We start from the raw sequence: 144,179 nt of genomic DNA on the forward strand, positions 1-144,179 counted from the left end.
TTTTGAGTTGTTGATTCAAGAGATTCAAGTCCGTAAATCTATATTGATGGGGAGAATTCTCATGATTTAGAGAGAGCTACTGTAGTTGGAAAGGGCTCGGAGTTCATCGTTTTTTTTGGTTCGTACTGAAGTACTTTGCCTTTATCACCATGACAAAACGATTGTGGTGTTAAAGGAAAATGTCTAACTATAGAATGGACGGTCATGAAACTTGGTTCACTTAATCATGTTCCTAGAGCCATCATCAAGTTCAAATTTTAAGGTGTGGGCCTAGTTCTGGTGCAGAAATAGATCTGGCCAACATGGCATTTGCATTTACTGGCTTACTGTATGTGACCACACCAGTCTCTTGACAGTATGTGCCAAGTGACACCACCATGTTCATATCCCTCAACTTCCTGAAATATTATCTGATGTCCTGCCTAAAAGTCCTGTCAAAGAGATTGTTACAGTTTCCAAAATTTGAGTAACAGAAAAGAAGCAGAAGAGAATTGTTCTTGTAGGTTTTGTCAACAGGGGAACAAGAAAACTGTGGAAAACATTCAAGGTGGTCTGTATTCAGCATTAATCATGAAAGGGCCAAACTGCAGGACTTCCAGTATCACTTGTGGCAACAAAGGAAATTCTGTTTCTGACCCACTAATGCTGCCCAATTGTAATGCTACACTTACAACAAACTGGGAGTAATATCATGAAAAGCTGACTTTTACAACCCTCAAGGATTTTACAGTGATCTGAAGCAGCAGCAGCAGCAGCAAGGTTTGCACAACAACAGTACAAGCAGTACCTTCATACAATATATGATAACATTTCCCTCGTATTTAACAATCGAAAAACAGAGCTTGCCAAGAGAACTTGTTTCCCGGATACCACATGTTTGCTTAAAAAGCATCTAATTCCAGTTTTCATATAAAAATGGCTCACATACTTTGGCTTAGACCAGGCATTACATCAAAGTGAGATAACCATTGTTTGACTTGTTCTCCTCTCGAAGGTTTATATGTGAGCTTTGTGGGCGGGATTTGTTGATACGTGATTTGTAAATCACACACAACAGAATATTTCCTGGGTGATATTATGACTGGGATCATAACAAGATTTCCTATTTTATTGTCACAAGGACTACAAAATCAGATGATGCTGCTCAAATTTGTTCGTGCTTAGCCAATATCCTAAGCGCAGAGATGAACACAGTCAATACTGTTTACTTCTTTTGTTGCCTAAAGGACTGTTGGATGATGGCAGGCTGTGAAAACCCCATTCATTGTCTGTTGGTTGCTCGTGTTTAGCGAGGCTCCAACACTGGCAGCTTTATACAGTGTTGCTTGTCAAAGTGATGTAATCAGGTTTTTGTTAATTCAGTGGGCTAGGACTTATTCCCAGATGTGTCTTTGAACCTTTGAACTTGAACTTGAACAAGGTTGGTGTTGACATAAATGTGCATACAATGAAAGAAAAAACAAATTAATATTAAGGTTTGACTGAATTGTCTTTGACTCATACTTACCTATTTAGGTTAATGGATAGGGGATTGCACTACTGCAATTTCACTTCCACCCTCTTTTCTCACAATTGCATTTTCATTTCTGAGCTGGAATAATTTGGTAATAACTTCCAGATTCACATTTTGCTCAAGTGCTGCTGGGATGTGCAGGGTTATGGCAGGGCAGTAAGATATATTGAGCACATTTGTAAGAGCTCAAAACTGGGAGATTTCTGGGCTCATTTTACAGAATACGTGTGTAAGTATGACTAAGAAATCTAGAGGGAACAACAACTCGGGACCTAGAAAAGACTAATGTGTATGGGCAGTGAAGGGAAGCAGCATGAACAGTGTTATGTGAGAGAGAACAAAGTGAGAGTGAGATCTTTTCAACATAGTGGAGAGGAGAAGAGGGAGGAGGAGGAGGTGGAGCTTTGGCCTTGGGTCCCTGGGCACAGAAGGTGCTGCAGCATAGCTGAAGCTCCAATAAAGCTATACAAACTCATCCTGCCTTGTTTATGGCTACTGCAAGTGAATGAAACAAATGGTTATATCAAACAGCAACAATAAAGTACTTTTACTCAAGGACAACTTAAATGTTCGCGTATACTTAAGGAACTTAAGTACCATTTTGCTACTTCACGAAATTTTAAGGTTAAAGTTCCTGTGCTGCTATCTTTAATTGGCAATTACTGTAGATTGTCAAGTTACTTCCTAAACAAGGCTTTAAACTAAATACAGGTTGTTTTTTTTAAGTGAATTGTACCCAAATACCCATAGGAATTTATAAAACTTTAATTTAAAAACTTAAACTAATTGCTGCTTACACATGTATGCTGTTCCTATACTGGTTAGGGTTTCTCTGCCTGCAGGAGCATTTATGCTTTTTAAACTTTAAGTAAATTTCACTTTTATTTAAAACTGGACTGATCAATATGTTTATAGCAACAGTGAACCAAATAACTAATAGGACAGGAAACATCGTCACATTTTGACTACACAGACAATAATTTTTAAGATTAATTCATTGTTATTTTCAACAGGATTTGTTGACGAAAAGAAAAATGCTGAATCTCACCAGAGTTCTGTTTTAAAGGCAGAAATCAATTAGCCCATGCATTAACAACACACTAACCTGAATAATACTTTGATTTTAAAACAAAATGTTACATTTCACATATTGTCAAGTTGAGAAGAGAATGAAGCCCATGTTGGACTTGGATAAAAAGCAGAATCATTGGAAACACACTGCTGAGTATAGGTGCAGTTAGCAGACATGCTATGTTGAAGAATACCAAATGTTCCAGAGGAGAATTTCCTGCACATTATTGACTCCAGGTTTTGTTGCTGGAATCCTGCTTCTGTCTGTACACCAAGTTTTAAGCATTCAGGTTAAATTAGTGTGATACAGTCATGATGAAGGAATAACATTTGTCTTCTTCACTGCAATAACCAGTGCATTCAGTACTGAAGCAAAGTACACTGTGAGACATTTTCCTTGCTGCTGAATTTGAGTTCATCCAAGGGTATGAAAACCTGGCACGATATGAAATAGAGCGAGACATTATTCCTTGAATTTTTGACTACAGATTAACAGATGATATATTTGGGCCTTTATATTTCCCACTTTTTGCAGTTTTCAAACAGCCGACAAACCTGAGAGGGAACTCTTACCACATCATTCTCTTCAAAGCTTTTTTGTTTGATCTTTTTATGGCCAAAGTGAAAGATTAAAAACAAAAACAAGCTACACACAGAGACATTCGTACCAATCACACTAAAGTGCCTCTCAGCAACTTGGTTAAACACGATTAAGGGGGGAAAACATAAAATTGCCTCTTTCAGGGAGCTACAGTAATTCAGCAATAAAAACAAAGGAATTTGCTAATAGTGGAGCAAAAGGTTGTCAGCAAAAGGTTGATGGGGAGAAAAATGAACCTGAAAAATGTGCAGGGACTTGATAGTTTAGACTCAAATGCCAAAATATCATCTCATCTTACCCTAACACTTTGGCTTAATGGAGCTGACGAAGCGTCTTTGACGACCTTGCATAAGGACAGGCTGGGCTCTTAACAAACTGCCTCTGCTTTTAAGGATCCCATCAAGCATCATTTGTTTAAACTCGGGTTTTAAATGGGTGTTTGCTGAAGATGACTAAAAGAGACTCATAAAATAATGAAGCAAACGGTTATTTTTGCTTTTTCCAGATTGTTATTCCGATAGCCAAGATGATTTCAAAAGCTCTACGGGGTTCGAAAATGTTCCACTTTTGTTTGGTGATCTGGCACCTTATGTTACGTGCTCCTGTTTTCCACATTTTTCCTGCTCCACAAGGGTCTTGTGTTGATTTATCGGAGTGTTAAGCACCCGAATGTTTATGTCTTGTACCCTGGATGACACCATCTGCTACTAATCTGTATTTCCGTTGTTGTCTGCACACAGCAGCCCAGAACAGCTCGGGACAGAGTCAAGTACAAAGACACTTTTTTCCCTGTCTGCCTCTTCCTGTGTGGCAGCATCTGGATATTTCACCCCTAATTTTTATTCACTCAGAACTTTCCATCAATGTTCATGCTGACCTTGAGTTCCTAAATATGTGCTGTATCATTTAAGCCAAAACAATAACTCTGCATAAGCCATGCAAAAGAAAAAAAAAACAAAGGTGAGTTAACACCTGTTTCCTTTTTTCAAACTTTTTTCAAAACATATTTACAAAAGAATTGATGCAAAAAGTAACATGTACGTGTTTATGACAAGAGGAAAAATGTTTAATTTTCCTAGAAACATGCTCCAAATGTATTTAAATGTGAAGAGGTGCTGATGAAGTCGGCTGTGACAGCACTACCAGCAATAAAGAGCTATTTACTTCCTAAAGGTTTCGAGCAAAACTTCAATGATCAATCATTTCAATTACTTCGGCTTGAGTAGTACATTTTAAAGAATTCTCCTTAATTGTAATTTCATGAATACTACTGTACCTTTTTCACTGAGCAGAATGTATCAAAAGAAGAGCAGAGTAGATTCATACGGAGTCTCGTGCTAACTTAATTAGCTAAGCAGTATTTTAACATTTAAGCACTATAGTACCCTAAATACTACAAGTACATGGATCTTAATATTATGACAGAGCACATGTTGGATGCTGACCATTAATAGCTTGCCATTTTTCACAATTCGTGAGATACACAATAAAAGAAAGAAGGAAGGACTTGATAGTTTTGGCTAAATTACCACAAGTCTGGCCAGGGATGGCAAAACACAGTCCCACGCTAGTCTTCAGTGTCTTAGATACTGAGACATGAAAGACCAGTGTTTTCCACTTTAACACACCACATGGTATAAAACAAGAAAATATCACAGCCATTGCACATTTGTGTTTATTCACAACAGGCCTTTATTGGGCTGATATCATGTAGTCTGACCTGGGCATTAGTTCACACCAGGTGTTTGAGGCAGAAATTGAAAGCTGAAAGTCTGAATCACTGTTATGTTCTACTAGCTAGCAATAAAATGAAAATAAGCATTAATTACAGTATATCAAAAAGATCTCTTTACAATCCAATGGGCACTTATTTATTTTAAATAGTTCATAGAAGATTATATAATACTCCTTGCGTAAGACTTGAATGAATCACAACTATATGACAGGAGTTTTTCATCTTGTGCACAAATACTCTCCTCTCTCACTTTGAGCTGCACTGAGTTCATGAAAAACAAAAAAACAGAGGTCCTCAGAAGTCTTAAGGGGGATCATTAAACCGCACATGTCCAATGATGCACAATCTTGGTTTTCTTGATACAAAGCTGAAGGCCTCCATTCAGAGCAGTGAACTACCAAAACACTCTGCTAGCAATACTGGAGTCTCACCCAGATGACATTGGAGTTGATAATGATAAGATACAAAATGGAATGTCTAGACTGTGAGTGCTGCAGTGTTGCACTTCACAGGTTCTTCCCCCAGTGTAACACTCAAATCTGTTCAGTGCTGTCACATATCCAGTGTCCTAGTACTGTGCAAAGTTGGAGGCAGATGAAGTTCTCTCTGTCAATAAGAATAATAAACCATTGTGAGGGATCAAACTTTGGACCACACTGCATTATGACGTGGGTGTGGCTATTCTTGAAATTCTTTTATTTTAAGTATAAACATATCATTCTTTACTGGTGAGATCAATGCAGGGAGAGTACCCAAAGTGACTTCACACAGACAAGGAATGAATGTGTACAGCGATACATCACTCTGGTTTGTGTACTGGCGCTCAGTGAATCTTAGTGGAGCTGGTTAATTCATTCAAGAGAAGATTGCGACTCCCAAAAACACCCACACACATACACACTAGCACACATTCTAGCAGATTAAAATGGAGAAGGAACATGGCTGCATAAATTTGCTCAAGACAATTTATTATGTTTTGTTCCAGTGAAAAGTCTCTGCTGCTTGCAGGAACACTAAAGCTTACTGTGACAGGGCAGACTCAACCTTGCCAGTACACACACACACACACACACACACACACACACACACACACACACAGTACATAAATAATGTGATGTATGCCAAAAGAAAATGTGCCACCCTATAAATCCCATGGAGCCCTGATTTCTTTAATGTCCAATATACATTTTTCCTATAGCAAATCATCTAAGTTATATTTTATCTAATCTAGCTCAGACTGGTGCTGATGCAAGTCTGTGTCGCAATTAATTAAAAAAATCACGGTTCAAAGACACAGAATAAATCAAATGCAGAGTATTTGACAGATGATGACCCAGAGAGAAGCTGTATACTGAAAACTAATCTCCATTCTAGGGAGTCAAGACATCAGTTACCATTCAATCATCAACATCAGCGTCAGATAATGCGTCAAGCACAATATCTTTCCTAATGGATGCGGTATGATTAATGCTTGAAGTGTAATTTCATTCCAGATAGCAGAGCTTGCCATCAGGCTCTCTAAATACTGTGGCTTATAACATGCCTGCAGCGATAATTGCAGCATAGCAAAAGATCGAGTTGTTTCTGGTTAAGAAAAGAAAAATTACCATTACTCATTTTTTAAGAAGGAAAACAAGAGGGTTGCCAGTATACGGCAACCCTCTTGTATAAGGCATATGTAGTATAGTGTCCCAATTTTTTTTTTTTTGGTATTACATATAAAACATTGTGATTGATTTTAAACAAAACAAGAAACCATTGCAAGTTGCAATCAAAATGATAAATTACCTGCTCAGGGCAAATAAATAAAGAATAGGCACAGGTAATGTACATTATTGAAATTAGAGGGAGCCACAAACACAAAAGCATTAACACAAACGTTTTTGCTAAAAAAAATGTGCAGCAACTATTATAGATGACATTGAGAGCAAGACAATATAGATGTATGCATAGTTCAGTACCAGTGATGTGAGATGGATGGAACGATGGAACACAATCATAAAAGTTAAAGATTGGTATGTCATTTTCCAAATATATACTTTTAGTAGAAAAAACCTCTAAAACGTATCATACAGTAATTAGTGGAGGCCAGCTGTCACAGTGATATTTCCTTCTAAAGGATTTTGAGGGAGGTGACTGTATTCTTCTTATTTCTCATTTCATTAAACTAATACTTGAAGGGCTGGGCAGAGAGTAGCAAAGCACAGTGAAGTAGAGAGAAGAAGGGTTGGGTGGAGCAGAATGGATTGATTTAGAGTCTCGCGGCACTGCTATCTGGTTCCCAAAAAGTTGTATTTTAGCTTCAGTTTTCTTTACAAAATGATAAATTAATTATGGCATTTTTGAAGTAAATGCATGTACACAGGATATACTGCACATACACAATACCCAGAATGTAGTCCATTTACATCCTAGACTTCACTGTGGCAGAGTTGTGTTTTTATTTTGTTCTGTTACAGAAATCCAACTCATATTTTGTTAGAGAAGTGTAAATGTTGAGCTCAAACAAGGACGGGTGTGTCAGTTTGAACAGTAGTAGCATCTGTGTTTCTGGCAGCGGAAGAAGTTGCACCCAGCTGATGTCATACCTCTGTGTGATCATCTGCTAAGTAGTGGTCACAATCAGAGATATAGATGTGCATCTGTTTCAAATACTGATCAAACAACATCTGATTCATGACCATCCAGAATGTGCAAAAATGGATGGGAACAACAGCTAATAAAATTGTTTGTGGCATATTTTGGTGTAATTATCTTTAACAATGTAAATGTTGCTTCAGAATAATGTAGTTAAATTCACCTCATGGAAGATATTAGAAAAAACTGAATAGAATAGAATAGAACTTTATTAATACCATGGGCAAATGCCTTCCGGGAAAATAAAATTCCAGAGGCAGTGTAGCAACATATATACATGTCAACAAATATCAACTTTTTAAATAATGTGGGTATTATTTTATCTCCATTCAATCAACATCAAACAACAAAACTCCTAAGTTCTCCTTTCCTAGAGAAATCTTAACCAGGGGTATTGGAGGTGTTTCAGTGAAATCTGCATGGCCTTTAAAACAGCCTGCTGTAATTACCCGGTCACATTAGGGACGTAATGCACAGCAGCACTGGTGTCATGAGACAGAAGGGCCCCACTGCTGGGCTGAAACAGTCTTAGCTTCCCATCCAGGGTCCCAGTCAGCAGCTGAAAACAAAGAGAGAAAATGACATCACATTCAGCTTATTCTCTTGTGGATAATACTTCCCAGGAATTGTGTCACACATCACTCTCTTTGTCATAACTCTCTACTTAGAACCAAGTTGCATAACAGCACACCTGCTTCTTTAAAGATGTTGAGCATCCCCCAAGTTTCCCGCTAAAATATTTAATTTTTTTTATATCTGTCAATGATCACCAATAACATGAATCCACCTGGGTTAAACGTTATATAACTTTGTTAAATCAAAAATGGCTCTGGAGCATCTGCCAGTGATGGTCATGGTGAGTCAACCAATTACGGATTAATAAGGCAACCACATGTCAATAAACTAAAATCAACCCACACTCTGCATACCCATTTAACCATACACATGTGCAAACACACATGAGCACACTCACACAGCACACTCTAACTAACATGTGGATGCTGCAAACAGACAAGCACAGCCACCTCTTTACCATATTCCTTAGAAGTGAGGATTATCTCATTGCTTTCTATGCACCAGTAGAGCAGATGAAGAAGGAGCATTACATCAAAACTTTGACAGTTAATCAGCAAAAAAAAAGCACTAGGAAACCCTCCATCTGGGATTCAGAATGAGGCTTATTATACATATCCATATTTGCAGCTGGTCAGTGTAGAGCATATAATAATTTAAAACAGTTGTTCACTATGGACTCTGTTTTCATTTTATTTTTAAATGTATGTTAGCTATATGTAACACGGCATGTAGCAAACCATTTCAAGGCTACTTTATGCTGCTTCGGGCCAAAAAGATCTGTACTACCATTTTTCCACATAAAGGACGTCACAAATAATGCATGATGAAAAATAAGAAAACAAAACCAACAAATTGCAAACTAAACAGGAAACAATGTGTTTTACTGCTCATTTCACACGCTCTTCTTTCTTTACAGTCTTTGACCATGATCTTCTTTTCCATGAACAAAAAGAACAATAATCAAACTGTTTTGTGTCCTACCCCAATTTAACATTAACACGGTCAAAGAGCAGCTCCATAAGAAACACAGCTCTTTATATCAACCACCATCCAAAACAATAAGCATCAGTGTTATTGCTGGTGATTTCTGAGATTTTTTAAGGTAGTTGTAAAGACAAAGTATCTTTTTAAAGTATATTAGCAGCAGGGAAACAATGTTTTGCCAAGCAGTGATAAAAAACAGATTTGGTAAAACAATAGTCCAACATTTTTTTCCCATGTACTAAAACTCTTTTATGCAGCAGAAATAATCTTTTACCAGCAAACAGATGCCTATGCTGGGAAAGGGAGTCACAATAGCTGAGGTCTGAGGATGACTCAAACACCAAATGACTAAACTGGAGTGTATTTATCTTTTGAATTACCCTTGAAGCCGCTCTCCTATACACATACATTGGATTTGCAGAGAAAAGGATTGCTCACAATAAGCAGGCTTCACATCTACTTAAGCATGTGCTGTAAACCTTTCCGGTACACAAAGCCGAAAAGCACATTTCACTTTTCTTTCGTTGAGTACTTCACCATGTGCTCCTCTTCAATTGCCCTAATGAAGAATAGCCAAGGTGTTTGGCTTAATCCACCGAATTAAGCTGGAGAGGGTTGGAAAGCAGCTCTGTCCCAAACACAATAAAGATTTCCAAAACCATTAGACCGTGTAATCAGCTGATTAACACTAAAACTAGACTAACACTAAACCACTGATTGTGTAAAATGGCAACAATGACAATGATGGAATTTGTACATCATACTCCAATCAATTTATGCAATCCAAAACATCCCATATGTGCAACTGTAAAAATCTTTCTAAAAGGATGAATTTAAGCTTATGAAGATTACAGGTTTTGAGCGGCATTCAAGAAACTTATTTTCCTGAATAGCCCAAATCTAGAAACACAGTATTCAATGATTCAATAACTGTTTTGAGATTTAATGGAAGGAACAATACTTTTAAGGGATAAGATATCCACTTAGTGTCAGATGTCAATGTCAGATGTTTCAATTATAACAGTATTTACTTTTTAAATACCTTTTAACAGCAAAATGTAAAATAAATTCTTCTTTTATGATATATTCGTTAATTTACTATTATGTTTAGTATAATAATCCAAATATTATCCACTTCATCCAAAACTTTTAGGAATTCTCGTTGGTATAAATCAGATTGAGAATTTGCATGGCATGTCATGCCTGTTACATAATCTAAGTTATTGTCAGACATGCTGGCTCAGAAGCATGGAAACTAACACCACAAATCAAAAGTTCAAAGCAGGAATAAAAACACTATATAATAATGCAATGTGTGTTAGATTTTTAGTGGTCAAACCTGTATCAGATATTTGCAGTCTGGATGCCAGAAAATTTACACTCGTACCTTTAGGAAGTGGTATGAAGAACAGTTCATACTTTGAATGCATGCGGAGCAATGTGTTTTCCCTCCCAAAGAATATCATTCATCAATTGTAGAGCACTTCACAAATGCCAACATACTAAGGTGTTTGGTATTGCACATGCTGATAAGATCTACAGGAGAAGCAAGAACATGTGATCTTTGACTAAATATATTTATTTAGGTAATTTTGTAATGAATACCAATAAAACAATTACTATGTATATACACAATAGTTTAAACAGACATTTGCTGTAATTGAATTAAATTTAATTGCTATAAATATTTCAGAAAAATAAAACTGATATGAAAATCTCATGTATTTATTTTGAATGGATGGCAAACAGCCATTTGTTTGCTCCAGAAGTTCAAGTGTGAAATGTTCAACAAAAATGCAAAGAACACCCCCTGTCCCCACTTCCAATACTGACTTCTAACCAACCAAGTTTGATATAGAGATGTTGATTATGCAAGCCTGTTTCCGCCATTGGGGAGGGAAAAAAACATGCTCTGGACTTGGTAACTCAAAAGAGCAAGAAGCGTTTTGGAAATTTGCTGTTTTCCTCATATGCGACACAAGCAAATGGGTAAGACAAAGCTCAGCTGGCGTTCATACAAATGCAAGAGCTACTTTAACTATGCAATGACAGGAAGATCTGCACAGTACTTCCGGGTGGTGTCGCATTATTTTGACTTAGTAACTCATAAAAATGAGAAAGTATCTCATTTTTTTCATTTAGTAAGTCATCCTTCTGAGACAGTATGTCAGTATTTTGACTCAGTAACTAATTATTTTGGGATACAGGATCCTGATATTTTATTTATTTTTTGCCCAGTGGCAGAAACCGGCTTCCATAGTGGATAGGGTGTGCGGCTATTTTGTAGCATTCTCTTATTAAGGTAAACGTGATGAATAGTCCGGCACATTGCACTGCACCCTGGTGCTTGTCTTGCCGAATAATTTTCATATAATATAATATATAGCACTTTGGTAAAGCATTGAGTTGGGATGCAGAAGGTTGTGGGTTTAAATCCCACCCCACCAGGTACAGCTACCAAGGGCAAACCATGGTGCTAGTCTCAAGCCAGAGCCAAATCAACGTGCAAAATACATTCCGTTGTGGCAACCTGTGAAGGGACAAGCCAAAAGCTGTTGACTGAGTAGGATATATAGTGGCAGCAGTGGAAAACAACACCGATTGCCTCATCAGGTTGCTTTCCTTACATTAATAATACAGTTTTTAAGGTGATTTAGATTCATCTATTAATTTAGAGGTGTTTGCTTTAAGTAGTTCATTTAGATTTAAGCATTATTCCTTTATATCTGTGCAGTTGCTACTGACAACAGAATAATTGTTGATAAACTCACCAAAATGCTAACGCAGTGACATGGTTTCCAAAAGTCTGTGCAGTGACGAAACACAAACTTACTTTGCACTGCTTTGTCTGTATAAACTATCATCTGTTGCTCTCCTTCTACCTGTGCACTTCACACACTGCACTTGGCACCAAAGTGAAATTCAAAGCCAGGAAATGGTTGTAGGATTGGTTGTTATTCAGCAGCCTCATTAGAGGCTTCTGTCTTTCCTGCTTGGTCTCACAGCACTATCACTTGTTCTCTCTCTCTCTAGCTAAATTTACCTATGTTAGCCATTGCACAACTAACAAACAGCAAAGCCAAATGACAAAAAGCATTAGCACAATATTTCCATGACTATTTTGGAAAGGCTTGGCCTCCCCAACCCTCTTAAGGTTATTAGCTTAGCTTAGCAAAAAGACTGGAAACAGGGGGAAACATCTGGTCTGTCTCTGTCTAAAGGGAACAAAACTCTCCAGCAGCTGTATATTTGACCAATTAGCATATTTTATCTTCTTTGTTTAATCCTAGATCCTTTACGTTTTTCCAAAGAAGAATGGCAATATTTTGTCATTTTTAGTCATTATAAATTTTAACATGGTGTTTAATACGTTTTTATCTTACCAGTAAATGTGTATATTTACACTACCTACTCTGTTAAAGTGGTACAGCCAAGACAAAAAGTTGCATGTTATCGTAGTTTGCATATTTTGGGGATCGGGACAATACTACCACCAAGGATAAGAGGGAAATCGCTGTCTTCTAAGGTTTTGATAAGGTTTCTCCTGTGACACTGAAACTACACCAAAGTCTTTATTTCCTTGCTTCCTGCTCAGTGCTGTTCCAGCTGTGCTGAACATAGGCCAGTTGATTTCAGAGGAGCTGTCTCAGCTCAGTCTGTGTCTCACTCCAATGCGACATTCTGGAGCAGACAGCAGAGTTCAACTCTGTATTTACTGTCTGGCCACTACTGTAAGTTTTGCTCTCCAGTGCAAAGAGGATATGAAGAAATCAAATATACTTTAAGAAAAAAAAGGCTAAGGCGAGTAGCTTACAAATGCCAAATGGCCACAAAGGAAATGACACAATGACCAGGTTTAGTGGGAGGCAAATTGCCTTTTTTTTCTACCTGGAAAGACCAAAGATGATTCGTGCTGATATAAGGAGACAAGATCAGCACTGTGCTTGAACCCAAGAAGCTGATTCACTTATTGTTCTACTTTCTGATTGAGGTGATAGAACATGTAAACTTTCAGAGACAGCTGCTTATGTCAGTAAGCGGTCACAGTCCTGCACTAACTCCAACACATGAAGTGTTGGAGTTCAAAGTAGTTGAGGGAAAAAGTTCAGGAAGAGTTTCAGGTAATTAAAACACAGAGACTGAAAATGGTGTTTAGTGATTCAGTTTCCATTGTTAAAATTTCACACTCCCTTCCAACATACAGACCTATGGGCAAGATGAAAAGTATGCACATAAAACTGGCCAGACTCTGGAACAGGCCGCGAGCTTAGTGTCTCACTCACAGATACTATCATTTAAACAGATACACTTGTTAAACAACAGGAAAATTGGCTCACTGTAATTTGAGTTTGTATGTTATCAACCACAAACTGGTTAAGTGGAATTTTTTATCAACTCGTTTGTTTCTAATTGATTTTAACTTTCAAGATCAGCTTACGAAAAAACATTCTTTGTAGTCTGTGACTATGTTGTAGTTATTGTTTTTTTTAACATAACTTCTACAAAATATAGTCATTGAGATTAAAAGTCTCTTTTTACACAAACATGATAGGTGGAAAATCAAGAATTGGAAAAGCTTTATATATTTCAATATATTTCACAAGAGGCCATTTCTCTGCTTAAAATTCGAATATGACAAACATCCACCAAGTGTAAAGAAAGAACAAAGACCAATAAAGGCAAGAGTGAACGGACCTTAGCTACTGTACAAAAGCTTGTTATAGGTCTTTATTTACCTGCAGACCTTCTGGAGCCTTCCTTCCGCTTTATCATACATTTGTGAATTTTATGACTTAAGTTGGTCAAATCTTTGCAGGTTTCTGTAGACATGATATTACACTGAAGAGACACCACATTTCACTGAAGTAAAAGTGCCAGATTTACATACAGAAACCACCTCAACTCATTACTGCAATAATACCATGGTAGGTGGCGCACATTTGTGTCATATTATACACATTTACCTTTTGACAAGTTTAAAGCAATATTTAATTTCTTCACCTGATACTTATTGGAAAATTCAATTACGTTTCAGTCTGTGGCAGGTCTTTGTGGGGGTTGCTGCTGTGACCACATGTCCTATCAAACAAAACAGCATGTGCAGAAGTACTGATGGGGAGGGAGCATGACCTGACTGATGAAGTGTTTCGTCAAACTCTGCAGATTACTGTAATTCCGCCAGTAAAAGGTCACGGATAAAACTTTCCGCTTTCAAACTTGGAAATCTGAATGTATCACTGGGCTGCAAATTTAATCTGAATGGAGTCACATCAGACATGTAGATTTATTGTTCATCCAAAGTCCAAAAAACAGTCAACAACAAGTCCCATTGGATGTCCAGCAGAGTCTGGGATATTGGATTATGAAGGTTTTCTTTTGGAAGAGTATTTGAGTTGAATAGTTCCAAAGGTAAATCATTAACTGAACAACAGAAACTTGATTTTGTCTAGGGTATTGTTATGTTGCTAATAGGCCAAGTACTGACAACAGCTTTACTGTTTACTTATTTTGGGCATGACTTGAAATAATGACATTGCAGCAATCAATGTAAGCAGTCAAAGCATTTTTGACATCTGACACACTAAAACAGTTTTAATTTTGTCTCTATTGTATCCATATAGATATAATGTAACAAAATAACATTAAATTAAACTAGAAGAGATCCAGTAAAAATGAAAGTGGAAAGCAGTTCCCGAACTGAACCAGGGCATCCATGTATTTTGTGGACTGTGGAACTGTGCAACCAATCACAAGCAGAAACAACCTGGCAGGCATTCATTCTACAAGTGGATCAGCACAGTGCACAAAGCAAGTCACTAAACTGCCACTGGGCTATATCAGGGAGGAGCGGTAGTTATTTGATTGACCTATAAACTGGCTATGACTAGTTAAAACCACAGAGTTATTTAAGGGATATTCCGGCGACATGTCAAGTGTCCTTTGGCAAGACACTGAACCCAAAGTTGATCCTGGTGGGTCTGGTGAGCACCTTGCGTGGCAGCCACTGTCATCAGAGTGAAAGTGTGTGAAAGAGAAGCAACACTGTAAAGTGCTATATAACCGGCCATTTACTTTTGAAAACTGAAAATTGAAACTCTACTAAACTTGAGGAGGTGAAGCAATTTCTTTTACTGAAGAAGACATTACCTCTGACTTTTGTTCCTATACACATTTCTTTTGTGACTCTTTAAAATGCTTAGGATAAAAAACATGCCACTACAACCTATTCCTATTTGGGTCACTCTGATGCACAGGTATAATCTGAGGTTCACTTTGGGCTTAAACACACATTAACATTTTATGCTTAACATAGTTAACATACTGTAGTTCACAATTGAAAAAGATGCAATTTCACAGGATGCAAACATGAGACAGTTTCACCATGTGATATCTGACATCAGTCAATGTGAGACAATTACTGAATCTGTCTGAACACTGTACTTACTTGGGTCAATAGCTTACAGGTACTGTATGTAGAGAAATATGACTGATGTTTTTTTCAAAATGCCTACATTTGTCAGTGTTACAACATGATTATAATAATTTACATGCATTTACATACATGGTAGAGAATTAACAAGAGAAAGGAAATAACAGGAGACATACATTTGAGAAAGTTTCATACCTCTGGAGTGGCTGGGTTAAAAGTCACGCTGAGCACTGTGTCTGAATGTTTTTGAAGCTTGTGGAGATAGTTGCTGCTGCGGATGTCATAAATGTAGGCCTGAAATAAGATGGACTACGTGAACAAGAGATCTACAATCTACAATCATACAATGTAGCACAGACTGTGTGTAGAATATGATGACTCTATTGCATACAATATTTCTGCTGACACTGCTGGTGAAACTCATAGGTGTACAAGTATTTTAACAAAATAAAAAACAAATATTAAAGTTGGTACAACTTCATAAAAAGTCAATGGGAAGACCGAAAAGAACAGACGCAGACAGGCACACATCATACCGAACCAGTCAGTGTGTGTACAGCTAACTGGTTGTCTGGGTGTATACCAGTCTTGAGTCAAAACAATGGAACACTTTATGTATACATTATGTTTTATATTGTAATACATACATATATTATTGCCATTTCTGGCTTTGAGGTACCAAACACCATGTTAATCACCCTTTTTCTTGTAGGGGTTAAGTAGGTGTGGAGATACTAGGCCTTGGGTGTACCAACATACATCTGCATACATCTTGGGTACACATACCAGGATTAACACTTTTCTTTTTTAATATGAATGAAGATAGCTTGTTAGCTTTTTCTCAGAATATAATGTTTGCTTCAGTGCCACGAGGACAGATAAAAACAGATGGGGGAATGTTTGATACCAGATGACAACTCATCAGTTTGCTGCAGCTGTTTTGTATCATGTTTCCCTGAAAAACACGGAACGTGATCTCTGTCAAACCATCCATGGGTAGAGTGTCTTCTGTCAGAGGTGTATGACGTGTGTGGTGCATAACTGGGCTTCAGACATTATTGCAGAAATGCTAAAATATTACATAGATCTCCAGATGGACGAGGTTGTTTCAACAGTAACTGAAGCAGAGAGTAAGAAAAATAAAGCTTGTGGTATGAAAACTGAATCATCAGGCATTTCTGATTTTAAAAAGAAAATTATCTTCTGCATAAACAATTTCATGGCATATGATAACAGGGGAAATTAAAAGGAGGGGGTATAAAGCATATTTCAACTTACATACAACTGGTTAATGTAAACCACACTGAACTCATATTCTACGTAGATTGTTTTTGGCCTTTTACTTTTTGGAAAATGTGTAATATGATCTAGGGAGTCTTTTTGGAGAATTCCAGATCTTTTTCCACGATTGCTTTTTGATATATTAAGACAAGTACAGATGTGTCTGGCTTATGGAAGTCTCAGGGCAGCTACAAATAAATATGGTGTAGACCACTACCATATACTCTCCTGATTTCTAAGAAATGTTGGAAATGTCCAGTCTCGACAGAGACTCTTGCAAATGTCCTCACCGTGTTGGGTCCCCATAATTAATAATAACCAGCAGCATGCATATATTATTCTTCTGCTTTCACAAGCACAAACTCAAGAAGAAAAGAGAGATGGATAAGGAAAAAAGAGGCGGTCCTCTGAAAACATCTTACAGGCAAATAAAAAGCACAGTCTGGAAAAGCAATTAAATAGTTCGGCTGCAACATGAATGTTGAATTGGAACTCTATGGAAAGAGGCTTGAGTCCAAATAAAAATGTCTAAGCCTCACCTTAAATAGAAGTGAGAGAGATAAAGATATGTTACTGTTTCCTTGCTGTCTGTCACCATTACAAGATTAAGCAAGATACCAAAAATAGTAAGTACACATAAATACTCTAATTTAGCGCAGTGAGTCAGTACTTTACAAGTTGTGCCTCTAGTGAACTGCAACTACAATTTATCACACTTGGCAGCAGATGTAAAAAAAGAAATTCCGCATTATGGTTTTGTGGGCATAATTAAAAGTCTCAAGGTGCCATATTTTGTTGCTTTCTTCATGAAAGAATTACCACACTGTGACTGACTGGATGCTGATATACTGTAGATGATCTAGCAAATATTTGGTCTTAATGAAGACTGTAAAATTACATCAGTAACAAACCCTTTACAGGTATATGACCATTGCTGGTTTGAATTCATAACAGTAAACATTACATGGCGTGGTAGTTGAAACTATAGTCATAATCTCGTAAGTCTTTCATAGCCCTGATTGAGTAAGTAACAAACACAGAGGTGTGCAGTGATGCACATGCTGTTTATACAAATCCATCATTTTACTACTCACACAGTTATCTTCTGAGCCTGAGGCAATGAACCGGCCACATGGTGAGAAGGCTGAGGAGCATAGATGGGAGCGATTTAGATGGGTTTCATAACGCCGCACACACCTGTGAAAATGATGCACACAGTGGTGAGAAATCTGTAAGGTTAATAAACTCAAATCAATCTGATGTGAAGGACAGACCTAATATTCAACTTGTTATATCAAAATATAATCTTGGTTATACTGGGCCCATGTGAGAAATAAAAACTGATAATCAATAAATAAAATTTCTGTCCTATTAAAATACACTTGAATATATTTTATAAATCAACGAAACACATTCTTATACCTTGAGCTCTATAAGCTTATGAATGTTAGAAAGAAAGTCTTCAGTAGTTAAATCCATCCAAATAAAAATATTTCAGAAATTTTACATTTTTGGTATGGGAATAAATACTTATTTACACCTTCATGGATATTAATTTTTATGTTAAAGTTATTTGCTGGATGGAAATGCAAAGTATTTTATCATATAGAACCTTGGCAGGAATACTAAGGAGTCAACTGCCACTGTGCAGACTCCACATTTTACATCTGAACCACCTGAAGACGAGGAGTTGAGCATGACTCAAGCAAAATACAGGAAGGAGAAGGTAGTGAATGACGAATGGCCCCCTCGTGCAACTTCTTTGCTGTTTCATTTGGTTTGCAACAGCATGTAATGTCTTTACAATACCACTGACTGCTAGCTGAGCTGGGATCTCTATAAAGGTTGGCATGTTGGCAGGACTTTGACAGGATCTTGTGAGAGCATGTCTTTGACATTCACATGCTAATGTCATTAAGCTGGACTAAAAGTAGGTCATATTCACTTGTGACCCTAAAGAATTTGATATTCTCAGTAGCACTGAGTTCTGGAAACATACACAAGGGGAACACAAGCGAACAGCTTATAATAAAATACAAGTTAATACAGTTGCAAAAGAAATAAATACCAACTTTATGAAACTTTCAGTGTTAACTTTCTATAGTAAGCCTGCGTTCATGTGGACCAATTGTTTGTGTGTGTGTATGTGTGTGTGTGTGTGTGTGTGTGTTAATGTGTATGTGCATGTGTTCACCACATTTTTCCTCTATTTTGTCAAAGTCAGCTGAGTATGCTATCTGACTCCAACAAGAGAAGGTCAAAAAGTCTTCCTGGCTGCAACTGAACATCTCATGAGACTGAGTTGACCTAGACTGTATTCACAATGCAACAAAGTATATATTTATTTTCCTATTTCTTTATTTGCACAGGTTAACTTAAATTTAAGAAATTATTTATATCAACAGGGTTACAGTTCCATCTGTGTGAGAGCTAATCTGGGTAATAAATCTGACCCCTAATCATTTTGATGCATAGCAAGATGAATGAAAAGTATCTGTTTCTAAATCCCTTTGAGTGCATTTGGATATTCAGGCCTAAGGAGCCGTCACAACCTGTCACTTTCACACTGATAAGAAGCAGTTAAACAAGTTAAAGTAAACATTCATCTGGTTTTCTAGGTCAGAATGTGGATCTAATGTTTTACTGAAGAAGAGGAGATTCAGGTCTTAATCCCACACACGTGCAGTCTCTGCACTGTGTGAGTGATGACAATTCGGCATTTGCTTAATGACTAACACAGACGGTCTGATGCTATTGAGTGGAATCCATTAGTGGAAGCACCTGAGTATTCAGTGTCAGTCACCAAAGTAACCAGTAGACCATTCATAGCTCATTATCTGAAACCAATATATTCCACCCATTTTAAACGTGTCAGTGGTAACCAGGTGATAGATTGCTTTTTTGTACTATGCAATGTTATACACATATTACTGATTTATTTAATTGCAGAATGTATTGCTGTATTGCATTTACTGGATGATGGAAAAGGGATTTTAAAGGGATTTACTGCCGAACTAAAAAAAACACAGATCGCCATCTATTCTGACCATCTTTCAAAGTGCAAATGACTTTTAACTAAGCTACATGCTTGTGTTAGACCCCAGAATGAGAACCTTGCACACTTAAACAGATCATTTGAAAATACATTTAGTAAGTGAAGTCTGGGGGTTTAAAAATAAACTCTAACCAATAAAAAAAATATATATATATATGCATACAGTCTTCAGTCATACTGTAAACACACATTGGTATCACGCATGTTTGTGCTTCTGTCTGAAACAGGTTTCAAGTATAAAGGGATTCTCCAGTTACAGGACAAAATGAAAATAACTAAGAATACTAAGAATAAGTTTCCACTGACCCAAAAACATATGTCCCATTTTTCTGAATGTTCCCTAGTTTAAATAAATATCTAATGCAGTATTATTCCCATTGCACAGTGTAACACTTCTGTCCATGAAGCAGTGGCATTATTTATTAAATAATATGCAGTATTATCATGATTGTTTACCAAGTTATTCATCAGTGTTCATGACAAATAACTTTTACTAGAAATTGCAGCTATCAAACTAAACATTACTGTTTATTTAATTACTCAGGTTTGTAGAAAAAATGCCCGATCTAAGTGATTTTCTGCGTACTTTTATGTTAATGTCTGCCCGCCAACAAAATTCTATATACTAGTACTCCATTACAGTAGCGTATCACTGTCACCCTGATAAAAAAGATAACATTTTCTTGCTTTAACCATGCATTATTTTCACAACATACTTCCATGTTATAACAAGATCTTTTTCATGTTGTACTGAGATAATTTTCATTATCCTATGGCTGATACCAGCTGACAATGGAAAAGCAGCAGTGTGCTACCCGGACAGTTTGTGAGGCTCTCACAGGGCCATAATCTATGCTGTAGGCTGTATAGTCTCAGTTTTCTGAGTGTGATGATATACATTATACACTATACACTCAGTGTGAATGTCATCAATCCTGTTTGCACTCTGCTGCTCGCCCAACCATTATTAGAAATAAGCAGTATACGGACAAAAAGTCTGTTAATTGAATGTAAAATTATTACAACATGATGATGTGAAGGTTGTGGGAATCACTGTGTGTGCATTTTAACTGCCAGTGTTTGATCTGTGCTTTTTATGATGATGTGTTCCTTTTTCAAAATAAGACTAAGAAATAAGAATTATTAAGGTTTTCTTGATATTTCTCCTGTTTTTTCTTGGAAGAAATGTTGTTTCGCATTAAAACAAGATATCTAATATCTTATATATCTTATAACAGTTAGCAAGATATTTTCTCTTTATACTGAGACTTTTTTTGTAATGTTGGCAGCAATACCCTGCCATAGTCTAGGAGTAACAATGAAACCACAGTAATAAGAAACTTCTAAAAGTATGCTGTGCATTTGCTCTTGGATCACGCATCAGTAAAATGACAGTAAGATTTGTAAACTAGAACTAACTTTACTTATTCCGTTAACGCCAGTCATTAATAAGTAGAAATACAAAAAACATCCATTAAGGGAAGCAGCAGCTGTGATCTGGTGGTAGCTACAGAACCAGATACATAATATTTATCAAAGAAGGAAATAAAATTAACAGGCCCGACAAAATGAAAAAATGCTACTACATATTGTTTTGATGCATCCATATGTTTTATCTCAGAGGACCAGTCTCTGCTGATGACAGCTTTTAGAAACAGAAGTTGACCTGGTAACCAGGCACAAATATTTATCAGAAAGCAATAAGGTTTTGATGGAGTCTTGGAGGAGGAGTTAAACATGGAAGCTATTTCAAACATGAAAGAATGAAATACTCACTAATGCCTTCTACAGGGCCAAAAAGAACATTTTGAGATCCAAGAAAGCCTACTTGAATTATCCACCTTATAAGGATATCTGTGACAAAGGGCCAAAGAAAAATAGTCTCAGCTACGGGCTATGGAAATTTAACGTCCCAATTCACTCATCAACTCAGGAATGAAAAAAGGTTCAAGTAATTTGATTAATTTTGCACTCCTCGAATTATCGAAGGAATTAAAAAAAAAACTAATGGTTTCCTCCTTAATATGCATTAACATTTATTGCCCTTAGGTAATTTCAACAAATTTGATTGAGCAACTCTTTAGCCAGTGCAAGGCCTGACTAGTTTAAGAGGGTTGCAAGAGCATAAAGCATTCATGTTCAGGACAAAACCATTATTTCATGATGAAGTCATTTCAGAATTGTATGCAAGTTGCTCCGAATAGCACCAATAGTCAAGTGTCCCAAATGTAATGAAAAAGTAAACATATTAAGACATAATAAACATAAACATAATAGATGCCTTCTTCTTTCCCTAAAGGTTAGGTACATTACTTAACTCTTTTTTGAAAACTGAATCAGTAGCAGAATATTGTGCACGGTAAATGTGACTGTACACAAATAGTAATTTTCACATTTAAGGCAAAATGATTTCGAATCCAACAGAATAGATTATATCACTACCAACCTAAGTGTACGGAGGTCCCAAATCTTCACACCATCTGTGACTGCACTACTAAGGAAGAGATTATATGAATCTGGAGCCTGTGTGCTGAACATGGAGCCCTGTGAAATACAAAAAATACAACACGCTTTATAGAAATAGGTAGTAAATCATCAAATCTTGTTTCAATGTATATGCTGTCTGGGTAGATAGTTCTCATTATTATTCCATGCAGCATTTTTACTACACACCAGAAGAACACTGACACATGTAAATGCATCAGGGCTTTGTCTTGCTAATTTCATGTATCACGGCATATGTATACATAAATTCCATAACAATTTTTAGACCAACTTAATGTATCAGATAATACATTTAATTGTGTGTGTGTGTGTGTGTGTGTGTGAGAGAGAGAGAGAGAGAGAGAAAGTGAGCGGTGGGGGTGTTTTTTGTTTATATTTCCATTAAGAGTGTGAGAACAGGACTCAGAGAGGCCATTTCCACTTCTGTTTTCCGAGAAGTTCTCTACTCTGATGAGTTCCAGGTGAGTTTTGCAAAAGAGGCGATGGAAATTTGAAGTGGGAAAGGCAGCTTCACATGCTGCAGTTCTTCATGTTTGGTCTGCCTCAGGATAAGAGTGATGTTGTGTGTGCAGTCTCAAGGCAGGGGCAATCCCTCTGATCCACAGGTATTAACCCTCCAGCACCCAAAGGCACTCTGGGCACCCAGGCAGAGGTCCCCGCATTGACATTATAACATACCGCAGGATTTCCACAATGCATGGCACACAATAGCTGGCGTGACAAAGAACATACACCTCTTGGTTGAAGGAGTTTAGTCAGCTGTGTGCAAGAGTACATCGCAGTTGAATGGGTTAATGCATCTAATCCAATTCCATAGCTGCAGTATCCAGCTAATCCTGCTTGGGCAGGGGTGTCAAGTATGCACAGGTCAACATGCAGTAGTGACTAAACTTAATACTGCAAGGTCAATGGGTACAAGCCTGTTTTATAGAAATATACATACAAGTCTGTATTCCAATGAGTTATATCAGGACCTATAAAACTGGTCAAAGTTTCCATAAATTTTGTTATTACCTTTTTTTTTTGCTATTACAGCTGGGAAAACTGGGAAATCCTCATTGGACTATATATGAACAGAAACTAGGACTTTCCTACCATAGTAAAATGCCATCTGACAGCTATAATGAAATGTAAATAATGGAACCTAGAACCTAGACACAAATGCATCAATTAATTATTAATAGCTTCGTATCTGAGTGATGCAGTATTGCATTCTTTATCGCATTCTAATAGACGTGAATAAAGGACCGAGCTGTCTGTTTGTTAGGCACCAGTTAATCAGGCCCATATTTGTCAGAGACAGTTATGTGGTATTAAGGCCACATAAACTCAAAGTGCCTCATGGAACAGCATTACTACAAGGCCATCATCCAGCATGGAATCTCCTCCTGCCATCTCTTATGGCAATTTTAATCCTGATGCACCAGGGATTTACATTCAGTCAGCAAGACGAATGATACTGATGATGGCATGTCCCGTCTGTCTCTCACGGAAACTTCTGGGTAACCATTGCATTTTTTTTAACCATGGCCTTTTTCATTTATACCGCAAACTAACACTTTTACTCCCTCACAGAAGATCTGTGCTTTACATAACTTGCACAACGCTCACAGATGTCTTATGTAACCCTATAATTGGTGCCAAATAGCAGACCCTTCAAGAATAAGATTGAAGATGGGACTCCCACTACCAATTTATGCCAAGCCAAGCAAATTCTTTGCTCTGGTGCTCAGGTCGAAACATCACTCAAATCTTCCAGTGGAGTAAATAGATATCTTTGCCTTGATCCATTCACAAAAGTTAGTTGTTTTTGAATCTGTTTCTAAAATAAATGATACAAACACATAAGCTCAGGAGTATACAAAAGTTACACATGCAGTTTTTTTGACAGCAATAAGCATTTGTTTTTCAGAAAGACAAATGATTATTCAGGAAAACTGAATGGGTTAGGACTGATGTTTTAAGACTCAAAAAACAAAAAGTGAAAAGACTTCTGTTAAATATTTATGATGTAGCTTTCCATTTCATCAAACACACTCACTGAACTTAATAACCTTTGTAAAAAAAAAAAAAAAGAAAAAAACGAAAGCTGCAGAATTTGCAAAATACAATTTTGAATTTTATCGGGTTTTTTTTTCCATCAGTCACCGCCATTATGGGGTTAATCCTGTTCCAGTTTTCTTAACAATCACGATTTATTCTGCTATCTACAACTATTTTTGTCTTAACCAATATTGAGTCTTTAAACTAAAATGAAAATTAAATACTTCTATATTTACTTTATTAATTGCTCACCTCTGAAGAATCGAGGCCAAATATTGATTACATTTCATGCTCTCTGTCACTTTACATTCTGCATGCTGACGTTACCAAAAAAGTGTTAAGTGTTATGTCTTATTTGGGTTGTCTTCAAATAGCCTTACTTTGTTCTGTGTAATGCAGTGGATGGCTCTCGTGTGGGCATAGGGCAGCTTTGAGGCAATTGTACCCTTGTTCATGTCAAATATTTGAATGGATCGATCTGAACCACACATAAGGACAATGTCTGAGACAACTGTTAAGAAAGTCATTACTATTATGTAAAATTTGTAGGTTAGTTTTCTTTTGGAAACAACAATTAAAACCATAATAAATCAACAATGTTCATTTTCCCTTATTTTATGGGCCAGTACAAGAAGCTATACAGCTGATAGATAAACACAATAGATCACATTTTAGACAGTTAGTTCAAGAGTTTTCTTTTTTTCTAGATTTTTTCTGTGTTTTAATTAGTTTTCAACAACAATAGAGGTCTAAATGTAAGTTCTGGATTCAGTGAGTAGATGCAATTTATTGTTGATTTTTGTCTTTATATGGAATTTGCTGACACCAAAAATATAGAAATCACCACTAATATTCTAATCCTTTATTTATATAGATAATCAAACATGATTTCTCAAGGTAATCTCTGTGGCTCTATTTTCTATTTGGCTAGTGCAAAGCACAGTGGTACAAAACACCTTCTGGGCAAGACCTTATGCATCCAAATACAGCTCACTTCAGTGGATTTATTAGAAAGTAAGTGCACTGTAAACCTGTAACAAGGGGTTGGAATGCAGACATTCCTGAAAAATTAAAGACACTTAAGTGATTTACAGGTAAATCATCAGTGGAAACCCAGAGGCAACACGTGAAACTTTATGAAGCAGAGACTGATTGCTGTGGGTGACCTGGTAATGGTTCATCCAGATGCTCCAAACAAAACTATTAAAGACAAAGGTTCACTTTGCCCTCCAGCGAGCCAGTGCAAACTCCAAAGTGTTCTGTTACATGAATGTTAACAAGATGCAAAAAGGATACAAGAGAAGAAATCATTGACTGCCGACATGGCAGTGATGTCTGTTGCTGGGGTCATTGTAAAGCATCTTGCCAATTTGACAACACTTCGCTGCTGATATCTACAAGAAAATGAAAAAGAAGCTGAAGAAGAAAAAGGCTTTGTTCGAATATGTATTGCATTGGTAGCCACAACAGTTGGATGAATGGAGATGAAAATGTGACCTATCTACACCGCAAATATTGTTAAAGGTTTCTTAAGGAGGGTACTTGATAATAATAATATGTAATATCTTTTAATTACCTCTTGATGTCATCACGTGTGATGTCGACATTATACAGGTACAAGTATAGAGAGGGTCCAGTTGCAAAAATCAGAAATTTGTCCAGGTAATAAAATTGAGCACTTCTAATGGGTTTGGAGAACATATTGTTGCCCTACAAAAGAAAAGAGGACAGACAGATGAAATTATTTAATAGATTTGTGACATAGGAGAATACTATTCAAGCATTACAAAATAGGCTGACGCTAAATATTTTCTTTCTAAAAATTCACTTTATGAGTTCATTTAAAGTCACAGTTGAATTCCAAAAGCAGGCAACTCCAATAATACTGTGTATACTATGCAACTCCACCGTTTTAAACTGCTCTAAAGAATACATGCAATGACATTGTCTGTTTTATCCCCTTAATCTTGTGGGCATGGATGATAGAATTTTAAATGTTTCCTTAATTCATATATCACTTTATTCATATTACAACCACTTTTACAACCAAATTCTCCTTTTTGTCTCATTGTATTTCATAGAGAGATTACTTACTTGTGAAAATAAGACTCTAAAAAACTAGGGAGGGGATAATAAGATACTGTAATCTTTAAAACTCTGTATAGGGCATTAGTATGGTTCTCCATGAGCACCAAGGGCATAGCTGGCTGTCAAGATAAAAGAAGCAAACAGATGGGCTGCCCTGTCAGATATTTTACGCCGTCCAGGTTTAAAGTTGTTCCAATCAAACAAATATCTGACATCTAAAGCCTTCCAATGACATGAAATATTAAGACATACTACGTGGGCAAGGTATTCCTTTCTACATTTGTAAAACTGTGCTATTTGTAACTTTGGCTCACCCTGACAGTGCTCTTGTCCCTGAAAATATTTGCATTTGTTGCCAAGATGTTTCACAAGAATACCAAGCAGTCAAATGCTATAGACTGGCCAAGCTCAAAACAATATACCTGAGTGGAACGAAGCAGGGTTGGTTAGCATCAGCTAAAGGGAGACCCAAGGTTTTCAGGACAAACCTTTGTTTTAGCTTGAATTGGAAGGAGGACACACTTCCAACTGTCCCATTAAATGTGATATCCAATGAAGTAAGAAAGGTCTGCATATGATCAGAATTTTGGATGCTATCAATCTAAGAGATGCTTTGAATGATAAACTCTAAGCCTTCTGAGCAAGAAACCCACCATTTCATCATCCCAATTAATTTAGTATTCTTGTTCTTGTTAATTTCACAGGGCCACTTTTGTTAGGAAAAAAACTTTTATGTCAAAGATGTATTTTTAAAAAGTGCATAGAATTTCCTTACTGAAGCTGTATTATAAATGTATCACTACTGCGTTTATAATATGTGTAAACAACTAAGAAACGTTCCCATATTAGCAACTCTTATCTGCATGACATCACCATATTTAAAAGATATAAGTGCATCTATTCCTTCACCCATTTCATCTTTAAATAGAAGTTGAGAAATTGTACTTTGAAAGCATCATGACAACAAATGAGATCATAAAGCAAAACACAGTAGCAGCAATGATTTTTCTGTCATTCAAGCGTAGCATCCTTGCCGCATACAGTATGCAACACTGCAATTACAGAACAAATCTTTCAAGAAATCAAAGTGACTCAAGTAAAAAATATGCCATACACATATTTGGTTGACTTTTGTTATTTTGCTTGACTTCTAGTTCAGTTTGACTCTTTAGGACTGTCAGAGTGAAGAGATTTTTGGAATCTGAGGTCACTCTGGCTGGTCTTCATTTAGCTGATGTAATGGTGATGGTTAGGATTAAGGTGATGGGGACTGAATGTAATCAATAAAAAAAAAAAGAAAATATACAAGTGTATGTCAATGAATTCAAGGGATATCTACCATCATAATGGCAGGCTCTGCACTGCCATGAGTCCAGATCCGTAACGTATGGTCTTCTGATGCACTCAACCACCACTGTCTGTTGAGGCTCCAGCTCACACTGCTCACTGGCTTGTCATGCCCTGCATACAAAGACAGAGGTCTGGAATTAACGTGGGCATACAGTGTGTGGCTACATCATTGCTTTTATGGTACTGTTCAGAGAGTAGGCTAGGGTGAATAGTTGAGTTTCTTGTGAGCTAATGGTCATCTCAACTTCTCTCTTCTTATCTCTGGTGCCCCCATGTGGAGTATGTGTTTCAGATGCACATGAACAATCAATTATGAAAGAGATGTACTTGACATGTACTGTATGTGTGCCCTTTTTTAGTCTGTTAGTATTTACGGTTACAGACGGCTTGGCAGCAGACAGAATTTACTGTTATTAGTAATGCTTTAATCTTCAATGTTTTATAGAACAGTGAGAAATTCTTTGCTCAGCTTATCATAGCTTTTCATCATTCTTTCACTCTTTTATCTGTTTATATATCTCACTAAAACATAGACACTATGGACCAAACTCTTGCTTTGGAACAAAACCAAACCACGTATTTCTGGTAAAATAGAACTCTTCATCAACAGTTCTGACAGTGTTGCCAGAGTAAGAGAATATTTGGATGGTCCGGGATCCTTTCATCATATGCCATAGACCATTTTCAAAGTCATTTGATCAAAACAACCCCATATAATCGTCTAAATGTAAGCTAGGGATGAATTTCTTATATTAATACCATCCTTGTCTCTAAACTATCAGGCGTAAGAGGTTAACCTTTGACATTATAATGGCTGTCTGTGCACCACCGAGTGCTACGTGAACAAGGCTATGGCAGAGCTCTATAACAACATCAGTGAGCAGCAGAAAGATTATCCTGACACATTCCTCATAACAACTGGCGATTTCAACCAGGCAAGTGTAACCTCTGTTTTGCCCAAATTCTACCAACATGTGGACTTATATAGTAACACAAAGGGCTCTTACAGAGTTCCTGCCCTCGCCCATGTTGGCAACTCTGACCAGCTATCTGTTATGCTGAGAGGACATGACCGAGGTCAGAGAAGTGAGAATATAGCTACCTCACTCCACCTCACACTGTCACATCTGGAAAGAACACCTATCCCAGAGTCCTTTTTATCGACTTCAGCTCAGTTTTTAACGCGATCATTTCACAGCGGCTGATGGAAAAGCTGCTGTTTAGCCTGCTCCCATGACTGTACAGTTAGATCCAGCACCAACCACACTGTCGAACCAGATTTGAGGAAGATACAAAATTGGTTGGTCTCATTACTGACTATGTTGAGTCTGTGTATAGAATGGAGGTGGAGTAGCTTGCAGTGTTGCGCAGATCCAACAACCTTTTTATCACTGTGGAAAAAACCCAAAAAAAAGTGATCATTTCAGTAACTTAAACATCACCACACACCTCTCACCATAAATGGTGCAGCTTTGGAGAGTTTCAGCAGTGTTAAGTTGCCGGGTGTGTACCTCGCTGACGACCTGTCCTTTTCCATCAACTCAACAGCAGCCATCAAAAAAGCACAAAAGCGTCCACTCCCTCTGGAGACTCAGAAAGGCAGGACTTCCTACACCTTACCTCATCACATTTTACAGGGGCACAATCAAAAACATCCTGACGCACAGCTTCATGGCCTGGTTTGGCAGCTGCAGGGCCCAGGACCAACAATAGCTCAAGAGGATTCTTAAGACTGCCAGCAAAAGTGGTGCCGCTGTCCCGCTGCTGAAGGAGATCTATCTCCACCATTAAGGACCCTCACCACCCCTCTCATGCCCTGTTCTCCCTCATGGCGTCTGGGAAGAGGTACTGGAGTATTAGCTGCAGATCCAGCAGGATGCTGAACAGCCTCTTTGCACAAGTGGTTAGACTGATAAATGGACTCTGCCCTCTACTCTACCTACACTGCTGTGAGACTCACTAGACTGTACTCCCCCACACACACTCATCTTAAACCCTCTCCATGAGGACTGCTGCTCAACGAGTTTCATTGTTACAATTTAGAATCACTTGTCATTGTAAACTGTGTTGTGTTTATTTTATTCTCCTTTAATTCTTTCTTTTTAAATCTCCTTTAAATTGCTACTAGTTTTTCGTTTTTGTGCACTGTCACAAGCTGGTGAAAAACATTTCGTTTTAGCCTGTGTATTTTTTAAATACCATGTGTGAAATGACAATAAAGAATCTTCAATCTTGAATCTTGATAGCACTGATATGTAGGAAATAATATAAAAGAAGCCTATTATAAACCACATCATGATGAATACTGCATAAAATAAATAATTCCTTTGAGAAACTTGTTGACAGCAACAATGACGTAACTAAATACTGTATAACCCAGTGGTTTAAGGCTTAGATACTTATGTCCACTTTGTGCACCTGTGTAGACACTTGGATTGCCATTAAGTGATGATTTGTACAGCAACACTGAGCTGTCGCCAAGACCAGTCAGGAGTTGTTTTCCATCACCTGGGTGAGACAGGAAAACACAATTATGCTTGTAGGACATTTAGTACTAGTATCATTGATAATATAGTCACGAGGCATGACCGTGGGGTTGTTCAGGATGTACAACTGAGGCCTCAAAGCTCAGTATTTAGACTGACACATTCAAGTTTGAAAAGAAAATTGTCTCACCTGAATACTGAAGGCAGTAGACTGGTTTGTTAGCAATGCTTAGATCTGTGTGGGGAATAATAGGGGCTGCACTGTCGGATGGATAACCTCTGAGGACCGATACTCTAAATGATAAAGCAAAGTTTTAGTATTTATCAACAATTAAATTCACACAAAAGCTGCTCTGGAGCAACTGGACTTGCTTGAAGATGTTCATGCTCTGATTGGAAAGGCCTTATCAATTCTTACTGACTGGTTTAGAGTCCCAGACATTTAAAGTCTGTGGAGTTTACACTTTTTTGTTAACACCTTGATACTAGTTGAGAACCAAACCAGTTCATTAGATAAAGAGCTTCCAGCAAGTTCAGTTACCACTAAACAGCACTTTTGGGATAACCATGACCTGGATGATGAGTCATCCTATTGTATTTCTTACATATTTTTCCTGCTTTTAGTTGGTGGATTCTCCTGAATGTTTGTTTTAGGTGAAAACATACTTCTTCTGAAAAGCAAAAACAAAATCAAAGAGTTTGACCAGTTTAAGTACTCCATTTTAAGAAGACAGGGATTCGAGGATAAAGAAATTCAAAGGAAAGTTCTAATACTCCTCTTGTTTGAATTTACAGTACTTCTAAATGACTTTGATGGTAGAGTTGATTTAACCATGCTCACATTTTGAGATAAGCTGTACTTTAAGTCTCTATGCAAAAATTAAAACAAACTCTATTAATCTACCTTGGGGCACCACTACAGTATCCAGATGACTTCACTTTTGAGTGAAAAACCAAAGGCTGCTCCTTTATTCCTCCTTTGTAGAAAAGATAAAGATAGATTAAAAACAATTACAAAAGACTGAAACGTTCAATGTACAAATTAAAATATATTAAAAATTATTAAAATATGAAGAATCAACTTTCTACTAAGTACAGCTACAAAATGTGGGACTCATTCTGCTGCCTGCCGGTGTCAGTGACTTTATGTATAACAATGAGCTCAATTTTTCCACACCTATGAAAATATTCTCTTGAAAAAGTCTCATTATCTGAGCAGAAACATATAAAATATAGTACACAGAATATAGTGACATCTGAGAAAACTAATGTCGTGATATATAGCCTTCACTTTAAATCCATACTAGTTTATCATCTGAGCAGAAACAATTAAATTTTTACATGTTAAAGTGTACATTTTAATGTACATGTTAAAATGAAATTATTGTTCTTTATTGAACATGAACCTGAAAAACAGTGTTGGAGTCCAATCGAATCACACTAATGTATTTACAGCAGTAACTTGTCAGAGGCATAGTCCCTACAAAATTATAAAAGCATAACGGAGGACCTCAGTAGAGGTCCACCTTTCAAGAGGAAGCATTCACATGTATATTTATTTAGTCATTTGGCAGACCCAAAGGAAGTTACAAGTGTGGAGGCAAGCAAAAATTTAAGTCAAGAAGAAAACATCAAAGCACAGTGCTATGAGAATGTAGATCTGAATAAGAAAGTTGAGGTAACCAGGAGCTGTTGAGTTGACCCCTCTGTAGGCAAGAGACAGGAGTCTGAACTTGATGTCAGTGAGCCAGAGATTAGGAGCTGACGGACGAGAAGGTCTAGAAGACAGGGGGCAGAATCTACCTAGAGGTTGAAAGTGTATTGCAGTGGCTGTCAGTGGCTGTGTTCATACCGAGGGTGGAGAGGTCAGTAGGTGGGGGTAGGGTTGCAGAGACCAGGAAAGAGAAATCACTTTGACAGTCCTCAATCAGGATTGAGAGACCTGAAGTTGCAGTGGAATATTACAATTGGGGTATTCTGATGACCAGAATGTTGTCTGTCATGCAGTTCTGGTTGAGAATGAGGACCAGGTGGTTTGTCAGCTTTGTGGGTTGGGGAAGTGGGAAACAATCCCAGGTCAAGCTTGTTCAGAAGTGCAGGGACATCAGCCGCCTGAGGTCTGTCCAAGTGAATGTTTAAGTCTCCCAAGACAATCAGAGGAGTGCATTCTTTAGGAGAGCAGACCCCTCCTAGCATCAGATGTGATTTCGCTTTAAAGAAGGGGAAGTGAGATCTCAGGAGATGCAATCCACGATTTTTAGGTTTCTAGTGGAAATTGACCCCTCTCAGCATCAGGAGGGATTTCACTTCTCTCTACATGTGACCAAACTAAGGGAAGTGAAATGCCAGGCCCCACTTCAACTTTGATGGAAAACATGGATGCCAGAGCAGTAATGCTAAAAACCAAATCCAAACCAACCAAACACAACTTAGTAAGATAAACAGGGTATGGACAAGGAAACAAACCACAAACAAATACATACAGGATGTTATATGTTGTCGTATGGATGTTAAATAAATACAGGATGTTAAATTCAGGATTGACAAGAAAAACTTCTTCACTTGAGTTAAAGCTGATGGGCACAAAGAACTCTGTTCAGGAGTAGCATTGCCATAAGATGCATTCCTACAAATTGATGGACAGCTTTAAGATGTGAGGCCATAAGAGTGATTAATGCCAACGTGGACCTCAAAAGAGTGGTAGTGAAGGACACAGAAAAGCACCAGATGAACAAAAATACACAAGCTGTGTGAGAGAGAAGTTAGTGAGTACAGCCATGTCCAAAAAGTATAAAAGACCAATAATAGCAGCAAGAAAAAAATATTCCTGTTATCTGGCTAGAAACAACAACCTGTTAGACATTAATACAGAAGCTCTGACCCTCTTTTGGAGATGGCTTCTTTTAGCTCCTGTAGTGGATGTAAAATGACACAAACAAAAAACGATTTAGTTCAGTCCATGCCATTCCCAGAGAGGGCACACTACTAAGAAAGTTTTATAAAAGGTTTAACCTCAAACTTAAGGTTCAATACATACATTAAAAGGAGATATGCTGACCACTGGGGGAGGTTTTCCCAGAATTACCAGGAAGTTATTAGAAAGCATATTTTTTCTGAAATATTATTTGACACAATTTTTTTTTTTTTACTTTCACTGTAAAATTCATGGAACCTGTGACAGATAAAATAGAAAATTTGGCTCAAAACATGTAAATGTTTAGTCTGTTATGCAGCTGCTAAAAGATTAACAATTTGTGACGTTATGGCAATAAGGTTTTGTCTGCAGTCACAGAATATAGAGAAGATAGCCAGTTAGCCTACCTCTTGTTCTTCCAGGAGACTCACAGGTTTATGGTGTAATTTGTATATAATTCTACTGAAATTCTTAACATAAATGTTTTTAGTGTTTGGCCTGATACTGATGTCATGCAGCTTTCCTTAAGCTCCCCTACATAGTCTGGCACAGGCAGTTCCTTCACTCCAGCTGTGGGGAGTCAAACTAATAGGAGCTTTCTCAGCACTAACTCTCTGCAAGAGCAGCATGTAAACCACAGCATAATCCAGGCCTCTAGAAGAATAGCTTCAAGTTCCCAGATCCTACCGATATACCAAAGAACCACAAATAGGCTGCCTTTACCTAGGAATTCACTACTGTAAAAAGAAATTGTACATCTGTCCAAATTAGGGAGAATTTATCAGCCTAAACGCACTGTTCACTGCTGTTTCTGTTGGATCTGTCTCTATTAATAAAACCTGAACATCGATAGGTAATGATAATAAAAAGAAAGAATGGACTGTTTTCTATTGTCCTTCATGAATGTAGTCCTCAGTAACTCTCATATAGACGTTGTGGCAGTTTTAAAGTTTTTAACCAGCAGTAGCTGATTTGTTATTTTATGTGCACAAGTGTTAGTAAGAGGTGAGTGAGTCTTTATGTGAAGACAAGACAACCTTTCTTTTTAGGACGGTTTGGTTCCTTCTTCTTGAAGTTAGCATTGAGAGGAGATTCAAGCAGCAACGGAGAACTGTGGGGTGGAGGGGAAAAAAGTTACTGGAAATGAACAAGAACATTTTCCACCAATGTGTATTGTTATTCCTTCTAATTCTTAGCACCATTATATTGCTGACTCAGAAAAAACCAAACGGCAAGAATGATTATAATAGGCCAAGTTAATTTGGAAATGTCCGAGTCAGAAGGAGTCACAGGCAACAAAGCCATATATCCCGTTTGTAGGTAAAGTCAAGTGTCTCAGAAATGTCTCAGTTTCAACATCTGATGTTGTTTATGTTCTATTGTGAATAAAATATGGGTTGATGAGGTTTGTTAATTATTATTTACCACGCTATGTCTATGCTTTTATTATGCCATGCACACGTTCTTACCAAGCCATGTGATTATCTGCCTATTACTTTATACGGAGCTCAGATGAGTGTCCAGAACTTGTTCAAGTATTCTCTGGTAACCTGTGTCAAGCACTTCTCCAGTAATACCAAGAAAATATTCACTAAAGGATTCTCATGTATGCCAATGTTATGAACAAAGCCTCTGTGTTACGGACGCAGACCCAGACGGACCCAGACCACTACATCTTCCCCAGTGGAGAATCCTCCCACAGTTTCACCACCCTTTCTTCAAGTTACTCATCCTCGCCACATCTAAGGATCTATCTACACTGCCAGGACCATACTGCACTCAATATCCTGCTGAAACTGATTTATTCTATTTGGGTCTAAAAATGTGAGAAATATGCTGTCTAATAATATAGTTACTCTAGATGGTATAACTTTGTCCTGCAGTACTACTGTGGGGAACCTTGAAGTTATTTTTGGCCAGGATATGTCCTCTGTCTCGCACATAAAACAACCCCCTAGAACAGCTTTGTTCCATCTAAGGAACATTGCCAAAAAAGCTCTTAATGCTCAAGCTCCATCTCATTTAAAAGACCTCATAATACCATATCGTGCAGAACTAGTTGTGGTGCTCAGAGTTTCCAAAAGTAGAATGGGAGGCAGAGCCTTTAGCTATCAAGCCCCTTTCTACTTTTTAAATTAGGCGTAACACCTTCCTTTTTGATAAAGCTTAAAGTTAAAGCTGCTCACTCACTGTGAATTAGCTCTAAGTTATGATGTTATAGGCTTTGGCTGTTGGGGGTTGGCCTGGTTCTGCTGCAGGTTTCTTCTGTTAAATAGTTTTTCCTCTCCACCTTGACTTGCTCGAGGGGGATTTGCTGGGTTTCCTCTACATATTTGTATAGTCTTGACTTTGTTATGTAAAGTGCCTTAAGAAGACTTTGTTGTGAATTGGTGCTATATAAAGTGGAATTGAATTGAACTACTTTTATTGAATTAACAAATGACAGAATAACAATATTATTTACAATACAAAGATATCATATACAGCAGTGTATTGAGCAGGTATTTCTTTAACAAGATACTCTGTGTATTCAGGGCTCAGCTGGGCTTCTGCCCTGAACAATTTACTGACTTTTCACTAACAGAACTGTGTTGTTACTTTGAAGGACACACTGAAGCGTCACCAAATATCTGCCTTTTACTTCAATTACCTCGGAAACACTGAAAAGCCTTCATCACCATCCAAGATGCTCCCTAGGCCACAGAGATGTATCTCCAACAGCGCGACATACGGAGTAAACAAAGAGCTTACTAAAAACACCATCTGTATGACAAGGAAATAAAGAATAAATAACTATATAAAATCTGCAAAACGATTATAGTAGTCCATAATTGTTCTAAAAAGAGAAAAATGTTTTTATTAACTTATTTTTTAATAATCAAGAAATTATACACAACAGTAAGCAAGGAAGTTGTATGTCAAAACAATACTTTAAGGAATTTCCAACATTTTTGTAAATATTACAGGATTACTTACAGAGTTATCCAGCACTGGAGCGATTGACCAAGACCCAGCCATTGAGACTTTCAGGTTGGCATAATCTGGATGAATGAAAAATGAATCTGTTTTGGAATTAACTGCATCCGGCTTCTACCTCATCACTATCTGGTGCTGTGTATTACACCAAGAAAGTGTTTCAGCTTTATTGTAATTTTATATTGGTATTGCTGTTGATCACATTATTCGGAAAGGTGTAATATTTTGCTCAGAAATATGTCTATACATAAGTGGTATGAAATTATGTTGTCAACTAAATGATTCTTTTGGTGTCTCAGAGTTTCAGAGACAAATCCGATATAAGAATATAACCCTAAAGACTTAATCCACTAGGTTGCATCTGTGCAACATTAATGGGTAGGACATTGAGGTTGGGATGCAGAAATCTCCCGGTTCAAATCCCAGCCTACGCACCAGGTGTGTCCTTGAGCAAGTACTCCCTGGGCACCCCTTGTGGCTGCTCACTGCTCCCCTCAAGGGGATGGGTTAATTGCAATTCCATTGTAATGTGTATGTTTAAATGAATATGTACATATTGATGACAATATAGCTTCTTTAAAAAATGTTCAAAAATGTTTGCGTTACAGTCATTGAGTAATAGAAGTTTGTTACTCAACCAGCAACTTACCTCTGAAATATAGAGCTGTTAGAAGTTCTGAAGTAGCCAGATTAACCACATACAGGCCATCGATACTCCCAATACATAACCAGCTGTTGTGCCTGCAGGGGCCCAAAGGCAAGCGCATGGAAAAACGATGTTACAGGATTTCCCCTAATAAGCATCTTTCCAGATCATTTGTGGAAAGAAACTGTAACTATATACTAAAGAAAAACATGCTAATGGAGAAAAAGCCATGTACACCATGGGGTTTTATTTAAGTTTCCTTTGACTTAACTGTAGTCTAAATATGCACTCAGCAATAGAAACTAGTGCCATACAAGGAAGAAAAACGAGGAAGTTGAGTATAATAGATTCTTTAAATCCATTTCCTGCAATGAACTACATGCTGAGGTTATATTGTGGAGAATGTATACTGTGTTACACAAGTTTTATTGCACCATTATTTTCATGCTGTGCATTTAAGTCTGTACAAGATGGAGGTAATTAAAGACGTTATTGGTTCCCATATTTATTATTGCATCAGTCAAATTGTGTTGAAAGAATATTTTAGAACCGTGCTCAAGATATCCCCTTTGACTTTCACTAAAGTCTGAATTTTAATTTCTACACAGCTGAGACTTTTAAAAAAAGGGTTATAAAGACTCCCATATCAATGGGGATGTAATTCTTGTGGATAAGGTGTTAAATGAGAAAGAAATGGCAAGTGTTGGATGATTGCATTTACCTAGTTTCACAAAATGTCAATCTCAGCTGCCTGGCTCTGATACTACTGTCTGCTATCACATGTACAGATCCATGTAGACTAAGTGACAGGTCATCCTAAAACCTTTCACATCATCTTTGCACTGTGTTACCCATTGCCAAGTAGACCTCCTGGATTATATTATAACAGTGTGTGCGTCTCACTGTGAACTTAAAATTCAATGGTGCTTTGGATTAGCAAGGGCTAACTACTAAATATGTGTGTATGTATTAAATGGAAGCTAGTGGAAAAGTGGCCACTTCGCATTTGATTAACAGGACCTCATGCAAAAACGTTTTTGTTAAAGATAAAATACTATGTAAATACTGCTAAACTCATATGCTTTCCTTCGTCCTCTATAATGTTAAGATTACAGCCCACGACTTACAGGGTAAGTACAGTGAACTTACTGTGTACTTATTAATAATAACAGTATGTATAGATACATAATTGTAACAATAGGTGTGATTTCAAGCGGAGCCTCTTACCCTCCTCTTATCTGTAGTTACACTGTAGTTACACCATAAGAATTCCCATCTAATTTATTAAGTACCACATAACTAAAAAAAACTTACAATGTAGGCATTTTTTGATCTTCTCCGTTATTCCCCAAAGTTTGCTTTTTGTCATCAAGTAACAACAAATATGTATCCATAAGTACTGTGGAGGTACACCATTGTTATAATTTAGTAATAATAGTAGTAATAATTTAGTAGTAATAGTAGTAGTAGTAATAATTTCACTGTACTAATCCTGTACTTATTCTTAAGTATCTGCTTCCTGTCAATTTATCAAAGGTCATTAGCCAACAACATTTCCTTGTTATAGGTGAAGTTTCCTGTGAAGTTTTCTGTTACTTCATGGACATGTGCATCAATTAGACCATAAATTAGCTATTTTTTTTCTAGGGTTGAGGGTGGGCCAATGTGAAATCTATTGTAGAAAGTCTTAATGGGTAAAATGTGCTGTGCTAATGTTCTAACAGCTGTTTTAGATTTGCCTTTGAAATATTTTCCTGGATTATATATTTTTTACCTTGTGAAAATAAGAACATTATTGAGCACCTGGGCATAGCCACAGCACTGAATCTTTTATTAAGGACTGCAAATTCAAATTAAATTCCCTGGGAAGTAAGACAACAACAAAAAATGTTGCATCAAAAGTTATCAATTCTGCAATTACCTATCTTATGATTACTTACATTTGTTGCACAGTAGTCATGCCAGTAACTAAGTTACATAAAGCCATTTTAAGGATGGGTTTTGAAATCTCCAGTTTATCGGCAGCTGACTCTTCCACACTCCCTGGAAGATAATCTATTAAAAAAAGCCCAAATATTATTTATTAAACTTTTAGAGTGATATAAAGGAGGTGCAGCATATGATGCTTATATAATTAGCACTAAACAAATTCTGTCAGTGTTCTTTTGTAACATTACCTGCTTGGTGGTTCACTGACTTCTGATGCATTTGATGTATTTTTTCCATATTTTGAAGATCCATTTTGGTTACAAGCTGGCACTTGTGATTGTCAGGGAGAGAAAAGCACCATATCTAAACCCAACAGACACGATTGTGATTAAAATAGTGTTCTTTCAAATTTCACTTTCTGATAATAATTTTGAGCTGTCAAGTAATGTGTGGCCCAGTCCCTAACCTGTCCATCATTTGAACCAATGACAAGGTGCCTGTTCTCCTCCAAAAAGAATGCACTGAGCAGTAGGGAGGCTGAAAATTGGTTTTGGTAAGATGTCAGACAGTATTTTAATTTCAATCATTTGCAATGCCCTCATGCCTCTACAGCAATAATTATATAAATTGCAGCTCTTACCAGCTTAAACTTAAGCCTTGACACCTAAAATTGGATACTTATAGCTATTTTGTACAGTATAGTAGAAGATCCCATTTAAAATAAAATGAGAAAAACTAGATTTGCTCCAAAAAGATTTAAAATACTTATATCATACCTGAAATAACAAAGGACTGGTAGCAAACAGCTTCAGTTTTTATATTCCAGACCTTAAACAAGAGGAGACAAAGTCATTTAAATGTTGTTCAACTCATTAAAAATGTTCAATATCGAATGTTTGTTGTGTACACTAATATAAATCAATCTTACTTTCTTATTAGTCAAGTAAGTACCTTAAAAGTGCGGTCTTCTGATATGGTGACAATTATGTCTTTATTCCAAGGACAGAACTCTGCTGATGTCAAAGGTCCCAGGTGGCCGGTCAATGCAGAGATCAATTCATGTTTCTGATGAATCAAACAAAAAGGAAACTTGGCTAAGACTAAGTGATGACCTTTGGTGTCTACTAAATCATCACAAGCATTACGTATTTTAATAGAGATGTGTTGTGATGTAAAGCCAGTAAATCAAACAAGTATATATAAATAATAAATTTATATATTGAACCTGGTACCTCTGAGCTGAGAATATAGACTGTCACTCCTGAGCATGCAGCCACTCGTTCATCAGAGAAGCAGAATGAAAGATGAACAATTTCACCCAGCAACGTCCCAATTACTGTTCCAGTTGCAATTTTACCTGCAAAAAAAAGTGAACATTTAATAAACTTCATGACAAAGGTGACCTATGTACTAATACATTAACTTACTAGATGACAGGCTTGTCAACATTTTGACTCAGGAAAATTATCATATTCAGAGTACAGCATATAGTCCAAACAACTTTGGTCAGTAACTAAGCAAGAATTTAAATTAGCCAAATATTACAATGATGATCATAGAAAAATGTTAAGTGCAGTATTTTAGCAATATATTAGCAGTGATATCCACTATGGTTTAATGTGAATGGCAACACTGAATTAAAATATTGTGAAAGACAAGAGACCAAGCTCTGCACATGCTCGAGTACAGACAGCTACTTCCTTACCATCCTGTATTCTCTTCTGACACTGTTCAATATCCCACACAATGATATAATCAACTGAGGCAGAGCAGAGAAGAGCGGGTTTGCTTCCTTTTCCAAAAGTCATGGCACTGATCTCCTCATGGTGTCCAGTTAGCCGCAATGGCTGCAGACAGATATTTTGATTTGCGTAAAATATGCAATAGTGACAAGTGTATGCTGCCTGCAGCTCATAATTTACACTCTTTTTTCGAACTCCACGATAAAAAAAACTATAGAAATTATCAGACTCTAATTTGTACAAATGTAACCATTAAAATGCTTTGTTTACTTTTACTGTGATTTACATTTAAATACTTTAACATAAAACTAGAAAAAGCATTTCCAAAAAGAAAATGCACTGTGAATGCTTCAATGCTGAAAGGATTGTCTAAGCTGAAAACGCTGAAAGTTTTGTTTTTGCTGAAATAGCTGAAATGGAATTGACTTTATTAAATACTGGTTAGGCAATCTTCAAAGCCGGTTAGCCTTAAAAACTTAAAAGGCCAAAACGTCAAATGCAATTATGTGACGCCATTGATGACGTCACCAACGACGTCATAACGGCACTACGTATACAAATTAGTATAATATAAGTTTTATACAGCAATAATGTCCTTAGTTAGGCTAAGTAGTTAGGCTCCAATAAACATACGGATGACGACGGATGTCCTAATAATAATACTAAAGATTAGGATGCTGGAGCATTCACGGTAGATAATGTTTGGTAACTAGATCAGAGCAGTAGTAAATAGAGTAGTAAATAGAACTTAGAACTGATACAAAATTCACATAAATTATACAGCGTTAACCATTAAGAATCCATTAAAAGTTGTTGTTTGCAATTCAAAACCTTAAGTAATGAACTAATGCTTGCTACTGCCGCAAGCTATTTGACGCCGTGTTTTCCTGCATACAATAAAAAAAAAATGTTGACACACCTTCTGCTCTATATCCATAATATTGTAGATAGCCATATCCTTGCCATCCACTGGTATGCAACAGAAAGCATCACAGCAAGCGACCTGCCGGTGGGACAGGAGTCTGTCACAAGTTAAATTCAGCTTTTCGATCATCGTCTCAGCTCAACGACAAACTACCGCACGATCATATGTGTTGTGTGCTGCCGCCAGCTAATATAACTCCAATGACTTCCAGGGAAACGAGCCTGGGAAGACGTCTTTAACCTGTAATTCAATTAGTTAAACGGGTCTGGTCAAGTTGTGCTGAGGGGACGCAGACTAAGGTTGCAGGTTGCTAGGAAACCTAGTCCATTTCCGCTATACGGATCGTCTATGATGAAGCGCTATTTCACACAGTGAAATAAACCAACCGTGTTTAGAAAAACACGCAGTGCCTCTGAAGTTGGTTTTTTTCATACGCTGGGCATTAACTGTTTTGTCCATTTTAAAACTAAACGTTTTTGAACGTAAGTGGTGTGCTGTGTACGTCGTTTTTTAGTAGAGCAAAGTGATACTACGATACGGTCAGAGTGGGACCCCTTCTTTTTTATAAACTCATAGGCTCTTGCATATTGTATCCCTGTGTTTAACCACAAGATAGCGCTCATTGCTCGTCTATTATTACCATAAATGACCAGTCGACAGCAATACAAAATATGTTTTTAATGGATGGATCAAGTCCAACAATAATAGTGTTTTCTTTTTTGTAAAATAACTGTGATAAATTTATATTGAGCTGCAAAGAAGTGCATTAATTATTATAGCTAAATGTGTATGTATGTCTGTCATGCCTATATTATGGTTAGTACAATTATAATGACAAATACGATTTAACAAATATTTACTTTTACTTCTGGCATTTTTGGTTGCTTACATCTGTGTCGACTTGTGGTAAACTGCAGATAGAAAAAGACAGGCTGTTTTGGTCTAACAAATAACCAACAACTGCAAACGAGGATACACAGCCTTAAGTGGATTTCAAGTCATCCTGTTTGGATAAGCATACTAAGCATGAAGGGAGAATGCAACCACAAGGGGCACAAGCCAATGTCTTCCTGTGCCAGACCCAACTCTGGATAAATACAGAGGGTTGCCTCCGGAAGGGTACCCGATGTAAAACACATGCCAAATGAAACATGCAAATCTGACTTCCAAACCGGATCAGTCACGGCCCGGCTTAATAACCACCGCCACCGTTGCTGTTGACCTACAGGGTGCCGGTGGGAATTGGGCAAGTGGTGAAGGGTAGAAGAAGGAGAGGAGGAAGGCGTGTTTTTAGGCAGAAAGAGAAGAGCCAAGAGTGCCAAAGCCGAGAGTGTAGGACTGACAGTAGGGACTTTGAATGTTGGGACTTTGACAGGGAAGGTTAGAGAGTTGGTTGACATGGATATACATGGATATACTGTGTTTCCAGGAGCTCAGGTGGAAAGGCAGCAAGGCTTACAGCATAGGAGCAGGGTTCAAGTTGTTTTACCATGGTGTGGATGCAAAGACAAATGGAGTACGAGTTATCCTGAAAGAGGAGTTTGTGAGGAATGTTCTGGAGGTAAAAAGAGTATCAGACAGGTTGTTGAGTCTGTAGCAGGAAATTGAAGGCGTGATGTTCAATGTTGTTAGTGGTTATGCCCCACTAGTAGGATGTGAGTTAGAAAAGAAGGAGAAATTCTGTGAGTGAGTTAGATTAAGTGATTCAGAGCATCACCAGAGGTGAGAGAGTGGTGATTGGTGCAACATCTTGTGTCGATGATGTAATCTGAAAGAGATCAGTGAGATCAGATGACTTGATCAGAAGAATGTTTGTAGCTTTCATGGAGAAGTTAATAAAGGCTCTGGGTTGTCAGGTGGTGCTTTCAGATGATTGGACAACAACAGCTAATGTGATCAGGGAGACAGGTAGGGTGCTGAGAGAGGACTTGTGGTATTATATGAGGAAGTCTGGAGTGGCAGAGAAGTATGTTGGTGCAAGACATGTATGAGAGCTGTAAGACCGTGGTGAGGTGTGCTGTAGGTGTGACAGGAGTTCAAGGTGGAGGTGGGTCTGCCTCAAGGATCAGCTCTGGTGATGGACAGGCTGACGGATGACAGGTTAGACAGGAATCTCCATGGACTATGATGTTTGCAGATAACATTGTGATCTGTAGTGAGAGAAGGTGGAGTAAAATCTAGAGAGGTGGAAGTCTGCTCTGGAAAGCACAGGAATAAAGCTTAGTCGCAGCAAGAGAGAATACATGTGTGTCAACGAGAGGGACCCAGATGGAACGGTGAGGTTACAGGGAGCAGAAGTGAAGAAGGTGCAGGACTTAGGTCAACGGTCAAGTATTTAGGGTCAATGGTTCAGAGCAACGGAGAATGTGGAAAAGAGGTAAAGAGGCGAGTGCAACCAGGTCGGAGATAAAAAAGGTATCAGCAAAAATGAAAGGAAAGGGGTTCAATACGGTGGTGATACTAGCGATGTTGTACGGCTTCGAGACAGTGGCACTGAGGCAGAGCTGGAGGTAACAGAGCTATGATGTGGATTTTCTCTTTGGGAGTGAGGATGGACAGGATCAGGAATGAGGACATCTGAGGGACAGCTCATGTTAGATGTGTTGGAGATAAAGTCAGAGAGGCCAAATTGAGATGGTTTGTACATGTTCAAAGGAGAGACTGTGAATATATCGGTAGAAGGATGCTGGGGTTGGAGTTGCCAGGCAGGAGGTCTAGAGGAAGATCAATGGATTTAGTGAGAGAGGACATGAAGTTAGATGGTGTGAGAGAAGAGGATGCAGAGGACAGGGTTAGATGGAGGAAGATGATTCGCCGTGGCGACCCCTGAAAGGGAAAAACTGAAAGGAAAAGAAGAAAAAGAAGAAGAAGAGGAGGAGGAGGAGGAGGAGGAGGAGAAGGAGAGGGGCATGCTGGGAAGTGCAGTCCTCCTAGAAGCTAGCGGATGTGACGTAGGTGCGGTGTCCTAGTAGCTGGGTGTCGTCTGCTGTCTCCTCTGCTGTAGTTGGATGAATTAGTCGACGTTGACAGTCCTTGGTAAATGACTGTGCTTTTGTAGTGAAGAGCTAACTTTAGCCGGACCGTTAGCAAGTCATCGGGTCTTTAGGATTACCTTAAGTTAGTCAAAAGAGATAAAGTGCCGACGCGTTTCCTTGACAAACTTTTGTTTTTCGTCAGCCTTAATATTTTTTATGACACTAATAATGTTAATGTGTTCTTCAAAAAGAAGCTAGGTTAACTTAAGATAGATGGCTAGCTAACGTAGCGTGTTATCAAGTTGTGAATCTCTTAACTTAGCGTGTGGGCTATAACAACCTTGCAGTTCGTTAGAGAGGGCAGCTAGCTAGTTGAATCGCTAGCTGTTAAGGGACAGGAACAACGCACGCAAAGGAGCCTGAACGAAGTTGAACGGAGTGAAATTTTGCTAGCATATTGACGCTAGCCGGTCAGAATTTGTAATATGAAAACGGCACCGTGTGACACACTGGATTTTGTTCCTCAAAAAGACATCGTATACAACAAACTTCTTCCTTACGCGGATAGGCTAGATAATGAATCCAGTGACATTCTAAGTAAAATAAAAGGAAATTTGGCCCGAGCGGTTCTGCTAAGGGAGATATGGCCCGGTGTGCTGTTTTGGACACGGAAACTTTCCACGTAAGTATTTATCATTAACGGTAACGTTAATCTTTGGTGTCCCAACCGGTGTTGCTTACTTGTTTTTGACTGAATGTTAACATTTGCGCAACATCCTGACCCCCCTGTGAAACATTGATCTTGAATGTTGTGTATTTTGATGTTGGGCAACATTGAAGCTTGGTTGCAAGAGCTATTTATTCTTGGTTCAGCTGTACACAATGTGGTCACTGACTGACACTGTTGGTATCTGCCAAGGTAGTGTTAGTCTGTTTTTCTTTATAGTTTATGTTTTATGGGTTAGGTGTGAGCTAGCTGCATTGCATTTAATTAGAATGTAGCGTCTCGTTTTGGTTTCATAATTTAGACATTAAAGTATCAAATACATAACCTGTTCCAAACAGTGTTGCACAGTAGAAGTTCACTGTCATTATAGGCAAAGCATTTCTGCTCTTCGTTGGGACTTGGATACTTTTCAGCAAGTCAGATGACAACTCACAAGATGTTTCAAAGTGAAAAGAACACATTTTCATTTGATGAGTTTTCTGCAGAATTGCTTTAGGGCAATTTAAAAACCCAGGTTTTTGAGAGAAAGTATTTCACTTTTTCACAAGTTTTCACTGCATTACATTTCACGCTGGTTTACCTTTATCCGTCACTTATTTAATAATGAGTCACATCGACCTAGAGCAATATTGTCAGTTTTGTCAGTTTTGTTTTGTTGTACTTGGTTGCTGGGCTGTCTTTAATCCATTTCACTCCCCGATGCTGGTGCATTGCTCTATCCAAGAGTGAGTCACTGCCGGCTCAGAGAGATGGAAAGTTTATTGTGGAGTTGACCCAGATTCTGTTCACTGGTATTCTGGCAATATTACAATGATACAGACGTGTAAAAATGGTCCATTTTAAAGTTCCAAATAAAGTTTTTCCAGCTTTAGTTCTGACTCTTTATATTTGGATCTTTGAATATGTTATAAAATTCTTATACACATGACACCATGTGTTTTTCATGGTGATCACAGGGGCTCTGACCACCTATTATGCATGTTTGAACAACTGAACTAATATTCCTCAATCTGTACTTCCTATATAGGTACATAAGGCTGTATGGGCGCAAGTTCAGCAAAGAAGACCATGTGCTGTTCATCAAGTTGCTTTATGAGCTAGTGACAATCCCCAGACTGGAGATCAGCATGATGCAGGGCCTTTCTCGGCTTCTTATCAACTTGCTCAAGTAAGAATGGGTCCTAAATGTTTTTGTTTTTTTACAAGAGTTGTACTTGGTAGCTGAAAACTTAGTGTTGATAATGAATTGGACAGCCTTATAGGATAATTTGTTTATTCATAAGCTAAAGTTGTGTGATGAGCCACATCATATAACGGTATTACATCAAGCTCTGTATTTATTCTCATTTACCTGTATGCCTGAATTATCTAACAGGAAAAGGGAACTACTGTCACGGGAGGACCTTGAGTTGCCATGGAGGCCACTGTACGAGCTGTACGACAGGATTCTGTTTTCAAAGACAGAGCATCTGGGCCTCAACTGGTTTCCAAAGTATGTCTTTGTTTTTTACTATTATTATTTTAATAATTAAAATTTTTTTCAAAGCATGCCTGTTCGTTGAACCTGGGAATATGTTTCACATACCACACATGGCTTTTTGTACTATTTTGAAGAGAAGCCTAAGTGTTTACACTATGCAGTGCAATGGGTGTGTTTTATGAAGTCTTTAGCAAGCAGTGCGAGGTGCTCTTTTATGGTGCCATGGGAACATTGTATGTTTATTATATAAATGCCTTGTTAGCACATCACTTTTATGTAGCAGCAAATGAAAACAAGCTGCCTTCGCTGATTGCCAGCTCAACTATTTCAGAACCATACTAATGCACAAAAACATAGTATTCTGATTACATAGAAACTTGTATAAATTGATGCATAGTATGATTATATTCTGAGTGACTGGCACTTTGCTGCATGCTGAATGTGTTTTTTATGCCTTTGTCTCCTTTCACATTCAGTTCTCCACGGCCTCGTTCATCCTTTAAACTCATAATGATAAAATTGATTCAGTGGTGGTAAGGACAATACCTCTTTGTGTTTTACTTTAAATTCATCTTGTGAGGGACTTACTTTTTTTTTGTTGACATTGCATGATTTTAAAAACAACTAGACACCTCATATGCACCTTGTGACAGACAAAAAAATCAAGATCTGATCAATGTTAACATTTCACTCATATTTGAGACTGTCGCACTGCAGCTAACTGATTTTGTTTTCGAAAACCTTTCTGATGTCCACCAAACCTACGAAGCAAGAGTGACAGTAGATTTTCTGTCATGTTATGTTCCTATTAATATTATACTGTAATACAATGGCAGCAGGATTATAACAAAATTATAACCATTTTAGAAAAAATACTCTAGTAAAAATACTATGATTTTTATAATACATTGTATCAGGATGTATGAAAACACCAGTTTAGCAGTGTAATAAGTATTTGCATTCATGATTTCTTGATAATTATCTGTACTTTGGTCCATGTTTCGGGGGTGAGTATGATCCTTAGAGGTTAGTCATCCTTGCTCGGCTACACAGCCTTTAATGACTCAAGCTTCTGTTGCATTTTCTCTCAGCCTGGAATATGTTGAGAAGAATGTGAGGGTTTACGTCAAGTCAGATACAAACATCATTGTGAACAAGTTTTTTAATCTTGAGGTTTCTTTACCCTCACTTTCTGAGTGTTTTATAGTGGTTCCTGTTGTGCTTTTATTAAAAGTGCATGAATTTGACTTTGGTTTGTGTGTTTTATGTGGGCTGATAGGTTTTAACATTGTGCTAAATATTTAGATACCTGCAGGTTGGCGTGGAGTAATTAGTTAGTAAAAAATTAGTAAAGATAAATAACCACTTATTGAATGGGATTGGCAGGGCATTTCCTACAAGGCATGACTTTAGCTTGCAAATGAGCAGATAGGTGGAATTGTAGATGGAGAGCTCTAAGGCTGTAGTTATGTTCCCAAGGAAAAGTAATGGTAGTTTACAATTTCTAGGTTTTCTGCATAAGTTTGTCTTGAATTATGATCTGATCTTCACCAGTCACAAATGCCAACAAACATAATATTTCTAAACACAATCAAGATTTTTCATGTCTTTTTCAAACACATCTATTAAACGTACAAAGTGGTGGTGGAAATGTAATGGCAACAGTGTTTTAATAACTAGTTGAACCGCCTTGGGCTTTTGAAGGAAAGTAAGCACTTCCTGTACCTGTGCATTAGACTGGCAATAAATTCAGGAGGAAGTTTGGACCATTCGACAAAACTGCTTCAGCTCAGCCATATTCTTAGGATGGCTGGTGTGAGCTGCTCTCATGATGTCATTCCACAAGTCCAGAGGCATCTTAGCAACCTTAACTTATGATGCTCGTTCAATTGTGTTTCACTTTTGGAAAATGTTTGTTTGTGGTGTTTGTTTTACACAATACACAGTGCCATGAGGTCTTCTGAAACTATTCAATTTTTGTCTTGTGCGTACACAAGACCCTTTTCCAGTAATGCCAAGGTAGCCTTTGGGAAAAGTCAGGCATGCTGCATGTTTGTGGAGAGCAATGGCTTCATCCATGGTGTTGTGCCATGGATACCAAGCCCGCTCAATGTTTTGCAAATTGTGCATGGTTGAGTCATGAACAGATATGTTAAACATCTAATCATCCATTATCTGTAACCTCATATCCTGTTCAGGGTCGTAGTGGGCTGGAGCCTATCCCGGCTGTCATTGTGCAAAAGATGTGGTACACCCTGGAAAGGTTGCTATTCTATTTCAGGGCTACCACAGAGAGACATAGACAGACAGAAACCAATTCCTGTTCACACTCCTATGTATGGGCGATCAGAGTTACCCGTTAGCCTAACATGCATGTCATTGGACTCTGGGAGCAAAGTGGAGTATCCAGTGGAAACTCACACAAGCATGAGTAGAACATACAAACTCCAGACAGAATGGCCACAGCCAGTCAGTGGATTCAAATCGGGGACCTTCTAGCTGTGAGGAGGCAGAGCTAACCATTCCATCACTATGCTGCTCGAGATGTTAAGCATCTCCAATAAAGCTTTCAAGTCTTTAGCTGTTACTATAGGGTTTTTTTAATCTCATTAAGCATTCTGCATTGTACCTTTGGAATGAGCTTGATTGGGTGCCCACTTTTATGGAAAGCAGCCACAGTACCAAATTGTCTCACTGTATAGACAATGTTTGTTGACTAATGCAAATTGAGACTTTGAGATTGCTCTGTAACCATGTTCATCTACCTGTAAATCAACAACTCCAGATTTTAGGTTTTCTGAGATTTCTTTCTGGTAAAGCATGGCACACTTCAGCTGATGGTGCTTGAAAATTGACACTGTTTGACTGGTATACAAGTCTAGGTAACTGTAAAACACTTGATGAAAACAGTCAGTTTTTATTGATTGGACTCTAGGTTTGATAACTTGTAACTCTAGTTGACATTTGGAGACATCAGAAGCCTAGTGTTGCTATTACTTTTTTTTTCCTTCACTATGTTGTATGGGTATGGGGGGGGGGAGGGGGAGGGGGGGAGGCTGGTGTCAACCTTGGTGTTGGTCCCAAGCCCGTACAGAAATGGGAGGGTTACGGTAGGAAGGGCATCCGGTGTAAAAGCACATGCCAAATCTAGTGTGGAACGTGTTGTGCTGTGGCCACCCCGGAAGGGACAAGCTGATAGCCGTTGATACTATGTTTTATGGGTGTGTTAAATAAGGATGTAAAGGAATGTGACTTTCTTTTGTCAGCATAGAAATATTGTGGCTGTTATTATTTGTGACTTTGATGAATATCAGTTTCATACTACTGATTAGAAATAAGGTGACATATTATGAAAGAACAGTTAACACTATTAACCTGAAACTGTATGTTTGCATAAGGCCAACTATACCACTATTAAACTGTTGCCTCTTTTTTGGGAAAGCCACTGTATTGTGTTAATACAATTTTACTAGTTTCCTTTCTAAACACAAGCCTTCAAGGTTTTCTTATTTACTCTACACCAATCAGGTGTCTAAAGGAGTTTCTATGTACATGCAACCAAAGTAAAGTTGTGTTGGTGTGAATGATTGTCTAACAGTATCCCTAACATCAGTGTTTCACTCATTGGGCAAGTTTATGATTTTTGTTTTTTCTTTTATTACAGTTCTGTGGAAAATGTGTTGAAAACCCTTGTAAAAAGCTGCAGACCGTAAGTAACTCTTACCATTATATCTATAAATAACCTGTCCTGTCTCACCTTTAAATTTAGGATTCTACTCGTTTTAATGGAATTTCAGGAATTTAGTAAGTAAGGAGAAGTCACAAATTCAACATTTTTATTAAACAGTGCTTTGCTAAATTGACTCGAGATTAAATGGCAAGAAGGTGGAAAATCACAGGACATGTTAAGCTGAGCAGAACTTTTAACACTGTTAGGTGCTGTAGTGGGTGAACAATCAGTGTTAGGATTCACCGAAATGCTTTATCGTCTCAGAGCTTTGTTGTCTCTAGCAGGTCCTAGACAGTCTTCACTGAGGTTGTGCGCGTACAGATAATCTTAGGCGAGCACTAGAACTCTTCCCTCAGCCCGCACTTAGGTAGATAATCCTATTATCTCAGCTAATTCTGTCTTGTATGAGAGTTTCCTGTTACTGTGAGAAGGGAGAGTAATTTGTTGTCAGCTGCTGGGACACAGCAGCAAGGCAGAGGGAATTAGCCATAGTTGAAACATTAAATTTATTTCAAGGCTGCCAGCTGATGTGGCACTGGGGAGGCTAGTTGACCAGAAATACCCAGCAGGTTTACACAAGCACATAATGAATCATGAAAATCCTCCTGTGGGATTATAAACCCATTGAAACCACAAGGTTTACCCTAAAATCCAAAAATGTGCCAGATGCACAAGAAGATTGTGCTACATCATTGAAATTTAGGTAGCTGCTGCTTCTTGTGTACTTTAGTCTCCTGTTTATAATGTGAACATGACACAAATTTACAGATCTTGCGGAATGAAAGATTAAAAGTTAAATCACTGTGAGTCACAGTTTTCCTTGCTTTGAAACAATCACAACAGTCTCATTGTGGATTTATATGGATGTAGCAAAGGGTTTTCTTAAAGTCTGACAGTAAATCTGGTTATCAGTTTTTAGCATCTGAGTAGTATGCTTAGGTGTGTGAAGATGTGACTTGTGAATGCCTAAGTTTCTCTGCCAGTACAAATGTTTAACATCTTCATTATCAGCTATTCTTAAGATGGTTAATGACACTAAGGTTATTGTTAAGGCCTTGCCTTATGTGTTCACAAAAAAAAAATTATTATTTTCTTTTTGTTAGATACTTTCCTGAGTCTGCCACTCAGGAGATGCTGGATGAGTGGAGACCGTTGCTCTGTCCTTTTGATGTCACAATGCAAAGAGCAATTAGCTACTTTGAGCTATTTCTTCCAACGACTTTGCCCCCAGAGCTGCACCACAAAGGGTTCAAGTAAGAAACTTCTCACTGTCTCTTGTGTCGGTTAAGATGTATGCTTTCTATCCCATCTGGAGGCATTGTAGCAAGCTAGCACTGAGATACAGTAAATAATACCTAAATCTAAGAGGAGATAAATGAAGAGCAAGACTGTGTGAGCCATATTTAGAGGCAGAAGTCCTTGGTGGAGATGTCATGACTGCTAAGCACCCAGGGTTGGCATTATGGAAAAGGGCTTCAGTGTACATGCGGGGTGTGGTATCCCATGGTGATACAGTACCGTGAAGTGCTAGAATCAAGACCCATCTTCATTTTCCCATATTTTTTGGCTATTATATTAAAGTCACATTGCTTTCACTGATTCTCAGTATTTTTTTCTGCTTGTTACATATTAATAAAACACCTTTTTTATAACTTACCCAAATGTCTGGCTTTCCATTCCTCCCACACTATAACAACTGGGTGCAGAGATGTGGTGAATGAGGCCCGCTTAATATCAATAGATCCTCCCTTAAATGTCACTCCTGCATAATATCTGAAGTCTTCCACATTGCTGACTACATGCATCCCCTTCACAGCTGGCTTCTTCTTTTTTAAACACACACTGACTTTAATGTCTGCAGATCTCAACCAAGAAAATGCTCCTTGTCAATGAGCAATAGCAGCAAGAATGCTGGCTAAATACTGCAAGACCTTAAGTGGGTATCTATCTAAGTATTTGTTTGCTGCTGTTGTCAGCTTGTATGTGTTTAAAAGAACAAGTTTTGGAGGCTGAGTACTTACTTGGTTGTGTTTATTTGAGTCCATAATTTTAGTATACAATAGTTTCTTATGAACATCAAACTACTATTACAAACTTCTTGGAAATTATTAAAGTTATTTGAATTTGTGGATCTGTAAGAAAGGGATACCCTCACTTATATTACAAATGTGTACTCATTAAATAGTCAATGAGGAATGTAAATGAAAATAAAATGCTATTTGAAGAACTATATTTAAAAAAAAATATAAAATATTTCCACCACAAATCTATTTCCAACTATAACCCCCCTTTGAAGCCTGTCTTTTACATTTCACATATGTACTTGTTAGATGTGTGTTCTGCTTTTTAAATAATTTTTTTATCTTACAGGTTATGGTTTGATGAGTTCATTAGCTTGTGGGTGTCTGTGCAGAATCTTCCAAGCTGGGAAGTAGTAAGTAGATTCAATTATTTAAAAAGATAATGTTCTAATGTACTCTCAGATTATCAACTTTTGTTGGACCATAAATGTGCCCAAAAGTAATTGTGAAAGATAATATGGGAAGGGGCGGGGAGAGAGACATGTTTAACACTTCGCACTGTCCCTGAACAGCCTGAACATGCAGCTTTTTAACAAAAGCAGACTGTACACTGTTGATTTTATGTAAAACCTGCAGAAAATGGAAAATTATTCAGTCATCACTGTCATGGTCCAGTTAAAACGTGAGGAATAGAGATTTTCACTCCACTTTCTGGAGTTAAACATACACAGAAATATTTAATCATTTGTTTCACTAGTTTGCTGATTAACATCCCTTACACATTTGGCTAAAGGCACTTTGCAAAAACAAAGTTGAGGTCTGCGAAAATTAAGTCCTTTCCACATATCCTGCGATAAGTGGATAAAGTAACTATTGGAACAGGCCTAACTTGCCTTGGTCTTGGCCTTGGTATTTTTGTTTTCTTTGTGTAACATGTTGTTCTACGTGTTTGCAGCATCTGGTCAATCTGTTTGCTCGGTTGGCTAATGACAACATCGGTTACATTGATTGGGACTCATATATTCCGAAGGTTTGTTGCTCACTTTCTGAATGATGTCTTTTCACCGCCCACTGTATTAGTACTTGTTTGTTAGTTGCAAGATGTCTTGTTATTTTGGCTCATAGTGGTGTATTTCGTGTTTATTACTACTTAGCAGAGAAACAAACTTATCAAATTTCCTTGTTGATGCTGTGAATGTTGTCATTGGTGAGAAGTGACTTGCATCATGTTTGTGTTTAAACTTGTTTTAACTGAGCCATGCTTCTTGCCCAGTATGTGTTACTGGTAAATGTGATCTGTTGACTTGTTAAGTCAACTGGCTTATGTCCAGTTTTATAATGGATTAGTTCACATTAAAATATTCCTGTATTCAGACATGAAGTATTAATGTTTTCACATTACAGATTTTTACAAGAATTCTGAGGAGTTTTAATCTTCCTGTGGGGACCAGTCAGATGATGGTACCACGATATGTCACAAATGCTTACGACATCAGCCATGTGGTACTTTGGGTCTCATCCCTCCTGGTTAGTTAATTGTTTATATTTTCTGTGAGCATTTGCAGCTAAAACAGTTGTTTAAAACAATAATAAAATAAAAACTAAAAAAACTTTGTGTCAGTGATCCCTTGTTTTTTAATTCTAGGGAGGACCCAGCAAGCAAGCTCAAGAACAGCTCAGTGGCCTTTTCAAAAGTATTACATCCTTCTTCCACCCATCAAACCATGGTCGCTGGTTGGTGAGTGTATTCTTTTTTTTTTTCTTCAAGTGAATAACTTTGGAATGAAAGAAACCATAAAAACTACGAACTGTCTATTAGGAACTTATTTAGCATCAATGGGATCAGTAGGTTAGAAGTTAATTTTTTTGTCTATAGGAAGCATAAGTCATGATTTTGTGAGTTTAAATAGATCACTCATCCAGCTTGCTCCAACTATATTCGTGTATTTTGTTAACATGTCTTCACGCAGCACATGGCAACAGCATTTACAATGACAAAGGGAATAGTCACTTGCCATTATTTTAAGAAGCTGTCTGGGTTTACATCAGTATCCAGTTCAGAAATAACATGAGGTCATGTGAGTGAGATGATGCAATCCTGATAAAGGTTACTGGTAGCAGGGTCACATACCTTTCTGTTTTGAGGATCCCCCCTCCACTAGATTTTGCAGCACAACACAGAGCAATATGTGTTCATATACAACCCTTCATTTTTGGCACAGGGACAAGTTTGTGTGTATTCTGGGCTGCTACTTGGAAACACATGTTCACTGATGTTTATTCACATAGCTCCAGTTCTATTACATCTAAATAGTGTTTTGTAATCACTTGAGAGTGAAAACTAATACTTAAGTCAAGTCATCATGGAGAACCCTGAATTTCATTCTGTTCTCAGAGAAATCTCTGTCAGTAAGTTTGTTTACGTGGACTTTAGTAACGAGATTACAGTCTTTTTGGGGGAATCTGATTTCGTCACTGTCATGTTAATGGGAAACGGGTTTTCCAACATCCCTATAAGGAAATAAGGTGCATTCCCTATTCCCAGGTCGATTTCTGTCAGAGAATGCCAAATGTAAACAAGTAACCAGGTTTCTAATCGGCTTTCTCCAACTGCGCATGTGTGTAACAAAAGGCTGCAGACAGGAACATGCAACTGAGTGAAAGAATGACTGTAAGAAGAGATTGTTAACTGGGGATGAAGTGTCTTGTAGAAGTCTAAATAAGTCACTTTCCACCGTATATTTTTTAATTCAAAGAGTTTGTGCTGTGGAGGAGCTGCTTGTGTCTCCCCCTTTTTCCTTTCTCTTCCTCTGCACTTTCACTTTGCTGCGACATGAAGACAAACGGACAAAAAGAAAAGTCAGAAAGCAGAATTATCTGTCACTATACAGTTAAAATCTGTGTGCCAGGCTTCCAAAATAAGTCATAGGTGGAAGAAAATCCAGTTACGCTTCTGCTGCTTGTATATGTGGATTTCTTGTATTGCAGTAGTAGTCTTAGGTGCATGTATAAATGCCATTCGAACATTACATGAGAAAGCAAATTTCTCTGTATACCCCAGTTAGGGCATGTAAACACAGTGAATGTGTAACAAAAGGGGTTTTCTTCTACTGATGAAACTCAACAAGATTTTACTGGCATAAAGTGATTCCATATTTTACATATACAGAACAAATACACAAAGTTGTGTTCACAGTTTACTGGCTTGTGTTTGTATGTCTGTTACGTCATCAGTGTCTCTAGGTGTTCCATACAACACCATGTAGCCTCTCAATTTGTCCAGACTTCATAGAGGCATGCTGTGCACTTACATGTCATCCCTTTGTCAAGTATCTGTCTTTCTGTCCCTTTGTCCTCATGTCTAGATGAAGCTCATGAAGCTGCTCCAGCGCCTCCCAGCTAGCGTGGTACGGCGGCTGCACCGGGAGCGGTATAGAAAACCCACATGGCTAACACCAATACCAGATAGCCACAAGCTCACAGAGGAAGATATCACAGACTTTGTTGAGAGCATGATGCAGCCGGTTCTACTGGCCATGTTCAGCAAGACAGGCAGTCTAGATGCAGCCCAGGCCCTGCAAAATCTGGCTCTAATGAGGCCTGAATTGGTCATTCCACCAGTGCTGGAGAGGTAAGTTTATACAGAACTAGAGAACGTTCTATAAAATCTTTGATCCAAGTTCAGCTTTAGAATCTGGACTAGTGTTTCTTGTTTTTCACTTAAGATTGAAGACAATGGCACATTTAAAAAATGAACACAATTAGCTAATTTGTATCTGCCTCTACCATAGAACATACCCTGCTCTGGAGACTCTAACGGAGCCCCATCAATTGACAGCAACTCTGAGCTGTATGATTGGTGTAGCACGAAGCCTCGTGTCTGGTGGCGAGCGGTTTCCTGAGGGGCCCACTCACATGTTGCCCTTGCTCATGCGGGCTTTACCAGGCGTCGACCCAAATGACTTCAGCAAGTGCATGGTATGATCAGTTGTTCTTCATGTATACCTCTCGTATATTTGTTGGTTTACAACTAATATAAATTTTAACTCTGTCCCTTCAGATCACATTCCAATTTATTGCTACGTTTGTGACTCTTGTGCCTTTGGTGGACTGTTCGTCTGCCCTAAATGAAAGAACTGACTTGACAGAGGTAGCTGAATAGCTGTGTTCATATTTTTTCATAGTTATATGCGAGAGCTTAAACTGTCCTTGCATCAAGCTTTTTTTTATATTTATTTGTGGTACTTTCAGTTGGAAAGAGAGTTGTGCTCTGCCTCAGCTGAGTTTGAAGACTTTGTGCTTCAATTCATGGACAGGTATGTCGAGTTTTGCTTTGCAGCAATTGTGATTTCAGTGACAATGCTGCATTTTTCAGGCCAACTGAGTAGTAGAACAAGTTTATGTATGTACATGTACACAAGTTTGTGTATGTACATAAATGTATTTAACATATTAATATCACAGCATTGTTGAAAAAAGTACATCCAGCATCATATTTAATAGTGTGTGTGTGTGCACGTCTCCCTTTCTAAACATTTTAATTTGTGCTTTTCAATTATCTGGACAGATGCTTTGCTCTGATAGACAGCAGTACTCTGGAACAAACTCGAGAGGAAACAGAAACAGAAAAAATGACTCATTTGGAGAGTCTGGTAGAGCTTGGCCTGTCTTCCACCTTTAGCACCATCCTCACACAGTGTTCCTTGGACATCTTCAAGGTTAAGACTTTAATACAATTATCATTTAATCAGCAATTGAATGCTGAATGTCCATTATTATTATTATTATTATTATTATTATTATTATTATTATTATTATTATGTTAGGTTAAGGGTTACGTTTCAATAAATTGTAAATGGTCTGCACTTGTATAGCACTTTTCTACCTATTGGTACTCAAAGCACTTTACACTGCTTCTCATTCACAATTACACACACAGCTGCTATGCAGCTGGGCAAAGCTCACCAGGAGCAACTAAGTTGTGGTTCAGTGTCTTGCTTAAGGACACTTTGACATGTGATTGGAGGAGCCAGGGATCAAACCATCACCTGGGGGATTGGTGGATGGCCCCTCTATCTCCTGCGCCACACTCGCCCCCATATTACATATACAAAACAAATACAGTGCATTCAATGCATTACCTTGCATTGAGATGGCTTTGAATGCTTTGGATGCAAATTTAACCCTAAAAATAACATAATAATAATAATAATAATAATAATAATGCACATTCAGCTAATAGAAATGTTCTTTCATTATCAGTTAACAAAAATGATTATGCAATTAATCAATAAAAGTAAACTAATAAAAATTACATCAACACAAAATATTGCTTCCCCCATGCTAAATTAAATACAATTAGCATCAATTTCTGAATAAGGACCATTTGTACTAGCAAAATATGCATTAAATATTAGATTGATCAAAATTTTCTTTGACATTTCAAAATAAGGGATGCTAATTTTGCACCAAACTACACTGTAACATCTAGACATGTATACGTATACATATGGAAACATATGTCACATTGATTTAACAGGTGGCTTTAGAAAAGGTGTTCAACTATGCGACAACCAACATTTTCGAGACACGTGTAGCAGGGAGAATGGTGGCTGACATGTGTAGAGCTGCTACTAAGGTCAGTCTTGTCTGCTAAAATATTTTACGTAGGCCTAAAGCATAATCTTTTTGTAGCTTATTTACTGTGTTCATCCTCACCATTTTTGTGTTTTCAGTGTCACCCTGCAGAGTCACTCAAGATGTTTGTGCCACATTGCTGCAATGCCATAAACCAAATAGCTGTCAGTAAGTGCTGACCAGACAGGAATTAGCATGTGATGAATTGAATGTTTTCACGTGCAAAAAACTAATGAATCTTTTTCTTTTAATAGATGAGGAAGTGTTGAATGAGGAGGAGCTTGACAAGGAGTTGATGTGGAATCTCCAGTTACTGTCCGAGGTGATAAATACAACTCATGCTGAACCACGTCCCAACCCCTAAGTTTGTGTATCTTCTGACACCTCCTTCCTATATATTTTTCCCATCTACACCTTAGGTGACTCGAGTAGACGGTGACAAGATCCTGCCTTATCGTACTGACCTCATGCAGATATTGCAGCTAACGCTTCATCTCAAATGTAAGCAGGGCTACACTCTAGCTTGCAATCTGCTGCACCACATCCTCCGTTCTTCTGCCCTCATCTATCCCACAGAGTACTGCAGTGTGCCAGGAGGCTTTCATCAACCGATTAGTGACTACCTACCCATCAAGGTACCAATATTGATTAATTATAAGTTTAAGAAGTTCAATCAAATATAATTTTTGGATTATATATTGTGAGACTAAAAAAAGTACAGGAATTTTCTCTAGAAGACTAAGAACAGCTAAATCTGAAAAGTCCTGATCTTTCTAGAATGAGTGGGGAGATGTTTGTAGTTGAAACACAATTGACCTGCGCTCTGTATTGTCCTGATTTCAGCACACCAAAAACGTAAGCAGGTGGGCGCTGTGATCACACTTAAGTGATTTTAAAGAAAGAAATAAGGTAGTTTTGCTGCATTTGGTAACTCACCATGAAAGTACTGAGGACAAAATAGCTGTTTCTGGTCAACGTCATGCATTTTCTTAACAAAATAATTACATATAGCTTTGTATCGCATGCCCACATTGCTGCTCACCCAGTGAGATTTAGCATTTTAGAAGCAAAAACATGCAATTACAGGCATTTTTCCTTAAACCCGATACAGTAAGCGAGGCGACTCTCTGTGGCACCCACTGCAGCCTGGTTCGATTAATTGTCTGGTTAAGTCTTTAGACAGTCAGTGAATACAGTCTGTGCTTTGATCTTATTAAGTCTGTTCTTAGAGTGAGGGCATGGATAGTACATCACTTCGTTAGATTATTTCCTCGTGCAGCACAGTAGAGATGGAATTAGACTCTTATTTGTGGTTTTAACAATTGCCAGGAGCAGTGCAGGTCTATCAGAGAGTTCTAGGGTTTCATTTGTCCTTCAGAAGTCTTAATTAAAGGGCACATATGTATATTGATATTGTTATAGTGCAGTTATATACTGTTTGTGTAACCGTGTTAGAACTCACACCCTGCCTTTGTCCAAAAACACTAAACACACCAAACAATAGTGGTGTGGAAAGGTATGTAGTTTTTTAAGTCATGATTTGATAGAATAACTACTAACCCAAACAATTTAAATTAAAAAAACAGTTAAAAGTGGCAAATTGTTACAGTTGCATTGGCAGAAATTCAGTGTCCACTGTGTAGATTTGATATAAGCCATCTGATATAAGTACTGAACTTAAAATTAAACCTACAGAATGTTTCAGATTGTGAGGTCATTTTAGGAGAAATATGTTAACAAACGTATCCCATTGTGGAGAATTGCTGTTGACAACAGTACTGACAGTGGTGCAGAGCAATTTCCAAAATAAACAAGTTTTAGTGAGGCTTGCCCTTCCAACCGTTCAGAGAGTTTCTGCTTCATTACTAAATTTTGCAGCCATCTCTTTTTTTGATTTTTTTTTTTGATTCTCTCATTAAATTTGACTACCTGAAGGGATTTGCATAGTATAGAAGATGCAGGAGAAGAGAGGGCAGGCTTTGTGAAGAAGAGTGAATTGATTTCAAGTCTCATGCTAGCCCTACTCTAAATTGCATACTAAGCTGTATGTAATGTATTTTAATATAAGCTCTGTTCTTGTTTGTTTCCCTAATGCAGGACTGGGGTAGGCCTGGGGACCTGTGGAATTTGGATATCCGGTGGCATGTGCCCAGCGTTGAAGAGACATCATTTGTTTTTTATTTACTTGACCTGATACTCCAGCCTGAACTTCAGCGCCTTCAAAGATTTGCTCAGGGAGAACAGGACATGAACAGGTAAGGATGAAGAACTATGAATGCTTCCCTGTGCTGCCTACAGAAATTTGGATGCTCATTTCCCTGATGTGACCAATGTTAGAATGTATTCAGTTGGTTTTATGTTTTTCAGAGACGATGTCCTACAGAGCCTGACCATTGTTCAGCACTGCCTCCTAGGGGCTGGCAGTCTGATGCCTCCACTGAGAGGAGAACCCATTCCTGAACTGTAAGCAGTTATACTAACATACTACTACAAATCCTAGTCTGATTAGTGAAACATTATAAAGACAATACTTGTAACAAATGTTAGTCCTGTTCAGGTAAATAAAGCATGTGCTGAATTCTTTGGAGTGAGAAACAAAGGCATATATTGATTTTGATTTCATATTTTAAGGCCGAAAGGCCTACTGGATTTGCACACTTGGACTTAAGCTGAAAACAAACAAATAAACAAACAAAAAACAAAAAATAAAAATAAAACAGTAATTTAAAAGGACTGGGTAGTGGCCTTAATATAGGACAGATGTTCTTACCCACTTATTTTTACAGACTTTGTCTAAGTGTTCAGTTGTTAAGTTGCCTTAAAATCTTCTTTTACCCCAGGGTCCATAGCATGGTGAGTCTAGATGAGACCACCCTTTATACAGGAATGGAATATGGTACGTAAATCACATGAAACTATTACTAAAAAAGTGAAAGTTACGTTTACAATAAATGCAAATACTGAAATATTTTCTGCTCCTGCAGATGGGTCCAGAGAAAACTACAGAGATGCAATTTGCGGTGTAATGAGACAGCTGCTGCGTAAGTGTTTGCTGAGTTCCCTAATTCAAATCCTTAACCAACCTGTAGTTACATTCAGCTTAACATGCTAGCTACAATATACTAAATATTTCTGTACTGCTATCTGAGTTCCTTTACATTTTCTTGCAGATTACATCCTGGAGCACTCTGAAGATGACACAAAATCTCTCTTCTCAATCATCAAAGTAACAAAATAAATTTCCTATTTGAATTCTTGACACTGAACTGTTTGTGATGAATACTGTACAGTAATATAGGCCATGGGCCTGGTGGCTCAGTTGTAGAGCATTGGGTTAGGATGCAGAAGACCACGGGTTTTGAATCCCACTCCACCAGGTGTGGCCCCGCCCAGCCACCAAGGGCGACCTTGGTGGCTTTATTCAGGCATGAGACTTGGTGCAGGTCTCGAGCTTGGATAAAATAAGAGGGTTGCGGCAGAAACACGGAACGAGCTCTTCTGTGGCAACCCTCTGAGAGACAAGCTGAAAGCTGTTGAATTGACTGTACAGTAATATAAGCGCAATTGCTATCTTGTAACCCTTTAGCTGGTATTATCTAATATATTTGGATTATGTCCTCAAGTATTGTGTACTACTGGATTACAGATCCTTTAAACAAGACCTCGCCTGACATAATATCTCTTGAGAAAAGCTCATCTTGATCACACGACTTCATTCAATGTAGAGTATTTGCCTGTAATACCTTTCAGATTATCAGTGACCTGTTGCACTTCAAAGGCTCTCACAAACATGAATTTGACTCACGCTGGAAGAGCTTCAACCTTGTGAAGAAATCAATGGAAAACAGAGTGAGCACCTTGATTATTTGTTGTACTTTTGTTGCTTTTTGTACTGTTGTTACTATTAGATTCAAAAACTACTTGTCTTCAAAGCTTGGATTACATGTTTCAGAGAGGAATCTCTTAGGTTTAAACTAACTAGTAACTAAAAGTGGCCCTGCTATATTGTCTTTGCAGCTTCATGGCAGAAAGCAGCACATTAGAGCTCTGCTCATAGACAGAGTCATGCTCCAGCATGAGGTAAGTCATTATAAGAGAAAGTAACTTTTTGGGTATTATTTTTACTTTACCACTTTTAACTCAGAATATTTCTGTTTTATTAGCTGAGAAAACTGACAGTGGAAGGATGTCAGTACAGGAGTATTCAACAGGAGTTAATGAGAGATCTATTGCGACTTTCGACAAGCACCTACAGTCAAGTAAGTTCCACAAGGACACCCTAGTGCTTATTATCTCTCATCAAGGAATTACCAGTGTCTCTGTTACAACTCTAAGTAAAGTAAAAAACTTTAAATATATTTAAAAAAGTAACTGAAAACAAGAAACTGTGTGGTTTGTCGGACTCTAGTCCTGCAGAGTCTGCTTGCTGAGAGACACAATGTACAAGGGCCTCTTGTAGCTTGGCTATTTTGCCAATGATTGTTCATAAAAATATGATTGATCAGGGCTTCCTGAAACAATTAAAGAGAGCAGATGCACAGGAAACTGGTACAATCCCAAATCAAAAAAAAAATTAAGACAATGTAAATAAAAACGTAAATAAAAACAGAATGCAAATCTTATCAGCTGATATTTTACTCACAATAGAACATTAACATATCAGATGTGGAAATATTTTACCATTTCATGGAAAATATTAGCTCATTTTGAATTTGATGGCAGCAACACATCTCCAAAAAGTTGGAACAGGGGCAGGAAAAGGCTGAAAAAGTAATTCCTGCAATTCAAAAACAAATAAAGCAGCATTTGACAACTCATTTGTTTAATTGGCAACAGGTCAGTAACATGACTGAATATAAAAGGAGCATTTAAGAGAGGCAGAGCTGAAAGTTGGGCAGAGGTTCACCAATCTGTGGCAAACACCATCTAAAAAATTTTCTCATTGTAAAATTTCGACGGTTTTGAAGATCCCACCATCTACAGTTAATAATATCATCAAAAGATTCAGAGAATCAGGAGGAATCTCTGTGCAAGGGACAAAGATGAAGATCAAAACTGTATGCATGTGAACTTTGGGCCCTCAGGCAGCACTGCATTAAAAACAGGCATGATTCTCCACTGGGCAAATCACTCTCTGTAGACACAGTTCACTGTGCAATCCACATATGCCATGTTCTGCGGACTGAAGAAGAGTGGGACTATCCAGCTTGTTATCAGCAGACCATTCAAAAGCCTGCTTCTCTGATGGTATGGGGGTGCATTCGTGCCTATGGTGTGGGCAGCTTACACATCTGGAAAGGTCGCTAACGATGCTGAAAAGTACACAGAGGTTTAGAGCAACATATCCTCCCAGGCCTTGCATATTTTAGCAAGACAGTGCCAACAGCATGGCTTTGCAGGAGAAGAGTCAGGGTGCTGACCTGGCCTGCCTGCAGTCCAGACCTTTCACCAATAGAAAACATTTGGTGCATCATAAAACAAAAAAAATCTGGCAACAAAGGCTAAATGACTGTTGAGCAGCTAGGATCGTGCATCAGACAGGAATGGGACAACATTTCTCTCCTAAAACTCCAGCAACTGGTCTCCTCACTTCCCCACTACCTGTAAATGACAGGTACTTGTTAAAAGAGGAGGGTATGTTACATTGCCCTGTTCCAACTTTTTTGAGATGCATTGCTGCCATCAAATTCAAAATGCTAATATTTTTTATGAAATGGTAAAATGTCCCAGTTATAACATTTGATCTGTTGTTTGTGTGTATTTTATTGTGAATAAAATATGGGTTGATGACATTTGCCAGTTATTGCATTCTATTTTTATTTATGTTTTATGCATTATTCCAAAATCTTTTGAATTAGAGTTGTACACACAAACCCTATTCAGGGTCTAACAGTGTCTGCTTTACTTATTTGTTTGAATCTTTTTTTTACAAGTTAAGATTTATACATCATTAACAAAAATACTGGCATTTTGACTTGTGTTCTTATTACACCTGACTCAACAGAGAATTTAATGTCTTCCAGGTACGCAGCAAAGCTCAAAATGTGTTGTTCACTGCGCTGGGAACCTACAATTTCTGCTGCAGAGATCTGATTCCTCATGTCCTTGAGTTTATAAACCCAGACAACAGCAGTGTTACACAGCAGCAGTTCAAAGTATGATCATCCTCGTGCTTAGCACTATAAACACTCCAAACTGCTAATATATAGGAATTTACGTTTCTTCATTTGCTATCTCTTAATGTCTCCAGGGTGCCTTGTACTGTCTTCTGGGGAATCACAGTGGGGTGTGTCTGGCCAATCTGCATGACTGGGAGTGCATTGCTCTAACATGGCCCTCCATTGTACGCTCTGGCCTCAGCTCAGCCATGTCTCTAGAGAAGCCCTCCATTGTGCGGCTTTTTGATGATCTTGCAGACAAAATCCATCGCCAGTATGAGACCATTGGCATCGACTTCTCTGTGAGAAAACACTAACAATAACTCCATTGACCTAGAACACCTGTCTGAAATATATACACATCAATAAAATGGGGTTTTCCCTCATATTCTTGCTTTTTATTCGGTTTTCTTTCATAATATGTTGTATTTTTATCATTGCTTTAGATCCCTAATGAGTGCTGTGTTGTGGCCAAACAACTTATGATTACTGGAAATCCTCTTCCTGGGGAGCTTGTTCCTTCAGAGGACGAAATGGCTGAGGGTCTAAAGAAGCAAGAGCTCAAGAACTCGGAGTCTGTTGAGTAAGTTTACAATTGCATCAAAACTAGGAGTCCTCTTCTACTTGAGCAGCCACTTTTATTTTAAAATGACTTATCTTGCAAGTCTCTATTTCACAGTATCGCCTTTTGTAGTTACTAGATAAAAGCTCTTTAAAATACTAACAGATGTGTTAGGATGACATGTTTTCTCCACATACAACTTTAATATGAACAATATGAACAAGAAATTTGGTTGCATAACAGGTGCAAATACTGATATTCTATATATTTTAGGAAATACAAACAGCTAATTGTTGATCACCTGGACTGCCTCAGCAACAGGAACTTGTGAGTTAACTAAATGTTTTCTTCTACAAGTAACTTTTAGAGACGGTTATTTCAATTTGTAAAAACTGCTTTGTTTAACCTTCTAGGCCTTGGAAGTTTGAACACATTGCAATTGGCTTCATGTCATTGCTGCTTAGAGATGACCACCAACTCCCACCACCTGCTGTTAAGTTTTTTGTCAAAAGCCTCAACCATGACACCCTCTATGTGCGCAAGGTATGACTAATTATGAAATGTGTGGTAGTGGTGTTTTTTTCAAAGATCATACGGATTTATTCCAGTTGTTACTGCTGACATTTTGTTTGCCCATTAGGTGGCGATATCAGCTGTAGCAGGGATCCTGAAACAAATAAAGAGACCACATAAGAAAGTCCCTGTCAGCCCCTCTGAGCTTTGTAAGCATCATGTTTGGGCTCTTACGTATTAACATTTTTATTTAGATTTTAGACATAGCTTCTGAAGCAGGGCTCAGAGATTTCTTTTTTTTTTGGTAGGTGACATGAATGAAAAGAGTTCCATTGTAGCAGGGGATCGTCCAGACAACCAGTGGCTCCAGTATAACAGTAGCCACCTGCCACGCACACAGCAGGACTGGGATCGCTGTGTCTTTGTGGAAAAGACTCACTGGGGATACCACTGCTGGCCGAGGTTCTAATTATACCTGTGTTTCACAGTAGTCTATTCTTGTTTCCTTGCCTGCTGCTGTCTCGGTATATGTATCGGTTTCTCTTTACATCTGTTACAAACCTTTTTCAAGTTTTTACTTAACCTTTCCCTCCTTTTTTCTTTATTCCTGTTCTATAGAAAACTGATGATGTATGCACCAAAAGAGGAGCAACCCAAACAGAGCCGGATCAGGGAGGAAATGACTGAGGTTTTGGCATAATTGCACATACCCTAGGAATAGTGTAATAAATTCAGCTTTGTGAAGTCACTTTTAAGTGCATATTTTAAAATTCCTTTACATCATCTTCTTAATAGTGGGAGCAGATCATCTTTGACCATTTCTCAGACCCAGTGTTCATCAACCAGTTTATTGAGTTTCTGTCTCTTGAGGACCGCAAGGGCAAAGACAAGTTCAGCCCTCGCCGGTTCTGTTTGTTCAAGGTGAGAAATCCTGAGAGAACTTTTTAGTGTGGTTAAAAAAAGAATTAAATTCACCTAATTAAAGGAAAAAGGGGAATAAAATGTTCTCTTCTCCTGTTTTTCCAGGGATTGTTCCGCAATTTCAATGATGCCTTTCTGCCTGTTCTGCGGCCGCACATGGAGCGCCTAGTGGCCGACTCCCATGAAAGCAAGCAGCGTTGTGTTGCGGAGATCATCTCTGGACTGATAAGAGGTTGCAAACATTGGAACTACTCAAAGGTTAGAATCGTCTGTGTAATAAAGTAGCTAGAAGTTCTACAGGCAGAGCAATTTCTCCTGTTCAATTGAATTCAAGTAAATTCAAGTTTTTTTAAACTGAAAGTTTAAAAAAAAAACTACACATGTTTCATAATATTATAGATTTTTGATGTCTTGGCTTCTAAGGGTGTTTTACTTTCAGAATCTGTGTGTAGATCTCATAAGGTAAATACACAAGTACCTATGTTTTCAGGTCGAGAGCCTTTGGGAGTTGTTGTGCCCACTTCTCCGTACAGCCCTGTCAAACATCACAATAGAAACATATGCAGACTGGGGCACCTGCATCGCCACAGCCTGTGTAAGCTTTTGTTTGTTTCTGTTCATCATGTCCTTATCCTTCAATTTGCAACATTTTTTTCCCTCATCCTTTCTTCTCAATTACTGTTGTTTCCTGCTTTTACAGGAGAGCAGAGACCCACGCAAGCTTTACTGGCTATTTGAGATGCTAATGGAGTCTCCAGTTAATGGAGAGGGGGGCTCCTTTGTTGATGCCTGGTGAGTAGAAAGGTTTGTAGTGTTAAGCGGATGTGGAGATGAGTGACAAATTCAGATTTTGCTTCCTTTTTCTCGTGCAGTCGTCTGTACGTGTTACAGGGAGGCCTAGCCCAGCAGGAATGGCGTGTTTCAGAGCTCCTCCATAGGTTGCTACAATACCTGGAGCCGAAACTCACGCAGGTCTACAAGAATGTACGAGAACGAATCGGCAGGTGAGGTCATTTATTACCCATAGTGCACGTGAATGAATAATTTGTCATTGTTAAATTTGTGTTGGTCCTCTCTGTGTAATGTTTGTGTCCCAACTTCTCTGACTTGGTGCCCTTCCAGCGTTCTCACGTACATCTTTATGATTGATGTCAACTTGCCGAACACCCTGCCAACCTCCTCCCCACACATCTCAGACTTCACAGAGCGAATTCTGTTGCAACTGAAGCCCCTAAACGAGGGTGATGAGGAGATACAGAACCATGTCATTGAAGAAAATGAAGTCGGGGAGCAGGATGAAAGGACACAAGCCATCAAGCTACTTAAAACAGGTGGGTTCTACCGGTCAAAGCTCAGTAGTCTAATATTGTTGGACTGGTTTCAGGATTTTTTTTTTTTTTTTTTTTGTCTTACATCTACGTTTAAAACAGTAGAAAAAAACTTTAATTATAAAAACTTCCTCTCTCCATATTTCTCCAGTGCTAAAGTGGCTGATTGCAAGTGCTGGCCGCTCCTTCTCCACAGCAGTCTCAGAACAGCTGCGGTTGCTTCCCTTGCTGTTCAAGGTGAAATACTTGTTTACCAACTGTTTTACTAAATGTGCACCATATAAAGGACCAAAATTTAGCTTTTAATCTATATCTCCAATGTGATTCAGATTGCTCCGGTTGAGAATGATGACAGTTATGATGAGCTGAAGAGGGATGCAAAAACCTGCCTGTCTCTGATGTCTCAGGGACTCCTTTACACAGAGCAGATCCCTATGGTCCTTAGTACCCTGCAGGAGGTGGGTCATCTGGCAGCAATTTATCACGTTTAACCCATATTAATTTAAAAAAACTGACCAAAAATTCAAAGGAATTGGTGACAAAATTTATTCTTAAATTCTTCTTTTGTGACATAAGTCATAGTGTTATCATCATACATTTACGAATTGAGTGGGATTCCCCCAAATCACAGTTCCATTACAGTAAACTCAAATGGTGTCCTCTTTCAGTACATAATTTGTTTCTCTTGAGCAACAAATGGTCAGTCCGCTATTGATGTGGGATGGGCTTACTGTTGTGTGTTGCAGATTGCTGGCAGTAGCTCCTGGCACGCCCGCTACACTGTGCTCACATACCTCCAGATTATGGTGTTTTACAATCTCTTCACTTTCATGAGTGACAAGAAGGCAGTGAATGATGTTCGAGCTCTGGTGATACAACTGCTGGAAGATGAGCAGCTGGAGGTAAAAACAAAGATTACATTTGTAGCAGTTTTACCATTAAAATGGATTGAAGATGAACAAGCATATGGCAGTCTGATTATGTCATAATCATAAAGCTATTGGCCAGTGTATACTTGTTTATGCTAGCAGCCACTCTCACAGTCTTCCAGCTTCACTCTAGTGATTCAGCACTCTTCTCATGGCTCTTTACTCTCTTCCCCCCTCCGGTCTTCTAGCTGTTGCTATGGAAACCGCAGGCTGCAGTAATCTGTTGCTATAGAGATAACGTTCAGATTGAAGAAGGATGAGAGGGTGAGGGATGGAATAGAGACAAAGGAGAAGTGGGGAATGGATGGAAGTGGCCATTTTTACTTGGTCTCTTACACTAACCAAAGCCTGATTCATAGGTCTTGGCTATGTGACACTTTTATTTCTTGAGAAGTCAAGATTAGAATTATCTAAACTGATGTTGGCACCAATACATATTATATGAATGAAATTACCTCTTTTATTCAGCTTGGTGTATTCTATGACATACACATACAAAGTCTAATTTGTGAGGAATTACCACAATTCTTTAAGAAGAAAATATTTTTTAGCATTTTAATCTCATAAAATGCACCTAACAGGAAGGGTGTAACCAATTTGCCCTAGTGGCCCTATTTAATCTAAAAGACCTTTCCTCTGGAGATTGCTGCACAAAGACTGTGATTTTCACTGAGAATTAAATCTGCCACAGACCATTTTAGCTCACATTATAGAGGAACATTCCCACACACATCCACCCCCAGTCCCCAGCTGGCTGCTATTTCCATCCAGGTGGCCAGTGCACACACTAGTGGAACACCCTACCTAATGACATTGTTGCTAGGATATATGTTATACAGTGCAGCAAGAGACCAGAGTGAGATGCTACACTAGTTAAGTTATGTCATGATTACAGAATATCATGAGTTCTAGGACGTTTGTGTTCAGAAGATATTTCACAAGAAGAAGCATTGTAGATTAATAAAGTGGACCACTATAAATTCTGGACACACTGTAATCTAAAGGTATTCACAATTACAAGACACAATTAAATAGTAATAGAATAAGGTTAATCAACCAGAATACGAGTCAAAATAATTTAAATAAAATACATGAGCTTAACATTTTCTGAGCATCACATAACCAAGAAAGAAACTTGTTGAATAAGATTTGGTGTTGAAAAGGGATGTGAAGTTTGCCAACTAAAAAATGTTTATCATTTTGATGGAGAGACACAATTATAGGTGTAGAGGGATGAGATAAGAGCTAAAAAAATAAATGGCCCAATGATTCACCTTCAAGGATTCACAAAAAGAATGGAGACGGGACTACACAGCCAAACCCCTTTTAGATGTCCAACGTATAGCGTCTAGTGGTCCCTTCACCACACAGTGAAAGACCTCAAGCAAAACTCTTCAGCTCAGTCGTCCCATGATGGTGGAACAAGCTACCAAACTGCACACTCAGCAACTTCACTCCCAATATTAAAAAAACTCTTAAAGACAGAACTCTAACGCAACTCCGTATGCACTTAAAATTAAAAATCCTATCTATCCAATTTTACACTTGCATCTCATGAAATGGAAAATCTCTTCTCATAGTACTTTGCTTCAATGTTATCTGCTTTACTTTGATTTTTTTACCTCAGTTTGAAATAAGGAGAGAGATACAGTTTTTCTGTATTTCTTCCTTGCTTTTCTGTACATTACATTCATTGCAACAAGTTCCCAGATAATCACCTTTTTAAACTGTGCACTCAATTAAACCAATAAAATAATCAATGTAATTAATACTGATACACAGTATACTTTGAGCTTCACATCTACTCTTCTGCCTTTGTTTTCTAGGTTAGAGAAATGGCTGCCACTACACTCAGTGGCTTTCTTCAGTGCAATTTTCTGTCCATGGATGCACCCATGCAAGCACATTTTGAGGAACTTTGCAAGACTCGCCTGCCTAAGAAGAGGAAGAGGGAGCTCGGCTCCACAGTGGACACCATACCCTCTGCTGGTAAGGAACATTCCTAGATTTAAGTACTCAAGAATATGTGAGTGTACACCCTGATTTTAATGGAATCCCTCATGCTGTGTATTTTGCAGACCTGGTGCGACGCCATGCCGGTGTCCTCGGGTTGAGTGCTTGTATTCTTTCCAGTCCCTATGATGTCCCCACCTGGATGCCCCAGCTGTTGATGGACCTAAGTGCTCACCTCAATGACACACAACCTATTGAAGTATGTGTAATCGTGTACAACCACTATATTTAATGGTTGGTTTAGGATTTGTCAGTTTACTTAAATGTGCCATTACATATTCACTGAATAAAAAAAACAAAAACAATAACTTGTTTTTGGCCATCCAGATGACTGTGAAGAAAACTCTGTCAAACTTCAGACGAACCCACCATGACAACTGGCAGCAACATAAGCAGCAGTTCACAGATGATCAGCTGTTGGTCCTGACTGATTTGCTTGTGTCCCCCTGTTACTATGCTTAGAACACGGTAAAGCATTTTAACTTGACACTGTTCTTCAAACTAATATTACTAAAGATTTTCACTCACCACTTTAAGACATTCATTTATTCACTTGTACAATAATGGATTCTATCTGATAAAGCTGCTGAGGGGTAAGTTTACAACGATGATAGAACTTATACAATAACTTATGTTTGTGTTTTATCAGTTTGGGACAAACTCAGACTGTACAGATACCAGCCTACGTTGAGGCCGAAGATCTGGTTCTTCACCGATGGAAAAACACAGCATCAGCTCGGAAGAGTGACACACAAAGCAACAGAGTTATGGCACACAGGATTGAAAACTTGTGTATTTATGTATTTAGCTAATTTACATTTCTACTATACTTAATATTTAAGGATCAATCATAGCAGGGATGAGCAACCTGCAGTTTGTAACATTACTGTACAGCGGTTTTTCTTTTTTTGTTTTGGATTTGTATGTGTGTTTATTCATGGGATGCTTGAAGACATCTGCTGGTGTCCCACACTTTTCTCAGGATTATATCTCGATTATCAGTTATCTGAGCCAACACAATGTCCAATGAAGGGCATACTCTATTTTCCACAAGTGATTGTTACATGGCACAGAGAATTGACTATTGGGAGAGCAGTCTCTTTAGATTAGACTGGCTGTTCGATCTACATGTCATCATATGCATCATACATGTCTAGATCATGGTATAGCCAATATGCACACACACATTTATTTATTTATTTAACTTTTCCAAAGTGCTAAGTTTTAATTTTTATTTCATAAAAAGTACTAGAATTAAGTAAATGACTGAATTTGGAGCCTATTCTCATCTACTCCTGCAAGGAACGGGAGAGGACAAGCTCCCCGCTGCTGTGCTGTGTGATGTTTGCTGTGAGGACATGAGCACAGTTTCAGATTTTGTGTGTCTCAGTGCAAGAAAACAACAATCTGCCTGTCCATAATTGTGACGACTTCTCTCCAATCCTATGTATGATTTAACCTTTGTGTGTTTTTTTGTTAAACCCAGTGACATGAAATGACTTTGCTTATGGTTTCCCCTGATGACTTGAAATCAGTGTAAGCATTGAAGCATTTAGTTACCTCACTTAAACATAGTGTAGTGCCAAAACTGCAGTGATATTTTTTTAGATGTTTGCCTATTGAGGATCAAAATAAATTGTTTCTAACAAAACGGTATGATCTTTGTATTATTTTTGGTCTTATATGTAAATATTTACAATATTTGTTTACCTGGGAGTTTTTGTGTGTGTGTGTGTTTGTGTGTGTGTGTGTGTGGCTGTGTACAAAGTAATGAGTCATAAAAGTAAACACTGCTTGCGAATTTTAAACCTGAAATTGTGCTACACAAAGTCAGACCACATGAGTCCAGAGCTGTTGACCGTCTATACTGACTGAGCTCCTGTCTCTGGTTTAAACATCATTACACTCGTGCATTTTTATAAGCTTGCTTAAAAAAAACCAACCTGTGCAATGTCAGATGAGTTAATCGCTCGTTTCGCTCATGTAGCTTAAGCGAAAAGCAGACTTTACTTGTGCTTTTCCAGACACAGCTCTTTAATGCAGTGGTTATGCTCATGCCCAGATACGTAGGCAGTGACTTCATACTCATTTTCAGTGCACGTCCAGTGGCTGTCGCTCCTGGATAACAATGGATATATCAGCCAGAAAGCGAATATGCTGTCATCCGCTTGCACGGTATACGCGCTAAATCTTACGGACATGTGGGGAAACACGTGTTTTGTCAGCTTATTTTAATGGATAGCGCAATTTTGGATGAGCAGCTGTTGAGTACGTTTTTCTTCCGAGCCGCGGTGCGTTCACGCACTATCCTACTGCTTTAAAATGAAGATGGGCTGTGTGAAATGATGATGATGGTGGTGGTGGGTGCACGATCGATTACAGATGGTAGGTTATGTTTTATTAGCTTATAGGTTATGCAAGGAAATTAGAACTGGAATTGGATGATGTTCACATAGGCTATTTTCTTTAGGGTTTCAGAAGACGCCGTGTGTGTGTTGGGGTGAGGAGGGGGGGATAAGGTACAATTGGCCAAATGCTGTGGTGCATAGCTATTGTCCAGTGTGGCTTGTATCCAACATGCAGTATATCACAGCTTTCTATTAAATATCTACCCGTTTACAATCTGGTAAGTTGTGCGTTGCTTCCCTCCATCAGCTGTGAATGTATTCAAAGTGATTTGCAAAATGTAAGAGCTAATATGTGACTTAATTTTGTATCCTTTTTGCTCCCTACCAAGGTGGCAGCAACGGCAGAGGCAGCAGTTACTGTGATCATCATGTACTCCTTCCATACAGAGGAATCATTTTGAAATTAATGACTGTGGGATGCTTATAAATTTTTAACAATACAATGAACACCACTGCTATGCCATCAGACCTGGTGGATGTGCCAAGACATCAGACATTCAATGCTACCCTGGGCACACAGACTCCATCAGGTTGGGCTGTGATCCACACTGCTACCTTGACCTTTTGTTCTCTCCTCCTCATCTTCATCTTCTGCCTGGGCTCTTACGGCAATCTCGTGGTGTTCCTGTCCTTTTTTGATCCAGCGTTTCGCAAGTTTCGCACAAACTTTGACTTCATGATCCTCAACCTGTCCTTCTGTGACTTGTTCATCTGCTGTGTGACTACCCCCATGTTTGCACTGGTGCTCTTCCTGGACGCAGGTGGAGGGGATGGCGTGTCAAAAAGTTTTTGCTTTGCCTTCCATTTGACCAGCTTGGGTTTCATCATCATGTCTCTGGAGACTGTAGCTGTCATTGCTTTGCACCGTCTGCGCATGGTTTTGGGGCAGCAGCCTAACCGCACCGCTTCCTTTCCCTGCACACTGGCTCTCACTGCCCTGCTGTGGACATCCAGTTTCACCATGGCTGCTCTTCTAACCATGAGAGCGTACCCACGTAGAGATGGGCCCTGTTTGCCCCACTTCGGCCTGGGAGGTGGAGACGCCAGGGTTGTGCTGTATGTTTACCTGGCAGACTTTGCCTTCTGTGTAGCTGTGGTGTCTGTATCCTATCTTACGATTGCTCAGACGCTGAGGAAGAATGCACAAGTGAGGAAATGTCCCATCATCACAGTAGACGCCACATGCCCCCCACCCCCACCACCTCTCATTGCGGCAGGCTTTGAGAGCATGCAGTGTGCTGTTCAAGGCCCTTCTCTGTACCGTAACCAGACTTACAACAAACTGCAGAATGTTCAGACACACTCATATGCCAATCGGACCAGCCAGTGTCTGGTTCCAGGGGCTGCCCAAGGAGCCACCTGCTGCCAGGTTGTGTCTACAGTCAACTTGGCCACAGCCAAAGACTCTAAGGCTGTTGTCACCTGCGTTGTCATAGTCTTCTCGGTGCTGCTGTGCTGCTTGCCGATGGGAGTTTCACTGGCACAGGATGTTTTGTCACCAGAAAGTAACTTCGCACATTACCAGTTTGAACTGTGCGGCTTTGTGCTGATTTTTCTCAAGTCAGGCATCAATCCCTTCGTGTATTCACGCAACAGTGCGGGCCTTCGCCGCCGTGTGCTGTGCTGTGTTCAGTGGGCGGCACTGGGCTTCCTCTGTTGCAAGCAAAAGACTCGCCTGCATGCAATGGGGAAGGGCAGTCTCGAAGTCAATCGCAATAAGTCCTCCCATCATGAGACCAACTCAGCCTATGTACTGTCACCAAAACCACAGAGGAGGCTGGTTGACCAGGCCTGTGGGCCCAGTCACTCAAGGGATTGTGCCGGGAGTCCGAGGGCCACAGGTGTACGCAAACCTCGCCCCCCGAGCACCTCTACACCTATTAACACCCGCATTGAGCCCTACTACAGCATATACAACAGCAGTCCCTCTGCAGGGCCCAGTTCCCCAACCAGCCTGCAGCCTGTCAGCTCTCAGACGTTTGCCTTTGCCAAGTCGTATGTAGCCATGCACTACCACACACACCAAGACGCACTACAAGACTTTGAAAGCACCTCAGTGCACCAGATTCCCATTCCTTCAGTCTAATCCAAGGGCTGCAAACAGAAAGATTAGAATAATCTTGCCAGGGCTTTAAATCAAATATAAAATATCACAGAGGGGCATGAACCCAGCCCCTTTTACATTTACAGAATCAGTATTGATTTGTTTTCGTTTGTTTGTTGTTTTACAGGGAAAGTACATGTTGAGTTTTCTGTAGTGAAAAAAACATGACAAAAAACAATCATAAGCTTTACTATGGAAAGTAAAACAAGAAAAGACAAGCTTGTGTTCAAGTACTGAACTGAACCCCTCCCCCCTTTTTTTTTACTTTTACAGATATGCATTTTCACATACCTGCCCATGGATCACATGCATGTGCCATTGTAACCCAACACTATGTAGGTTTTCAATGCAGCTTAAGACTGCAGGTGTGGGTTTTAGTGGTGCCCACACATGGCTGTTGGTGACATGTGGTTGCAGTTTGATAGACTCTTGCTTCTTAAGAAAAATGTACATGTGAACCTGATACACTTTTTAACACAATAAATGTTTGGCAAGTGTAGTGGATCTGTGCTTTTATCATTTCAACTAGTCACAGTACAATGGTTCTATAGCAGAACATTTATCAGTGACTATTTTTGATCAATGTGTAATAACTTTTTTAACTCCATCTCACTCTAGTGTCATATTAAATGTGAGCATTTAATGACAACAAATTTAGTCTCTGAGTAATAGTTCTGCTGTCAGATTATACATTTTTTTTGTTGACAAAATGGCACATTAGTTGAGAATGAAAATACTGGCACTTGCAGCCCAAGTTTTATCATTCACTTTCAGTGACAATGATACAACAGGAATACTGGTTCCTTGTCTACAGTGGGATGATAACTCATAGCAACAAAATTGAATCCTAATGCTGTGATTTTCTTGTAGTATATTACCAATGTAAAAGTGTAAGAACTGCAAATTATCTATGCAGAACATTTCAGAATATACTACATGCAGGTTTGAAATGGATGTTGAAGTTAGATAAGGCTTTGACACCAAATTTTAGTTGGTTTGCTTGGATAAATAAAAAAGGTCTTACTAAGTTGGTAAGTAAGCAAAGCAGCACCCTCTGGTGGCCCATTGCTGTAAATGTCCTTAAACTGATGATTAACGTGTTCGTCCTTTTCAGCGTCCCTCGTGGTTCTATCAAATGAGCTTTCTCCAGTGAGATAATTCAATTAATGCAAAATTTAAAAAAAATAAAAAATTATATATATAAATTTTGTTTTTAAAAAGGTCCTTCCAGCCATCTTAAGTATAGCAAATATTAAGCAGAGACATGCTACAATCTATTTATATCTCAGTCAAGTCAAAAAATGTTTTTCCTGTGGTAATGCAACACTCTAAACTAAGTTTTATGTTTCACTTTTATTCTCTGCTGCAAATGCATTGGTTTTTATCTGTGTGATACAGCAGTGATGGGGATTCCAGTGTGCACATTCATAAAACCACAGAATACCCTAACAGGAACCCACAGACATTGTGCACATCCTACAGATATATCTGAAATTTTAATCAACCACTCACTTCTGTTATCATTCCACAGCCTCTACCCTTTAAAGCTTAAGTTAAACTCACTCGTCCTGTAAATTTAGACAACACACATTCAGACTGATGCAAAATATTTTCACAGAGTCCCGCAGTCCAGCAACTTATCATTTCAAACACTCATGCACACGCACGCACACACACACACACACACACACACACACACACACACACACACACACACACACACACACACACACACACACACACACACACACACACACACACACACACACACACACACACACACACACACACACACACACACACACACACACACACACACACACAAACCTTGAACATATTAAAACCACCATGAATACCATGATTCCCCTTGATGATTCTGAATCCCCTGACTCATCACTCTTTTGCTTGCCATTAATCAACCAATGAGCAAATATTCAAAGTACAGGCTAGAAATTCATGGCCTTTTGGAGGCATCAGGTATGCTTCAATTTGGTCTCAAAAAATCTGAGCCAGCCTTCAGCATTAGGCTTTAATGTAGAACTGCCTAAATGAGCAATACTGGGTTGGGACTGTGCCCCTGGGCTCCACGAAGTCCAACCTCAAGATCAAGTTTAATCTTAGTTTAACCTTGATTTTGGCTTTTAGTGCAGTGTCACAGTCATCTCTCTTCCTCCACCACAGGTTTCTCTTTTATGATAAGTGTTCTCAGTCCACAAGTGCACTTGTCTCTCTGTCTTCTTCTTGTCCTTCATGCGCTGCGGCTGTCATATGATCTTTGTCAGTTTAGCTGGAGATTGACAAAAGTCCATGTTCATCAGCAGTATCTAGAATCCTGCATATGACTGGAGACTCAACCTATGCAGAGAAAAAACATCAATGACCTCAAATGTTTACATACCCCTTTTTTCAGACTGGAAAATGTGCTCTTTAGATTAACTGCATTTTTATAAACCAATAACAGCATTCTATTAAGAAATATTAGATATAAATTGAAGAAATGAGCTGACCAAGGTGGAAAGAGTAATACTAACAATGCCCCAGTTCAGTATAGTAATGCCGCAAATGAATCATGTCATTAGTTACACCTGCGTTGGATAAAATAAAATGTCTGCTATCCAAGCTGTTTATTAGCATATACATGCTAATAAACAAAATGAGAATTGCCAATTGACTGGGCACAGTTTGAAATACTACCTTTTAACTAGCTTTTTTCACTGCCTCCGACTAATTGATTACTACTGAACTCACCCCAAGGATGTACTGACAGGTCTGAGGCTCCAGCATGTAGACAGTGACAGCATGAGGGGATTCGGACTCCTTACATCTGACAGAGAGAAGAAAAAAGAAATATGAATACTTCAGCTGAAAAATACTGGGGTATTTGTCTTACTAATATACTGACTCAGGACGGTAACACTGTCAGTTCACTCACTTGAGCTTGACAACGACCTGTCTGGGCTTTCCTGTCAGATCACACAGATCCCCGTGGCCATAAAAGTGGGAAACCAACCTATCATGAAGCAGGGAAAAGGAAGAAGAAAAGATGGAAAGAAATAAAATTTAGCAAGAATCTTAATATAAACGGACATTAGGGTTAAAAGAATATGAATCACATACTTGACTTTCTGTACTCCATCATCTTTTAGCTGGTAGGATCGGGCAACATTCTTCTTGGCCCAATCAATGTGCTCCTCGGCGTTCCAGCTCCCCACTACCACGATATTCTTCCCTTGTTCTTTATCCTGGGACACCAAGGACACTTTAGTCTAATCCTACTTTTCTCAAGATCAACAGCTTTTGGCTTGTCGCCACAGCAGAACCTGTTCCTCATGTTAATTTGGCACATTTTCATGCCGGATTCCCTTCCTGCCGCAACCCTCCCAATATTTTTTTATCCGGGCGTGGTACAGGCACAGAGATCACCCTGGGTGGCTTGGTGGGGCCACACCTGGTGGGGTGGGATTCAAACCCGCTGCCTTCTGCATCCCAGCCCAATGCTCTACCACTGAGCCACAGGACCCCCAATCTAATCCTACTTTTCTAATATTCGAAAAACCAAATAATGAGACAAAAAACAAAAGACAAAAAAAAAAAAAGTAACTTACTGTGATACTTATCACTAATTGTAAAGATTTTATAGAGTAAGACAAATATTGCAGATTTATTGAAAATCAAAAGAAGTGCAGCCAGGTAGCCCAGTAAATCGTCTTCATTAATAACCCACTTCCACACAGACATACTTGCAAGGAGGGACGCTTACCTCATGGTACTGATGGACATGCCTTCCATAACAGAATTCATATTTCCACCACCCAACCCCCTGAAACACAAACATGAAAATAATTAGGCATCAATGAATAGTGAAAACCATTAAAAACCACTTACCACTATAAATGAACACGCCTCACCCCATGTAGACAGTATGAGCCACTGAGGAACTCCTTGATTAGCTGGTCATCTGTCAAACGAGAGATGTGAGTGGTACCCACAGTGACCTGATCCTGCCCTCCGACAGTCATGGGTTTATGAGTGGACGTGAAGGCCTCCTCACTCACTGGTGACACATCCTCCTGTAATAAACCAAAGATGTAAACGTGCTGTTGGTACACTCAGACCGTATTCTGTTAAATTTCCGCTCACCTCTCTGGTCTCAGCAGTGGCACTAAAAGGCGGTTTAAGCTGTTCCTCCTGCTCCTTGTCTAACTGGGCAAGTCGTTGAGGACGCAGAGGAGAGCCCCCCAGGGCCTGGCAGAAGATGGCATTCACCGGGGAGGACTTGAACCTGCAAAGAATAGAGGGTCAGCTTTGGAACCAGTAAGATATAAGCAGGAAACTGACCAGCAGCATTTCAAGATGTCATAAGTCCACAAGTGACATGTATTCTTTGTGCACATTATTTAAATGTAGTAATTCTGACAGATCTACCTGTATTTTGGATGAGCACAAAGCAGCGGGGTCAACACCACCACCTCATATTCACAGGTAGTGACCTCTGCAATAGACAGGATCTCATGCTTGGCCTCCGGATGACATACGTACAGCACAGATGTGGAGCGAGGCTCGTTCTGCTTTAGCACGCAAGGAGTCCCATTTCCCATCTCGATAGAGTAGTAGGGAGTGAGCTGACCTTCTATATTCTTAGTGGGCACCTGGATAATAAAAACATGACAAATGCTGAGAACTGAAAGCCAGCCTTGCAAATTCAGTGGGTTTTTCAAGTTTCACTTTTATACGTACTGTTTCAGCTGCTGATTTGACATATTCTGCCTCATCAACTTTATCTAAAAAAATAGGAATTCTTGGCTTTAGCATATAAAAACAAAACAAACAAAAACACTCACATACAATAAATTTCAAAATGAAACTAACCCGTTTCTGTAGCTTGGCTCTTCTGTGCCATATTGCCCAGGTAGTACTCCTGAACACTAATCTTCTGTGGAAACACACGATTAGCTTCTGTACATACTGTATTAACCACTGGCTTGACATGTGATATTAATTTGCCTACTTAAAACACTGACCTGGCCGGTCTCCCTCTCCTCATGATACTGTCTGACATGCTTTCCGTGGCATACTTCATATGTCCAGTATGACTCAATCTGCAATGTTGACAAGACCAAGTTGAGAAGTATGAAAAGTTTTTTTTTTCAGTTATGCTCTGCTAACGTAGCATGAACACAGTTTCAACTTCTCTAAGTTGTATGGAAATCAGGTGAAAGAAGAAAAGAAACTCGAGTAGTCTCACCCTGTAGGAGCAGCTGCTTCGTTTGAATAGTGGCTCCAACAGTTCACCCGGACTGGGTCCGCTGTAACCCTTATCATCATCCTGAGGTGAAAAAAGAGACACAAAACAAATGCAAGAAGAGCGAGAAAGACAAGGCAGCAAGAGGAGACCACAGAAAGACAGAGACAGCAAAGTTTGTTTTCACTTCCAACTTCATGGCTTGAGCAATAAAGTCAAACCAGTGAAGAAAAATGCACAAAAATGTTAAAGAGTTGTGTCCTTTTTTTTGTAAAATGACACACACCATTCGATGGAGTTTATGTACTGAAAATACTTTAGGAAATTTAACAAACTGCCATTGATCCAGTTGAGTAATGTTGTGCAGCTTCTCTTACGTCCAAAACTTGTGCATTTTTTTAATGCATTTGTAATTAATACGTGGGATCTATAAAAAAAAAGTCACAATCTCTCACAAAACTATTTTTAAATGATAGCTGATAGGACGATAATATAAAAAGACTTTAATCATACTACCTCATCTCCAGCGGTCAGAGATGGCAGGAGGCATTTGTACTTCTCCTTCTCTGTTGTGGTCATGATAACAAAGTCATCTTCGCTGTAAAGTGCACCTGAAATTGGCTTAAACACACAGACAGACCTGTGTTACCAAAACTGTGTGGAGGAAAGAGGAACCTCGCCTGAATTTATAACAGTAACTTTGTTGTTTTTAAAAGGCGTGTTGTTAAAGGATAAATCATACCAGCGTGAAGTCAGCGCCTGGCCAGGTGATTTTGAAAGGGATTTCGTCGGTAAAGGACGGATACCCTCCTCTGTTTGCTGACACTCCGCTGCACACCTCCAGCAGCCCCCCGACAAACACCAACAGCAGCCCAGGCGTCATCTCTCCTGTCCGGCTGCTGAACTCCTACAATCCGCTCCTCATGTAGCCGCCTCACCTCGCACTAAGCAAAGACCTAACAGCTGCTACACAGTCCGAGTAAGTCAGGTTTGACAGACGCAAGAGAAACTCCGGTGAGGCGGATGTGCATACGACCCAAAAAATACAGGAAGTGAACTGTTTACGTGCCACGTCGTGTTCCGCCTGCGGAGTGGCCTGAAATAACAACAGCGCCCTCTGATGGCGTTACGAGGTTTTAAAAACTGTGTAAAAATACAATTTGAATACATCGTTTTAGTTAGGACTTTGAAAATTATGGAAGTAGCACTAATACAGACATTTTAAGTTAAACACCAGTTGCGGTATATTCGTTGTTGTTGTACCATTTCCCCAAAAATCCTTTGTGAATACACAAAGTAGGACTATGTCTACAATTCAGTCTCACTTTGTATCTAATACGTTTGACCATGTAATGTCTAAATTTGTAATTATTGCGGTGTTGTTTTAGCTACAAGCCAGCATCAAAATATGTGTAAAGACTGAGTAGTCGGTCATTCTGAATTGTATGAGCCATGGAAACAAGAGGTAAACCTTCTTTATCCCTTTCATTTTCTGGTGCTATGATCCATTAGGGTGCTAGTGACAGTGAACAAAGCTGTTCTCCTAGGGCTTTTGAAGTGAAAGTGAAAATGAATGCACTCCATGGTACCTGGCAATTGTGCAAAAGGACTATAAACAAAGCATTGTGCCCATTTCTATAGGTGAAAGAAAGAATAAAGAGTATTTTGAAAAGCATGTTCAGTTCTAGTCTGTCCTGTTTTGATGAATGAAACACTGTTTGCCCTACATCTTGCTAAACTTCGCCTCATTGACCGGAGGTCACTTGAAGCATTTGCCTCAGTGAAAGAGGTTTTCAGATCATGTAGGCACAAAATACATTTAGATAGTCTCATTTCTTCCCCCCAGTGGATGGATTTGGAAGTTTGTATTGTGTCAACGTGTGAGCTGAATAAACAGAACCAATGTTGAAGACTGTGTCCTAAAAGTAAATGCAAAACTGAAAGCAAAGGCAGAGTAAAGGTGCAAATACTGTATAATAGATGATGTTTTAAAGCTTGCAAACTGAGCATTTCCTGGACAATATGTTGGTTGGCCCTATAGATACAAGAAGCAATGACAAAAGCAGCTCTGTGCAGCTGACTATGCTGCATTGTAGTCAATCTTTTATCAGGTGACTCTGTTGATTCAGCATTGTACTGTGTTGAATGATAATAAATAACCCCCCTTACACACACACACACACACACACACACACACCTAAACAGTTCACCTGGAAACAGCTCTCAGTTAATGAGAAATTTTAAGCACAGACCTTGAAAATATGTGGTGTTGCATGTCACTGTCAGGGCGAAATGTGGAGAATGCCTTGGCTTGCACCGAGTGCAAACCTGAGCTTGGGCATTTTTTCCCCACCTGTTGGTGGAGCTGTTGATGTGAGAATGTGCTGCTCTCGAGCCAGGAGAAAGGAGACAGATTAAAACAGAGATCTTGAGACAAAGAGTGAGAGGATTAGGAGGAGAAAGGGATATGGAGGAACAGGGAAGGATACAAGCGAGAGAACATCCACTAAATCATCAGTCCTATACAACTACTCCCCTCTGCCTAAAATATACAGCTCCTACTCACACGTCCCCCTACACTTGTACTACATATGGTTGTAAATGTTTATGTACACACTACCCTCTATGAATGGATGCTATAGTGGAGTGAGTATACATTTTGTTTCCATGGTAAATATTATTTAGTTCTAGCAGCAAATAAACTACAGCAGCAAACAAGGAAGGGCTCAAATGTACAAGGATTTGCTTAAACTCAATCTCCAAAAAACCAACAAAAATGCAAATACGAGAATCATGTCTCCCCCTGGTTTTCATGCATCTCATGTCATAAAAATGGTAATAGGCAGTGTCTTAAAGGAAATACCTGTTGAGATTCTACAAGTCCGATTGTTGTTGGTATTAATTCCTGAGTGGCTGCCCACAGATTTCTTTGGAGCCAGACTTGTTAGAATTTACCTGAACTCACTGCTCTGCAATGAGCATTTTCCTCAATTTGACTGCCACTGTGAACTTGATTTGCATAGATGCCTCGACAGACCCTCACCTTATGCATAATTGATACAACTGTCATCTCCCCAATCATAATAACATCGCTCCAAAGCGAGCAGAAATAAATTAATTGTGGCATTTGAAGGTCCCAAGCAAGATTAAGATATCGCCAGAGCTGTCACAGCAAAATATACATAGAATATATCAGATGTCAGATCAATATTGTCATGTTTGTTACATCATCTTAATGACATTCAGTATTGATTCATCTGAAGCATTTCTGCAAGATGCATTGCTTATTGTAATTTATACAGGTTTCACTTGCTAAAAGTGTTTTCAGCCTCCATACAGCCTGTCTGACTAATTAAGTACAGTGTGTGTTGTAAAATGAATGCTACACATGTCTTGTCAAACTTATTACAATTACATCTTGTCCTTATTCCACTTCTAAAGTCACACAGAGACTTTGGTGTGCTAAGTGTTTTAGACTCAACCGGATATTAGCATTTGGAATAATCTCCTACAAACAGCTAGGTGTATTTACCAGCTTAGGTAGTGCAGTGCCAGGACATGTGACATGCGTTTTGTAGTATGCTTCGACAAACTGTCCTAATTCTGTCTGCTCTGCATGTACACGTTAGTCTCTCGCACACCTGTTGTGTTTTAGTCAATTTAAAACACTGCGTTATAGGCTAAACGAATCTCGTAAGAGGCGGTCACTTGAATAAATGCTGCAAAGAAGCAAAACAACAAGTCTGAAACACGAAAGAAATGGATTTAACCATGCCAAAAGATCAGAGTGCTGCTCTCCACATCCCTGCAGAGAAGGTAATGGGAGAGTATTTTTGTTTGGATGGATCTGGATGGGATCCAGATATTCACAGCCATATTTGCCTGTGACTGTGACTTCACTCATATATGAGAATATCAAACAGAGGTCAGTGGAGAAAGAACTTTCCACTGTCCCTCAGTGCATTTATTTCAATCAATTAGTTATTTTCTGATACTTCCGGAATGTGTGTCTGAGCACTAATGAGTTGATCCATTTCTTACACGAATACAAAGTTCATCTTGGTTATTTGGATGTGATAATTGCATTATAACTTACCCACATATACTACACGTGGTCTTCCAAAAAGCTCCCAGCTTGCAGAAAACACCACTTATAGTTTCATCACAACTAAAGCGGCCCATCCAATCATGACCGTTCTCAAATGTGACCAGCTATGTAAGTCCCGTTCGCACTGTCTGTATATTAAGCAGTTTACGAGAGTCTTGAGAATCTTGAATACAAAAGCCAGTGAAACCCTAAAAGTACGATTTTGTCTGAAAGTGGGTTAAATATGTGAAAATGCATCCTAAGCAGTGAGCATAAGCTAGCAGAGCTTAGGGACGCTAGGGAGACTTTGACAGTAAATGTCATTTAGCATTTCTTTACAGTTTGAGAGTGAAAGGCACAAATGCTGCAAGGTGAGGAACAGAGCTCGTGATTTGACCCGGTGGAAATTCTCTGCACAGCTTAAAAAAAATCCATTCGTTTCTTAACACATTTCTTTATTTTGCACATGAGAAATACAACATGTACAACATTCACAGAGTCATTTATATTCGACTTGCTGGCCTAGCGTTTATTGATGCAAAGAAACCCTACACCATCTATCATCATTTGAATGCAGTCACAACATCTCATTGGTACCAATTTGGACTTCACATTGGTTTAATTGGCTGAGATATGTGAAAGATGATGGCTCCATCCATTGTGTGTTTGAGTTCACTGTCTACTACATAGCTGATGTGCAAATTACTCACTACATCATGTCAATGGACACCAATGGAGAGAAAAGAAGTAGAGAAGTAGTGCAATGAATATTTTGTAATCTTATTCAAGACAGCAAAGAGCTTACACATCAAGAAAAAAATATACTACATTAAAATAAATTTGAATACTTAAAAACACAAAGCAGTAATACACAACTGAACCAGTCTAACCTAACATGACATGACACGACATAACATAAGAACATTGCATAAATATGAATATATGATCCTAGTCCAAGTGAGGAGTCAGGTTATGATGCCCTGTACTATATTTATGTGCACATCACAAGTATAGGAAATAAGTGATAATTGAGCTGAATATGAGGAACACCTGTTACATTTTGTTCTGATGTTCTGTATATTAAAGACAGTGACTAGTTGATTCTAAATTGAGGTTCATAACCTGCCATATAATAAGAGGGAGACAACAATTTCCATAATGCATATCATTCTGTATACTTTCTAGTTTATGCGGGTGTATGTGGCTCCATAAAATGCCAGTATTACACAGTCTTGCACTGCACTGATGTTTACTTGTAAGCTATTCAAAGCCTTTTGAATCAGCGTATCCAATGTTTACTCACGTTCTTGTCCATTCCACACCTGAACATGTAAACCCAGAAACCGTGGGATGTATTTTCACTTGGTGTGCACAAATGTTGCAGTGCTATTTCCAGTTCATTTTCATTTAACGTTGCACAGTACAGCCTAAAAAGTTTCCCAAACACACCACTACCATTAGATTGCTGGGAATCATGCAGCCACGGTAAACCATTTAGTTAACAATGTATGGCGTTAACACTCAGATGAAAAAGACATGGTGAAATTATATTGGCAGGTTGGTATCATACTGCCTCTTTTCCAAATGGCACAAGGAATGTGCCCTTTTCATGATCTCAGTGCTGTCAAAAGATGACCTTTGTGCACAGCATCATGCATTCAGTGTGTAAGTTGGAGTCTTTAGATGAGGCACAAATGTTGCCTTTTAAAATCACTTGTCAGTAGCATAATTTTGTGCAAAGTAATCGCAGAAACCAACAATTAAATTGCTGTGTGTAGGGTATGTAGTGTTGCTGGTAGGAGTTATTTGCTTCAAAAAACTCTGGTTTGCATGACAATAATTTGATGTTGGAGGAATGGTTCAAATGACAGAAGAAAAAAAAAAAAGAGAAGAATAGTTCAGAGACAAATTTACTCCCAGTCCTTTGGCATTGATGAAGGCAGCGAATGAATCTCTAGTGTATAAAAGAAAATTCAATTCAAACACCCACATAAAATCTGTTAATGTTTTTTCAGGACATTCTCACACCTCTTTCAGGGCAGTTGAGAAACTTAGTAAATCAATAAACTTCTGTTACACTTCTTGGTTTGTGGGTGTAACCTGAGGGAAGTGCAGGAGAAGGAGGAGGAGGTGGAGAATGGCCAGCTTGGCTTCCCTGGTGGGTCAAGGTGAGACTGTTAGCCTGATGACTTGTTCACTCTGCAGATGTCACCTGGTCATTATCCTGCGGCAGCCATCTGCCAGTTGGTCCTGCAGGGCCCGGACACTCAGTCTTCTGGGCCCTGTGTGACTGGCAGGATCCATGCTGCTTCCTCTTCTATTCTGACCTGCTACTCCACCCGCCTCCAGTGTCCAAAAGACCAGGCTGGTCAGGGCCAGAAAGAAGACAGCGGACACACACGGAGAAATGAAGAAGCTATGTTTGAACTATCTGCCACAATGCAAACTGGGATAAATTAACGATGCATCCACGGTTTTTACCTGGCCTCCCCTCATAGCTGACTGCTTGACTTCTCACCCTCAGTTCTGCTGGGATGCACAGGAATGCTGCCAATAAAAAATCCAGCTCAGTCAACTCACTAGCAGGTAGTTTTACCTGAAAAATGCTCAAAATAATTTTTGCATTTGCTAAAATTAACTAATGATAGAATCCTACACTGCATTGAAAGAAGGGAGTCATTACATCAATAAGTTCATTGTAAGCGCTTAAGTCTTGTGTCATGGCAGGTAATAATTTAGGACAATTAAGAGTCTTACTTTTGGATAAACCTAATCATACCCACCTTCACGATGATGGATTTGGCTGTGATTTCTGATTTAAAGATGTAATTTTAACTTGATGGGGTTTTAGGTTCCCCTACTTATAATTTTACTGCTGAAATAAATCTTTTCACATATCACTCACAAATGTTAGTTTCTCACTTATGCATAGCATGTGTTTCTTTTTCTTTTTCTTGGCATTGTTTCTCCACTTGCTCATATACACATTTGTGATGGAATTATTGCCTTAAAATATTTGTAATCATTTCAACTAGCTCTCTGAAATAAACAAAATTAGCAATTTCTCCTATGACAGTAAACAATAGTTACATCGGGCTAAACTTTTTTTCAACCGAGAAGACAGAAGGAAGTGATGCTTTCTTTTTTCTCAGCCCTGCTGTGTCACACATGTGAATAGCAGGGACTATTTCAGGACATATTCATAACCAATCAGGTAAAAGCTATAAACGCACTCAGCTGCTGCCTGCCAGTAACGTACGCGAGGCTTTCAATTTTTCATTATCCCCACACTTTTACTGACCACAAAATACCATTAGTGGCTACTACATGCATACACACACACACACTTGCACAGCTTTGATCCTGTAGCCTCTGTTACTCGGATATTTCATCCTTGACCCAGTTTGAACTGGCGACCTACAGTAATTTGCAGAACACGAACGACTGCATGGGTAATCTGCTCCTCCTTTCCTTCTGTTGCTTATTTGGATCATTTATACTGTTGTTCTGGAGGACAGAACATCACAACTTGGAGGTTTGGCTGTGTTTCCAGCCCCTGATATAGAAAGGAAAACCGTGAGTCTGGGAGCTCCATTCTCTAACCTGCATGTACCCCTGGCAGCCAGAATGGGCCAGCTGGTACTGTCAGCAGCCCTGACAGATAACGTGCTGAGTGGATACTTTTAGCTCATGATTCACCCATCATTATACAAACATACAGTGTAATTTACACTGCAGTGCAACAAAAAAATATCTTGTCACAGAAGCATCCGCCAAGTGTATTACATGAGATTCTGATCCATTGTAAAACACCAGATTTTTGTGAAAACATGGAGGCAAGCGGAAACCATAAATGCAATGTGACTATAATTCATTTTTATTTCTGAGCACAGTCTCACTTTCTTTTCTGAAAACCATCTTGCTCTCTTGCTCCTTTAAAATATGTTTTTGCTATCCCTGTTACAATCAGCATCCAGACAGATAACCTCCGGCTGGATGCCTTGCAATTTAGTTATGGAGGCTGCATGGTGGCCCTTGGTGGCTGGGCAGGGCCACACCTAGTGGGTTGGGATTCGAGCCCGTTGCCCTCAGCATCCCAACCCAACGCTCTACCATTGAGCCACCAGTCCCCTTCTTCCTTTTGATATCATCATTTTGATATTAGCTCTTGATTTTCCATTTTGTAGAAGGTTAAAAAATACGTGAATGAAATATCATTGAATTTTATATTTTACTAGTCTTGAAGGAATTAACTTTTTAACATTCCGAGGTTCATTGTGCTACATTTATACCGTGTCCTTGTTGGTATGCAAATGAATGAAATTACACCCAGCATAAGACTGTTTAAACAATATGCTTTCTGTTTATTGTATATAATGGGATTTGACACTTTATGCAATATGCACAGAGATAAGTGTGAGCAGAAGTTGAATTCGGACTGTATGAATATGAATGTATCAAGCCTACATTGAGCAGCTGAATGTAAACTTCTTGAATGCTGCAATTTGAAATTGAAAGCAAATACTTGAAATTGAATGAGACAATTATTAAAATTAGCCAGTTTACCAAAAATTACAGTTAATTTGTCAGTTCATTTTCAAACTTCTTTTATTCAGACTGAGCTCTAAGCATTTGAACATCTGGAAGGAAGTTTTGTTCCCTGAATGACTGGAAGACAGCTGCCTCCTCTAAGGCTGCCAACAGTGGTCTGACACTCTTCGCTTAGCCAACTGTAAGCCATGCAGCGCTCTGACTTTCTCATTTCCTCAGCCAACAAACAAGTCTTCTTTATACACTCAGTGAAAGGGATGCAAATTTTGTTTTACAGTTGCAAATGCTGTTAGCAGCAGAGCACTCACATAGATTTGTTACCTTGCACACTACAGTATCCTGCCTGTCATTTGAAAATCCGTTTTTTGGGCATTCTCTCAAATATACAAGAGACACAAGTAGTAACTTTTCACAAAGAATGGGGCACTTATTGGCTGAGGAGAGAAAGGCACAATGCCACATAGCTTGAGGTTGGCTAAGTGATGTTGGCTCACTCGGTAGTCTTGGAGGAAGAAAATGCTTGAAGTGTACTATAATGGCTGCCATCAAAGTCAAGCCAAAAAGGTGACAAGAGGAGCGGCAGAGTCCAGTGGATGGCTGCAGCGGGCCAGCAATTAAATCTCTTTATAATAGCCTTGTGGTTTCCGAGTGGTGCAAAGTAGATTCATGACACTTGACTAAAGGGGCATAAGGAAGGCCAGAACTTTTTTTTGTTAGGTCTTCTTGAATGTGTTTACCTTCACCCTTAACTTAACAGAGAAATTAACACAGGGAGAAACTACAACCACAATAGACAGATGAGGACAGTAAAATTTATTAGAGGCCCAGAGAGGTCATCACAAGATGAATGCAGGTTATCAATGATAAATGAGTGCATGTTAAACAATGGGGAGTTTTTTCAAAGCAGTGTTAAGGTTCAGAATAGATTTTTTAACAGTTAGATTAGAATGTGTGAGCCTCTGACAGTACTGAAAAAAACTGTCTTGTACCAAATAAAGACTTACAGTATGTGAGCAGATTTGTCCACTGAGATTATAGTACAAAAACGACTTCATCAAACTAACAGTGGGGACGGGACTTGTATTCAGATGTGGAGAGACCATTCATACAGATATGAGCTGCTGTGAATTAAAAGTGAGAGCTGCACCACAGGTAAACCTTGTTACAATTATGTTCTGTTTTGATGTTCAACCAGAAGTTATCTAGTTAGAAACGACTACAAGTGAAAAAGCTTCCCTTAATTAAAATTTAAAAAAAATTCAGTGAAGCCGGAATTGATAACAGAATTGTTGAGTACACTCAGGAATGGGTTGTTGAGCTCCAAAGGACCCTAAGGAAAGTTCCTGGCATGCTAATTTGATCACATTCGTATAGTGGGAAAAATCCTGCACATGGAAACTGTGACTTGCAACTTGGCAATGCAATCAGTTCTTTCTCTGAGGAGATGAACATGTCTGATAATCATTTTACTTTCCCTGTGGTACTAAGGCGATGTAAAGCGAAATTGTAAAAAAGATTTAAAATTTATTAGGAATAAAACCAGTGAGACACTGAGCATTTACACACAGCCTATTCGATGGAGACACACTGTGCAAAGCTTTTAGGGCTATGCTTATGTAACCTGAGGGACGAGCAGTCTACCCAGGACAACTACATCCGGGTAATAAATTGGTAATAAACAGAAATGTGGCTTCCAGTGCAAACTAATTATTTGCTTCAGCATAAAATACACAATACACAATGGAGCAATAATTACTTTATTCCACTATCATAAAATACTAAAATATAAAATATATACAATTAAAAAAACTAATACAAGGACAAAAATAAATAATACCAGTAAGCCGCACTGTAGATACCTACGCTGGCTCTGGGTAATTACATCAATATGTAAATAGTCTGTGAGTGTGGGAGGATTGGACATGCAACACTACAGCAAAATGTACACCACCCTACTACACCACACACACACACACACGCACACACAAAGCCAAGGGTCTAGCACAACCCCAGTGGCATAGTTTAAAATATTTAACAATTTGGTAGTGGGCCCAGAGACAGCATGGAATTAAAACAGGCAAAATGAAATAAATATATAAACTGTAGTTTTTTTCTCACAGAAATTAAAGGATGAATGATCAAAACAGGCATAAAGGGGGGTAACTACAAAATTAATAACACAACTGAGGCAAAGGCAGCACCATCAGTAGCATAAACCAAACAGTATAATCAAAACCCAGGAGAAAAAAACACTTGAGACAAAACAGTAGCAGACTTCACAACAAAATGTTATCAAAAATACCAGATTTCTGGGAATGGCATTTACCACAACTGAGAAAAGTCAATGTTTTTTTTCTACCTCAAATGTTGTTACTAAAGACAATATAATCTGTTTGATTACTTCTAACTTACACCTTTTATAAAAAACATAGATATAAACCACTAGAGACACCAAGAACTGAACGATTGGTGACAAATTAAAGAAAAAAACAAATCCTAATAAACGAGTAGAGAAACATCACAAATCCAGATTCTTCCACACAGGTGCACTGCATGGTTCAACTGAGCAATTAAGTTGTTGCAGTGCGGCATGTACAAACATACGGAGAAGGCCCAGCTAATTCTGAGTTTTGATAAAGATGGCAAGAGGAAAAGATGTAAGGGACTTCATTGTTGGGGCTTAAATGGCAGGAGCTTTAATCACAAAGACGGCTCATTTGGCGGATTTTTCAATGTGAACCTTGACAAAAGTCATTTAGATCTATGGCAAAGAAATCCGTAAATAGAATGATACCATCAGTAAATGTGGTCAACAGTGCACATTTAATGACAATGATACTCATGCCTTATCGCAATATGAAAGGAAAGACAGAAGAGTGAGTCGTCCACAGGTGTCTGAGAATGTTAGTGCAGGTCACACAGTGAGAACTGTCAACAATTACATAGATAAGGATTGTAAAGCTTATGAAGGAAGTTGAAGGGGATCTGAATCTTTAGTGATGAGGCCTGCATGCGTGGACAGCTGAGCTGGCAAAGTGAAAATAAAGGTAAAAAGAGTATGCAGTAGAATTCCCTTAAGCACTGTGCGTAACAAAAAGCTTTATGAGAAAAAAACCCAACTGACTCACTATGAAAAACTAAGTTCAGTTTTCTTTGAGCAGCTGCCACCACCTGAAATCACAAAAAACAGGAAGGACTTTAAAGAATAGAAGATATGCCAGTACAGTCAAACTGTCTCTTTCTTTATACTGAACTGGGTTTTGGCATTAAAGGAAGAATAAAATATAAATCTTATTTGAACAGTATTGTAAATTCTACACATGGCTTTGTTTGCCCTCAGTGCTCCCTCTCCATTGAAAGTGTCTTCCCCTTTAATTCAAAGACTTTTCTTTTCTTGAAGCTTGTTATGGTCTGTTTCTTATAAATCATTAATATAATACAATTAAGACAACTGAAAGGCCCTCTTCTTCAATTGTAGCAGAACAGAGAAAGCCAGAATCACCAAGCTTGGTAAACAGAAGTAAATACCACCCAAATTTCAAAACCTAGAAATGTGTCTAACTTAATATGTTCCTTAGGGGTTGTGCCTCCTTTTATTAAATCAGGAAATCAGATAAGTTAAATATGCTATTTTTGCCTTTGAATGAAGATAATGTGACTTTGTAGTGACTCAGCATCCCACTGAGACATCCCCCAAAGCTACATCTCCTTAAATATCAGTCGGGGTCTGAATCCTAAATGTAATTAATTTCTGACATTTGAACTGGTTGCCTAATTCAACTTATGTCATATATGATGGAAAAGACGTTTGACAGCTAAAAGAAAACAGGCGGATGCCTGCTGCTTTACTGTTACATCACTGTTAGGTGCCAATAAGACCTCCAGGCTAAACTGTATACTATATATACTGTTTATATAAAGTACAGTTTATATACAGTATATATATACAGTATATATATACAGTATATATATACAGTATATATATATATATATATATATATATATATATATATATATATATATATATATATATATATATATATATATACTGTATATATATATATATATATGTATATATATATACTGTATATATATATATATATATATATATATATATATATGGTTAACTACACATTTTGCATTACCATATAAATTTACCACATAACATTTCTGTCACATGTTAATGCCATTTAATTTTATTATAACACATTAAGCCAACTGACAACAGCACAGTCGGCGAAGGTGGTTGTTGTTAATTTAACATGGTGATCTATGTAGAGAAAATTGTCTCTATGGTCCTTTTTGAATCTACTTACTAACAAAAATGGACCAATTATATGCAAATTAAGTGCAAAATAAATATTTTAGGGTGTAGTTACCCTTTAAAAAAATTCATTGAAAGCTTTTGTATTTTCCACACTGCTACAGGTAATTTTCTTCAGAAGACCTGCCTGCGTTATACAAAGAATACACAATGAAGCTGACTTTCTGAACGAGTTCATTTAAGGACTTAAACCTCACTTTGAAAAGTTCTACTTCTGTCAAAAAGCAATTTGCACATGTAGACACTTTTTTTATATCCTCCAGTGTATGACTAGCCTTGAAACTGTCTGTCGTGATTGGCTCAATGAAATAGACATTTCTATGACAATAATAGACATGTACCCAACTACAGTTTCATACATAATTAACTCCTGCAGTTCTGTTTTATTTCTATCAATTTACATTATCATATTAGTACATAACTGCTCCGCATTTGTATTGAATTCAGGATGTAAAAAGAGTAAATTTGGACTGGAACATGGAATGTAATTATAGCCCATTTTCTCATGAACTCTCTTTCTATCTTTGATCTATCCATCTTGAGTGTAGTGAACCATGCAGAATGAGAGACTGCCTTTTCCTGTCACTCTGAATCATTCTTCCATTTAATCTCTATCAAAGAATGCAAAAAGGTGGCTACTGACCAAAATCAGGGGAGCAACATAAGGGACTGTATAGTAGAAAGCAGTCGTATCAGTAGAAAGAGGATATGGCTCTCAGTGCTATGAGAATATCATACAGAATATAGAAAATACAATTCTAAATCAAGAATAAACATTAACAACAGAAAGTAGAAGAAAACCCCACTATCTTTATTATATGTCATATTGAGTAGAATTAGTTGTTGCTTGAGATTAGTTTTAAGGTTACATGTTTCAAAACTTTCCATCTCAAAGTAATATAGTAACATAGTAGTAAATAGTAACAGCTTACCTTAGCATAAATGGGGAAACAAGTAGTTTGTCTGAGTCCAAAGGTAAAAACAGCACTTCTTAAAGCTATGAAATGAAATTTTATTTGGAATCAAGCTAGCGGTAAAATTTGATTTTAAATAATGAACCCTGCTCCACTCCTCTGTCTGTGCTCTGCTGTGTCCAGCCCTTCAGGCATTAGTCTTATTATATCACAAAACCTGCTACAAAAACAATCAAGCAGAACCATTTACCCCTGACACCAACTCACTACACTGAGGTATGTTTAGGAGCATCTTTCTACTGATAGTAAAAGAAAATAAAAGGTTAGATGATAGATAGTTTTAAGATCACTAATTAACACATTGTTTAGAGTTTCTTAACTTTGGACACTTAGCTTTCCCAGTTTCTCAGCTTTCAAGGCCTCAGATTACTGCACTTTAAAATTAAATGGTAAATAAGTGCAAATATAGGCCAAAATGTGGAAGAGTATAAGTAAATCTAATCATGCTGTACAACAGGCTGATCTGTTTACTCCTTGCTGCGGCAGGGCTGCTGCTGTGCAAAAGATACCGGATCACAATTTAAGTTTCCCAAGACACTCAATCAGTCAATCTGGTCGGGCAGCTTGAGGAATGATACTACAGCAACTGTTACAATTTTCATACTTATCAGTATTAGTTGAAGCAAAAGCTGTTTACTTCACCAAAAACGGGATGTCAAAGACTCGCAGAGATGCAGCTACTTGGAAGAAAGCGCTGTTGTGGTGATGAAACCCTGCCAGGATGAAAAGACCCAAACACTTACAGTCATTGTCACTCTCCGGATCACCACATTGCCGAGGTAGAAAGTACCGTAGCATCCGTACAAGAAATTGCTCATGAAGCCTCTACCCCGGAATTTGTTCCCACTCTGACTGACATATACAGTATAATGATCAGGTTTAGGAGTAACACACACCAAACACATTAAACTCAACAACATGGTTAAAGAATGGGGAAGACTAAATAAAAAAATCTAATAAATAAGCAAATATCAAACATGATTAGTCCAAATATGTTACACTTGTGATCTCTACTGTGCAATCAACAATACACTGTAAATTTAAAGCTGTTTTATCAGTATAAGTTTCCAATTTTATTTAAACTTCGATTGGGAAAAAGTTTGTGGTTTGTAATGATCTGTTTGATTTAAGAATGTTAAAAGCTGCACTGAAGTGAAAATCACACCGAACCATTTGAAAGTGCCTCCTTTTGATATAAACAGACAAAAGCGTCATTCTAAAGTCAAAAATGTTGTTTTGGAATTGTGATTAATGGTAGTTAAACAATTTAGTTATGTATTGGCAAAAGAAGACAAAGATGGTGAAACAAAACCAATATTAACCACTAAGCTTCTTTTGTTCCCAGGAGAGCTGTGGCCTTGACGTCAGCATTGGAGAGTGAGAGAAGAAGCAGGCTCAGTTCTGCTGGGCTCTGGGAGCAGCAGAGCCGATCGATGGCTCTTTGATCCCCTGCACTGGCTTCCTACATCAGCTCATCGGGGGGGGAAACAGGTTTCTTCATCTGAAATGTAACTGTCTGAAATAGATTTGATGAGGTGTTGGTAAGGTTTCACGTACGTCTCCCAACAACAGGGATTCCTCTTCAAATATACACCATGCCAAAATGTATAGTGGTCTTCTGCTGCCGCCGGGGGTGGGGGGGGTTGCATGTGTCATCCACAGTTGCTACAATTCAGAGGGACATTTCTTCCAAAAGATTGCCCCTGAGTCAACATGCCCTGTTTGTTTACACATGAATAACCCTTCACTCCTCATGTCTGTTCACTACGCCAGTGAAGACAGCCTCAACCGTTGAGGTTAGTTTTTATACATTTCACAAAAGTAATTGTAAAAAATGTCACGGATTGAAACAACAGAAAATTTCAAAAATGGCAATGCCTTTCATGATGTGGCTGTTATATCATCATATCATTTTTGTTAATCATAGTTTTTCAGATTTGATGAATCACCGATTGATCATTCCTGCCCTGATGTTTTTTTTCCAGATTGAATCTGTTGTCTCCTAAGTATGATTGTAATATTCCCCTTCCATTATGTCACTGCAACACATTTTATCCTTATATGAAAAGTTAAGAGCTCCACCTTCTGACTATAACATAAAGCTGTTATTAATGTATTCTTTACTATACTGTAAAAAAAATACCTACACCAACACACACATTTGACAATATCATGAATTCTAAACACAGAAAACAATAATCCAAAGCTACTGTATTTCTTTGCAAATTAACAGAAATGAGACCATTTGTTGGGAAGTATTTTCAGCTGTAGATTTAAATCATTTGGGTTCACAAGTGAATATACAGTATGAAGCAACAGAACGGTGTGTGCGTGATTCAAAATATACTGTGCCCATGACATTGGTGCATAAAAACACATACTGTGCATTAGTGTAATAGATTTTGAACAACAATGTGTTACGATTAGTATAAGTTTTTTTTAGGAAGAACCCAAGTAAGGAGACGTCAAGAGGAGGTATAAAGAGAATGGTATTTAAAAAGAAACATGGGTGTTTAACAACTAAAACTCAATCCACAGGAGGGTAAAGACTTACTGAACTAAAGGTAACAAAACAAGAACACATACAAAACACATACTAAACACATACATATGGGTAAACGACAGACTAGAACAGCGATTCAAACAACGGGGTGCACACATACAAGACTGACACAAGGTAGGGTACACACAGGGACCACGCTAGACCTAAACTAATTCTAATACACAGGTAAGAGGGTAAATTAACAGGGACAAATGAACTAAACAGGAATAGACAGAAGGGAATAAAACAAACAAACTAAACTCGAGGCAGTGGGAAATTAACGAGGATAACAATACAGGGAACAGGGGAAGATAAACTAATGCAACAAACGAGAACCAAACTATATAACAAGAAATAACCAAACCTCATAACAAGGGATAACAGAACCACTTAACAAAGAGAGACCAAAACACATAACAAGGAATACAAAACCACATAAGGAAAGACCAAACCATAGACCAAAACCTTGACAGTCCAGACAGGGATCAGGGAGGATACAAACTTGTGACAAAGGCAGACAGAGTACTAACACACACTTACACATAACACTAACCAGCAGAGAACACTGGGGAGAGCAGGGTATAAAAGCACTGGGGAACAGGTGAAAGAAATCAGGTAAAGACAGCAAACAGACTCACAGGAAGAGACACAGGAGGATCAATAAAATAAAAGCCAAAACAGGAAATAAATCCAGATAAATTAAACACGGGGACAGGACTGTGACACAATGGAGCTTTATGGCACTAGTAGGTGTTTAACCCTTTAACTTCCACACTAAGAAATACATTTACAAAATATATTTATTAGTGAAATTGTGTTGCTGCCTCTTACTTTAGCAAAATTTCAGGTTTTATTTATCAGATTAACCAGTCAGGAAGCAGATATGCGAGTCAACCACCTGGTTGAGCTGCCAATTTAGGAAAAGTCAACCTAGTGGTTTATATTTCCTATAGGCAGGAATGGATCCCCTTCATTGTCCTGCATAATTTGATTATTGTCAAACGTAATCTTGTTACATAATCTCTTGATTGTAAGTAACCTGATATTGTGTTACTTAATATGGTTATTTTTTTTTTACATAATCTGATTATTTCCTTATGCATTTTTGCCTTAGGTAATATGGCTATTGTAGAGTGGTTGTCAACCAATCTCGCAGTTGTTAGTTCCTCTGGTCACATGTTGAAGTGTCCTTGAGCAAGACACTGAATCCCAACTTAGTTGCTCCTGGTGAGCGTTGGCCAGCTGCATAGCAGCTCCCCCATCAGTGTATGAGTGTGTGATTGTGAGTGTGAATGGGTGAATAAGAAGCAGTGTAAAGCGCTTTGAGTGCCAATAGGTAGAAAAGTGCTATATAAGTGCAAACCGTTTACCATTGCCATGTTACGTAATCTGATTATTGTCTTGCGTAATATGATTATTATTGACATAATATGATTATTATAATCTGATTATTGTCCTACATAATCTGTTTAGTGTTCTACCTAATCTTGTTATTGTAATAAAAAGATTAAGTAATAATTGGTAATTGTATTTTGTAAACTCTTTATTGTCTAGTGTAATCTGGTTATTGTCGTATGAAATGTGATTATGTCTCGTGAAATGTGGTAATTATCTTAAGAAATCTGATTACTGTTTTACATAATCTGGTTATTGTCCTACATAATTCGGTTACTGTCCTACCTACTCTGTTAATTGGTTGATGTACTATGATTACCTTATGTAATCTGGTTACTGTCATAGGTAATATGTTAATTGTTTTACATAATCTGTTTATGTAATACGTAATTTGATTATTGTCCTATGGTGGAATCTGGTTACTTTCTAATGTAATGTGATTGTTGTTGATGTAATCTGGTTATTGTCTGATTAATTTTGATCATTGTCTTACTTAAAATGATATTATATGTGTTATACTGTATGTAAACTGGATACTGAATTGTCTTGTTATTAAACCAAATGGCTGTCAGCAATTTAAACAAAAATTTCATACTGTTTGCAGGATAGTAAGCAGGTGAGTAGCCCCTTTGTATTTGAAGCTTGTGACTTGTGTGGGATCAGATGCAGGCCCTGCTACTGCCTGTTACTATGTGCTTATACCCAGTGATGTGTCTCTCTACATTCATGTGATGGAGCCTCTGGTGGGTTAGTTTCTCAGGTTTGGGTGACTCTTCCTGCTTTCCGGAATAGCCGCTTTTCTGGGTTCAGTGGAGTTGAAAAAGTTCGAAAATCAGATTTAATTGATGGAGACCCTGCGGAATCAATGAGGCTATGAAAGCAGGACATCCCCTCTCTTTGGAAATCCAGGAGGCCATCAGTGTGAGAGGCAGGGTGTGATGTGTAATCTTCATGCGTGAACCTGGGGCTTCAGTGTAATGGTGTGTGTCTACCCTGATGCCACGCCACATAAACTTAGGCCCTCCCCGTCAGATCCAGACACAGGGCCTACAGCAACGCACAGGGGGAGACTGCAAAGAATAGACGCACCATTACAAATGCTTATTTGTTATCAGGTAGGTGTCACAATTAGGACACATGCCATGACCCAGCATATTTATTAGATTCTATAATTAGAGCCTATCTGGGCTTTCTTGCTAAATGTGCCATATATATATATATATATATATAAAACTTAAATTTTTGGAATAACAAATTGGTTTATGTTGTTTTATATAATTTAAAATGGGCATCCTGTAAAATGTAATGAGTCATACTTGATTTTCTGTAGTCACACTTTTATTGCAACAGTGAGAGAAGTCCTAGAGGAGCAAATAGTCAGTGGAGGGCCCTCTGACACTCGCTAAATTGAGTGAATTACAGAGCAAGCACAATCATCTGCTTTGGTTAGAGGGCTAGCAAGCACCACTGGCAGTGTCCTCTGAGCTCCTCGCTGCAGCATCAGTCAATGGACTGTGCCCAGTCCCACGATGGAGCATCTGGATGGCAAGTCACACAACATACGAATGATCAATGAGCAGTATTGTCAAACTAAAAACCTGACCTGTTTCCCAGACAGTGATCAATCAGGGATTGGGATAAATATGCATCTTTCTTCCTGCCAAAAATAGCTGACAAAGCTAGAAAACTTTACTAGTCTAACTCAACTGTGCTGACTTTCATCACAATTCATTTGCTATAATTTGATATATAAGAGCGTATATATAGCATAGAGCAAACTAGTCCACCGGCCTTAGGCTGACACACATAGAGCAGGTATCGTTTTATGTGTAGCTGGTGCAACAGTCACAAGAAACACTGAAATATAATAGAAAATTCAGTAATGCAGAATTGAAATGAGATTAGAGGAACAACGGTTGCTAAGAACATCTGACTGTACTGGCAACATATATTATCATTTACCCCAGTCAAAAGTAATGCAGAACATGGAACTGAAACTCAGATGGCAATCAGGAATAAATCAACCCTATTTGTTATCCCCTCCATGAAGCCTACCAGCCTCCATACCGGATCAGCATCAATCACATACAAGTTCCCAGTGGCCAAGCAATCAGTAGCTGAACCAAACCAGCTGTTTGGGAATATCTCTTAAAAAAAATAAAGCTTTGAATCTACTTTCAATTTTGTTTCATGTTTACATACTCTAAGTAGATTTACATGTTGTTTAAATGGTGTCTGCTGTTATTTTAAGACAAATTCCAATGAATCTTTTTGCATGTCATGAATTTTATTTACATAAAAAATATTTGTGTGGAATCTTCCTCAACCTCTCCATTGCCTCTCTGAGTTGTTAGACAAATATACCCAACCTCTGCATTGCCAGAGGTGCTGCTGAGGTTGAGCTTAATGTATAAAGATGGGGGATGTTGAGAGCATGTAGGATAAGATGTTCCTGAGTTGCACTGGGTACATAAATAAGGGAGCAGCACAAAGCTATCAGCCAGGACTGCTGTCAGTTGGAATCTTAACACACTGGATACTAATGAGAAACAATGCTGCATCACGCACCTTATGCAACATGCAACACCCAGATGGACCAGGTCTTTTTTTTATTTCAGACATACGTAAAATGTAAATATGCAGTATGATATTTAATTTAGTTTTTTTTGTATTTAATATTCTTTATTGCTACCCCTGGGGGAATTATTGTTAGACAGCTGTGCATACATTAATGTGTTACTACAGGGGTTTCAGTGTGCTATCCAAGGACACTTCAACATGTGGCCAGGAGAAACTAGACATCACATATAATATGCAAATAGTTACGAGAAGAGGTGGACTGCTGCTTCAAACATAGCATTTTAGAATGTAGAAAACACAAATAATGATAGACTGCAACTTTCTTTAAAACACTTTTTAAATTCTACATAGGTTGGAGCTCTCTTTGAAAACTAAAGAAAAAGTTTTTAATTGAGCTGAGAACAGTTCAAAAGGGTAGATATGACTTTGTCTATTTAAACTGCATACGATGAAACTCAAAATTAAGTAATATAAATAATAACAATAACAATAATGTTATCACTGCAGACCTGGGTAAGGCCAATTATGGCTGGTATGTGGTAGGTTTTTTCTTCATTTCAGAAAGGTTGTCACAGATGATTATACTCAAGGTCAGTCAAGTCGTCAGTGACACATAATTCCACTTTCAATTAGATGCACACTTTAAAGACATGAGCCTTGCAGTTATAATGTGTTGAATGATAAATATTATACATAAGAAATAAAAAGACTTCATTCATGATTAAAAACTTTACTGAATTTGTCCTGAAAGGTTCTAAAAATGAAGGAGCTGCTTGCTACACAGTATAACCTGGTGTAAATAGAGCAAGATGTACATTTGAAGCTGCAACTACTCTATATGTAAAAAAAGACCCCAAACCTACTATATCATTTAATAAATTGTTTATGCGTTGGGTGAATATGCTCGTCTGTCTTATCAAGAGATAACATTGATACGAATGTCCTTTAACAAAACAGTAGAAGCAGATAGTCTGGTTCTTTCCAAAAGAACAAACATAAAGCCATCAGCACATCTATAGTTTGCTAATTAACACATTGTATCTAACTTGGATTATCCAAAAAACCCTAGTTTAAAAATTAGTATTTTCTTGCTGATTCCATTCTGCAGACTACCCAGCTGCCAAGGTTAATTTCATATTAAGTCTTGTCTTAACATTCACAAGGATAGGTAGATTGGTTCAAAAGTAAAAGCACTATATACATTTTCACTGTGTATGAAAATCTTTTTATCAGTCTAACTTTATTTTGATCAACACTGTCTGGATCTTGTCTCCTGGTAGTCATTGAATTCAGGTTGAGGAAATGGGCTTCACGAAAAATGACAGAATAGCTGTCCACAGGCTCTGACTGCATCTGTCTAATGCAGCCACTTTAGCATGGCATATCTGTTGAGATCAAGGTTTCAGGAGCAGATGGGGGTGGCAGCAGGCTCCCAGTTAACACGACTGTGCGGTGCCAGTCCCCTGCAGCCAACCCTGCACCACTGCAAAAAAGACCCAGGAAATATAATGACAGACACTGACATACAGTGGTAAGAGCATATTCAGCAACGCCATACAAAGATGTAGCCAACAGTGAAACCAACCAGTACATCTGAAGATCTTAAACCCAAACTAACATTCATTTTTGCTTTTTCTTTGTAAGAATTAAACTGATCAAACAGTAGTAATGTAATGGTCCCATATGTGAAGAGCGATTGTAAACAACTCAGAGACAAAAACAACAGATCAAGATTAATTCAATTTTAATGGAAGGCTTGACTTCTTGTAATTAGCATAACCTCACTGTTGATGGTCTCTCAGAGGGCATGAAATTGTTCTTGTATTTTGTTATTTGAGACTTTGGGAATTCCCCAAGTGAAATACAGGCAATGGAAGAGCACAAATGACTGTTCACAGCTTTAGATCAGTGGAGCTCTGATGTGGAAGATGACTGTGGCAGAAAGGGTTTGGTGATGGGAGGGGTTGACGGCTGCGTCAAGGTCCATCTGAGAACTAGACAGCAAAAAATAAATTCTGATAGTGTAGAGAAGTCTGTTTTGCTAAATGTGGAATTCAGCTTGGGTTTTATAATGGTAAAGCCCAAAGATGTCCTGATTGTGTCTGCCAAAACAATGCACATGCGAATCAGAGATACTTATTTAGTTACTGTCCTGTGGATTCAGCCAGATCAGTTTGCAGTACACAAAGAGAAAAAATATTTAATCATTTGCAGGACACCACCACATCATCTGAAAAGGTGATATGTCTGCAACCAGCACATTGTTGTGGTTGTAAATGATCGTTTCTGTGGTCTAGTTTTTAGTACAACCCACCAAACATGAGAAAAGCCCCATATGACATGGAGAAGTCAATGACCATTAATTCTCTGAAACCACGGTGTGGATTGTGCTGCGCACTCACTTCAGTTTGTCGCTCACAAGGGGCTCTTTTTTCAGCACAGGCACATTTACTAATGCAGGAAAGATTGTAAGACATTCCAGCATTCACCAAAGGCCAAATTAGTTTTTTTTTAGGAACGTTATTACAGCCAGATTAAGTTTTCGATGAACAAATTAACATGTAAATGGATTTCATAAAGCACTTTTTAATGAGTTGTCTATTGATAAACACATGATACAAGATCAGATTTGTTACTTGTGTTAGTAGAAAGACAAGGAAGGAACAGCAAAACAGTCTTTTGGAAGAAAACTTGCCCACTACTAACCTTTACGTCTTTAAAGTGTAGTGACACAGAGAGATGGGGCCAATGGCAAAGACCAGCTTTTGCAAGGAGAGAGTTGCTGGAGTGTGTGTCTGCACAGAGCAAACACCAAGCCTACATATGCACTGACGCGTAATAAAGACATGTCAGGAAGAATAAATGTTACTAGATTCTGTCACTGATGCTCGTCTACTAATTAAATGCAAAAGGATTTCATTTTCTGCAGATTATAGGGATCATAAGGTACACTAGGCAGGCAGTCAAATGACAAATCTTGCAGTCTCATCAAGATAATCTGTTATCATCAGAACTGTGCCAACAATCCAACCTTTGATGGCTAAGCAGTTAAACAGATTATTGTAAATAAAGGAGCTTTATTTGTAATAGAAAATTCGTGGTAAATTACATACACCCAAACAAGTAATCCACATTTTTGAGATCAGCATACAGTACATGCATGATTTACAGGAGCAGTAACACTGTTATAGGATTGCTTCCACTTTGATGGCTAAGACGCGAAAGTGTGGCTTCCACTTTTTCTTTTGAGCAAAAATTAGAAGAAAAAAGATAAAGCTGAAGTGGCAGTGTTGTAAGGAGTCACTGTGATTTCGAAAAGACTGGTTAAAAGTGATTCTTTAGGTTCTTGTGGTTGTCTCACAGTTCTGTATGCCTTACAGACCAGCCACTTTGAAAAATCAACAAATTTAAAACCAGGTTTCAAATCAGAAATACTTTATTAATGCCAGAGGGGTAATCGCTCTCGTCCCAAATGCTCTATGCCAGAGTAGGAAATGCATAAGAACATAACATGTAAACACAGACAGAAAATACAATAAATGAAATATAAAGCTTTCTGTAGTATCAGATCTCAGAGGGAGGAGTTATAAACACTGAATATTTCTATAACATGAAATATTCAGAACATGAATTTTGAATCCCATGAGGGCAACATGATCAGTATTGCAGGCAGGAGGGAGCTCTGGCCGTTCTTACTCCATTCCAGTCTACTGTCAATAAACACTCCCAAATATTTATAATCCTCTACAACTTCCACACTTTGACCCTGAAGCTAAAGCTAATAATGCCTCAGCCCTCGTCAGATCCACAACCAGTTCCTTTGTCTTTGCCACCCTGAGCTGCAGATGGTTCTGATCAATCAATGTGACAAAATTAGTCACCACAGCCCTGCATTCAGACTTGTCACCCTTACTGATATATCCAACTATAAATAAATAAATAGCCATGTGGCTCTAAACCCAGGCCACACATGTCTGAGGAGGAAGCAAAGGAACCTTAAAAATAAAATGGACCTCGACTAAATATTAATTCAACAATTTAATGCAAAATAATCTGCTTTTCAGTCACCACATTGCCCCATCTTGACTTGTCTGGCTTGTGACTTAATAAGTCAACATTTTCATCTATACATTAAATGGATCTCAATCTAATTACAGCATAGGAAAAACAAATCCTTAAAGATCTTTAGACCATGTTTAAAACTACAGTGGTGTGAATAGTTTTAATTACCCAGTTTCAGTTCATTACTCATTCATTTATTCATATATTCACCTGATAATTACTTTACTTGTTATTAAGGGTCATGCAGGAGTGGAGTCAATCACAGTATGTAATGGGCAGAGGGAAGGAAAAGCCCCTGATGTCAGGTTGCTGGTCCACTGCAGCAAATCATTGTTGAAGAAGTAAAAATACTGAAGTCCTTTTGGCCAAGAAAATCTTATGTTGAGAAACTCTGATGTTTTTAAAGTCATAAAAAAGATGTAATGCATTTGGTCCAATGATATGCAGAATTAACGGCACATGTGAACTTTTACACTTTTATCTGACCACAGGTGAATTTTTTTTATCAAATAACAGTGACTCCCCTCAGATCAGTAGGCAGAACGTACCACCCAGGAAGCAAAGATGTGACGCCTGTCAGTGTCAGTACCTAACTGCTTCTAAGCCCGGAACTGTGAGAGCCAGGACCGTCGAGGCACCATGTTCTGGAGGCCTTTGATCAGCCTGCATCCCTGGTCAGCCAGCTGAACAGGCACCGAGGCAGAACAGGCCCTTTGAAGATCTCAATCATCTGTTACTGATAAGGTTATTACGTTCTTGCTCTTTGCCTTCAAGGCCGTAATCAAATGTGACAGAGACTGCCCTGCTACTGCTCCCACAGGGAGGCAAAGAAGTGTACAAAAGCACGGTTTTGACAAGGGAGGCTGAGGGTGGGGACACCCGAAGAATTATTCCAAAGAATTATTTTCACTTTGGTATCAAAAATGTGGCAACTAGCTGCAGTGCCAGCGAACAAATGACGCTAGAGTCTGCCGGCAAAATCTAGCATGTCAACTGAATACTGTGGCATTTCAGCAACACACAACACATCTGACAATTGAATGTGTAGGTTCCCAGGAGTTTCAAGAGGAAGATGAACATATTTTTATGTTTAAAAAGCGATGTTCTGTGTGCTCCGTGCTGCAGAGTGTTTTATTGGCAGCAGGTGCAATTCTTCAGGAGAATCAAAGCCTTTTACAGCAGGAGGCCTTCTATTTTAGAAAGGAAGTACATAATGAACTTCTAATGAGTATGTCACACGTCTTCAGCTGCATTTAATGTGTTATTAGTTGTTGATCAAATGAAGTCTTACGTATAATTTTCGCTGCTGCATCTCTGTGTAAACATTAATCATAATCAAGCCCAATCAAATAACTAATTACTAATGCATCATTCTGACTGTGCAGTATTGTATGTGAGAGAATTACCTTTAAAAAGGTGAATTACATGTAGCTGGTGTAGAATACAGAGTTTTTTGCTGTTTGATGTTTTTCATTCAGGTGTTTCATGAAGCTTTGGTGCTGGTGTGCTGGGTTCATAATCCTTCATCTCTTTTATATTAAGGCTAATCAGTCTTCCTGACATCACAGTGAGTCACAGAAAACAAGAGAAGAATAACAAGCATGTAGAAGACTAAAGAAAAAAGTGCCAGTTTTCCCTCTAATCTTCTCCATCACACTCCTAAAATCCAATGGATTAGGCTGTGCACCCCTGAGCGCACAATAAAAGTGGAGACTATTGCTGCCTGCAATTTCTTATCACCTTTAATTCATTTTTACTCTTTATTGCTGAGCTTTCTCGCACAGCCTCTTTCAAGCAGATCCCGAACAACACGCTATTTGGCACGATGTTTCAGCGGAACACATGCAGGTGTTTTATGGAGGAAGGGTAGCGATATTTACGTTTGAAATTAACACTTTAAAGAGGGAGAGAGCCAGTGAAGAAAATGAACACGTTCAAATCCCTGCTGAGAAGAAAAAGATATGTAGTAAACAATACTTTTTGTTAGGACTGACAAACACAAGTTAAGGAAATAGGAGTGAAGCCAGACAGGACAGAGCTGAAGGTCACCAATCCATCATCTGCTTGTTAAATAACTAAAATGGAAACCAAAGAACAATAAAACATTGAATCAATAGGGGCTAAAGCTCAGGGATCAGACCCACTCCTTTGACAGGGATTATCAGCCAAGCTCACTGGCTTTTAAATGGCAAGCAAGGCGGAGAGCTGTGCCAGCAATGCAACTAGCCACAGCTATTTCACGCACACTTCTCTCCCCTCTGTCCCACTGTTCCTTGAGGCAATGACCTTTGCAGTAATATTTCCATAGACATGCTGTTAATGGACAGAGCTGACATATAAGTACAGCTTGTGAAGTTTGACAACAAGGATTATATAACAGTCACTGAAATGCGTGTTTAGGGGGAAAGGTGCCTGTGTCTGTTCCAGATTCTAGTCTCAGGGCAGTTGTTTGCACACTTGATTCGATGATTAGCACCAATTAGATAATGTCATCTTAATTATGTCATTACAGTAAATACATAATTGAAATTTAATAAAATTCAGTATAATGGGCGTGTTGGTGCTGATTGGCTAAAAATCTCTGCATATGGGTTAATTGTATTATTTTATATATGTTGATATTTGGTTTTTGATTTCAGTTACAATTAGAGTAAAAGATTTACAGTAAGTAAAAGTCACGGTACAATTGCCCACATATAAAGTGCAATGTAAAGAACTTTGTATGAATTGACATTTGTATATCAAATCAGATTAAATATTTTGTTACATAACTTATCATGTAGCTGACATTCTGTAATAGATTTATTTTAATCTTCAACTAAGTGAATCGACTTCAAGCTATTTTTCATTTTTATTTTTGTACAGAGAAAGGTTACCCTCCATGGATATCACATAATTCATTCAATTTATCAAAACCTGAGCACCATTCCTATGAATAATGGCTAATCAATAGCAGTAATGATCATTAATAGGTCACATTAGATACAATCTTATATTAGTTAAATGAGCAGCGTGTTCTTCCAAACCCTTACAGATTGCCTCTCTCAAAAATATTGAATCTGTTCATCTACTATATATTTACAATAGCATTCAAAGGAATGCAGTGTAAAGAACAATCAATAGAACAAAGTACAATGTAAATTCTGATTAGTTAACACTATTTGTAAAAAGCATGTAAACTGATTGCCTTGAAAATAAAAAAATAAGTAAACTGGAATAGCGATGGTTTTTCTACATACAAATGCTTATTAAGCGTAGTACACTTCTTACAGTTTACACAGCTAAATAAAACAGTTTACAGAATTAAAAATGTAGCTGTATTCAAACATCAAAGTCATTCTAAGTTGAGTGTACTGTGTGCTATTTTTAAGTTCGACCAACTAACACAATGTAATCCAAACATTTGTCTTACATGACTTTGGTCACATCGTCTTCAGTCATAGTTTATTTTTGCTACCGTGATGATCAACGGCTTTCGGGTTATCCCCTCAGGGGTCGCCACAGAGGAAAATGTTCATTTGGCATGAGTTTCGTGGGCCTGATGCCCATCCTGCTGCAACCCTCCCATTTTATTCCAGCTCGCACCCCTGAGCCACAACTGGTGGGTGGGCATTTGTTGCTACTGCACTTGATTGTTTTAACTTAGCTTCACTCAAAAACAATGAGTTAAGGCGTTTGTTCACCCTGTAATTACCTCTAACTTGATAAAAACTAGTAAGAAGTGCATGTTTTAAAGTTAACAAAAAAATATAAGTTAGAATTGCTAATGGAATTTACAGTGTGCAGTGTAGAGCATACCATAAACTGGCACTGGTTTGCTTATAAGAAATCAATTTTAAGTAGCTCTGAGTGGTCCCATCCATGCACTTTCTCTCATGTTACTTAATGGTGATGCTTCAGTCAAAGTGGCCGATCAACAGTTCCTCAGCATTCAAGTGAGAATGCAACACTTTCAGGATGCGTTCACTTTGATTACCAAAAACATGGAAACTTAATTGCGCTCATTGTTATGCGTTGTCACTTCAGTGGTCAACATGCTGCTGAATATCAATGAGCTCTTGATAAATCATGTCTGTGCTAAACAGTCTGAAGAAGAGAGAGGCAATTGCCCAATGTTGCTCCAAGGACACAGAAATCTAAATTAGACTCTAACATGTGCTAAATGGAAACAACACTGAGGATAGTTGGAAATTGGGGTTGCAAATTGTTTTGTAACAATTCATTCTTGACAAATTAAGTTAAATTAAGGCTACAATGTCTAGTATAATGTCTCTTTTATTGGGTGTTTTCTTTTATGTGGTCTATTCTCTGTACAGCTTCCCATAGTAAGGAGTATGGAATAACTGTGTTGTGATTATTACAGTACAATTACTTAATATCGTACTGTATATTTGAAGTGCTTAAATTTCACGAGCACAGCTCACGAGCCAATTAATGTAGAGCTTATTTTTATTTTTGAATGATTGCGGTTTGTTCTCAATGAGTTTTGAAGTGATGTTTGAAAACACAGCCCCTCAAGATTCTAACATTAAAAACCATATATTCGCATTAAAAATTTGTTTGTTACTAATAATAATGGCAAATCTACAGTAAGTATAGGTTTCTTAGTACGTTGTTGTTAGCTGCTCTATAGGTAGCACTCTTATTCTGTCTTCAATTCCATTTATAAATAGTTTTAAATTGTAATTTATCTATTTTTGTGGAATAACATGAAAGGAGCCCCTCCCCCTTGCCAATTATATTTGGACATTTCAGAATGATAACTATAACCCTACTTTTACCTCCATACAGGTACTATATGCTTTAGCACTGCCCAGTTTTAAAGAGAGTAAGATCGCCACTGTAACACCGAGTAACATTTTGTTAATAAATGGCCATTTTGTAGTCATCTTAGTTAGTGGCCATCTTAGTTATGGCCGAGACAAAATCAAATAAACCACGCAGAATTCTCAATGTAGTGCTTGCTTTCTGCATTTTCCCTCCCTTGTGGCTATGACAACAGTTTGATTCATTTCATAAGGCATAGCCAAAGGTGTACTTTTCTTTTCAGTCACTACCACTCCCTCAACAAATTAAAGTTTGTTTGTTTTTTTGTTTTACCAAATTTGTGCTTCTCTTAGTTAAGTTTAGTATCACTTAAATACATCCTAAAGGTTTAGCAGTAAAAAACAGAGTGATACCTTTCTAAAGAGACCCAAAACATTTATTTGAATATTAGGGTTTAAGAACTGGAGCTTTTTTATTTTGGGTTTGCCATTTGCAGCCTGTTTACAAAAGAGGGGTTGGTTATAAAGAGGTAAGAGCCCAGCTGCATGGTGGAGTGGACAAGGCTCTAAATGTGTCACATGTGCATGTAGGGAGAAAGAGACATTCTCTACTATAAAACTGATCTGTCAACAACATTTCTTTCTAGCAGATGAGCTCAGACAGCATGACAAGCATAACGCTACACTAGATGTTCACGATGTCACAATCTCACCTTTTAATAAATATATTAGTTTGGGTGGAATTATTACTTTCAGAATACCAGCCTTTTACTTTAACATTTAAAATGTAAAGTGGTATAAACCAAACTATATGATCTTCACAATTCTTACAACAGAGGTATTTTAATTGTTTTTCTGATTGCATTGATTTTATTTCAAATAAAGAGAATAGTAGCAGATATTCCAGCTGCATTAGAGGAGAAACGTAGGGCAGAAAGTACTAACTTCTTATCACACGAAGGTTAATACCACTGGAAATTTTCAAAAAACCTCTTTATGAGATGACAATTAAAGCAATGTTTTTCTGTTTGACTACATCCCAACACAACTGGATATGCGTCCACCTGCTTGGGAACCTGGCAGGCCGAGGTTTTTCACGTGCCGGTTAACCTTACAGCTAAATTTAAAGATTTACTTTGGCAGCAAACACACAAAAGTAAAATACTTTCCATTTCCTGAGAATGCACAGCAGCAGCCACTTTTTAGGAATATATCAGGGATAATGTAGACCATTGGAGAAACAGTCAGGTTTTTGGGCCAATGGTCCATGAGCTGTTTAATGAGGACTCAGGGATTCTCTCTCCACAACTCAAAGGGCCATATGGCTTACAGCAGCTGCTCGCAATGACTGCTGATCGCATGTGGCGCTCGCAGCTCAAGGCAATTGTAACCATAGTACAACTTTATGGCAGCAATACAATTAAGGGTTTAGAAAATATGCAAAACACTCAAAAGTCTGAGAATCATCAAACTTTACTCTTCAACTGCTTTTCTTTCTTTCTTCGACACAGCAAGTTTTTTCTTTTGTGTCACAGTCATTTTACACAGTGATGGACACCTCATGGAGACTAGTCTAGCATAGACTACCATGAGGCAAAGTGTTTAAAAATTCAATCATTTATGTTATAATTTTCTATAAACCAATGATAACAGCACAGTGCTGTTATCAAGTGCTTGAAGTTAATTTTTTTCCATTATATACATGTGACATGGTTATTACTGACATTAAATACTAAATGCTACATGGAAATAATTATTAACATGGCAGCATTTAATAAAAAGCAACATCTATTAGCATAGCAGTATATGAGTTAAAGAACAGACGTTATTCAAAAAAAAAACAACAATGTTTCTTTCTGTTATCTTTAACAACATGTCAGTTCGAGGAAGATTACTTTAAAGCACACACCACATGCTTCAAATAATAAGCTGTACAAATAAACATGTTAATTATGCCGCCAAATTTACAATTGCTGTTTTAAACAGGTGTGAATAATTAATAAAAATACGTGATGTTTGAGTTCCCTCAGTTATTGGATTTTCACAGTATCTGTCACCCACAGTTTAAAGTGCCTGCCATTTATTTCCAAAATCTCATCTGATCCTTTCTTGTAGCAGGGGAGCAGTTGTTAACACTTTTTACTGTACTACAGTGCCTTGACAAATGATACATTTCTGTGTTTTTCACCTGAAGATGCTTTTCTAGTGCATACAGTGAGCTTAGTTTCTATAGTGGTGGAAATAAAAAGGCATATGCAGTTCCTAATCAAGAATGCTATCATGCATCTTCACTACCCGATACTAAATTCATCCCTTTCCACACAGACACAAAGCGGGGCAGGCTGCTCTGCAGAATGAGAATGTCATGGCTCACAAAGAGCAGAGTGCCCCACTTTCAGCAGGCAACTATGGAATTGTAAGATATGAAATGAACCCCCCCTAACCCTGAATCCCCTCTTGCATCAATATAGTGCAATTATGGGCTACAGAGAAATTGCTCATGCAACCAGGCAATCCATACATGTGTCACTTGTGACATCTTAAATGCAATCAGAGACAAAATAGAGAAAGCTAGATACTAGCTAACACGCTGTGGCTTTGTTGAAATAGAAACTAACATCTGCATGCTCTTCAAACACCATGAATGACCAGATGTCATTTTCTGTATGGTACACAAACTATAACAATTACAAATGATGACATTAATTCAGGGAAAAATCTTTGATTTCCCTTGCCAAAAGAAATATAAAGGTAAAAGGGAAATTGACAGAGGCCACACTGTAAGAAATGCCTGTGAAATTAACAGGAAATTGCTGTAAAATCATGACATCAAAAAATGTAAATAGAAAAACACTAATGCAATGTTTAATTTACAGTAAAGTTTTGTAAAATAGTAAATCAAACACAGCTGGTCATTTTAAAGTAAATATGAAAAACAATACAGTAAAAATGACAACAAGATGGTGTTAATATAAAGTGTTTTTGCATTACATTTTACAAAATCATATGCTATTCCTTACTGATAAGAATATGAAAAATTACAGCCAAATTATATAAATAGATTGCATTTTATAGTCTTTAAGATATATTAGACATCCTAAAAGTGGAACTCATAAGCAATTATAACTAATGGATTTTAAAACATTTGAGTGTTACGTTGGACACGATGGGCAGCACGGCGGTGGAGTGGTTGATGCTGCCAACTCACAGCTAGGTCAGGTGAGCACCTTCCATGGCAGAAGCCGCCATTGGTGTTTGAGTGTGTGTGTGTGTTAATGGCTGAATGAGAAGCAACATTGTAAAGGACTTTGGATAAAAGCACTATATAAGCGGCCATTTAACTAAACCTTACCCTGATGTTCTACTGCCTAAACCTAGCCGATGTTGTTCCTTAACGTAACCTTACCCTGAAGTAGTTTTCCCTAATCGTATGCAGTTTTGTGTGTATGTAAAGTCACTGTCGTGGTGTAAAATAAGTGACAAGTGCACATAAATCTTACTGAAAGAATTTTTAGTTTTTACAGCATGGCCATGTTAATACAGCAGGTAAGGGCTGTTGTGTTTGCAGGTTTAAAATGTATATTTTCTGTAGAATTTCAACAGTTTTAAACTGTAAAATGTACAGTTTTTCCTGTAATGGTGTTAACAGTGGTACTGTTTTTTTTTTTGGCAGTTTGCTTTCCGTAAAAACAACTTTTTTTTTTTTTTTTTTTTACAGTGCATTGAATAAAGTACTGGAAGATTCACTTTTCATGGTTCCTCAAAAAAATCATCCACCAGAGTGTAATGAAGTGAAGGCTTGATCAAAAACTTGGAGAGAGGTGAAATGGAGCAGAACTAAGCATCTGGAAACAGCAAAGGATGGTTCCCTCAAGGTGCTGAGTGCCACTGGAGAGCAGGGCCCGTTTGCTTGGTCTCTCCCTAGGAACATAACTGTGATTAATGTCTGCTATTTAAATAACTGTTTGTTTTGCCATGAGAGGACACCAGTGTGACTGTGCAACACACTTAACACAACCTTGTATTCTTATCTGTGTATTTTTTCTAGTTGTTGTGACTTCATTTACAGCCACAACATTAACACTGGGGGTTTAATAATGTTATAGAGGCCAAGGGTTAGCACGGCCACTCTGACCGTATTTTAAAATTATCCACTACAATTACCAGTAAACAATAAGCAGATTATATACATTTACTTAAATTCAAAAAGTAAAAGTACTCCACTTATATTTTTAACAATGCTCAATATGGTAATTATGGCATAACATTTACAGTCATTAATAAAGAAAAATGGTAAGGGTGGAGTGGATTGTAACCACCGGCTGACAGGTGTTTAGCCCATAATGATAACACAGCATTTATTAGTTCTTTAATAGTTTCATTAAAAAAATCAAACAAACAAACAAACACAAAACCACATAATAGCTAGTATTAAATCCACCAGCCATGATTGGTATTCATGATATGGTCCATTGGTGTACTAGACACACTAATAGTTGCTACTTTTTTATATTTAAAACCTCCAGTTAGCCTACTCCACATGACTGATGGATTATTCATCAGTGCTAATTTGCTAGGTTAATTCATTCAAAGGGTTCCTTAAGAAATGTAACAAATTAGCATTGACTCGTGACCCATTGTCCATTGATTTCATCATGAATCATGGTGACAGCATTTTGAAAGTTATGGCCATCTTTGATTTCTTGTGACCTTGACATGAGGTCACCAATTAAACCAACCATTCATTTCACTCAGTGTCAAATGAAGCAAATCCACTTTAATCATGGGGCATGACATTTTTATAATATTACCTTTTTTAATGATATGTTTGTAGTTGCTAGGTTTATGACAGTTGATCAAGATATGTGTTTTAAATGTTTTCAATATTCTTTTTACATTTTTGTGCAAATGATAAGGTTTCTGCTAAATTTCCCTTGCACAGAGAGAAACACATGAGGTTGTTTATTTTAATTGAGCCAACAACAATGTTTTGACACAAATATGCAATAATAGACAAAAAAACAAAAAAACAATCTGCTGTAATAAGTGTCCTTATTTTTATAGTACTATATGATAATCACTGTGTGGAAACTGATTATTGATAAAGTTCCTGCCAAAATCAAGAAGTACAACCAACATATTAATCTGTGTGTTTCACTTTTATACAAATCCTAAAAATTCCTTTAATCAAATAACATATTTAACTTTTTCATTGTTTTCCCCACTTTTATATATATTTTGAAATACTGTATTTGCATTCCTCTAGCAGAGACACTTCACTGTCCAACAAACATCTCCCATGTCCTTGACATTCAGTCGAGGTATATGCTCTATTTATTGCATTGTAATATTCCCAGAGTAGCTTTTGTTTACATGAAGTTCATGTAAACTGGTACACCAGATGACACTTTATTTTTTTATGCCCCTTTGTACCATAATATGACTTCCTATTGTCTTTGCACTTGGTGGCATTACTGCATGTATTGCTAAGCTGTTATTTGTGTTTATATTTCTGCATTATTGTAACAGTTATTTTAGTTAATAATTATTAGTTGTATTAGTTATTACATAGGAGTATACTACTCTATACTACTCCTATGTTACTCTCTTGCATGTTGCTGTAGGAAAAATACATAGAACGTCACATAATAAAAGTGGATGAATTTAAATAGGGATAACATTTTAATTTAATAGATAACACTGATTCCGTACAGGCAGGAAGTCCCAAAGCTCAGAAACTGTGATTGCAAAAGTAAAGTCACCGGCAAACCCCAGTCTTAAGATCTGAAGCTCACAGAGGACCAAGATACAGTGGAGTGGAGTCAGCCCATGAGTTGCCAGTAAAATCCTAAAACTCAACAGACTTGTAACCAATGTAGACAATAATTCATAAGGATAATATAAGTTTGTGAATTAATTTAAACAAAATGATAACAAAATGTTACTTTTTCTCCAAGAATCAATCTTAAATTATGGGCAGTTGATAAGTACTATCACTACTAATGAGCCACTTTGCTGTGATCTTATTATTACACTAACATGAAGCTCTTTTTAGGTAATTAGTATTGATTTTTACAAGAGACAAATTACCAGAACTGAGCACCAACTTATATTTCAGGGTAATGAATGCTAGGTTTTATCTCTGTCTTTTTGAAAAGTTGACTCAGCCACTAAAGTCAAACAATGTGACAAGAAGGTTAGTAATAGTTTTGAAAACATCCACATATTATTTGCCCTGCTGCCTGGCTCTGTAGATTTATAGCAATGAATCTTTCTTACAGTCTTTAATATTTACAGAGCCCTGGCTCTTTTGGGGAAAAAGATAATGGAGTGAGGTTGAAGGGAGGCAACTGATAACTGTAAGAGGTATAAGAAATGTCATTTCCTATCAAGCAGTAATCTTTCTCTATGGATTTATGTGAAAGTAGTTTGCCTGCACTGATGGCCCAGGGCAGTATGTCTGACCTGCAGTACACACTCTTCAGAGAAATCTACAAAGTCTGGTCCAAATGCAGTAATCTCCATAAAAGAGAAATGTGGCAAGTAAAGAAACTAAACCCAACTTTAAAACAGGTCTGTTGTTTTAACAATGCAAATAGCAAACAAATGAGCATCATTTTCAATATTAATTCAAATTTGTTTCATGGCGTCTTTTCAACCATTGACCAAAACAAAGAAACAAAGTTCCTAACATAACTTAATGTTTAAGGTCTCCCAAGTCTCAATTCTGGGACCTGCACTGTTCAGTTTTTTTTACGCTGCTACAGGGAAATGTTATGAATATGAGTGGGATAATCATAACTATGCAGATGATGTCTAATTGTATATTTCTGTCAATGAACTACAGCCATTTCTCTCAAAGGATGCCAGCTCAGGTTTTTCTTTAGTTATAAATAATGAAGCACTAATTACATTGCCACATGTACTGTATTTTACAGTCAGTTTTAATTGGAATCATTCTGTATTGAATTCATCAATGCAAAAAGGGACTAAAGATGAACATTTCTAAATCATCTGGGAAGCACTCTGCTTTATTATGACCACTACACTTTTGTCAAACCAACAGAGGGACTTGTATTGTCAAAGTGATGACGTTGAATGTTTCTCTCAAAATAATTTTCTTGCAAAGTTTCAGGCTGGTAGTACATTTTTCACACGGTAAATGTCTTCTTTGATAAGTTGGGGTGCAGAGGTAGAAAAGTGACTCTTCCCACTCAGTCCTTATTTCTCCGCTGAAGCCAGATTCTGGTCTTAAGCAACTAAAAGCACGGAGCGGTGACAGAATCTTGATGTAATGAAAATTCTGTCAATAAAGAGAAAATGCTTTATAAAGAAGATTGCACTGGCAATTCATCTGTGACCACTTGAAAACTTTCACTATATTTGCCATAACTCAGGGAGATGCACAGCAGTGAACATGAAAGACATGCTGCTGTTCTTTTTTCACTGGAGAGGCTCACGTGGGTTGTACAGCATGTTACCAGTAAGACGATAGTTGGACATAGCATTGTCAGCTTTTATTCAGTCCTTCCTCAGTTTTAGGTAGGCAGACACACAGGCAGGTTTGTTTTAGAACAACGTTTTGTCCCTACACTGACAGATTTAGTGTATGTATGCATAATATATTGGCAACACAAATGTAAAACCCACAAATTACAGTAGAGTATAATTATTCGGTATATATGATGTAAAATAAAGAAGTTCAAGCTCCCATTTTTCAGTATATGCAAGTACAAGACAATAATTTAGGCAAGAGGTGGATAGCGATTTTGTAAAATAAAGTGGACTGAGCACTTTGAAATCACTGAGGACCTACTGAAATATTATGGTAAATATTTGTAAATTTGTTAGAATACTTTTATTATTATTTCGTTTCTGGAACAAAACACAGGGCTTACATCAGGACAAAACATGGTGACAAATTTTCTCCGAAAATGCTTAAATGCTCCCTCGAGCTCATGGAAATGGCAAAGTTGGGTAATAATTCTCTGCGGATTTGCCACCATGAGTGATAGCTTTTACATTACGCATGATGATTTGTTCCATTGTCTATGGAAACAAAATTCATTAGTGCAGTTTTAATACATTTTATACAGTTTAAATTGCTCCATTGGTCTATCAGATGAATCTTGTCTACTGATCCTGATAAGCTAAGAAAAGCAGGTGGCGACCCCTGAAGGGATAGGCCGAAAGCCGATCTTTTTGTGACAGACGAATGGGACCCCACTGTTTTCCTCTGGTTTTTCAGTGAATCTTTTAATGTTCTAAGTCCATCCAAGCATGGACAACAATTCAGGAAGAGAAGTGAGACTACCATCTCTATAATTGTCTCCTCTCCTTTTTTCTTTCTACATCTTAGGATATTAGTTATGGTTGGCCTAATTTGTAGAAAGGTTAGCGCTGAAGTTTCATTAGTAGAGAAAGCAAAGCACACAGCAGCTCTCTCCTGTATGTCTGCTGTCTCTAAATTCCAAACAGGAATTATCACTTTTTGTTCCCCTCAGGCACACTGTTTTTCTAAAGCAACCAGTGGTTTGATTCATTTTAAACTCAGATTTCAAAATAGCTGAAGTGTCAGATCAACATCATTTGACATCATTTGATCTCATCTCTGATCTGTAACGATCACTTAGCTGCTTGATTGTTGTACCTTCTGGCAAACATAGAGTTATTTAATGTGTGTAACACTGTGTTTGCACCTTCAAGAAAGCGTGATTGGCAAGCTCATGAAAGCTGAGCAGAATTGCTTACATGTCTCTTCGTCTTTGTGGACAAGATATGAGTTGCTTCTGCTGCTGTTTGTTCCATTGGAGGAGGCCATAAAAGACAGGACCTGCACTGCACTGCTGTGTAAGAGCTCTGCTGGCATGAGAGCAAGGGGTTCCTTTCTTTAATCTTGCTTACCTTAATCTTTTACGGAGCCCCATGGTACTCACATCTTAAATACATAAACTCATTCACACCTGTTTTTAAGTTGTGGCAATAACATAGTATGTCGGTCCCATGGCTTTATAAATTGTGGCCACAGGATTTTTTTGTAATCTGCCTGCGTTTATCTCAGAGCATGTGTTAACTCTATATAGAGCCTAAAGAGAATTTAAGAGACTTTTATGTATATGCGTATACTGAACTACATATATGAAGCAAAATTACCAAAACATCTCCCTAGCTGAAGTTATTAAAGCTGACTAACAGTTCTCTGTGGCGCAGGAGGTAGAGCGGTCATCCACCAATCCCACAGTTGTTGGTTCGAGAACGGAATTAACAAGAAAGAGTTACAGCACACAATAACCAAACTGGCTTTTGTCAAGTTTTGGTTGATATATGAATTAAACAACCAAGGTGAGAAATGCACCAAATCAGTTTATTTGTAAGTTTTAAAAGGTGCCGTTAGATGGATTTTTGCCATACTTCAGAAAACAGATTGATATTTTTATAAATATTAATGCATATGTTGCACTGGCATATTTGACTATTAAATACAAAGTTACAGACAGCTTAGCAAACAAGATAATGTGTTAATTAGGGAGCTTAGAGGTGTTGCTATCTAAGCTAATCATCTGCTTCATGTAGCGTCATATTTAGTATTCAAGCATAAGAGTTGTATTGATCCACTCATGTAACTGTTACAAGAAAGCCACTAAGCTGTAATGTCACATTACTTATTTAAACTGAGTGTCAAAAATCTTGTCATCACTGTCTGAATAAAAGCAGACAGAGCAGCGTAAAGAGGCTGAATGATGTCAACAGTTTAAATTTAACTTGAAGTAGGTCTGGTGTGACATCACTGTCTGGCAGTGGCAAAGAACAGAAATGCCTCCATAAATCTGAGTAAATGCCAGGAGAGGAGCAGATTATGAGGCCATAACACAGGCCCGTCAGTGCATTTAAGTGTTAATTATTCATTTTTCTACCCTCATAAATTTTAACTGCAAGCTTTTGTGATTAAAACAAAATATCTCCACGAGAATATCCTTTGGGAACTGGCATCCTTTAAGCCCTTTAAAGAATAGTGAATAATGATGGTGCTCTCATAAAAACCATCCCCGGAGAATCCTGTCTAATTTTTACTCTTCACTATCCTCCACAGATGTGTTTAAGTGAAGTCCATTTGTGCCGATAGTGAACGAACAAACAACAACCAGGCCTGTAAAACACACAACACCTGAACTCTATGTGGTCATAAAATGTGCTATGGCCTGTGGGAGCTCTTAATTGCCTAATGACCAAGTTAGTGTACATTATATGGGCTCTATCAGGTGGAGGTGTATAGACAGCAATTTCCTCCTAATTCCTTTAGAGGATGGTTAATTTGATGGCTATTCAAAGACAGTAATAATCCACTTATCTTTCACACAGCTAATCTCCAACAAATAACCCTCCTCTCTAACCTTCCCTCCCTTTCTACACACACACACACACACACACACACACACACACACACAAACACACACACACACACACTGCTCAATAAGGTACACACATTACACTCTTTTACCACTTGATTAGTGGATCATATATAATTGTCCTTAATTTCTGGATTGACTCAGCCAGAGTCTGATGAGTCAAAAATTACAGTTTTTTCTCTCTGTCCATCAGCAGCTGCCACTAGATGTCACAATATTAACACCAGGCAATACTATCTCACCAGGCACTAAAATATCCAGCCCTGAATCACCAGTATTGTTACGTAAATGCTGCTGAAGGTATAACGCCATGGATTGCTTTCTTTCCTGAAGGCATACCTCCTACCTTCCCCACACCATCTCTCCCTTCCTCTTGAGCCAGCAAGATTCTGCTCTAAATGCTAGACACAAGCCATGCTGATCAGCTTTAACGAGACTAAAACCAGACGGGAAGAATTTCCTCAAGATATTGTTAAATGTAATTAAACGATAACATTGGCACAGGAATAATGTGATGACCCCAGCGCCATCATGTAGGTTATTATACATATAAAAAAGAAAAAGTGTATCAAATCATGTTCCTGTTTATCTGCTGCCTAAAGATTTCATGCTAGTTGGCTGAATTTGGCTTTGATGAATGACCCCTGGGGATCCAACGCATTTTGCTGCTGTTTGGACATAAACAGAAAGTTGCTGCAGCTCCACTGAAGCACACCACTTCTAATTAGTTCTATGCTATGAAAGGATTGTTTTTGGATAGCGCTTGCGTATGATGAGAGATAGTCCTTTTTGAACACACAGATATACAGAAAAATAGTCCTTTTTGTCCCTAAGGATTTTCATTGAGGCTACCTCACACCAAATTCCATATAGACATTATGGTTCTTCCTTAGAGCTTGTCCACATTTCCATAGCTTTTATTTTCCGTGCCTGTGCCTGGGTTGGGATTTTACATTTTTCGTACACTGAGACCCGAATGCAGAAACTGTTTGTTTTGAATGAGAGGGTTGCACAGAACCTCTATATGGCAAGCAAGGTGGACAATTAAACGTCCCTTTTGCAGGGAGCTGTTGATGTCCTTTTGCCAGTTCAGGAGATTGAAACAAGAGGAAGGTAGATTTGAAGATGGGATCACTGCTGGACAGAAATGTCAGCTGTGTGTTGGATTGTTTAGGTGTCTCATAATAAAAAGAGGAGTACAAATGCAGAGCATTGTGGTGTATGTGTCCTAGTTTGGAGGTTTGGCAGTATGCATGATGTGTTGTTCTTGTGATGGTGAGCATCCAGCCCATAGCAGCCAAATGCTGGTAACCTAATTTAATTTTTGATTTTCACAGTCAATGTGCCGGTCAGGAAATAGCTACACTACAATGCTGCGGCTCTGTGCCCGAGGGACAAATTTAAAGCTCCTCATGCCACACCATGATGTGATGGCTGCCATTTGTTTTTTGTGAAATCCAAATGGAAATTTTATTCAATGTAATTTTAAAGTTTATTGCTGTTATGTCACGTTCTATGGACGCCAGTGGTGAAAGACATATTCACCTAAGTAAAAGCAGCATTTAAAAAACTCCACTCCAAGCAACTGTCTTACATAAAAAGCACATCAAATTAAAAGTGTTATCAGTAGAGCTCATCACAGTTACTTTCTACCACAAAGATAAGTTATACGATGCATTAAATACTCTTTCAGTTTTGAACACAGGTATCTTAGCAAAGTAAACAAAAAGGTACAATTTTTTTGTGCCTAATTCTTCCTTTTTCATTATTTGAACAACTATATATTTATAAACTCCTCGTGTGAAAGAAAACAATAAAATTTGTTTTAGTGTTGGGCATCTATTTCCATTTGTTGTTTTGTGTATTTCTATCACATTTGCAATACAGCGCACCTACAAAGAGCTTCATTAAAGGTGCATAGTTTGTCTATATTTAAAGCAAATGTCATGCTCAGGATCTCTAATAGACTGTACATTTATTAGTTGTCTGTCAGAGATTGCATTGCATTGATTGCCTAAATATACAGCATGTAATGCTTATGTTTATAAATAGGTAACATATAATTAATTATATAACACTAATAATGGTTCATTACTTTAACATCTTCTACAGTTCACTTAGCAGTACAGGTCACCTGAACTCAGTCTAATTTTAATGTCTGTATTACTAATGGAAAGGTATTCTCCATGATATAGCCTTTTAAATGGACCTGACCGAATAGTAAATGAACCACATTTATCTTTGTGACACTGCTTTGCATGGTACTTTCCTAAAGAATCATCTCCAGATGACCTTGCTATTTAAAGTTTTTTGTTGATGCACGGCCTTATACCTGGAGGAGGGTTCATTTAATCACCCCTGATTTTGAAAGAACGTTAACAGGAGCTCATGTTGTAGCTGTATGATGTTGAATAATTAATAAAAGGCTTAAAAACATTAAAAAGCCTAATTACATCTTGCACACTAGTCAACAGACAAAGATTTGAGTTCAATAAATGTTGTTATTGCAAAACAGAGTCTATCTTCATCATCATCATGTTAATATGACAGCAATACTGGAGTTATAGTTACCATAGTCTAACTAGTTTCATTTAACTACAATATGTTTAAAGCTTTATGTGAGCAAGCAGGTTGTCATGCTTCATAAAGATTTTTTCCCAGATCCTGATCCCATGTTGTGTTTTTACTATCGCTGTGTTGAGCCCAGTTCATGCAATCCCGGTTCACCTGGGTGAACACCTTGTCAGCAAGTGAAATGGACACTTGTTTTGTGCATTGATTGTACATTATGCACTCTTTATTTGGTTCTGTGCTCACCAAGTTGTCAGGGTCACCCTTTTTCCCTTTTTCAAGTTTTTTATTTCTTTTTAGCAGAATATAACAATGACAGAAGCTCATCTTGCTGTCAGGGATGATGTCCTGTCAAGTCATCTTGTGTGCATGTGTGGAATGAGCCCATTTATGTATACCCCTCATTATAGTATGAATAAAAGCCTGTTTACGGCAAAACAGACAGACGACTGTACCCTTTTCCCAGACTGTTTTTGTCATCTTTGCAAACTTACCTCAGGTGTAAGAAACAGGTCTCGGCACATTCACTAAATCAGTATCTGAAGGCTAAGGGCATATGTACAAGGTAACATCAATGTTTCTCTCTCTCTTTTTTGGATCTGGCACGATAAATGCTTGATCATAAGCTAAACTATAGTCCAGGCCAAAGGCACTATTAAATGCATTTTGTTTTTTAAAATAGTGCCCTGTTATTTTAGCAAAGTTATTTGTAGAGTCAACACTCTTTGACCAACAGTTCATTAAAAAAACATCTCTCTCATCCTACCTCTCAATAATTTTAAGGTAACCCATCAGTTAGGCCCTCCTATCTTTAAAGGACACATACTGCAGAACAGAGGGAGCTGCGAAGGTTCATTACTGAATCCAATTATTTTCCAGAAGGCCAAAACAACCTGAATGTTGTTGAGAGATACATATACATATACCACATAAATATTCATGCATTTAATAAGCAATATCCCCCTGCAGCATCTCACAAATTATGAGATATCCACTCAAATTTAAAAAAGGCCTAAAAATGTTTTTCTATCATTAACCAGAACATAACAGGTTTTCACAAGAGACACTTGTCCTCAAGGGCCAAAATTTATATTTTCCTTTAGCTGCTTTACTTTGGAAGTCCTTGTTTTGGTTAGTTTGGTATCAAATGCAAAGAAGCCTCAAAGACGCAGCTGTAAATAGTCGACTCTTTAGGGCATTTTTTTTCTCATACATACTGGAGACACACGGCAACACCCCTGAATGGACATCTTTTACGGCATTATTGAACAACTGTCCCACAAATGACTGTTTACATTAAGCCAATGTCATTTTGACTTATTTTCTTCTCCATCCCTGTCACTGCACACATGTGACTGAATTCCATCCAGTGTTTGCACAAAACCAATCACTGAATATTTTAAATTTTGTTCTGCCTCGACAGATCCCAGACGATGTGAGAAAAAGCACAAATTATTTTAATTATTTATGAAATCAGATTTAATGTAAGTAACTTTTTGGATGTTGTGATAAACTTCTTTTCCAGTTATGATGGATATACAGTATAGAATATGAAAATGTGGGTCAGGACATTAGGTCAGATACTGTACGTTTCAGCAGGATAAACATGCCCACACCAGGGCTTGAACCTGTACTGTCGATGTTAATTGCTCCACATAGTAAACTTTAAAACACAGATGTTTGCAGACACGATTACAGAAAGTGAACTGTAAGGACTGAGAGGTGATGTTTATTAAAAACAAAATTATTTTAGTTCTTGAAGCAAATTTACATTTTCAACAGATTTGTCAGTGAATGTGAGGGTCATTGCAGAAGATTTGATGACTACACTCAAACTAAATGAAATACTGTATATTAGTCACACATGGTAGTAAATTCTGTTAAATACCAAGACTGCCACGAAAATTTCACATCTTCTCATTTGGTCACTGCATTATGATTGTGTCCTTCTTGTGCAGTGCTGAAATACTGCAGGAGAAGGGATGGGCAACATGAGGTTTTTTATGCAGACTTCAGGTACCATCAGGTATAAGAGACAAAGGGCCCAAACATAATGTATACAGTATAACTCCATGTTTTAAAATATGTGTTTCTTCTCCTGAACATTGTCTCTAACACACTGGCTCCACATTTAAAGGGCAACTTCACCAATTTTCAACTTGCTTTCTATGGCTTTATTTTAGGGTGTAAATCTACAATCATGCTTTAAAACTTCCCTCTGGTTTTTCCTATATTCTAATATTTTTCTGCTTCTAGCTAAAAAACAACCATAGATGACATCTTTGGAGGATGATGTCATCTGGGGGAGCTCTGGAAAAGCAGGTTGACAAAGATTGACAGACTGAGCAACAAGATAACATAATCTGAACTGAAGGTTTCTTTCAAGTGATGTCATCTGGAGGCATTTTTCAGCTTGAAGTAGAAATGAAGTCAAAGGTGAGTTTAATGGCATTTATGTACATGTACTTAAAACCACAGTCTGTGGTTCACAGACAATTCAGAGTGATCCTGTCTTGAACAGGCCGAAGCATATAGTTCAACGGTCAAATATGCGTGGCTAAATCTTTTCTTTTAGCAGGAATGAACTCAGAGTGATATTTCAGTAAAATATGACCTCTTTAGCACTGAGTACAGCATCGGGAAAGCTTTAGCCTGTAAATATTAAAACCCCTAATTCAATTTCTCTCTCATTCATGTTTTAGCTTTAGTGACAAAGGTCACATTACTTTCTAGTCAGTGTTTTTAAAGCAAATTATCATTGCTATTTTTAAATAATATTGTGCGACAGGCTGATTTATATGTCTCCTTTTCAGATTTGCAGATGAAGAGTGGGCTGACATCCTTTGAAATTCTGCAGTAATGTCAAGGGAATTAGTACCAGACTCCTGCAATTCAAGATTTGAATAGATTATATTGAATACCTTCAGAAATCCACTGGGCAAATGCTTAAAGACACTCCTGAGTGCTGGAGGATGGTGCTGCAAATGCTCTATAATTAGTGTGCTGAGTAATATGTAGCTTGATGTAGAGGCCACATAAATACAGACAAGTGTCGAACAAATCAAAATTAAAGTCTGGTTTATGTGTGGAGACAAATATCGCATACAGTACAATTTCTCAAAACACTTGTCAAGCCTGCCTCGTGAATGCTTTCCATCTTAAGCAAGGAAAAATGCATTAAAAAGCTAAAAGAACCAAATACCAACAGTTACATATACAAAGGGAAATACCACAGTTGTATTCCCATGTTAATCCGTGGTTTCAAATTTTATTTAACAGTAACAAGCAAAAAGCTGAAAGAAACAACAAGAAAAAAAATCTTTCTTGTGTAACAGCAGCATATGTGTGACTTTGTAATTTTGTGACATGATGGAATGCAATGAATCAAAAATTCAAACCTACAGCCCAGGCACATCTAAATGTACAATAGCTACATTGTTCTACAGTAGTCTTATAATATGGGCTAGAAATTGTGAGATACCAACGCTACCTATTCATTTGTATTGGCCTGTCCCCATGTCATGTGAATGTAGTATTTGGGAGAGAAAACAAAAGGAAATAGCTGAAATCTTTTGCATGTTTAGTGGAAAATGCTATTTTTAAACATACTCTGCGCATTACAATATGTTTTAACATTTCTATCAAGAAATATGCTATTTATTTTATGGTCTTGTTTTTGTGAATGCATGAGGATGTTTGAGAAATGTCACAACATACGATAATGATGAAAGTATAATAAATATATTGTTTTTCATCAATAAATGTAAGGGACGTCAGCCATGTTCTTTTGTTTTTGCTGAAAGAGACTCACTAAGATGTCACATGACATGCAGGCCAATAGAAAATAAATTTTCAGCCCATATTGTGAGAATAGAAAGTTTTGGACCAAATAATGATATTGTGCTATTTGACTCTGGGTTGCAACGTATTTCATCACTGCTTTAAATGGAAAAATTATCTTGTGGACCATTTTATACACATTTTCTTGAAATTTAGATGGAGATAATTCTTATACTCTTCAGAAATTTTCCAGCAAAATTTAAAACACAGCGGCAATGTTGCTTTGATTTTGGCGATTTGCTGAACAGTGAACAAGAGCTGAAGCCCAATTTAGATTTATAGCAGCACTACATTTGTACAGTGTCATGTAATTCTTATATAACTGCAGTTATGCACAATTTATATCTATTTTTAAATCATTCTAATTCCAGTGCAACCAAAGTCCAGTGGGTCATTCACTTAATTTCCAGTCTATCTAAACGTGCCAGTTGTTTACATATTCAACTGTGCACAATGATTTCAACTCAACCAGTCTGTGCAGAACATCAGCCAGCCATGAATTAATTAAAGCGTTCTGCTCTGATAAGTACCAGCCAAGAAGAGTGTTGAGCTGCATCACGTCGAGTCTTACAAGACCGTATAATTGTTAACTGTGTGCTGAAGGGAATTTCACTCATCCAGTTGGCCCTCTCAAGAATGCTTGAACTACTGGCACAATATGCATGCATGTCAGGTCTGATCAGTAAGCACTGAATTGTGAATTTCACCGTATCTGGAATGTAAATATAAATAATGGAAAAAAATTGTTTTCAATAGAGTTCACCAGTACAAAATTCATTACTTTCTAGGAACCCCTACTTGTAATTCATAGCTTTTAAAGGCTTCTATCTCGAGGATAGCAACAAGGTCAAATAAAATTTCCCTGCTTGGTTTACAAAGTAATAACATTGAATAATCTCTGATAAAACAGTACACTGTACATTTGTAGATTGGATCATTTCTTCCCAGGTTAACAGAGATATGTTCTTTGAACCACTATTGAACAAATTCTGGGTTGCACAATGCAGTGCAGTATTATCTCAACAGTCTCATCTTCACTGCATGGAGGCATGCGTATTTTAAGATGGTTAAAAGTTCAGCTCCAAAGTGCTCTTGTCTACTGCATGTTTTTTAGCTAATGGTAACAGCAAGGAGCAGTGCATCAGTCTGTGCAGACAACTGAAAGGTTTTTGTAGAGGAAAGACTGTAGTGATAACACAAGATCTTTCTGCAAATAAATGCATTATGCATTGTATACTGTAGCCATTTGGCCCTCAAAGGAACAACTAGACATTCTTGGAAATACCCTTATTCACTTTATTGCAGAGTAGCCTGCTGGTTATCTTAACGTATCATTAGCATCACAGTGAAAAGCCAGACTTGGTGTGTCTGAAACAGCAACAACAACAACAAAAACAACAACACGTTAGCTGAGCTGAACTGAAGGAATGACGTTGACTAAAACAAGAAATGAGGCACATTTCCCCTCTGTAAATGCAACTGATCTGTTTTAGCATATTAAAGAAAGGAAATATAATGTTATGTGACATGATGTGAGCTTTTCAAGATGCTGGTCAAAGATGGGAAAAGAACTACTGTAAATTATCCTCACTAACTTTGAACCCAAGGTTTTCTGTGCAATGTATTTCTTTAATGCTGGGCTTTCTTCCACCAGCATGTAAACTGTTTATTGGAGCCCTATGTTCTCATGCACCAATGCTGTGATCACTCTCAAAGGGGTATCAGTATCAATGCTCACGCCTGCGCTTTTCTCTTCCTGTGTGTGTGTGTGTGTGTGTTGGTGGGAGTTGCAACTCAAACAGAAGCCACTTTAATCTCTGTCCTTGAGAGTAATCTTGCCTGTGTGCAAAATGGCTCACTTTATCAACTTGGTGGCAGCCTGCCCTGCCTGGAGTCTGGAGGCAGCAGCAGAAGCAGCAGTGATGCTTTCCCCATGACAGCTCTCAAAGAGCAACTAGACGATCACCTTCTCCAGAGGCCCACTGTGTGCAGAGGAAGGACAAGGAGGAGACTATTTATGTCTTTCTACTGCTGATTTTACTCAGATCCATCATATGAATAACCTGTATCGATAGAAATCATTTTAAAGACACCTAAGGTTACTTGTTCTTTTCTGGAGATTGATGACTTGAGTAAAGTTAGAACTTGCTTTTTACTGGTGTTGTATTGATTTGCATTACCATTCTCCATTTGCATTACAGAATAGCAAAAACATCACCTTTTCACTTTCTCGCCGAGAGTTAGGTGAGAAAATGGTATTTGTTGAGGAAAAATAAAAGCACAGTCAGGAGATGGGAAGCTTCAAGTTAAAAGTTTAAAAAAAGGAGCAACTTGTGCTGATTATTCTGTGTTTTTTCTAGATAATAAACTGCGTATGAGTTACTCTGAAAATCTTTAAAATCATAGGAATGCGACATGTCATTGCTCAGTTATTACAGTAAGATATTATTCATCCTCTTCCGGTGAGCCACCATCTCATAACTTCCTGTAAACACAGCACAATCATTTTCACCAGCTGGAAAAAGAAATGTCTGTGCTGGCTGCAAATCCTAGGACCCTGCCCGAGAGTGAAAACAGTTGTTTTCTACATTGCTCCTAACCAGCCGGTCCTCTCGGCCCCCAGCCCCTACCTGCACGATGACTATGCCTTTACTGATTTTTTTACATTTTGCCACAGCCATGTGATTGTAAATCTAATTGCAAAGTTTCTGCTTTCTGTAGATAACCTGGTAGTTGGACTGTATGTATATGACAGGTAGATTTAAGTTGACCAAAATGTCATGGGTCTATTATTTCAAAATGAGCAGCCCCTATGAGACAATCACATAAGAGATCCATATAATGGAGGCTTTGTGCCTTTAAATCCATTTTGCCAGCAGTTTAGTCTAGTCATAGCCTCTCTGTGTCTTACACTGTGAGGCTAAATTGGGTTAAGGAAAACACGCACACAACCAGGTTGAAAAACAGTGGAGGGCACCCTTTAAATCAGGTCGTCACCAAGGCAGAGTATGTGTGAGATGTGCCTTTGGAGCATATTGCACTGCACTGGCCTGTATCCCATAACAACCACCTTCCAAAAGCAGCGGTCAAGAGCTCAGCACAGACACCCCTGTGGTCACCCTTCATAACCCCATTTTGAGGTTAAAAGAGGTTTTGATCAAGGGATCTGCCACCGCCCCCCAATCCCAGGTCAAACACAGGCTTTGTGGTTCTTCATGTCTGGAGCTCCCAGTGGGTCTTCTTTGAAGACTGATCCCAATTACACAGCATTGGAGCTGCAAATATGGAACATGGCTCCATATAGAATTGAACTTCTTTTCATGTGTGTTCGAAATCCTGCTGTGAGAGGCCGTTTAAATATGAGGCAACGCTAGACCAACCCTATGATTTATCCATGTAGAAATTTCCTGTGAGAAAGTTCCTGATCAGTAAGTAAGTGAATCATATTCACAATTGTACTTTTTTTCCAAACAGAATCTTTACACTTGAAGCACTGGTGTAATTTTAATACAACGCTAATACAAATCAGTAAATGTCACACTGAATCCTAAATTGCATTTAAAGAGCAAAATGCGTTTCAGACACAATCACGTTGACATTCATCTGGTGTTTCTTTAGCAGGAGCTGTTTGTGGGTTTCATGGCTGTGTGTCATAGCCTCTGGTGAATGGAAGTGTATGAGTTTGTCTCTCTGTGTGTGTGTGTGTGTGTGTGTGTGTGTGTGTGGTAGAAGAACAATCAAGGGACAATTTGAGGCTTGAACATCTGTTGCAAACAAATCACAGTCACCATTACTGCTGTGCACTAGTTGCAAAAGCTTTGCTCTGTCTGCAGTCTAATATGGCTTATTAACACTCAGAAACTGTTTCACGCTTTGATCCATAAGTAAAATATTTAGAGTTATGGTCAGAAACCCTTAGAATGAACTTGCTACAATTCTAATTTCAATTTTCAGTTTTATTGTTTGGTTCCTTCTTCATGTATTTATCTCACCACATAATGTTATACCCTCAGCTGCAATACAATAAATTATATACTTTACATGACAATAACTTAAAGCGCCAAGTCTGAGAAGAACTGCCATCTTCATGAGCCCCTCATATCAAGCGAGCAACAAAAAGGTACCACAATCTGCCCAATCTGCTTTAGGTAGCACATGAATCCCACTGTAGTGGTTGTCTAAGCTTAATGTGCAAAACAACAACAACAACAAAACTGTAATAAAATTATAGTGATCAGTGATGCATGTCCTAAATGAAATGGAAGTGATTATGATGTGATAAAATTACTTATTGCACAATTGTGTTCAATTATTGTATTACACATTTATAGAAGCACAAGTAGTGATATTGGCAAAACTTGACATTCTTGGAAATGCCCTTAGTGCTAAAAAACACAAAACTTTTTCTCCCATAATTTGCGAGTCTTAATTGCCTGTGGGTGTGAATGTGAGTATGAGTAGTTGTCTGTGTCAGCCCTTTGACATTTGCAGGGCGTACCCCGCCTACTGCCCAGTGACAGCTGGGATTGTCTCCAGCCACTCCTATGACCCTTAACAGGATAAGCAGGAGAGATGATGGATGGATGTACATCATCTGCTCACAGAATGGGGAAGACATAACACCAGCAGCAGTAATTAAAATGTGTGATTAACTGATTAGCTAAGTTCAGCATACCTGCAAGGGTACAAGCATCCCTACTGTAAAGAATAATTTACCCACTGAGGTACACATTTTCTGTGTAGGTGTAGTGGTCATTAAATTGATTTGAGACCAAAACAAAAAAAAGCACATCTATATTGTGGCTTTAGCAACTCTGACACTTTTAGTTCCCAGGTACAACAATTGACCCTAATGCAGATAAAGCTTTAAAGCTAAACCAACTTAGACAACCAGCCCCACTGCCAACTCTGAGCTTTGCCTCTCTGCTCAACACGAACAGGAGATATAAACCACACATGTCACATTGACTTACTGTACCAGCAAGAAGGGTAAAATTCACAGGAAGAGCAAAAGAAGAGAGTCAATGAACAAGAATGAGAGACACACCAATCAATAGGATGAGACTGTGCCAAACAAAAGGGTTTTCACAGACATTTGTGTAGTTGTGTGATGGAGCATGGAGAAAGTCTATGGCAACAACCTAGGCCTGTTTGAGAAGCCCTGTTTGTGTGCATGTGCTCTTTAAAACTCACAGTTTCGCCACCATCTGGGTCATCAATTATGATCAATGTGCTTCACTAGAGAAACATGAAGTCGGTTCACACATCATTATCGTGTCAATGGAAATTTAATAATCAACTTATGTTTTTAATCTTCTACTTTAGCGCTTTATATAAATACAGACATACATTGCAAGTGAAAATTGTAAGTCATGCAGTTGAGAAAAAGGTGAAGCGATGGCAGCAGATCACACTTTCACCTCCCTCCATGGTGAGTGCTTCAGGGGAGGTGATCATTAGGAAAATAGGAGAGAGGGTGCAGGATGCTGGCTGAGAGATGGATAACTCTGTTAGGCATGGCAGACAGAGCCGCAGTGAAGACGGTAAACAGGTCAGACCTGTGGCCCCCTCATGGGCATCTCAAACAGAGCGAACTGCAGTTATTGGTCCACTCCCCCACTAATCATGATTAATGCAAACTCCGAGAGGAAAAAAAACCTGCAGAATGTCAGTGTTTGTGTCGAGATTTGATATTACATCATTTGCTTATGCATCATTTGTGATTTGTGGTGAAGAAGAATGAATCTTTTAATCCTGTCAGTGAGGAGGCCTGTGGAAACAGCCTGCATCCAAATCCTGTGGAAATACGCATTACCAGCGTTTTTCAAAGTAGTGGTGATAGCTGATACAATGTAGGAACAAAAACTGCAAACAAGCAGGGTCATTATTTCTTCTTGCATGTGTTCACACAGCTGCCATGGTGAGGATCTAGGGACTGCTGCTTCTTGAATCATTTGGATAGCACTGGAGCATTTTCTCTGCAAAAATACTGACAATATATATCCTTGATACCCTCTCCAGAGGTAATATAATTATTCATGCAGTGCATATAAATCCATTGCAAGTGTTCTGTAGAATGGTAATATCCTTTTTGTATAATGCAAATGCAGCATGTCAGTTATACCCTATAAAAAACATTTTACATGTATTCTCTCTGTATAATGTGATTATTCAGTAGTGCCTAATATCTGAACACAATATCCAGAGTGATATATGAGACTGCTGTAAGGCATTTGAATGTTCATATGCATTTGACTCACAGGGGTTAAGGTCTGTCAGGCTGTCCTAGATGCGGGAGATCACTGCTGTATAAAAGTAGCGTATGGTGCCTAGAGCCTAAACTACATTTAACATAAAACACAGCTCTCTCGCAGACAATAGGAAGGATTTGTGACCATAAAGAATCCCTGCACTGCAGGTTTGTTCACCACGATGCACAGACTTCCGGATACACGGCAATGTTTCTAATATTTTTGTGGTTGTGGTGCAAGTTTCCAATGTACCTGCTGTTTTGAATTATTTTCACTTTGGGCAGATGGCCTGACTGTGTCACCATCAGGAAGTATTTCTAGGTTATATGGAGAGAAATCTATGCTGTTCAACAGCCACTGAATGTGCAAAGATCCACAAACACTGTTGTCTTGTCCACATTCTAACTCTTTAATTTCATTTAAAGTGCTATAAAAATGTCATAATCACGCATGCAATTTTCTGTATATGTTAAACTCAGTACAGATTGTTTTTATGTATACTGTAATATTTCATCTGACAAGTACCACAGCCTTTTATATTTAAATACCAAATGTAATTTTGCTGGGACTCATTCAAGCTCACTAGCAAAAACTACATTAGTTCTCCAGGGGATGTGAACTTGTGTTGCCAACTGACAGTGTTGGTGCGGGTAATTTGATTGGTGCAGTATCTGCGTAGGCAGGAACATAAAATCACTTTAATTCCAGTGGCCACACAGGTAGATAGTGTAACAAGCTGAGGGACTAAAGTTGTTAAATGTTGTTTCTGTGACTTGAGCGCTTCTTTTGGTAACTCGATGATATTAACATCCTGTCTCTGTGTTGAGTTTTAACAGACTTTGGATTGACCTAATTTTTTTTTACGGTGTTTGGGAGCTGCTGCATAAATCAGCAGGTGTTGAAATGACATGATGAACACTAGTGTTATGTGGAACAAGACATTGTTCCACATAACAATTTGAAATATTTTTACAGTTCTAGATTTAATAGTTCCGGTTTATCATGCACAGAAACTTACATTTATTATATCAGAATCAGAAAAAAAAAAGACTATAAAACTAAGCATTTATTGCAATGTTGTGAGTGACTGAGGCTCAGGGGAAAGAGTAGGTTGTCCCCTGTATTAATCACAGGGTCACTGGTTTGATACTTGGCTCCCTCTGGCTCCACATGTCAAATTGTCCACTGGCAAGACAATGAAAGTAGGCCAGACAATCACCTTGCAGGGCAGCTTCAGTGTCAGTAAGGTGGAAAAGAGCTATAGTGCAGTTCATTCACCACCCATCAACTAAATGACATTATGTCTTTTGACTGACATGTTTTTTTTAATGTGGTGGATTGATAGATTCAATTTTTGTTCCATTGGCCCGAATTCTGGAAGACTGTCAAACCAGCTGGCAAACACTCCCCTGCTCATCTGCTGTTAAACAGTATCTCCAATGTGTGTAGTTGTTTGGTTCATTATTGTTGCATCATTTGCTGTGTTTCCTTAGCACACTGCAAGTCTTCATGCTGTCTTTGCTTTGGATTTTACCACTGGGAAAATTTTCTGGCATCATTTCCACGGCTTACAAACGCCACCTTCGGATGTGAAAGCACACACCTCCAGTTGCAGGGAGTGCCCTTTCATTTGCACCCTCACGGCATCACATTCACCAGCTTTTCAGAACATGCCAAATTTCATTTCAGATTTAGTATACATGAGTCTTGGGGGGGGGGGGCGCTACTGGGAAATGGTGCCCTCTTGCTTGAAAGAGAAAGATTAGAGGTAATCAGCTCCTCCTACTGTAGTCAATTTCTCACCTCTCTTTGCTCCATGATACACTTTATTGTTTACCAAGAGGAGCGATCCGTCAGAGCCTTCGGAGGACGATGTGGGAGAAAGCAATGCCAATGCACAATGTCTATGGGAGAGACTCCAGCCTACTATCAACTGAAAAATAATGAGGAAAAGCTTTTGTTTGATGTTTGACAGAATATAAAAGGAAGAGTGAAACAACAACATTTACTATGACGTCTATCGATTAGAGCAACATGTAAATAATATGCTAACCTAACTACCAAAATGTAGTTTATATGTTGCCACTATTGATATCCAGAACTGAATCCTAAATAAACACAACCTTAAAATATATTGTACCAGCATTTTAATATCCCTCGGCTAGGACGTTGCATCTTAAAAGGAGTTCTTACATTTAACCCAACTGAATCCCGCAAGAGCAGGTGTGAAGAACAGAACATTTGCAAGTCAGTCAGTCATATTTCTATTGATTAAAGCAAAAATAAACAAATAAGTTCAATTATGCAATCAATTTCTTGTGCGTCTTGATGTTCTTTCATCACACCTTCCACATTGCTCTCTCTCAGCAGAAGGAAACTGAAGCTCATTAGCACAGATGATCTGTAATTGATGTCTGGAATGATATCAAAACATTAGTTAATATTCCAAATCCAGCGCCCTGTAGCAGAACCAACAGACGCAAGAGCACAAACAAATATGTCTCCTCTGATGTTCTGGAGGTCTGGGGAGTACTGTTCCCCAACAAGCTGATATAAGATTGACAGGAAGCCCAAGAAAGGTGTTCACAACAACAGTGAAAGTCTAAAAATCCAATGTTAAGTGACAAACCAAACAGGATAAATCATGTCCTGTAACTGTGGTTGTAATTTGATTAGGAGAGAGGGAAACATGCCAGCCCCAATAATTTTGTATACGTTATTTATCAGCTTTAATTGACATACAAAGCACCTGTCACAATGTCAACTTTCCCACAGAGTCCAACAGAAGAAGGCTCCGCATCCTGTCACTATTTGAATTTATGTAACCTTCATTCTCACTGTTTCTAATTGGCATTTCCCATTTTCTAACATTGTCTAAAAGTATTTATATGCAGCTGAGGTCATTAATCTAGTAGCTACGTTAATTTGGACGTTTGTGTGTGTGTGTGTGTGTGTGTGTGTGTGTGTGTGTGTCAGGGAGAGATGCCTCAGGGGTTACCTGTTCAAAGCTGTTCATATAAATAGAGTACAGCATAATTAATCAGTACTTTCTCAAAAATAACCCTTTAAAATCTTTTTTTGAGTAAACGTTACTACTTTACTATGGTTATAAAAATGTAATTTTTTAATTTCAGATTAGAAATTATAGCATGACTTAAAAGATCACATGTCTCAGTGGAGAGGTGAGTAATCTGTGGCTCAAGTTCCAAGACTTAATGGTTAACTTGGGTTGGCTGCAGAGTTTTTGTAAGCAGTTATCTCCTGATTTTTGGCCAAACAAAATGCCGACTAATGAGGCTGTCAGTTTTCTGGACCTGTTGTATATGTCCCTTTTTACTTCAGCCCTAACTAAACTCGACCTGGATTCGGATTTTTGTACATTCTGCATTTAGCTCATGTGTGTCAGTTCTCTTCATCATGCCTAACTTGTCCCATTTTTGAGCACACATGTATTGCAGGTATTTCAGGGATGCTTGAGTTGGTTGGGTCTCTGACCAAACTGGCTCATTTGCATCTATATAACTATCTACCTGCTTGTGGTTTTTACTGTTTTTACTGTTATTAACTTTGTTCTGATAACTAAAACAAATGACCAAAGCTAGAAAACCACCTGCAAGTAAAAGTTTCAAAAGTATAATGTATGTTCACTGTTGCACATAAAGTTGAAATCTTTTTTTTTACCTCTTCTCATGACATTATTGTGACAATGTGATTTCTTCTTGATAGACCTTTATTGATCAATCTCTTCCAAACACATCACAGTGAAAATTAAACCACAATTAACCTTTGCAAAAAAGAGGAATGTGACTGAAAACAAAATGACTCCAACTTTATGGGCGACAGTGTATTAAGACACTGCAATGCTGGTGATGTGCAATTCTCCTCAAAAAGTGAAATAAAACTACGCATTTGCAAGTGAAACACATACTGTGAGTTTGACAAGAAACTTTGCTGGATATGGAATATGAGAAAAAGGAATCAGTGGAAATTAGACATGTGTGTGATATTTTCAGAGCTTTGACAGCATAGGGGGCCATCAGAATAGAGCTGAGGGCATAGCCCGAGGCACACTGGAGGTATCACTGACCAGCTCCTCCATCCTCTTTCATCTCCTTCCTTCTATATCATGGCCCTTGCCACAGACATCTCTGTCCTCCCTTTGCCAGTTGGGTGAGGCTCTGATAAGAGTGTCTCAGCACAGTGCCAATAGAAATTCTTGTAATAGCTTTATTAATGGCCTGAGAGGAACCTGCTTCATCGTAATTAAGTAATTTAAAAATGTTAATGTTTTATTTTACAGGCTTGTGCGCAAATTCAGATTCATTAGTTTAATTAATGTTTTAATGAACACACAGTAGAGAGAGATAGTTTTCTTTATAATCATAAAATCCCAGTCTCACATTTCAACTGAGCAAAGCAAGTACAGACACTGCACAGTACTTCTTGTCTTGAGTTTATATGGATGCAATACACCAAACCTCCACCTTGCTTCTGTGTTATGTTCTGTCCTACTTATATATAAATGACTAATATATCTTCATATACAGCTCATATCAAACTGTTCTAATTAAAAATAAAGGGCTGTCCCTGGAGGCTGAGAGGATTTGCTGCCAGTAAAGAAATCTGTGTGTGAGCAAAAAAGTAACAGGAAGCCCTTTAAATAAGAAACAGGAGCATGGCTACAGTCAGAGTCTCTTCAGCTGGCAATTCAATTCTGTCAAGGAAAATCAGCCAATCTTTATCTGTAAACGGTTTACTGCAGTTCCTGTCACTGATGTTACTGGGCTGCCGCCGTCTCTCTCTGGCTTCTTGGAATTGGTCGAGCACATGGAGACGTTGGGACAATTTAGTCTCAGGCTTGGTGTGCTTTTTTATTCTCCCTTAGTTTCTTTGTGTGGGACACTGCTCAAGTAGAAACATCAGTATTATCACTATAATTTGCCTTTTAATATTCATTATGCAAGAAAAATATATTGTCAAGGAATCTTTGTGCCCTTGTGAATATAAAGCTTAATGTTATTACTGATGTCAGTAGACAATGAGCTGTGCAAGTGAGATAAAGAGTAGTACTCTATATCACATTTGGCGTTTTTGGACAAAGTTTTCTCTCTTGAGAAAACTCTTTATTATACAACACTGATAGGATTCTTGATCCATTTTTAAATATTTGAGGGACCACTCTTTTCATCAGCTAGAAAATGAGTTTGAATATCTACGTAGTAACAGGAGTTATTCTTAGTGAAGAGGCTTACCTAACTTGCCATTACCGAAACACATAGTTTGATGGATAGCGATGGCTTATCAGAACAGATGAGTCATAAGTCCTTTTAAAACAGTGATATGTTTTTCTATTTTATTGATCTGCCAATGTCAACATATTGGATTTTTAATGGTAGAGTGATATAAGGTTAAAGTTTCATCAGTTTCAGGCTGCTCATATCAATACTAGGTGACTACTAAAGGAAATTTAACCAAATTTAAAAAAATTAAAAAATTCCAGAAAAGTTGGGACACTGCAGAATATGTGAATAAAAATAAAATGCAATGATTTGAAAACCTTTTAAAGCCACTTTGTGATTGTAAAAGGACATTTTACATGTGTAAACTGAGAAATGTGATTCACTGTATATTGATTTGGTGTCCATCAGATTTTATTGTCAGCTTTTAAGTTTTAAATGTGTACCAGAACAACTTGTGAGGTAATATCTGAGAACTTTTCCCCACATGCAGCAGCAAGCATGCTGCATCTTGTCTGTGGCATAAAAATGACAGACATGTCTCGTTTTGGGCGTGAAAGGTTACATGCTGACAGTTTAATAAAAATGTATGAGGAGCACAAGCAACAGTACATTTTTTTATACTCTACCACTTTTAGTTGTCAAAGAGAATAAGGATATCACATGCTGCTTATCAGATAAAGAAAAAAAAATCAATCATCTTTGGAGCAGTGCATGTAACAGCATCAGGAGTGACATTCTTTGGTTTTATCATTTTCCATGTGTATGACAATACACTAGTCGGGCTGTTGAGATAAAATCTATGACACTTTAGTGTGTTCTTACATTTACTGATTAATGATAAGGCCTTACATGTTCTGTGTGAATCACAGCTTGTTCATGTGATATTACCCTGCTATTGTCCTTTCATGCTGTGAGACGAACAGACAGGCTGACCTTTCAATCACTCGGCTTTTGGGAGCCAACAGAACTCCGCCAGCGTGCATGGCAAACCTTTTGTGTAGACAAGACAGCTGGATAACAATGCAATAGTAATAATCTGCTCTGCTACTATCAAACTAACAGAGTCCGGAGGTTTTCATAGCATTAAAATCAGATCCAAGTCATATTAAGATAACACATTTTTCTTGGCATTTTCATTAATATTATCTAAGGACATAAAAAGAATTGAAGCCCCATGAGTAAACCAAGGCTTTGTCTACTTAAGCTAGTCAAATGTGTAATAGAAAATTAGTTCATTTAAATTTTCAAAGTGAATTAGTAAAGCTGTGAAACTATCTTTCCCACTCACCCCTGCTGAGGCAGCTCCTACAATTACATTGAAATACATAATATGGCTTATTTGTGTTAGCTGAACACTGGTTAATAAAAAAAGCCAGTGAAACATTAAAAGGCACATTAGGATGAACTGCTAGGATGACAGATCTGCCATTTTCTAAATGGCAAATCTGTCTTTGGCATTTGGCACCGACTATTTCTTGAGTAGGAGAACTTATTTCCTGAAGTCTCAATTGATTGTCTGGTAATGGAGAATATAATGTGTACTTAACTCACAGTCACTGGATCAGGTAACTGTTAGAACTGTAACTCTAAGTTTTATTAAAATTGATGTCTTATAGTTTTTCAAACTGAATTATAATAAATCCATTTTGGTCCCATGAATTCACACATTTACAAGTTTTCACCAGATCATACTAAAACTATCAGCATGGACATTCTGTGTAAGAGGAAATAATTATGATTTAGTTCTTCTGTGTGTTGAGAGAACTGTTTAAAAATTACCTGCTTATGTATTTATGAGCAGAATGAACTTTGAAGTGACATACATCTCCACTATCATTCCTCGACTGCTTGCTTTTGAGGCTGTGAGGATGAATTTAAGCAGACAGTAGTTTTGACACTGAAGCTGGGCCAAATGAGAGAGGTCTGAGCTAATATGAGCCCTAGGTCTATTCCCTTGCACAGTGCTCTCTCAAGGTCATGTAAAAATGCTTTAGAGCAGCAATAGACTGCTTATCTCCTCCTTGGGAATGGGTACCTCCATTAATCAACCCGTTTTAGTTACAGAGGCAACGCTCCTAGTGATCGGACATATCAAGGTTTGTCTTTGCATGTAAACATATGGACACATTTGGGCTTTTCTATGATTTCAAGGTCTATCCAGTGTAGGGAATTACAGAAGGTAATGGTGTGAAGATATTTTACAAGCAGTAAAGTTATTTTCTTTGCTTGTATACATGATGATACAACCAATGGTTCAGTAACGTGCTATTGTAAACAAAATGGAGCAAGAAATTCAAGATATCCATATGTTTTATCTATTTATATATGTTTGCTGTTAATTAACATTATAAATCCAGACATTGCTGTGAACAACTTCTTTTTTCACTATTGTCTGTTATCAAAAAGAGGAATATGGTTTTGTATACTGCATGTGGATGCTTCATCGGCTGCAGCAGCATGCTGCAGGAGTCTTTGTAAACCACTTGAAACAAGATCAATGATGAAGTGAGGAAGTCGGGTACATTCATCGACAGCACAATTGCCCAACTCTACCCTATCTCTTGTGCTCTCTCTGTCACTGTCTCAAGGTGTAATGTACTGTAAAATTGCTTCACTAAGCCCCCTTTATTAGTTTTTCTTTTTATAGGGTGCGATTTGCACAAATAATTTTCTGGTTTCCATATGTTCGATATGGGCCAACGGTCAGGTTTTCCCACTCAAATTAGAACTTGTGCAGTAAGACACAGTAATACAGCACAGTATTCCTGTGTGTTTGAAGTAAACTGCAAACCTGCACAAGAATAGTCTCTTTGAACAGTGCACAATTCCATTTTAAACCCACTATTTGATACCCTTCACTTTCATTTAGAACATATAGGGTGAGCATTATGCATAGCTTTACACACATTTCTCATTTCATTCCAACTTCTATGCTCCTGTTCTGCCATGCTTAAAACATCAGAAAACTGTTGATAATTGTTGAAAGCCCATTTACTGTTTTATTAATGAGCAGGATGTTGGCATTCCCCTGCTGTTATGAGGTCTTTAACTGTAAAGACATAAAGAGAGCATGCTATGTGCATGGTGCATCTGGGCCTGAGCCACTTTGATCACATCTTCACAATGACAACTTTGTGTGATCCTACTTTAAGCTGACATTGCAAAGCTTAGGCTTGTGTGTGGCTACAGTGAAACAGCCATGGGAGAGGATGAAGTTTGAATGAGGCCAGATTAGTGCAATGGACAGTACAACTGAGGGACATTCAGACTGATTCAAGATGCTATTTTGAATTATTTATATGAGATAGTTGCATGCATGGAACGTCCTGCAGCTCCGCTGTGCTAATACTGATGAGATGCAGAGTGACATCAACGCAGGACACATGCATGTTTTTAATTGTTCAGCTTTGTAAAAGCTAAACAGCTATGATGTTTTTCCGCCTTCAGGTCACAAACAGACGTGTCCTTCAGTGCTGCTGAAAATGCAGAATTGCACAAAAAGAAATTAAAAAAAATATATATATGTAGACATATACTGTAAGGTCTATGGTTGTGCAAGAAAGCAGGAGAGAAGAGGCTGAAGAAAATAAAACAACATGACTGTCCTTGGATGTCCTTCAGAGATGTCATGGTCATGCCTTAATGGAGTGGATATGTCCCTCTAAAAGCTTTCACTCTGCAGAGGCAGAGTTGGCTTCATAAACAGCTCATGCAGAACTGTCAGTATGTCTATGGTGCTGAAGAAAATGTTCACTTTCACATTGGAGGCAAACATTTATAGGAAGCCTCACAATTTCTCAAGATTTATTAACCAGCAGCTAGTCCTATCTGATACTGTATGTGTCAAAACAAAACTGAAGGATTGCTACTCCTCCTCTTCTGCTGAAATATAAAGGAAATAGCTCATTTGCAACATCTGTCTGGGTAGTTTCCTCTTTGCATATTCCTACTTTATCAGTGTTTAACTTTGATTGGAAATGACCTTGTTCTCTTTAAGGACTTCTGTCCTTGTCGAATGATGTGATGCCTCTTAGAGAACAAGAAGCTCTGCATCTTGGCTCATCATCTGCTGAGAGGCAGCGACCGGGTAATCTGGTCCAGCAGACACATGGAGTGCACAAGATGAGCTTAATGTTCTTTTCTTTACTAAGCTCATCTACCATCCAGAGGACAGAGAGTGAGTAAAGTAGTTTTAAACCCTTTCATCTTGAATGAGAGCAGTGAACATTTAGGAATACTTATGGTGTTGAGGATAACCCCAATCATTGGTAATAATTGCTCATAATTAGGAGGCATCACCTGGGCTTTAGTTTGTTTAAACAAAATCAAAATTCGTTTCCATGTGCTCAAAGCATCCATCGTAATAAAACAACAACCATATAAACTGTAAATGCGTATCGTTTTGATCTCTTGCCTGCAATTGTGAGGCTTTGAGGGAACCGTGAGAGTCTCAAATGCGCCACAGCTAACGGCAACAAAGCAGTTGGCGGTATTGGACGGGGAGCCTGTTGTCATGAGAACACAGTATAAGGTGGGGATGAAGCGAGGAAGCTGACTGCCTTCATTAGATGAAATTGCAGGAGGGCTTTATGTGGATATAACCAAGATTAATTGGATTCTAGTGATCTACTTAAAGTGTGACACTGTGGTGCAGAGTTATGAGCCAGACTCAGCTGCCAAACGTACTTTGACCAACGTTCCTCGTAACAATAAATTTATTTTGACAGTATCATCACAAGACTGCAAAATGGTAGAAAGGTTTCCTGTAGAGAAGTTTAAAAACACACACACACAAAAAAAAAAAAACACAAAGTGTGTAGATGCATATACAGTAGATCGCTGTTGTTATAAAGTTTGCTGGACATGGTTACGTTTTGTAAAGGCAAGCAAAACCCACATGCTCTACAAACTGTCAACTGTCACTGTCATCACATCATTGCTCCTAGCCTGCGGGTCTACACTCCGTCAAAATCTCTTTTTCCAAAAAATGAAAGCGTCACACTCTTTCCATGTCACACTTGCCAATGCCTCTGGTGTCTCAAAGTATCACACTGGGCCTCTAATAGCATCCATCCTTTTATATTTGAAGATATTGCAATATGCTCAGCCTGCAGATAGCCGAGCACTTAAAAGCCTTGGCTGCCGGATTTTCAATCCCTCCTGATAACAATAATCTAAACAGACTACGGCCACTGGAGCAAATAAACAATTAACCTCCACAGTCAACCATGAGCCCATGCACTCCCATCTGCTCTCAGACTGTTATCATACACTTATCATCGTCTCTCTTTTCTTGACCTTCTGCCCATATTACTTTTGTCTTTTTGTCCAATACAAAGAGAATGCAAAGTTTAAGCTCTTGAGACAGATTCTCTAAATGAACAAGGATAGTTGTTACGCCAGTGAAACAAAACGTTCTTATTTCCATGCACATGTTAATACTGGATATATCCAGTGATACTGATACTATTGTAATCACATAATTCTTGCTGTTACAAAAATACACAATTATTTTAACTAATATATTTTGCATAATGCTGTCCCAGTGCTTTTTTGTTCAAAAATTAATGTAGAACAAGAGAAGTATCATTTAAAAGTTCACAACACTTTGCCCCTAGGTGGATTGGGACAAAGTCAGAAATTGTGGCCTGCAAGCTGGTAAGGATTGGAAATCAGATCAGACATCAGCATCACGCAAAGCAAATCCCCCATTAAAGGTCCAAACACATGCAGGCAAGCTACGAAGAAGACAGGAGAGCTATGACTGGTAATGGTCAGTAGAAGGTTTGGCAAGGACTGAGTCAGTGAGTGTAATTGAGATATAATGAGGAAATAGGCAGCAGGTGAATGGGGAGGGGTTTAGATAACTAAACTGGTAGCACTAAGACTGGGGGCAGGTGGGTGTGGCAAGGTCTGGAATGACAAAAGTTTGTGCTTGACCCCAGGAAGTCAGAGAGGTGGATGAATAGCATATGAGTTTGTGTCCTGACAAGTATTATGTGGCCTGTGATGAAATTTGGGAGCAACATGTATTTTTGAACTAACATAGCAAACACAGTGAAGTCATACTTGATAAACATACCGTGTATGTTAGAAATCTGACCTAGCATTTAGCTAAAAGCACCGCTCCCCGCTGCTGTGGCTGTACACTCTTTATTGTTAGACTTCAAACTGGTGAACTAAGAAATAAGCATAACCGACTAAAGTCATCACAGAAACATAACATTTCAGTGCGCTTTGAGAACTCTTAAAGTCAGAGAATAAGTTTGAGAAAGGTTTGGGCTAAAACTAGGCAAAGAAAGTGCAGGCAAACTCAGACTTCAGTGTCACTTTTGACCAACTTGATTTTCACATA

At 38.2% G+C, this 144,179-nt stretch overlaps 4 protein-coding genes across 8 annotated transcripts; 2 read left to right on the forward strand and 2 right to left on the reverse strand.

Annotated features, from left to right (window-relative positions):
• Positions 1 to 7,748: 7,748 nt before the first annotated feature.
• Positions 7,749 to 41,795, reverse strand: wdr27 (WD repeat domain 27). Of its 2 annotated transcripts, XM_067523322.1 has the most exons (24): positions 41,482 to 41,794; positions 40,526 to 40,667; positions 40,053 to 40,177; positions 39,772 to 39,885; positions 39,597 to 39,648; positions 39,287 to 39,357; positions 39,069 to 39,183; positions 38,832 to 38,946; positions 36,895 to 36,986; positions 36,246 to 36,310; positions 35,920 to 36,032; positions 34,307 to 34,380; positions 31,260 to 31,332; positions 30,961 to 31,026; positions 30,546 to 30,649; positions 30,288 to 30,377; positions 27,859 to 27,980; positions 26,008 to 26,141; positions 25,728 to 25,825; positions 24,812 to 24,933; positions 22,330 to 22,427; positions 17,923 to 18,025; positions 15,743 to 15,841; positions 7,749 to 8,116 (listed from the first exon to the last, which is right to left on the reverse strand). In XM_067523322.1, exons 1-24 carry the CDS (start codon positions 41,614 to 41,616, stop codon positions 8,003 to 8,005), a joined length of 2,436 nt encoding a protein of 811 aa, XP_067379423.1. In that variant the 5' UTR covers positions 41,617 to 41,794; the 3' UTR covers positions 7,749 to 8,002. The 2 variants fall into 2 exon arrangements, with proteins under 2 accessions (XP_067379423.1, XP_067379433.1); XM_067523332.1 differs by lacking the exon at positions 15,743 to 15,841 and having other exon boundaries at positions 41,482 to 41,795.
• A 2,683-nt stretch (positions 41,796 to 44,478) lies between these two features.
• Positions 44,479 to 72,132, forward strand: psme4a (proteasome activator subunit 4a). Of its 2 annotated transcripts, XM_067523345.1 has the most exons (48): positions 44,479 to 45,144; positions 46,217 to 46,357; positions 46,565 to 46,681; positions 47,146 to 47,202; positions 50,334 to 50,378; positions 51,503 to 51,652; positions 52,770 to 52,833; positions 53,376 to 53,450; positions 53,825 to 53,947; positions 54,066 to 54,158; positions 55,786 to 56,051; positions 56,212 to 56,398; positions 56,481 to 56,570; positions 56,672 to 56,736; positions 56,988 to 57,138; positions 57,960 to 58,058; positions 58,156 to 58,225; positions 58,312 to 58,379; positions 58,477 to 58,692; positions 60,155 to 60,312; positions 60,425 to 60,520; positions 60,898 to 60,953; positions 61,042 to 61,098; positions 61,228 to 61,283; positions 61,808 to 61,906; positions 62,075 to 62,137; positions 62,221 to 62,316; positions 64,081 to 64,212; positions 64,308 to 64,517; positions 64,662 to 64,798; positions 65,051 to 65,104; positions 65,191 to 65,320; positions 65,418 to 65,499; positions 65,599 to 65,752; positions 65,909 to 65,978; positions 66,086 to 66,211; positions 66,317 to 66,469; positions 66,702 to 66,806; positions 66,912 to 67,003; positions 67,084 to 67,215; positions 67,334 to 67,542; positions 67,691 to 67,776; positions 67,869 to 67,997; positions 68,286 to 68,441; positions 70,295 to 70,457; positions 70,547 to 70,680; positions 70,809 to 70,949; positions 71,131 to 72,132. In XM_067523345.1, the coding sequence occupies exons 1-47, from the start codon at positions 44,948 to 44,950 to the stop codon at positions 70,941 to 70,943; spliced, it is 5,544 nt and encodes a 1,847-aa protein (XP_067379446.1). In that variant the 5' UTR covers positions 44,479 to 44,947; the 3' UTR covers positions 70,944 to 70,949; positions 71,131 to 72,132. The 2 variants fall into 2 exon arrangements, with proteins under 2 accessions (XP_067379446.1, XP_067379455.1); XM_067523354.1 differs by lacking the exon at positions 47,146 to 47,202.
• Positions 72,133 to 72,281: 149 nt separating this feature from the next.
• On the forward strand, positions 72,282 to 75,446 carry gpr75 (G protein-coupled receptor 75). 2 transcript variants are annotated; one of them, XM_067523368.1, is made up of 2 exons: positions 72,282 to 72,866; positions 73,219 to 75,446. In XM_067523368.1, exon 2 carries the CDS (start codon positions 73,332 to 73,334, stop codon positions 74,973 to 74,975), a length of 1,644 nt encoding a protein of 547 aa, XP_067379469.1. In that variant the 5' UTR covers positions 72,282 to 72,866; positions 73,219 to 73,331; the 3' UTR covers positions 74,976 to 75,446. The 2 variants fall into 2 exon arrangements, with proteins under 2 accessions (XP_067379469.1, XP_067379480.1); XM_067523379.1 differs by lacking the exon at positions 72,282 to 72,866 and adding an exon at positions 72,898 to 73,107.
• A 562-nt stretch (positions 75,447 to 76,008) lies between these two features.
• On the reverse strand, positions 76,009 to 81,293 carry erlec1 (endoplasmic reticulum lectin 1). 2 transcript variants are annotated; one of them, XM_067523402.1, is made up of 14 exons: positions 80,978 to 81,293; positions 80,752 to 80,856; positions 80,239 to 80,319; positions 80,015 to 80,092; positions 79,863 to 79,923; positions 79,731 to 79,774; positions 79,419 to 79,642; positions 79,134 to 79,275; positions 78,902 to 79,063; positions 78,754 to 78,813; positions 78,111 to 78,235; positions 77,926 to 78,003; positions 77,742 to 77,817; positions 76,009 to 77,348 (listed from the first exon to the last, which is right to left on the reverse strand). In XM_067523402.1, the coding sequence occupies exons 1-14, from the start codon at positions 81,116 to 81,118 to the stop codon at positions 77,277 to 77,279; spliced, it is 1,449 nt and encodes a 482-aa protein (XP_067379503.1). In that variant the 5' UTR covers positions 81,119 to 81,293; the 3' UTR covers positions 76,009 to 77,276. The 2 variants fall into 2 exon arrangements, with proteins under 2 accessions (XP_067379503.1, XP_067379493.1); XM_067523392.1 differs by having other exon boundaries at positions 79,863 to 79,926.
• Positions 81,294 to 144,179: the final 62,886 nt, after the last annotated feature.

The sequence above is a fragment of the Channa argus genome, chromosome 1 (genome assembly GCF_033026475.1).
Source record: "Channa argus isolate prfri chromosome 1, Channa argus male v1.0, whole genome shotgun sequence".
Classification (NCBI taxonomy): domain Eukaryota; kingdom Metazoa; phylum Chordata; class Actinopteri; order Anabantiformes; family Channidae; genus Channa; species Channa argus.

Bases quoted from the DNA above. Each gene is read 5' to 3' on its own strand.
- wdr27 (XM_067523322.1), bottom strand. From the start codon at position 41,616: ATGATCGAAAAGCTGAATTTAACTTGTGACAGACTCCTGTCCCACCGG. The intron at 36,033-36,245 runs GTAAGTAATCCT...CTTGTCATACAG, and splicing joins CTCCAGTGCTGGATAACTCT to ATGGTGTTTTTAGTAAGCTC. The intron at 18,026-22,329 runs GTTGGTAGTGAT...TCATTTTCACAG, and splicing joins TGGGACCTCCGTACACTTAG to GTGTGTGCGGCGTTATGAAA.
- gpr75 (XM_067523368.1), top strand. From the start codon at position 73,332: ATGAACACCACTGCTATGCCATCAGACCTGGTGGATGTGCCAAGACAT.
- psme4a (XM_067523345.1), top strand. From the start codon at position 44,948: ATGAAAACGGCACCGTGTGACACACTGGATTTTGTTCCTCAAAAAGAC. The intron at 47,203-50,333 runs GTAAGGACAATA...CTTTTATTACAG, and splicing joins ATAAAATTGATTCAGTGGTG to TTCTGTGGAAAATGTGTTGA. The intron at 50,379-51,502 runs GTAAGTAACTCT...TCTTTTTGTTAG, and splicing joins CTTGTAAAAAGCTGCAGACC to ATACTTTCCTGAGTCTGCCA.
- erlec1 (XM_067523392.1), bottom strand. From the start codon at position 81,118: ATGACGCCTGGGCTGCTGTTGGTGTTTGTCGGGGGGCTGCTGGAGGTG. The intron at 80,320-80,751 runs GTAGTATGATTA...TTTTCACCTCAG, and splicing joins CTCTGACCGCTGGAGATGAG to GATGATGATAAGGGTTACAG. The intron at 80,093-80,238 runs GTGAGACTACTC...TCAACATTGCAG, and splicing joins GAAGCAGCTGCTCCTACAGG to ATTGAGTCATACTGGACATA.